The sequence below is a fragment of the Meleagris gallopavo genome, chromosome 3 (assembly GCF_905368555.1).
Source record: "Meleagris gallopavo chromosome 3, MGAL_WU_HG_1.1, whole genome shotgun sequence".
In the NCBI taxonomy this organism is placed as follows: domain Eukaryota; kingdom Metazoa; phylum Chordata; class Aves; order Galliformes; family Phasianidae; genus Meleagris; species Meleagris gallopavo.
Genome location: NC_139406.1, coordinates 15,323,017 through 15,467,195, shown reverse-complemented (window position 1 = coordinate 15,467,195; position 144,179 = coordinate 15,323,017). Strand labels below are relative to the sequence as shown.

At 40.9% G+C, this 144,179-nt stretch overlaps 1 protein-coding gene across 4 annotated transcripts; it reads left to right on the top strand.

Moving 5' to 3' along the window:
- Positions 1–32,103: 32,103 nt before the first annotated feature.
- CDH20 (cadherin 20) lies at positions 32,104–143,186 on the top strand. 4 transcript variants are annotated; one of them, XM_085220349.1, is made up of 13 exons: positions 32,104–32,243; positions 93,617–93,752; positions 108,230–108,597; positions 114,763–115,057; positions 116,734–116,853; positions 119,917–120,084; positions 121,949–122,136; positions 125,701–125,954; positions 129,513–129,649; positions 132,146–132,267; positions 133,953–134,070; positions 140,163–140,414; positions 141,690–143,186. In XM_085220349.1, exons 3-13 carry the CDS (start codon positions 108,355–108,357, stop codon positions 142,187–142,189), a joined length of 2,397 nt encoding a protein of 798 aa, XP_085076475.1. In that variant the 5' UTR covers positions 32,104–32,243; positions 93,617–93,752; positions 108,230–108,354; the 3' UTR covers positions 142,190–143,186. The 4 variants fall into 4 exon arrangements, with proteins under 4 accessions (XP_085076475.1, XP_085076477.1, XP_085076479.1 ...); XM_085220352.1 differs by lacking the exon at positions 32,104–32,243 and adding an exon at positions 82,653–82,766; XM_085220351.1 differs by lacking the exon at positions 93,617–93,752.
- The last annotated feature ends 993 nt before the right edge of the window (positions 143,187–144,179 follow it).

Below are 144,179 nucleotides of genomic sequence, written 5' to 3'. Positions count from 1 at the left end.
CCTGCTTAAAAATAACAAATGACTACTCTTCATCATGTATTACAGGGTGAATATGACCTTCACGTACTTTAAGCAAACAAGTCCTCTTTTCAAAGACTTCCCTGGTTCTTTAATTGATAATGATGAGATACTTTATCTTTGCTGAGTGGGAAAAAAAAAAAAAAAAAAAAAAAAAAAAAGCACTCACTAGTTATACCATTTATTTTAGGCTTGGAGGCACATTATATAGCCCTCTCTGTCAGAAAAGATGCTGAGATATAATACTGATTTTTTCATCGATAATAAATTAATGCATAATTAAAGTGGTTAGTGAGGTGCATAATGAATCCTGTGAGATATTTCCCCTTAATGTTTATCAGCCTTATGTGTGATTTTTTTACTGTTGACGTTCCTTCTTTACTGCAAAAGAATTGCAGAAAATTGGACTGAGAGAAGTCCAAAGTTCTCTTGTAAGTCTGTCCATCTTGAGATAAGAGCCTCATTCATGCCCAGCAGAAGTCTGCCTGACATCCTCTTGAAAACCTCCAATGCTGACACTTCTTCCCCCATAAAAATCAGTTCCAATTCTTGCAGCTAGGAATGTTTTCAAAGCATCTCTCTTTTTGCTATTTAAGACCATGTGTTTTACAGAGTAGGTTCTGATGTTTCAATACCAAAACTTTTCTATAGATTTATTTGTACTTTCTGAGCAAGTTTCTTTGAGCCTGAAAAGACTAAAGCATGTGTAGCTGCTTACATACATCAGCAGTCAGACCAATGAGGATGGAAGCCTAAACAAGTGCTGTCTAATACAGTAAAAATAGCCATCCTTTCTTAGTAGAACTTCTGTAGTATGTCAGTTTTTCTATTCTTATTCTTTAAATGTAACTGCTTTGGGTAGTGTAGGCAGCTCTGATCCCTGCAAATGATGAGGTTTGGACATTTTGTCCTCTTACAAATAATTACAGCCAGAAAGGTATTTGTGCCTTCTGCTACAGAAAGGCACAGTTATTGCACCTTTTATTACGGTAAATTAAGGCAATTATTTGTAAACATTGTCTATAGATAAAGAAAAAACAGAATAATTACCATTCTTGCTCCTGTGATTTGAAAGATACTGCTTCATTTGCCAAGTCACGGCCATATTTGACTCATTTACCATGCAATTTACACCCACAGGATTTGAGATGAGGTAGAATTAGAGATTTCTCCTAGCTCTTGTTTCTCTCACGGTATGATGGGTGTTGCAAACAAAATGTCATTTGCCAGAAATACTCAAAACAGAGGAAAAGTGATACAAGCATTGGTGGAGATCATCTTACTGATCTTAGACAAACACATGAAGTGAAGAGTGTTATGCATAAGAAGGGACCTCTTAATTATATTCCATAAAAAGAAATCTAATATTGAAACAAGTGCAATATTGGCTTTGCTTGGTCTCATATTAGTTATAGCACAGTACAATGCTGTTCTGATTTTTTTTTTGTTGTTGTACATTCTAGGAGAAAATAGTGGTCTGGATTGTTCCAACACAGGCTACTTTTCCGCAGTACCTGGATTTTTGTTTTTTTGTTGTTTCTTTTTTTTTTCCCCTGCAAATCAGTATGTGATTATTTGTGTCTGCTTTTTCTTTATTCAGGCACAAAATGCAGGCATTGATTTTTACTTTTTTTAACATGTTTATTGAATTATCTCCATAAGTCAGCCAACAGTTGAATAAATACCATAGATAACAAAAGTAAATTATATCTTTTTCAGTTTCCTTTTTCACTTCCTGGGCTACAAGTATGCCAAAATTCAAACCTATTTTAGAAATGCATGAGTACATGCATACACACAAATGCATAGAAAGCTTCTAATAAAGATATTCATTTTATATTTATTTTTATCATCTTCTGAGACATATGACAAAAATTAATGGGAAGCCATTCATTAGCTGTTACTAGTAACTTCGAGGTGTCTGGTTCAAGCTAAGCAAGTATGGTAAGGGCAGGCAGATGGTCAGATATTCTCCCATAACACTTTGCCAAAAGCTAATGATTATTTGCTGCTAAAGAAACATAGACCACAGAAACATTAGGATTGGAAGAGACTGTTAAGATCATCTAGTCCAACCACCAACCCATCCCCACCATGCTCACTAACTATGGCCCTTAGTGCCTCATCCACGTGTTTCTTGAACACCTCCAGGGATGGTGACTCCATCACTTCCCCAGGCAGCCTGTGCCACTGCATCACCACTCTTTCTGAAGATAAATGTTTCCTAATATCCAAACTGAACCTCCCCTGGTGGTTCCTGAGGCCATTAGCCCTTATCTTATCACCCTTATCAGGTGATAAGGGAGAAGAGGCCAACAACCACTCCATCACAACCTCCCTTCAGGCAGCTGTAGAGGGTGATGTCTCCCCTGAGCCTCTTCTTCTCCAAACTGAACAATCCCAGTTCCCTCAGCTGTCCTCATAAGACCTGTGCTCCAGATCCCTCACCAGCTTTGTTGCCCTTCTCTGGACATGCTCCAGGGCCTTGATGTCTTTCTTGTAGAGAGGGGCCAAAACTGAACGCAGTAATTGAGGTGTACCCTCACCAGTGCTGCAAAGCAAAACAATAGTGCCTTAAATAGATTATTTATTAAAACTGTCAGCGTCACCTTCTAAATGATAGTATTTTCCTGTTTTTAACAAATTTGAGAAAACCTGAGGAAGAACATGATGCAGAGGAATAATGTTTGAAAACCTTCTGAAGTTTCTTCTTCCAACTCACCCTCATTCTCAAGAATATTTGTCATCAAGCTTTTCGGTTTTTCTCTTTCTTGTCTGTGTCATGATTCTATGCCCATTTGTCTCCTATGTGAAATTACAGCATTATCAGTGTGTTTTTAATGTGAAAGCTCTGCCATTCTCACTACAATGGTGAATTACAGAGTGAGAGTTAATGCTGATCAGGATCCTGTTTTCCTGACATTTCCCCTAGCAGAATTTCAGTCATTCATGAAATAAACTGATAACAGTACAAAATTAATACTAATTCCCTCTTTGCAATTATTTATTGGATGCAAGATGACAATAGGACAAATTCTGAAGTAATGTTACTAACTGCAGGGTCACAAGCTTTATTTCATTTTGTTCTGCTGTGCAAAAGAAGGCGCAAGGCAGTTCCAGGAAGTTTCCCTCACTGGCCCTTTGGTGGAAGATGTGCAGGACTGAGAGACATGCTGGAACCCAGTGGGGGGCACTAGGAAAATTGACTGCATGGTTCCATCCCTCCATGACTCAACTTTACTCCAGTTTGTTGCTGTTTTGCTCAGGGATGGTGTCAGCCACATTTGAGCTCCCAACAGACAAATACTCTCACTCCCTCCTATTCCCCCCGTTTCCTGCCCCAGCATCTTTTCTTCTGGTGCCCTGTGGACCAGTTTTCTCTCCAGAGAGGGCTGCATTTTTGGTAAAGAATGCAGTGCGTTCTGTAATCTGAAATCAATAAAGCACTCGGAAGCGAGGAAATGGCGCTACATAAATCAGTCAGCTTTCAATATTATGCTTGTTGCTCAATAGCATAATTTTCAGACAAAGTTGTCTGCAGACGTTTCCCTTTAGTAACTAGATAATTCTTTAAAACAGAAAGTTGTAGGAGGGCTTTGGCTTTTCCAAGTTTATCTGAATACCATTTAGTGTTTTGGGAAGCTGGACTTCAACCAAGTTTTTGTATTGGGGAAGGGTGTCTCTCCATGTTCTAAGAATTTAAGTGAATCCTATGGGTAGATGACAAATCACATTTGGATCTGGCATGAAAGAAAGCATAGGTAACACCCAAAGCAAGACACAAGATTTTGAGTAGTTTGCTGAATAACTTCTGTATGAAAATATATATATATACTACTATATCACAAGTATCATGAATTGCAGCTCTTATTAAATGAATAAAGAGAGCTGATAAAAACACTGATCTCATTGAACCAAATCCTATTGTTTATAGGTAGATAATAAGTCTTCTGGGAATATTTCTGAAAAGGGCTCTAGAATACATATCTGTGTAGAGCTCTCCTTCAGTCAATGTCTACAAAAGCCACAGATTCTACCCCCACAGATTCCTGACATTTTAAGAAAAGAAAGAATATGTGCGTCTTTGCCTATACTGATACAAGTTATATATCCTAAGAGTCAGGATTTTGTTTATTAGCAGCCTTCCTGGAGCTAATCAGCCCAAAATAACTGTACTACTTAGAAGCCATTTAAATACAGATCTATTGAAAAGTGTTTTTTAAATGAGCAAAAAAGTATTACAATAAATTTCCGATGTATTTTCATTATTACTCTACTTCCTGAAGCAAGTTTTAAAATGGACCTCAATTACAAAGGCACAGTGAGATACAGAAGCAAATGTTTGGATTTGAATGTCTGATTTGACATTGCAGTTCTTGTTTGCATCCCCAAATCAGATAGATACATATTCTCCTTATTTATGCCTACTATTTATAGGCCATGGGGAAAACTAATCTCAAGTTTATAAAAAAGAAGGGGACAGAGTCTTTAGCAGGATCTATTGTGACAGGACATGGGGAAATGTTTTCAAATTGAAAGAGGGGAGATTTAAATTGGATGTAAGGAAGAAGCTTTTTACAGTGTGGGTGGTGAGGCACTGGAACAGGTTGCTTGGAGAGGTATTGGAATCCCTATCCCTAGACACACTCAAGGTCAGGCTGGACGGAGCTCTGAGCAACCTGATCTCACTGGTTCATTATAGGGGAATTGGAATAAAGATCCTTTCTACATTTATGTACCTTGAAGTCTTTCCTATGTCATTCTATCAACATGGGACTGGTTGAAAGAGCTAAAAAATTTGCAGTTAAGCAGCCTCAAGTGGTGAGGAGAAAGGTATAGCTTATTGATATATTTAAGCTATGCTGATTGGCAGTACTAGCAGTCCTAACAATCTTTGAAAAATTGACAGAGCATCAGATTTAGAGGTGTTGTCAGAAAAAAGTTTTCCCTCTGTCCAATACCTATGAATTCTATGAATGGTCTAAAGAGAGATTATTCATATTGCAGATAATCTGTGCTCCAACCACTACGATTCCTAGTTGTGTCCACCCAGGCCAAGTTGAATCTGGAAGTAATGGTAGGCAGATTAAGTGGGATAATAATAGTGCTAGCTTAGAGATCTCTACATTCCATGACATCAATGCCATTATACTTTCTTGTTTCTCTTATTACTTCACCATATACCTCTGAAACCTCACTTACACTTAAGGTATCCGACGTTTATTCAAGTTACTCTCTCATATTAGACTAAATAGTGAAGAGTGACTTTGGATGATTTCAGATACTACAGAAAAACAACCAGATTCTAGACACTATTTGGGCAAACCAAAGACTATTTTCTGCAAGGAAAAGATGAAACACTCCACTGTAACATCAGTATAAAACAACTTGTTAATAATAAACATATTCTGGAAAATAAACCCCATGATATTGAAATAATATATAGCTTTTGTTTACTTAGATCTGGAAGAACAGTTACTTCCACACTCAAGACCAAGCAGTACAAAAATGGAACATTTCAATTTGTTTGTGTCTCTTTTCAAAGGAAACAGTTCCCTTAATGTCATCCTGTCTTCCTTTTCCCCACCATTGCAATCAGTATTTTCTGAATTTGTGACCAGAATCTGGCAATCCTCTCAATTTAGATGGGGTTTAGATCAATTTCATCTTGTGAATGATGTTCCTGCCCACAGCACAGGCAATGGATATAGTGATCTCTAAGGTCACTTCCAACCCAAATCGTTCTGTGATTTTATGATTCTAAATCTTCCCTCATCTGTTCTGGATCTCTGCCCAACACATGGAAAATTTACCACTACAAATACGGTACTGGTTCTGGTTGCATTCAGCCTGTTCATCTATTATATGTATGGACAAGTGATTGTGGAAGAGCATTCAGAACTTCCTCAGGACTAGGCCAGAGAGCTCAAAGGACAAGGTTCATCACATGTACCTCACCCAACTGTGCCATGCCTCACATGTCACAGTGCTTGGGGAAATGACTTCAGCTGATTTCTTTTACCCAATCATATCTCAAACAGGCTTGTGAACCTGCATAGTTTAAAATTAATTTGTTTAACCTGCCTGCAAAATATTTTTTTTTTTCCTGGGGAATGGCCCAGCATACCTTAATTAAAATGCCCTAATCAGATATGTAGCCAGTTCAAGTTGTTCACAGCTCAAATGAGGCAATTATCTTTGATACTCCATGTCAAAGATCAGTTTTTGCTCATGGCTGTATAACCTTTTCTAGCCAGGAATGAAAAGCCTCTTTGTAGGATAGAAAAGGTGACCAAAGAGGGTATGAAGAAGTCTATGAATATTTAATATTCCCAGGAAGCCAGCAAGGCAGCAAGCAGGTGCAATAGTTAATGCATGCATACAATGCTGCTCAGCTGTATTAATGCAAGTTTGTACAGTCAGTGTTATTTTCTGCTATTTTTTACAAACTATATAGCAAAGAAAGGAACTGTGGGCAATACCCAACTTCCCGTTACCTCATTATGCATCACAGAACTTTGCTTTCTATCTGATCAGTTGTGTTACCACATGAGCTCAACCCAAAACTTAACTAACCTATTTGCATAAGAAAAATTAATTCTGGGGAACCCTGCATGAGATACTGGATAATATTACTTGGTGCTGTGTTATTTCTCATTTAAAAATTAAGAAGCTGACCACTCAGGTGGCTTGTTTAAAATTATTAATCTTAAATACAACATTGTAAAAGTCAGTAATGGGCTGGAAAGAAAGGCAAAGTTAACTAAACTAAATTGCAGCCCTTTTTTTTCCCCCAAGTATATGTTTAATATTAAATGAGATACTTAACAATAACTATGGGCAACACATTAATTAAAAAAAAAATATCAGGTAAACTGAAAATTAAAAGACAAGTGAAATATTCATAGTTTTTTTTTTGTTTGTTTTGTTTTTTTCTTTCAGCATTACTGATGGCCAGGAAATTTTGACTGCAACATTTCCTGTCAGAAAATGGTATTTCCTCTGAGCAAAACAGTCTCTGCAGGAATATGTCAATTATGACAAAATGGGAAGGAGGGGCAGTAAATGAATCCTTTTAGTGGTATCAAAACATTGTGTTTCAAAGTGTTTCTGAACATTACCAGCATGGTGTTTCTTTTAATTATAATAATTTTATAGTCTGGTTTAAAAGTGAGATTCAAACAAAACATTCAAACACTATAAAATGGGTCTTTCCAGCCTCTCTAAAAGCTTTTTTTTTTTTTTTTTTAATTAGTATGTATTTTAACTCCCTTTGCCTTCAGAATTACATTTAGGAGAATCGTGTTAATTTAGTGCAAAAATGTCTCAGGTAGTGATTCTCAAATAAAAGAAGTTTCAGATTTCGTACAGCTTTACTTAACACCTAGCCATATTTTTTGCCCCGTTATTTGCGCTAGATGGTTCACACCTGTCTTGGGAGATGACATATATGAGATGGAAGATGTTTATGTTTCTTTCATTCAAAGGTTGAAAGAAAATCTTTTTTCAGTGGCAAACCGAATCTTCACTTCAGAACTTCTGCCCCTCCCCACTTCTTTTCTCATTGATTACCCATTCCATCAACATCCCGCACCACCTAAGCTAAATCAAAACACAGAAATGATCTTTGGTTTTGTTTTTTAATCTATTTCCTTAAATTCTACTGTTTCAATCCAAGTTGTCTAGATAACTACTTGTAGTATAACCTTAATAACAGCTGTCAGTACAACTGGCGAGAGAGGGAGCAGTGGTGGTGTGTAAGTGGGAAAAAAGGTGATGAAGTAGAAGGGAAAAAGGCAGCTCTTCTACTGGCCTTTGTACTGAGGAAAATGTATTGTAGACTTCTGCAAAGGTTCAGATCCATCCATAAGGATAAGCAGATCTTTACTTATTTAGACAGACTTGATTAAAACAAGATACTCCCATTCGGTACAGGCAAGCTTTAATGGAGTCATCTCACCTGCTGTAGTGTTTCATTTTTGCAATGATTGTAGTGATGAAGCTGCTTAAATTCTAAATGCTCCCAACTTTTGCTAAAGCTTCCAGAATTTCCAAGACACTTGTATATGCTGTTTACACATAAAATATGCCCTTATACTACACATGACATCAATATCACAGTTAAAAATAGACATATTGTCTAATTTTATGAGTGATTGAGTAGATCCCTAAGTGGGTTGGGATTTTGTATAAGGACTCTCATCTCAGAGGTCAAGGGTTCAAATGTATTCCAAATCAATACTAACTGAGAGTTATTACCTCTGGGTGGCCTGTGTGAAATGAATGGTGGTTCTAGCCTAATTTCTAGTTGACAGATGTCTGTGCCATCAAAAAAATCCCATCATTACATTTGGCATTCTTCACATAAGCTTCAACATAGAAGCCAAAGACAGACTGGGCACAGAGGTGGAATTAATCTCTTATGAAAGGACTATAGTCCAAAACAGAGATAAAACAGATTATTCAGGCAGTGTGAGGGAACACTGCAGTGCTAGTGCTTGTGTTTTTTTTTTTCCTTCCTCTGAATAAAGAGAGGACAGAATTTCTCATGTTTTCAATCTGGTATATCTTCATAAACCCCAAATTCACTTTTGCATGGGAAAATGTGTAAGCAGCTTATTTGTGCTACCAAGTTAGATTATGTCAACAACTCCACTATAAATCCTAGCAAAGTATGATAATGTAATCTGGGCTAAAAGTTGATGGGGAGCTTCTCAGCTCTAAAGTCTATTTCAAACCATGTTAAAAAAATACGTTAGGCCACTTATAAGTTAAAATACCCAAGGCTAAATAAAAATAATAAAAGAGTCCTTTCATCTTAACGTGGAATGCAAAGATGAAATCGAGTGTCAAATATCCCTGCATCTGTGCATCAAATGAGGAAGTTTTGATAATTCTTTCTGATTAAGTCTGAGGAGGCTTAAGAGGTTCTTGCTTGAATTTTTGGGAATACGCTATCAGCAGGTCCTGGAGACAGACCGCAGAGAGCTTTAAAAAATGTGAGTGATAACATTTTGAAATCACTGCAGAACTTTACTGCCACAAAGAAAAAATATGTAGATTTGGCTTACTCCCAATGGGAAGATGAGCTGCATAGTTTTGTGCAGCTTGAAGGCGTTAAATTTGCCTAGTGGGAAGACCAGTTAAAAGAGAATTACAGCAGTTTAAGCATGAAAAATAAGAGTATGCTGCGCATCAGCAGTCTCAATTCTCAGGCAGATACTGTGAGCCTTAATTCTTGCTGCATTTCTCAACTGAAAGAAGAAAGACAATCAATGATTTTAAGAAAAAAGTAATTCTTTTTATTTGTGCATAATAAAAGCGTGCTATTTTTTTACATTCATCCTTGAGATCACAAGCCTGAAAAGGGGGTAGATCTTGACACCAAAAAGTTTATCAGAGAAATGCATTTTAGTGGGATATAAAGGGTTGACTATGGCTCTCTTTAAGATCCACTAAAAGGCTTATGTTTTATGTGTATTTGAAGAGGGAAAAGAGCCTATCAAGGCATTTCAGGAAGCAATGGCACTTTTACAGGAAATACACCAAACCATCTCTTTTTTTTTTTTTTTTTTTTTTTTTTTTACTCATCCCTATATTCTATGGAGCTAAACTGTAGACAAAAATAACAATCTGGGAATACGGGATGTTGATAGATGAGTTAGTATAGAAACACAAATATTCCAACCACAGTTTCCAGAGATCAAAGGGTCTTGAATAACAACTTATATCCTCAAATAAAAAATTTAACAGAATGTCTGTACAGAATCAAATAATCCCCAGACAAGTTACCTAAGTAGTCAGTAAGAAGAAGGGTACTTCATCTTGATTTAGCACCTAACTCAAGCAGTACTCCTAGAGGCCCATTTCTTCGTGATTGCACTGCAAAATGCACATGATTGTGTTCGTGCTCAATTTGTAAGAGCTAGGATCTGGCTCATTACTTAAAGAAGAGCTGGTTTGGAAGAGAAAACAGTGTTTGCTAGCTCCCTAAACATAGAGATGTGTTGGTGTGGATGCCAGGTGTCATCCCAGGGCTGTGAGGCGGCTGCATGAGGTGAGCTCAGGGCTCCAGGGCTGCACCACAGGGCATGGCCAGGCACTCTGGGGAGAGCTTTGGGGGAGAGAGGCACAATACTGTCAGTAACTGGAAACAGGGGGGGGAAAGAGCCCTACCAGCACCCAGGGGAGAGGAGGAGATGATCTCCTTATCTCTATATGGAAATGTCAGCTTTTCCATCTTCCTCTGTTCTACTGAGGAGTGGCAGTGCGAGTAGTAGTGTGGGCACCTGGTAATCCACCACAATCTCACATCGACTTCAGTGTATGCCTTACAGACTGCAATGTTTAACCACAGAAAATAAAGCTGCTTATTGTCTCAAATGACCTATGAGAATTTCATTACAGTACAAAATTCAAAAGCATAAGACAAAAGCATTTATGAGCCAGAGGGGTATCAGCTGCGAAGCACCAACATCCCAACCTTTGCCCAGTTATCTGTCAGAATTTCCAACAGAGGTAATTTGCAACTTATGTATTTGAGAAAGCAAGCTGAGGAAACTGTGCTGATGCCTGAAAAGCGAGCTGTTCTAAAACTCACCAAATAGCATGGAGGAGAACAGGACAGTTTTTGTCTGATGCTGTCATGGAGGCATTGCTCTGAGTGCATCTTCTGGGCAACAGTACGCTTCTCTGAGAGGAAGGAGACTCTACCAGGAAGTACTTGTTAGGTTTGTTGTTTTGTTTTTAGAAAATACAAGGATTTCCTAGTGCTCTCTCTTTGCAGTGTCCTGATGTGCACACAGCTAGCGGAATGCACGTATCTCCCTCCTCCCCAGTTGTTCTTCCATACTGTGAAGGAGAGAGAAGGCTCTGCATGCCAAATTCTTGCTGTCTGGAGACATCAGGGATAACAGAAGAATTACAGTGTAATTGACTCTTAGTGTTCTTTGCTACAGGGAAGGCATAGATCTTTGAATTTGTTTCCATCCAAGAGAAATTTTTTTCTGCATAAACTTAGGTCCAATATGTTGCCCAGTGCAACTGAAAGCACTATGCTTGCTAAGTTATCTATGTACCCTCTGCTCACTTTGATTTATAACTTTTTTTTCTTGGAAAAGCTCTGACTGCTCCTAAGAAAGCAAAGAAAAAGTCCTCTCACCCCCTCACCCTCAGTTTCTCAACTACCCCACGAAGCTTTCTATAAAGGGTTGATGTAGCAGGGTATTTAAGTGCGTGAGTCAGGGTTAATTTGTTTCCAGTTACATTTGCTCAATAGAAGAGAAGTTACACAAAAAAATAAAACCCGTCTAAATTCAGGATTGCTTACTGGCCCAGATCCATCTCATTTCACTTCCCCAAGATACTTCCAGAAGGAATCCAATCTCTTTACATTCGTTATCTTCTCCTACAGAAGGGGAGAAATGAGGGAGAGACAATTGCAGAGAACAGTACTTATCCTCCCCTCCTTCACCATTTGCTGCAGGAAGAAGTATAAAGAGACAAGTTCCTCCTCAAGTTTCTTCACATAAGCAGGATGAACTCAGAGAGCCTGAGCCAGGAGCTCATAAACTCTTGCTGGTTTAATGAGCAACCTAAATAGCAAAGACTGGAGCCAATCATCCTGAAGCACTTTGAGCACTTAGAGAGCTCCAAAAGTCCTGCAGTTCCAGAAGTAAAAAGCAATCAAAATAGGCATTGGGGTGAGTGGGCGAAGGGGAACAAGCAAAAAAAAAATGTGACTCTTGGGTTATCTGAAACTGTGCAAAATGTGGGGAAGAAGGTGAGACAGCATTTGACTATATCTGCAAAGAGCATCCACAGGTGCATTAGAAAGGGAGAGATCTGGAAGGTAACTGGTTCTGACAGTGGCTAGTCTGCAGGCATAACATTTTGTTCTACTGAAAACAAGAATGCCTGGGCTGTTAGGAACAGATGCCAGAGTCTTTGGGAAATTACATAGATGCAAAGTGACAGTTAAAGCAAAACAACCCCCTGACGGAAGGGAGCTGGAGGCTCTAGGGCTGCCACCACTTCACGAAAGAAACCGTACCTACCCACATCAGTAGTGCTGGCTGTAGATTGCCACAGTATCACAGGAGGTGGTGGTTATCTACAGTTGCCTGAAATTGTCGAGACAGACAGGTGTGTCACCTTCTCCAAGTTTCAGAAAGGAGAGGTTGGGGCTGCCTGGAGCAAGCTGGCTCCTCTGAGGACTGCTCAATAGGATGGAGCCATAGGGTCCTAGGGGACACGGGCATCTGAGTCGTGTTGTGAGGCTCACTGCCTCCTCAGGCAAGTGGCACTGGGGTTGGAGGCAACTCCGAGAACTTGAGCAGCAGTGTCTGAGCTCCTGGAGCAGGTGCTAGTCTAGCTGCAGTTGTGTTGAGCTGGGCACTAAAAGTGTTACAGCCAGCTTTTTATTGGCAAGCCTTTATGTTGCAAGGGAAGTTGCTGAGGATTCTGCTTTGCTCCCTGGGCAGAGCTTGTGCAGAAGCCTAAGAATCTGCTGAAGTGATGCAAAGCTGTTTGCTACTGGTCTCAGATACAGGAGTCAGATCCTTCAAGAGTCTTAAATCCTGAAAGGCTGATGGATATGACACCTTGCTAGCAGTGCCACCTGCACAGAGCAGGGAGAAGGCACTCTAGGCCACACTCAGATGCTAAGGGGCCCCTACAGCAGCAGGGAGAGAGAGAAGAAAGGAAGACTCGCATATGAGCATTTGCCTAAGGAGATTCCAGACCATGTCAAGTCTGTTGTTTGGGGACTGAAATGAAAAATGTGTGGAAATACACCTGACCATCAGATTTCAAAGATACTGAACATGTACTACGAGCCAAAAGGACAAGAGCTGCCTCAAATGAGAATATACTAAGGCATTTGCAAATAGCAAAGGTCATGGAGCAGGACTTCAGTAAAGCATACGCTACAAGATGAGGCATATTATTTTAGACACTGTCTCTCACCCATTTTCTTCAGGGTTGTCCTAAGTCACCGGATAGTGCAGAAAAAGACAAGAAAGCTGCTCTGGGTTCTCAAAGATAATTACCAGCAGTTTCAATTTCATCTGTTTTTTGGGTTTGTTTTTTTGTTTTGTTTTGTTTTGTTTTGTTTTTTCCTTTGATTTTATTTAGCACAACTCACCACCTGATTTTTACAAAGAAGGCAGAAATCTATTCAGTGATGACAACGTCGTGATGAAGACCTCCATGTCTATGAAATGAGTTAATAAGGGAGAAATAAGGGATGTAACAAAGGTGCACATTCTCTGAAACAGATCAAGAATATGACATTTTTAGTGAAATGGAAAAAATACAGCTTAACACTGTGAGATTTAGTCAGGAAGGAAAGAACTGAAAGTTTTGCTATTTGGATTTAAAGAGTAAGGGTTTGAGCCACCAGCAATTCTGGCAGCATGGCAGTCTATCAGAAACCTCTCCTTTTGGCACGTAGGTAACTGCAATTACTACAGCTGCATTCTTTTCAATATGAAGTATGGGGAAGATACTTTTCTCAGCCAAGATGATATAAACTCAGAGTAATTCTATCAGCATGCAAGTGCTAAACTTGTTTGTGAAACGCAGCCAGTACCTGTTTTGTATGACTCTTTTTCTTCCTTCCTGTCAGTGAGGGAATCTGTATTTGGCTGTTTTATTTTGTGTCTGTTTGGATACATCAATGTATTAGGGGCATTTAAGAAGTCTGCCTCTCCAGAAGAGACCTGGGGTTTGGATTGGTGTGCTTACATTCAGATTACATTACGTGCCTGATTTAGCTTAGGCCTTGCTGGATTTTGTTGCTTGGCTTATGATCCAAAGACTATTGAAGGCACGAAAAGGAGCCTCATTGTCTTTGAGTCAGGCCCTTCTTTGAGAGTGTTGCCCTTCACACTCATACAACAACAGAATCCTTCAGGATTACTGGACTTGATAACCCAGAAATGCAGGTTTATTGTAGAGCTCTTAATGCAAATGTGAAGAAATTGATCTAAGCCAGATGTAAGCATTCAGGTAATATTGTGTTGTCAATGGAAAATGTGTGCAAAGGTCGCTTTTAAGTACAGCATATGGCCTCTGCTGGACTCAAGATAGATGAACCCTAGAAAAGCTATTTGTTGTGGTGGCCACCTCAGTAAAAACATCTGCTGAGTGAAATACTTCAGCCAAAAAGTAAGCACAAGACATAAAGGAACATAAAAATAAAACTAGCTGCATTAAGAGAAGTCAGGAGAATAAACCTGAAAATATTTTACTGCTGTTGTAGATATTGGTAGTACGCCTTCCCTCTTGGTATTATCTCTGGTTCTGGTGATCTTCACCTCAGAAATGAACTGACCAAGTATATCAGTTCCAAAGTTTCTGTAACAGTAGTATGTTTTACTACATCTATTATGCCTGAGAGTCCAAAAGTTTCAGTTACCCACTGCTGATGAGGCTTTATTCTAGTCTACAGCAAGACTCTAACAACAGAAATAGATGGAAATTGGAATTCTTCTTTGATTTTTACAGTGTCTGCCCCATGCACAGGGCCTTAAATTTTATTTTTACTCAGAATATCGTCTGAATGGCTGTTTGTGCTCCTGGGAATGACTAAGTGCATTTTTATTTTGTCCTCTTTTGTACTACTTAAAAAAAGTTTTATTTCCTGCAGTCTATCACCCAAATTCCAGGAGAAGCTGGAATATTTCAGGCTATTTCCCCTATTCTGAATTGTATGTTGGTATATCTCATTTATACAGAGGGTTGCAGGCTGCTGTATCTTGCAGCCTATGATGCTGACATGCTCAGTGTTAAATCCTGATTTCTTTCTTCCTCATGAGACAGGATGGCCTTCACCAGACCTGCCCTCTCTGAGAGGTGCAGTGCGCTTCTCTGTGCAGCACACGGGCCTCATCTCCCCACCATCCACACTATCCTTCTTTGCCTTCCAGGAGGTGCACAGCCAAACCAGACCCGTCCAAAAATTCCTACGGGACTCTGTCAGTTGTTTTAAACATTAATCAGCTAAGGCCTTGTAATATAAATTCGCCAATTTTCATAAGATTTGCTTTGATTTCTTACATGGAAAACAATTTGTCTCTAAGGTGCTCCTTCCTAAGAGTTTTATTTCAGATAAGGAGTAGATTTTTTAAGCTAATTTCTCAGTTGTCACACTTACTTTGCTCTGTTTCATATTGATATTGAAAACATGCTACTTTGGGATGAAAATAAACTGAAGGATACACTGGGAGCACACCTGATGTGCTACAACCACTAGCAGGTATTCCATTCAAAGTACTCGACTAGGACCAGACCTAATCCAAAGGAAACCCTTTCCAAACTGTGTTCGACCTTGATGTCAGATCTTGCATACCAGCTTTTTCACTCTGCAGATCCACTCTTATTATGCAGCATTGTTTGCTAATGTAGATCTAGCCAAAGAGGATATTAATGCAAAACTATCCCAGATCACATTAAGCTGTCTCAGACAAGTGGCATGTATTTGGAAATTGAAGGATGTAATAATGCAGTATGATAAATGCTCCAGAGTTATGTGAATTCTGGCATTTAATTTTCCAGTAGTTTATTTCAAAACAATGCGGACAGTATCAACATAGCTGCAGTGATGTTTGTGAATATTAATAATAATAGGAAAACCTTGCCTCTTGAAACACAGTGAGCACTCTGATTTAGATTTTCTAGATTCATATATTTTTATAACCATTACAAATGTTCCTCCAAAAACATTAATATGGACTGATCTCCGGATGGCTTTGTCCTGCCCTCAGAAGTGTGCACTGAGATGTCTCTGTGGCATCCCAAGAGTCCATGGTCTTCATGGGAGCACAGGCAACCGGCACCAGCTGCTGAGCACAGCACAGCAGAGTCAGAGTCTTTGCTCCTCAGACAGGAAGACAAATTTCAGTGACTTTGGGAAACAATTTTCACATCAACTGGAGTCCTTGGCTCAGCTCCCCTCTGCTTTCTGTCCCATCACACCTGGAGGTTTCACAGAAAAAAGGTTATGTTCATCCACAGATCCTGGGACCTGTCTATCAGTGAAGTGTAAACTGTAGACTACACACCATTTGATCTACTGAACCACATTCAGGCATGGTAGGTGCTCCCTAAACTTGGTGCTGCAAAGAATGGAAGTTCTTAATGCTTCCTTTTGCACTAGCCTATTGAGAGAGTCTGTCAAACATAGAGAAGCCTCTATCCAGTTTGAAGGCTTTTGAGTCTATGATATTTAGGATGAAGTAAATAAAAACCATCATAGAAAAGCTGGGAAGAAGCAAGAGAAGGCTTATAACGTGGAAGTGATGGAGTTCATACCAAGATGACCAGAAAAAGACAGGGAAAAAAAACAGCACAGTAAAACCATTGATATGAGCACTGCACTTTAAATTACATGTGTTTATCTATCAGCAACTGACTGATATGTTCTTAAAAATTGGAAGCTGTGTTTATAGGTCACTTGTTTTCTCCTAGCCCTGTGATCCTCAAGATACCAGATATAATGAGATTTGAACAGCAACCTCTCTGCTCCTATGTCTTGTTGAGCAGAAGAAAAAATATGAAGAGCCAGTTCCTCAGCTTTTTTATTCAGAACTTGAAATGCGTAGACAATTCAGGAACTGAGGAATTACTGGCTTATTCCTATTCAGAAACTGGAGAAGTTGGTAGAGCAACTGTTTTCTTTGTATCAACTTCCTTCTGAGTTTCCACCGATGATAAAGTGGCAGCCACCATGGCTAAAAACAAAAGCAGAATTGGTTGGGGAATTGAGCTGAACTGAGAACAAGAGAAAAGCTTCAATTCTCCAAGGAGGACCATGTTCCTGGCAGGCTGGCTGTTTCCCTTGAAAGACTCTGAACAGCTGGGAGCGTTGTTCATTGTAAGATGGCCAAGGACAGCTCCCCAGTCTGGGATGACTTAAATTGTCCTCCCAGTGAGACACTTTGCAAACTACAGAGGATGAGTAGAGCGCAGTGAATTCTTCTGATGCTTCTCCTGCCTATTCATGCAACAAAACTGAAATCATCAGAGATATGTTAATTGCAGGAGCCTCAAAGCAAAACTAGATAATACTTCCCAAGGGAGGAGGGCTCACCACATTTCCTGCTGTCACCAAACGATGAGTAACATTTACTGCATGGGAGCTGAGATATGATACAATAAATTACACTTGCTATTTGCATATTCACACAAGCACATGAAAATAAAAGGCAATGGACTACAGGTAAATTTAAGCTGGGAGTGACATTCACTGGTCATTAAGGAAGGTATTAAAATACGGGTTTTTTCTGCCTTTTGGATGTTCTCTTTTCCTTATGATTTCTTCAGTATTGTAAACCTGCTTGGTATTTGTGAATAGGAAAGTATTCGCTGGTAAGGGCACTTGGGAAACATGCTTCTTGTTAGAGCACTGGTATAGCAGTTCAGGTGAAGAGCCAATTCCACGTGGTAGCTATGAAGAAAGTTGTGTTTGTGTGTTACAGTTAGTTTCATTATGGAAGGCAAGATGATAAATGGAACAAGCCATGAAGTCCAGCTGGCTGCTCAGAAAGGTGGGAAGGCAGGCAGGAAAGAAGGAAGGCAGGCAAGCAGAAAGGCAGTAATGAAAGCAGAATGGCAGGCAGGCAAAATAGAAAGGAAGCAGGCAGGTGGAAAGGAAGATGGCAAGAAAAGAAAAGAAAGGAAGAAGTAAAAATCTTACATTTCCTTTGCCATATCAAGGCAGTTTAAACACTATTATTATAACAAAAATACAGCTCCCAGCTCCCAGGGTCACGACTCCTAATGGCTGTGAACTGACATGTCAGTTCAGTGAAGTGGTGTTCAGGAAATCAATTAAACCTACAGGTAGGTTATGTTAAGTTCTGAATAATTTGAGGCATGAAATAACATGAATAAGCACTCCTACTCCTAAGAAGTGGTCCTTGTGCTACTGAGCAAGGTTTTGATGTCTGTACCAGAGCTGCTTGCAACTGTGGGAGTTTAAGAGCATGAAGGACATTTCATCTAGTGCAGTCTGGCACCTTTTGTCGAAACAGAACTCAGACACTCATGTGTCGGGAAAAACATGTGTTTTAGTGTTAATGGAGCCAAAGTGAAAGTCTGAACATTGTGTAGGACGAGAGATGGGCTTCAAAAAAAATCTAAGGAAGGGAAGTCAGCCCCTAAATGGGGTCTAGGAGAGATGTAGCCAGGCTCCACCCCTTCTGGTCACATAGGTGAATTGCCTTCACTTGTGCTCCCAGGGCTGACCCGGTCCTTTCCCCAGGTGATCAAACAGTGGTCCAGGCCGTGACTCAACAGTTCCCATACAGTGCCATACAGTGTAAATGGTCTCACATCCCTTCTTGTGCTACTAAAGAGAGACCACTGCATCCACGCAGCCATGCCTTGGAGATAGCAACTGGAGAACTGTATGCAGAAGACTTCAGAATAAGACCTCCAGAGAGGCAATCAGACTATGATCAGATAGCATAAAAAGATGCTGTATCCCTGCTAGATACTTCTGACCTGTGGTTGGCATCCAAATCCCCATTGCATTACAGTTGGATGTGTGCCCTCCTCTCAGAGGGAGCCTGTTGCAATTGTAGCAGGGAGGGCAAGGAACACAATGTGCACAGTGCCTCGGTCACCACAGGTCACACTCCTGCATTATTAGCAGAAGCCAAGGAAGAAGGCAGATTTGTCATAACATGACAGGGTGTGACATGGGACAGCTGAGATATGGGAACGTATTTGCTGTCCCTAGCAGCCTGTTGTTTTAGAGAGCTGCCTGCACTCCCTCTTGGGTAATCATACTCATGACAAGAACTGCAGAAAAAAAAAGGCTTTGGAGATAAAGTTAAAATAATTCTGAGCTATGAGCCTTATTGCTTTTTTTTTTTTTTTTGTGGAGGAGGCAGGCAAGATTAGGGACTGTATCTTTCTGCAATGAAGCAATTTATGAATATTATTTGTTAGACATAAATATGGTATAGAACTAAACAAACTGCATTTTATACAGGTTGCTCTGAAAGTAATACCTCCTATTTATTTCCATGGAAACTACAACAAATACAAAGAGCACAATAATATTATTTGATAGAGAAAATTTTCAGCTACAAAACACTATTTTTCAACACAGTCACTAACAACCACTAGTTACACACTTTTTTTTGCCAGAGATGTACAAGAGCTCTTCAATTCATGGTGTGACAGCTGTGCAGGGCTGTGAAGAATGTGGCTTGTCTTTGACTTTGCTGTCAGCACTGCTGAAATGGACCGTCCACTGCCTCACTATGCTCACATCCACTGTTTGGTCTCCATAAATGTTCAGCAAGTGTCAATGAATGTCACTGAGCTCCATTTTTTCTACATAGAGGAATTCAGTGACATACCTTTGCTTTATGTGCACTTCCACATCAGACACCATTTGATCAGACTGCCCCTCTACTGCCATCTGTTGCACAGCAACAACATGTAATGAAGTACTGCTTGGAAGGATCAACCTCTACTGCCATACCACCTACATCCACCAACATAATAAAATAAGAGACATGCACTTCCAGAGCAGCTCTCATACTCTGCTGCCTTTTGTATACATATGTTTGCTGTTTCTACTGCCTATTTTTATCGGTTGTCTTCTACCTCACTGCTATTATCCATATACCCTTGCCATTTTGGTGGTGAGTCTACAACAACACTACTTCTGTACATGTGCTATATAGCTACTTTAAGAATGTGTAGGCAGTCTGGTGAATCTGAGCAATTTCAGAGCTATTGCACACATAAAGATCAATTCTGCACTGCTGGAGCAATGCAGCCCTCCTCAGCCCCCCACTGTGCTACTGTTTCTCGAGCTACATGCACACTGTCAGGAAAATATGAACATATATACCATGAAAGCAAAACTGAAGGAGCTGCAGGACCAGTGCTGTCTGAACAAATTTAAGAGACCTCAAGTTTCAAATGAAATGGAGTGACACAGTCTTGTAAAAACTACCATCAGGGAGAAAGAGAAATATATTAGGATGCTTGTAGGTCATTGTTAATTAAAAAAGCATCTGATTATCATTAACATAAATTGTCACTGAAGGAAATGGGCCCTTCATTGCAGGAGACAAACTGGCTGAGTTAGCTTAAATTGTCTGAAGTACATGCACCATGTGATGGAACCAGCGAAGAAACTGAAGACAAATTATAACTCTGCATGTAGATAACTAATTCAGAAAACAGTTAAGCTGATGTTGAACCTCAGTGTTTTGTTCAACTGCAATAGTGCCAGCACAAGCAATGGTTGAGTTAAAGCAGCAAATTTCTTATAGCTGAAGACAACATTCCTACATTTGCAAAAGCTAAGAGAATCAAAAATAGCAATGCAAAAAGTCATAAACTCTTGATATTTATAGGTATATCTCAAAAAAAGAAAGCCCTAGCACATAGATTAATTTGTATCTCTCCACTTGCCAGACAGGTCTGTGCCAAACCCTGTTATATTTTGATTTAGTAATTCTTTCCTACAGATAATTCCACCTAGTTAGAATTTGACTCGAGGTATTTGGTCCTCGAGAAGGACTCTGCTTTACTCTCGTATTGCCAGTGGCTATACCAAGAATAGCCCTGTGACTGACACAGCTTCCAAAGCACTTGGAACTCCACACTCTGAAGGAAAATTATCAAATGGAGCAAGGAAAGCTTTAAAGGCTACACAAATCTTTTCTTTAATTTCAGTGATACACAATGTATGGTATAACTGGAGAAAATCTATCTCAGTATGAATCTAAAGCACACATTCCCTCTTTCTGCATCTATACAGAGGTTAGCAGCTGGAGTTTTGGGGTCATTTTACTAAGTCACGCCATTAAGTAACAGTTGCATTCTTGAGCTTGAGTCTTCATGTAGTCTCTTCGTTTCACCTAGCATGAGCACTGCTGCAGAATTGAGCAACTAGTACACTGGTGATGTGTGCAAATCAGTGTAGTCCTCCTCACTTTGTTGGAGCTAATGTGATTTACATGAATCATGCATTTGTCCCATCTCATGTAAATGTGGTTCTCAAGTTACCATATTCCTTTTCTAAATTCATGTTTTTAGACCTGTAAGTTCTATCACATCATTAAACCTTAAATAAACATTTGCATTGTGATAAATTAATAGCTGGTAGAGTTTAGTAAAGGGCAACCTCTTCTACCGGTACTTTGAAATAGATGTTTTTCATTTAGAAGTTGATGGGCGTTTTTTAATCTTTTGTCTTTTAATTTTCTTTCTTAATTTTTTTTTCATTTTCAAACAAGCACAAACATTACCTTCAAATGTGCTCCGCTGTTTTGGACGGGAGACTACTTCAGCATTTCTGAAACTACCTGAAATTTTCCAGACCTATCTCCTCTTTATCGTTGCTAAAAATGTCTGCTGAATTTGAAAGTAGTTTGAGATCTCTGAAAATTCTTTTTTATGATTTTTCAGCTAAGCTCTGACTACGATAAACACTAGGATGCTACCTGAAAATGTTCCTTTTTCTCCTCTTTGGTTTACCTCTAGCAGCTACCCTCCCTTCACCAGAAGGTTTCTGGTGCTTTCTCTTTTTTCATCAGCTCTTGCACCCTAAGGTGTTATCAAAGCTGAAACTGCCATTACAAATGTGGTTTGTTCACCTTAAAACTCTAACTTGAAGCCCTTGTATGGAGGAAATGTGTATGTGATTCTTCCTCTCTACTCTGCTCTCTTGAGACCCCACATGGAGTACTGCATCCAGTTCTGGGGCCCCCACCACAAGAAGGACATGAAGCTGTTGGAGAGGGTCCAGAGAAGGGTCACAAAGATGATCAGAGGTCTTCTGGAGCACCTTTCCTACAAGGACAGGCTGAGAGAGCTGGGGCTTCAGCCCAGAGAAGAGAAGGCTCCAGAGAGACCTAATAGCAGCCTTCCAGTACCTGAAGGAGATCTACAGGAAAGCTGGGGAGGAATGTTTAATAAGGGCAAGTAGCAGCAAGTGCAAACAGTTTTAAACTGCAAGAGAATAGATTCAGTTATCAGGAAGAAATTCTTTACTGTGAGGGTGGTGAGACACTGGAGCAGGCTGCCCAGAGAGGTTGCAGCTGCCCCCTCCCTGGGAGCACTCAAGGATGGGGCTTTGAGCAACCTGGTCTTGTGGGACATGTCCCTGCCTATAGCAGAGGACTGGAACTAGATGACCTTAAAGGTCCCTTCCAACCCAAATCATTCTATGATTGATTCTATGATTTCCATAGCAGACCCTAGCTAGAGTTACAACATAAGGATATATCATCTCTGACAGGACAGGTCCTGGTCTTTGGGAGGTCCTAAGCAATCAAAAAAAAAAAATGCACCTGGGAGGCAGGTTTGTTGACTGGTGGTTACTATTTTGAATATATTGGACGTTAAGTTGGTGCCTCTCATATTGACAGAATTGCTTGATAGGAAAAGAGGCATGGGGGACTCTTTCAAAAAAGATTTTGACTAGTTAATGTCTATGTAGATGGTCATCATGGCTTGTCTTTAAACTATTGCTTGCTCTTCAAACTATTCTCACACCCATCCAAAAGCTCAGACTCTCCCAATGGGATCCTAAAATCACAAAGCAGTCTCTATCCCCAGTTTAAAGGAGGGTATCTTTTACTTCTCATTCCCAAAGGCCTCAATGCATGAGTTAAATAGGAAAGCCTATTTTGGTTTTGCTGCAGATATTCAATGATACTGTACTATGAATGTATAAAGAAGGCTCAGTTGTGTATAAACTCTTTGGGGAAAATGTTTGTTGACATTAACAGGATTTTTTGCTTGAGTAAGGTCCACAGGATTTGGTCTGATAGGTGTCTTGAGGTTTTCTGCCACAATTGTGCTGTGATGACAACTGCAGTGACAGTAGTAGCGAATCAGAGATTTTTAGCCTGTAAACCCAGCTCACACATGGGCATACTGGAAAGCCCACCTCCTACTCTGGACAGGTACATTTACATATGCAAAACAAAGCTTCAGTTGTCTTAAAAATGTAAATTAGCCTCCAGTGCATCTGCTTGTGAACACATGCCCCAGAATTAGCTAACATGCCCTGAACACAGATTTTTACTATATTCACAGAAACTCATATCTTCAAAGGAAAATAAAGAAGAGATTTCTTGTTGACTTTGCTCTTATTCTATCTATTCTAGGAAAACCGAAGACATATTTCATTTATGAAAAGCTACTTCAACTAGCTCAGCAATCAAGTTAGAGGCACCTCAGTAGTAACATACCGCCTTTGTCATTTTTCATACACTTCTGTATTTTATGTACTGCACTGATATGGAGCTTTTCTTGAAGAGTTTTCTTTTGAATCACTAAATAGTTGAACAGACTGTCACTAGAAAACGCTTTGGAACTTTTATGAGCGTACTTTTATTGTAAATATTCATTTACAGAGGAGCTATTTCAGTACCAGAGCTTAAGAAACAGTGCCATGAAAATTCTTAGCTAGAATAGTCTATAATTTGTTGGGTTTATTTAGTAAAACTCTCAGTCACAGATGGCAAATTTTAGTCAGAATTAATAAACATATAAGCATTTTGATTTGCGGTATTATTTCATCTTATTTCCCTCTTCTGTGTATTCATAAAATCTTTGAAAACCTTAAGCTTTATCACTGTCTCTTAGAAAAAGCATAATCATGGTATGAAATTAGTTTTCTCTCACTCTGTCTGTTGGGATCTCAGTGCACTTCTAGCTAATATGCAAATAACTGTTTTCCTGCATAACTTGTCCCCCTCCTTGAAGACAGGAATAGTGTGGCAGAAGATGATAAAAGTTTAGTGGCTAAATAAGTTGCCCCTGAGCTGCACACAGAGCACTGGTATGTCTTCAGGCTCCACTTATGCCAGCTAAAACTGTGCTCTTGCATGGCATGCTTCAGGCCATTACCTGAATTTTCCTTCAAGGTCACACATGAGTGTTTCTGGGGGTGTGAAAGGGATGAACCCCAAAGTGACTGTTAATGTGAACGTGGTCAACACTCTGAGAGAGATTTAAGCCACAGAGAGAAGCCAGGTCTCCCTTTCATTAATTCAAGTGATGTCTCAACCACTTCTGGAGGAGTCCAGAACAGTGCCCAAGAAATAAGCCATGGCAGGGGTCCTGTTGTCACCTCCTTTGATTTGGCTGGTGTCCCAGCCAAGATTCGGTTGGTATCTGGTGCCTCAACCACTCCTGGAACTAGAGCAAACTACAACTATCAATAAGGGATAGGGGAGGCTGTCCCTTCCCTTTTTGTTTTGCTACTGTAAATAGAGGCTAGGAGGGGATGGCCCTTCCCTTTTTTGCTTTGACACTATAAATGGGGGCTACTGGGAGGATGGCCCAGGCCTCTTCTTAATCTCCTATTAATGTTGATTCTTTTTCCCTCTTATATATGGACTATGAGTGTTGTTTCCCCTTAATATAACAGAGGATTTGTCAATGTGGTAACCCCTTCCCCCCTTCACAGGTGGGACATGAAAAGGTACACTGGGAGGAAAGAGCCCATCTGCCTCACTGTACAGAGGGGCAAGCACAAGGCCCCAGGCAATAACTATAAGCCACTGGTTTCCTTTGCTAAGAGTTTCCTCTTTTCATTAGGCTAGAGAAGGTGACTGAATTTATTAACCTAAACTGGGCTGGAACTGATGAGATTTACAGTGATATATAGAAGAAACGCCGAGTCGGAGGAAAAAGATGAAAAATTGAAATGATAAAGTTGTATTGGTAGCTTGTTGAGGTAATTGAAATGCCTTGTTATGTTGTGTTGTGATGGGTTCAAATAAAATACAGGTGCAATTTATCTAGATCATGCCTGTAGCACACTACAAAATAGATTCCTCTCTTCTACTGTTAAGGACAGGTTCAATTTTTGTCTGTCAGTGTGGATTGTGAAGGGATGAGAATAAAACTTCTCCTTATTGATGTGCTTGACAGTCCAGCATTGTTTGTGCTATGCTACTTGCAGCAGGTTGGTGAGCATTATTGAAGGCACCAGGGGGATTTTTGCAGACAAGCACAGTGCTCCCAGTTTGTGCCTTGTTGACGTCCTACGCTCTGGTTCCTGCTTGGAGAAAGGTCTCCAGTTGTGGTGCTGTGTCATCCTCAAAGCCACCACCTAGTCCCCAGGGGCACTCAGGAACGTCCATGCACCTCACTGAGGTGTATCCACACTGTGGCACTGTTCTGGGAAGGCAGCTCTGTTCAGAATGTTCCTGGATGCTTTGGCTTTGGCTGTCAGCAGAACCAGTCCTGAAGCAGCGCACGTGTAAAATGAGGAAGGAATAGAATTAATAAGATCCCTCTAAACTGCAAGGAAAGAATAATTTAATAGAGGTTATTGTGTAGATTTCAAGAGGGAAAAGGTGCTATGTATCTCCAAAAAATGACGTGGATTCCTGAAGCTATAACTCAAGCCAAGCACATATTGAAAATCCTAAGTCTTCAGGACAAGAGTCTGAGCATCCTGGTCTGGCTAATCGTATATTTATTTCCTATTTAGTCCTTAAGTCCACTGTAGAGGTAAGATGCAGGAGTGACAGCATGTACCTATTGCAAGTCCAAAGCAATGTAACTGCTTTCTGGCATACTACTTCTACCACAGCTTAATACCCTGTGGCTGAATACTGTTTTCCATAAGCTTCAACACTGGTAGACTGCAATTTGATTACTTCATGTGGTCAGGAGAAGATTTTGTTTAAGCGTATTCCCAATACAGCAGTGAAAACATGTCAGAAGCTATTAATATTGCAGAGGAGTAACCAGGTTCCCAGATAGGTATTTTATAATTACATAAGTAGCAGCATTGTAACAGTCAGAGTGATCTAAGGCTATATAACAGAGGGTAAGTTTGGGAGGAGAAGTAATGCTTGCAATGAAACAAGCTTGTACCTAGGGAAAGAAAAAAAAAAGCAGACCAGCTTTTGCTCTGGGAAGGGTTTGTGTGCTTGATCCATCCTTCCATTCTAATCAGTTGGTCTAATAGGAAATGTTATCTGTGTCTACAAACCTTGCCTTGCAAATATATGTGATTTGAATCAATAAATAGATCTTCATTGCACAATTAATAAGCATATGATAATTTAATGCCAATGAGTTTGTCAGTAGTGACATGTAGGCTGCACACAAAATCTCTTCAAATACAAACCAAATTACATGTATTTTGGAAAAAAAAAAATACTGTTTCAAAAAAAAATTATTACTGTGAATGAAACCTGTAATGTGCTTGTACAATGTAATTCAACTTTCTCTGTAGTATCTGTCTCCATAATGCCCTTCATTCTTTGCTTTGTGTTAAGGATATGTATTGACTTTGTAAAACCACTGTAGCAAGCTGTAAATGATGTATTCAAAGAAAAATCACTGCCCAGTTCCCATAGAGAGAATATGAACAGTGCTGGGCAATCAGAGTTATGCTGCATTTTGTATTGTGACATCCAGTGCAATCAGGACAATCAGCCCAAACACAGACATCACTGACTTCTGACAATAGAAGTCTGTTCCTTTTAATATTCATACTGAGAAATTTGAAGCGTTTTTCCTTCTTCACCTTACTCCCTTCCCATTAATGCCTGTCATCATCCATGGGGAGAAGACAATCCTTCATTACCTACACTTCCTTCCAGTACTTGAAAGGGGCATATAAACAGGAGGAGGTTGTTTACGAGGGCAGATAATGATAGGACAAGGGGGAGTGGTTTTAAACTGAGACAGGGGAGGTTTAGGATAGATATTAGGAGGAAGTTTTTCACTCAGAGGGTGGTGAAGCACTGGAACAGGTTGCCCAAGGAGGTTGTGGATGCCCCATCCCCTGGAGGCATTCAAGGCCAGGCTGGATGTGGCTCTGGGCAGCCTGGTCTGCTGGTTGGTGACCCTGCACACAGCAGGGGGTTGAAATGGTTATTGTGGTCCTTTTCAACCCAGGCCATTCTATGATTCTATGATGATGATACACTTCTCTTGCTGCAAGAATGTAACTACCAATATGACAACTGCTTGCGTACCAGCCAGCATATTCCCTCCGATTTGTCCACAGTCCATACAAAACACATGGTAGCAGATACACCACAGCAAACATTTTTTTCCTTGCACCTAACCAGTGCAGCTACAGATATTCACAAGTGTTTTTTCTAAACGACTGGAAGAGCAGAAAAGCTGCTAATCAGAAAAGCTTTTAAAAGTAAATATTATAGTAATAACACAGCTCTGTATATTTTGGATTTAAAATTCCATATTCTGGATAATAAAGAGTAAGTGGTACTGTGAGGGAGAGGAAGGGGAGGATGAAGCCAATGTATCATGGCAATTGCTTGGCAGCTTGCCTTGGTGACTTTCAGCTGCATGAGCCTCACGGTCTGTCTGGTGTGAGTAGGACTCTGAACTTTTGTGCTTCTGTCTCAAAATGAAACCAGGTCTCAAACGAAACCAGTAAAGTCCAGACAAGTTTTCAAGTTGGCTCCTGCTCTTGGGATTCCCTGGCACACTGGAGTTTGAAAGCCTCAGCATGAAGGGAAAGCCAGTGCACATCAGTGGGAGCTAGGGCAGTGTTTTCCTCAGTGGCTCCAGACAAATGGGGGAATCAAACTCTTCTCCTGAAGATGTGGATGGAGTAGAGTGTGGTGTTGGTCTCTTTGTAAAAAGCAGAAATAAAAGTCTGCATTCAATTCAGTGTCTTCCCTAAGGACAGCCATTCAGAAAGAAGATGCTGAATTCTACTGCCTCCCTTCAAAGAGACAATAGACTAAGCAGGACTGAAATGATGAACTGAAAATTAGATTTAACAAGAGGTGTAAGAGGCAAGCAAAGGCTTAATTTTTAAGAGCAGAAGATAGCCCAAAACACAGCTGTGCTGCCAAATGGCCAGGTTTGGATATGTGTTTGACTCAGGTTGTCATTAATTAAGGTAGAAGATAAGAAAGCCTTGTGGGATTTGTCCTACTATTTGTGAAGACAACCCGCTGCATTAAGTGACTGACTAACGCCAATTAAGGGAAGAAGCAGAGCAAAGACACAGTTCTGAGGGAAGAGGAGGCCTTTACAGCTCTGTTTGACAGTGTTAAGCTCAGAGAGCCCCCTATAAGGGGTGAAAACTTAGGCCCTAGCACTCAGCTGTGTCTGGGGTCTAATCACCAATTACCTTGAGGAAAGGGAGAGTGGAGGTAATACAAAGGCCTCAGCAGTCAGTATTGTAGAGCTTGCATCCATATGTGCCTTCTTTGCTTCAGCCATGTCAGGGTCATGCTGAGCTCTCTGCTGGATTTTGTGTGCACGTGAACTCTTTGAGAGGCTGAGGAGCTCGGGAGTTCTACCATTGCAGCACATGACATCTGGCACTTTCTTGGTGAGTAGAGTTGGTATTCTCATCTGTGGACATGACAGCTTGAGAGCCGTTCCTGTTACTGATATAGTGACATTTTACAAAGTTGGTATGCTTTTATGACTGTGCACATTGCTTTCACCATTCCTGCTGTTATGGATGTGTTGTCTCTGTACATCACTTTTTCAGTGGTGTGCAGTGTTGTTTTATTACTTGGTGCCTTCTTGCTTTTGGGGGATGGCCTCATTTTTCCACTTGTCATTTAAAATCCTTCTTTTTTAATATTAACTTTTTGCCTTCCTCAAAACTTGTTGCATCTGAAAAGACATGATTCAATGCACTGTTAAAAAAAAAAAAAAAACAAACCAACAATACAATTTCATTCAAGATTAACCTCAAAGGACTATTTGAGAAAATCAGCTACATCTTGTTGAGTCCTGCAACCCTTCTTGGCGCAAATATCTGGTGCTAGTAGTGCTGAAGACTGAGCAGTTCCCATTAGTGATACCAGCTGTACTGTGGTACCACAACACAGCCCACATCCGCAAAACTTTTGTCTGAAGAATCATGAACAGAGTGGGATAAAGTGAGGCAGGGATGTAAGTTATGCAGCAACACAAAAGCTGTTGTATGACATGAAATGACAACACCAAAGCTGAAAATAGCTGTTTTTTCAGCTTTCTCCTCTATCGTTTCTTCAGCTCTGTCATTTAGGTAACTTGTAACTCATTCTTCATCTCGGTCCTGCAAGATAGACAACTATATGAACCCATAAGCAATATCCATATGTAATGCTGCTGCTTTCAAGTTTTCCTTGTAGGGGAACAGTGTAAATAGCTTGCAGCATACAAAATTCTCTTGTTCAAACAGTGATAGCAAAATGTTCCTTTCATCTCTCCGAAAGCCTCTAAATTTTAAAACTGCTCAGCATGCTGCATTCTTTAGTATTTTTTACTCTGTTTTGCATGGCTTTAGCATTATGTATAATATGGTGGCACGGAGAACATCCAGTGTTGGAGACAAAAGATTTAGTTCTTTCATGTAAGGATATTTAACCACAGTTGTGCTCAGTATAATAACCTATATTCAAGAACTGATTTTTGTGATTCATTTAAGGTTAATGAGAGCTAGAGTCAGGTTTATTTTATTTAAAATTGAAATTGTATGTTTTGTTTTTGAGGAAGGAGGTGACGTAGATTCTTACCCAGCTGTTCTGTACACGATGTGTACATTCTGCATGAAGATGTTTGAAAACTTGCTTACTTTCTCTGTGAAAAGCCTAGTGGTTGATATCACACAGATGACGTTGAGACAGGTGAGATGATGGGCGTATTTCTGCCACATATGCTCTCAATTCTGATTTCATAGGCACGTGAGAGTACTCTGCAGTTCGCATGACTCAGCCCCGTGCTAGGGGGGAGCATGAGACAACCACTGACAGTGTAAGTTCCTCCTCTACATCTCTGTAGAGATGTACTGTACATCTCACAACAGCTCCCAGAAAAGACAGTCACCGTCACTGAGATGTGTCCCTATGAATGAAGACAACACACAGGGGAGAAATTAGAGTACCCAGCCACACCTGCTCTGGTAAAACACAGTGTTTGGATAATCTGTTCTGCTGTATATGTGAAACCAAGGGGCTCATGTGTTAAATGGGCGTTGTTTTCTTCAGTGCTCACGCTGTATATTCAAAAATTCTTGTGGGTTTTCTCTGTCATGTATACAAGGGCTGGATTACATACTATGTATTAACCCTAAATTATAACCTGAAACAATAGGCAGTATCTGTATTTATTTTTGTGATGCTGTGACATATACTGTAATCAAAGAGCCTTCACTGCAGCTTCCATTCCATTAAAGATGTCATATGTATTTTATTCTATTTTTTTTTCCTTACTGCTGCAGTCCAACCTGAGGGAAAAAGAGCAAACTTACAGACTACGCTCAAACCGAGATGCAAACTTCTCAGAGAAGTGGCATCTGTTTTGCCTTTTAAATTAAAGTCAGACATGAGAGCAGGCTGCCCAGGGAGGTGGTGGAGTCACCATCCCTGGAGGTGTTCAAGAGATGTGTGGATGTGGCACTGAGGGACATGGGCAGCGGGGGTGATTTGGTGGTTGGACTGAATGATCTTAGAGGTCTCTTCCAACCTCACTGATGCTATGATTTTATGATATACACAATACACTGTATTGAAGTACAGAAATAGAGAGGTTTGTATATGCTGCAAGAAGATACGTGTTGTGAATCAAATTCTAGCCTGGATGTAAACACTCATTCAATATCAGCTGGATTCCAGCAACAGGTCGTTGCTCCTGGGATCGGAGTTCCCATTGTGATGGTGTGCTGATAACTTTTTGAAATGATGTAACACACATCCCATCTTGCTGTCAGGGAGAAGTAGCACTGAAGGCACATTTGGCCTTCTCATTACTAGAAATATCCTGAGCCTCTGGTGCTGACCAGTGGAACTGACATGAGAGCCTGTTCTGCCCCCTAGGCTCTTACGCTGAGTCCAGAGAAGAGCACATGACAAAGGAAGCTGGGATACCATCTTATGTCTTCCCAACAAATCAAAGCACTCATTTGTCATTTGCTGTAATTCACCGTTTGGGGCACCATGCCAGGCTCCAAGCTCCCAATAACTTCTCTCAAGAGATTTGTGTGCCCTTTTTCTTTCATAACCCTGAAATGACCAAGTTGTGGTCAATATGAAAAATGTGGAGCCAGAAAACTAGCCAGCATGACCTTAGTTCTGTAAATAACTATTAGAGCAAGTCTGGATGGAGGAAAAAAAACCCCAAAATCTTGATTGTATCATCTGAATCTTCATCTCCAGATCTGACTACCGAGGGACTGGCACTGTTCCAAAGAATCGATAATGAGATTTAGAGCCTCCCACCACTCAACTCGGGCTCAGCCACAGGCTGTCAGGACTCTGCTCTTCTCTGGGCTCAGTGGGGCTGTCCGAGAGCTTCCAGCTTTACCTGGGCTCTGGAGTATGCTCTGTGCTGGCAGGGGCCAGAAATACGGCCCGGGTATCCAAGTGGATGAGATTCCATTCCCACGTCACTGAGGCTGGCACGAGTTTACTCCCTTCCCCTTCCGCCTGCAGGAAGGTGAGGGTGGCCGGGTGTCTATAAGGCAGGTTGATGGCAGAGGGGATGCTCCGTGCCCTGTCCTGCTGCCCTCACTGTGCTGCTCTCCAGGCAGCGTATCTCAGCCAGCCCGGCTGCTTTTATGGATGCCGAGATGATCTTTAAAAGTGGATGTAAAACCCTTTTATTATTTGGTTGCTTTTCCGAAGTATTACACAAACCCTCCAGGAAACTGTACTGTTTACCCTCATAAAAGTAGCTCTGACATTAGTCTGGGGATGTTTATTAACTAAAACTGAGCCTTCTAAGGAAAAACAGCTTTCATCTCTCTCTCTTTTTGTTAAATAAAGCAAAGCTTCACCCTCCCCCCCCCCCACACACACACTCACTATTACTTTTGCTCTCCCTCAGCATCCCGTTCCCTCGCAGCCGTCCCAGAGGTGCGGACACCCACGCGGAGGGGGGTGCGCGGGGCCGAGGCGTCAGCAAGGGGGTTCCGCGGGGGAGTGGGTCGGGGGGGCCGGCGGAGGTGGGCGCGGCGCCCGGCACCAATCGCCTCCCGCTCGCACCCGCCGCGATAGCCGCGGGCAGCGCCAGCCCCGCGCAAAGCCCGCGCACGCCCCGCGCAAGGCAGGCGGCGCTGCGCCCCGCGCAGCCGGAGGCGGGAGCGAGCGGCAGCGCTGCGCGGAGGCGCTCGGCGGGGCCCTGCGAGGAGCGGAGCGGAGCGGAGCGGAGCGGCGTGGGGCGGCGATGTGAGAGCGCAGCCGGCGAGCGGGGCAGCCCCAGCGCCGGGGAGGCAGCCCGGAGCTTCTGCGCGTAGCGAGGTAACGCGTCCGGTCCTCAGCGGGGCTGCTTTCTGCCGTTCTTTCTTTCCTTCTGGCTCACCGTTTCCCCATCTTTATCTTTTCTGTTTCTTTTCCCCCCTCCCCTTTTTTTTTCTTCATTTTCCTCTTTTTCCCTCTTTTCAATTTTCTTTTTTATTTTTCCCCCTCTTTTTCTTTTTTTTTCCTTTTCTTTTTTCCCTCTTTCCCTTTTTTCTCTTTCCCATTTTTCTCTCTCTCTTTCCTCCTTTTCTGTCTCTCTTTCCCCCTTTTCTCTTTCTCTTTTTCCCTTTTTCTCTCTTTCCCCCTTTCCTCTCTCTCTCTTTCCCCTTTTTCTTTCCTTGTTTGTCATTTCCCCTGTTTATTTTATTCCCCCTCCTTCTTTCCAGCACCCCTTCCCTCCCAACCTCTCTCTCAGGGCTGGCTTCGGGTCAATCCCACCGCGCCCCGCTCCGGAGCTGCCCCGGGACGCTCCCGGCTGCAGGTGCGGCGGGAGGGGAGGGAGGCGAGGACACTAGGAGCCGGAGCGTGGGCACGGAGTGGCCGCCTCCAACTTTCCCGGGGCACGAACCGCGGGGGTTTCTGCGGAGAAGGTGCGGGCTGTGCGCGGCGAGCGGTGGGAGCTGCCCCTACCGGGGCTCCCGAGGAAGCAGCGAAGCCCCCCGTGGGGTTCCGGGCTCAGCGGTCTCTGCGGGAGAGACAGCGGGCGCGGGGGGGACAGCTGGGCGGGTGAGTGGGCGCTGATGGTAAAAGATACGGAAGGAAGAGTCCCAGTGGCTGGGACATAAATCAGGCAGAATATATGGGGAGTTGATGAGAATAGGTCTTTTCACCCTTAAAAAAAAAATAGGCACTCTGGAAGAGAAAAAGGAGGCTGATTATTGGCATCCAGCTCCGAATCCCAGGCAGCTGATGCTGAGGGGAGCCAAAGGGAGCAGTTCTTCTTGGTTTAAAAACAGCAAGACAGTCTCTGCCAAAGATTGCTGTAAACACTGAATAAAGATTTCATTGTGGCTCGGTGTGACTAGAATAATTAGGCGGTTAATTGTTCATTCTGATCTTAAAGTGCAGCAATCAGTAGTGCACAGTAGGAAAAATACAGGGGGAAGAGAGGAAAAACAGCAATAGGAAAATGATAGGAAAATGTATCACTTTTTCCTCTCCCGCAGGTTTTTCTTTTGAGGCTGAGAGCACGTGGGTGCCGGTCTGTTTAGATAGAGAACACCTTCGTACAGCTGGGGTGTAATTGTGCTTTTTGCAGCCACTGTGTCAACATCACTGTGGGCTGGACAAAATCAAATTATGAGACTCAGAGAAATCCTATTTTGTGGAAATGAAATCTGAAGATGCCAGGAGAATGAATGTCTGAGCTCGACTGACTGATAGCAATTAATGCATTTTACTTATGTGTACACTTTATTGCCAGCTCAGCAGGGATGCAAGCTAATGATGCCAGCTTTTGTGCTGCTCCAAGACATTTTTCAAGCAGGCACACAAGGTTTTATTGGTAAACTGTTCTGAGCTTTTTATGCTGTGATTGTGCCCCCCTTCAAATCGAGCTCCTTGCAGCGCTGACTCTTCCATGGTAGTCTAAGGAAATGCTCTCTTGTTGCACTGCGAGCTGTTCCCGGTGACGCAGTAGGAAAGCGCAACCTGCGTGTGCTTGTACTGGGGGAGGCTGTAAGTTGTCAAGCAAGATGTGCCTACAAGCATTAGAATAGGATGCACTGATAGGAACTGAAAGATGGCACCACAGGCAAGAAAGGTTCTCTTTCCTATGCGGAATGCTTTTCCATATGTGGTAGTTCATAGAGAAGCATGCTAATGGGTTAATTGTCAGAAAAGAAGGAAGAGTGCTGTGTTTAAAAGAAAGAAAGAAAACTTCCGAAGTTCAGAGGCATTTGAGCAAAGTGGAAGAGACTTTAAAAAGTCTGATTGTAAAGGAAACACACTCATCCCTCGCATGACTTTGTGGACTTCAGAGAAGTTATACGAAACATTCAGTCTGCTCAGAGACATCCATGTAGCCTGCCCATCCATCCTAAGCAAATAAATAAAGGTGCTGGGGTTGGGCAAGAGAAGCTCAGTTAAATATCATTTTCTGTCACTCCCTATGCAGAAAGCATCATCAAACAGAAATAGACTTTTCATTCAGCTCTCAGAAGTCGAACAATTTGTTGTATTTTGTTGAAGATGAGTTTGTTGGAGGTTTCGATCTGAACTTTGCTAGATTTTTGTGGGAAGAAAGGTGGAGAAAACACGAAGCGTGCTGTCTGTTCAAGGGTACAAAATGGACACAAAACACTGCAGTCTTTCCGGTCACGGAGTTTAGGGCAGCCAGGACAGAAAGGTGACTCCAGAGTTCTGTCCAAAGCAGTGGTAAAGAAAATCAAGTGGATATGCAAGTGCCATGGTTGAAATATGCTTCACAAGCATTTTTATTAAGCTGTTGAATGTGCTTTGTCCAACCACAGTCGCACTGGTATTCTGTCTATGAAGAGTATTCCTGATTTAATTGTAAGGTGTATTGAAAGAATCTTCCAGGCATTTTGCTTGCTAGTACAGTTTAGAGAGGGATGTTGGTAGCTTTATTTGCACTTTGAGACATCTTAGAGTGTTCCGCTCTTGTTAAAGCAGTTCCAAAAGTGTAGTGATCAAGTGATCACAAAGGAGACTGCTCAAGCTTCTGCTTGTGATGTTCTGACAAGAATGTTTCTGAAGTCCACATAGTGATATTCTTACACAAAGATGATGTTAGATTTTTAGAACAATCTGTAGTACAGAAACATGATTTTGAGAGAAGTCTGAGGTGTTTTTTTCCTGCATTCCCAGATACAACAGTTACCAAATGGCTCCTCTTTTCTTTAATAAAATGTGATGAAAACATATTTTGGGCATCACAGTAAGTTGGGGAAGATGTCTTTCTTGCATTGTTACAACATGTTTAACAAAATACACAGAAGATTTTACACTGATATTCGGGGAAAACACTTGCCATTGAATACTACCTTATACCTAAAAGTTGTTTGAAACGCACAGTATATCTTCATAACAAAATTGCATTGTCACAGACGTAATTGTTATTCATAACAAGTAGTCTCACAAACAGATTCCATCCCTGTAAGTATTGAGTCTCAGTAAGGCCAATTATGACTAAATTACTGCATGTTCTCTGCTGTATCAACTAATTAAAGGGTAATTAATAAAATGATAATTTCATTCTATGGCAATGTCTACATCTGGTTGTCATAGCAGAGTTTGTTTGACATATGGTTAAATGGTCAGATACTACATTGTATGAATGCAGCATTTGCATAGAACACCTGGCAAGCCAGAGGAATTTTAACCCTTAACACATTCATTTCAAGAATCTATGTCAATGTACCATTAGATTCGCTTGCTCATTCTCCTCACCTGGTCTTCTTAAGCATTTAAGAAAATTTGGATCTTCAAGGATATTTAAGTGAGTAAATCTCTTCGGTAGGGGAAGAATGGGAAGTGAACTTGGGATATTAGATTGGAAAAGCAAGGTAATATAGCACTGGCTTATCACTGTGGGAAACAAACTTCTGGTAGGAGACTCTCCATAGACCCTAGTATTACTGGGTGCACCCTCTAAGGAAAATTGGGCTGGAATTTGCACAGAGACAAAATGATCTCTTTTCATAGATTCAGTTGTGTGTCGGAATAAAGGCTGAGGTTGTGGTCACAGCAGCGTGGAAAAATCTGCATTGCAGGCTTCCCACACTGTACCTGTCATCTATAGATAAAACAAAACTTTTCTCCCATGGGACAGTAACCATGAAAGTCACACATCCTTAAAAAAAAAAAAAAGAAGAAGAAGCAATCTTTTATCAAGTCAACAGATGATACAAACAAACAATTCTGGTTTAGGCACTTGATGCTCAAGATACTGCCTGCACATCTTCTGAAATATTAGTGGTTGAAATCTTCAGGGCGGTCCATGCATATTTTTTCATACTTTTTTTTTTTTTTTTAGCTTGCCTTTATTTTCAGGGAAAATATGTAAATATGTATCTTAAGCCCCGATATTGCTGTGAAATATTACAACCAGTGCTGTTTCAAAGTGTGCAGAAGAGTGTTTCTGTCCTTTAAACTGTAAACAGTGGTACTTAAACATGGGTTAAATTACTGTTTCTCATCTGTACCGGGTCAAGCTGGATCCCTCAGAGAACTAAGGATGAGACAAGAAATTGCGGACATAATGTTTTCCTTCTCTTTAGGAAAAAAAAATAATAATATAAAAAGGGGGGAAATAACTAGTGCTTTTTCAGCAATTGAGCAAGGCGAAAAGGATGTAGTAAACTGCAGGAAGGCATGAAAGTCTGTCTTTTCCTATGCAAATGATCCTCAGTGAACAGTTCCCTCAGTGAATAGTCAGGGTGGCTCATCACCTCATGCGTCAGGTGCAGAGTTTGGCCAGTGATGCTTATAAAGCGCTGTTTGTCTGTCTCTCTGAGAGTCAGAGTCCTGTTTCTTGAGAATTTCCAAGTGCACAGATCTATCTCATTTTCATTCTACTCATGGAACTCATTAACACCTGGAAAATCTTTTATAGCATTTAACTGCATCAGATGCACTGTCCGGCACATGTTTTCTTAATAGGGCTTTCACTGTGGTATTGTCAAAGAACCCTTATGTCACAGCTGGGAACATGAATCTGTCATGTCAGTACTGTACCCTGTTTGAGACAGGAATAGTGTATGAGTGTTTTATGGAGGAGCCGAACATGCCCATATACTGCATTAGTGTGAAAGAATGCGAAGCTTGTTCTCCTAAATAAAGATTCAGGCTGGTGGTAGTGGAGTACTTTGTACTATTTAAACACTGCTGCCTCTAAGGCATTGTGCTTAAGGAAAGGGAAGTTTGAGGCGTGCAAGACACTCATAGTCTTCTAGTGGTGTTACGCTGCTGGTTAACGATATGTCATCATTTACATTTCATTGGGAAAAAATTGCCAGAGGTTTCTAATTCTGCCGTAGCAACTTGTTTGAAACTGGAAGTTGATATGAAAGTCCTCACCCTGGGAATATTTGTTTTTAAAACAAGTTTGATTTAAATATATTTGGCAATATAAGAAGAAGGGGAAGAGAAGTAAATGTTTTCTAATTCTGTATGCTTTTTGTGCCCATTAAATCACTGTAAAACCCAATTTTAAATAGCCTACTTTGTAGCTCTTTAATCAGCATGCCTAGGGTAATTAAAAAAGGATAGAACTGTGAATACTGGCTGCAGTACATGTGTAAGACCTACTTTTTCAGAGGAATTTTTAACATAGTTACATACATTTCATCTAAAAATTAGATGCTTAAAATTCACCAGCTCCGACACTACCAAGCCTGTCACAACGATACTCCCCTTTGAAAAGTATCTGCAGACTTGAGTGACCATCACTGTTGTGAAGGTGCTAACTTGGGTGTCACCTAAAGAATTTGTGCATGAAAGGGGCATTTTACGCAGTCACAGGAGGTACTGTCTTTTAAAATGCTTGTCTTACTTTGAAAACTTGAGTATAGTTTGTATGCTAAGAAACGTGCCGTTCCCTCGGGCCCTGTCGCTGTCACACAGAGCAGAGCTCAGCGCTGCCCCTCCGCTCCCTGTGAGGAGCTGCAGCCGCCATCAGGCCTCCCCTCAGCTCCTCTGCTCTGCGCTGAGCAAACCAGGGCCCTCAGCTGCTCTTCACACACCTTGCCCTCTACACCGTTCACTATCTTCATAGCCCTCCTTTCTTATAGTTTTATGCCCTCCTTATACTGTGGCACCCAGATCTGCCCTCAGTGCACTTTTTTTTTCAGGAGGACAGAAGTCCTTCATGCTTTTGACCTTCTCAATAAATAGGTAACTGATGGAGCAAGCCCAGCATCAAACCGTGTAGGGTTTGCCCTGCTGAACAGTGCAGCAGCCAGCAACACAGCCCAGAGGTCCTGACAGTTTTCAAATTGACAGCACACTGGGGATGAATTATTCTACATGATTCCTTCAAGCCTACTACAGAAGCAAATCAAAGGCAAAAAAAAAATAAAATAAAAAAAAAAAGAGTCTACATAATTAACCTTTCTGCCTAGGTATTATGACACATAGTTAAGAGCCCTTGCAATATGTAACTTAGTTACAGAAAAGCAAGTTAAGGATTGAGTGAAAGGCTTAACTGTAAATTTCCTTGCTTGTATGAATTTAATTTAGGATTGCCATCATGATGTAGCATAAATTAAAATAGTGATAGCAGATCACTACTTGGCAAACCTCTTAAGAAGAATATGGGTACCTCACGAGATTATTACAAATGGAATGTCTGCTGTGTGCTTAGCCCATTGCTGAAATTAGTCTGTTCTTTAATTTTAAGATACTCTTGAAAAGGAAGAGAGGTGACTTAACAGGTGAAGTTCCACAGTGAGAATTAGAAGACCAACTTCTGGAAAAATGGCATTTCCTAAACAGTTTAGAAGTGTTTCCCAGCTGAAAATCTGAACTTTTGTCCTCCAGTCCAAACGTTACCTGGAGCTCATTAACCATTCTAGTACATATTACTTATTGCTTGACTTGAAGGTCTTGCTTCACAGGGAAAATATGTGTTTAAGTAACAAAGAAGTATAAGAGAAATCAGCAAGCCTGCTCAAGGGTGTATGAAACTACTTAGGGCAGAGGAATGCCTTCCAAGGAAGGAGATGTGGGGAAGAGTATGGATCAGTGGTTTGTGTCAATTTGAGATTTTTTTCATGGCTGCATGTGTCTATCACTACCATATCTCTTGAGAGGATCCATTGCACTTATCTGTTTGGTTTGTTTCCCATATGGACTTGTTATACTCCTGTGTCTCCTTCAGAAAGTAATATGGGGATGAGCAGCTCCATGCAAGCAATTAGGGGTGCCAGATCTTTATGAGCATCTCTCTAAGGCAAGGGAGAATGAACACAAGCTGTTAAATTTATTCTGATAGGAAGCCTGCTCCCAAGCACCCTCTTTGAGGACACCCCTTGAGTACCCAGGGGAGATCTTGTCAAGTGAATAGAAAGCATCCTTGATAGTGACAACAGGAAGAGTTACCAGACCCTTGGAAAGGCATCAGTGGACTACTGACTCAGACCAGCCCACAGCGCTGCACACCTTACATCCTATCAGCCCTCCTTGGGATGAAGAACCAGAAGGAGCAGACAAATTGCCCTTGTAGAACATGCTGAATGCCAGGGAGTTGTAGCAGAAGAGGCGCATAGGCACAGTGCTGTAAGAAAAAGCTGAAATCAGCCTTCAAGCAGATGACAAGAGAGGATCTGTCAAAGCAGCCTTTAAGAGTACAGAGAGCACATTGCAAGAAAATGATGATAATAGCAACAAAACCTTGCAGAAACTGAACAGAGGAAGAAACTGCAGGAGAGCAAGAAAGCAGATTTGAATAGTGAGGCAGAGAGAAAGAAATGGCAAATGTCTTAATAAAATAACAGACAGTAAGGGACAGACTGGATCAGTGACAGGTATGGAATTTGGCAGTGACTTGGAGAAGAACTAGTACAAAAGGAAGACAAATAACTTGTAGGTTTGTGGACAAGCATGGCAGAAAGCAGAGCAGTTTGTGGTAATAAATACTGGCTGAACAGCACCGAGATCCCACAAGAAGCCTCTGGGGTGAGTACTTGATATTGGAGGGGTTTTGTAAGAAAATCAGGTTCCTTGTTTTGTGTGTGGAATTTCAGGTACTTCATCAGTAAGCCAAGAGAAAGGCATCTGTTGCCAAAGTGTTGTAGATATTAGGGTTGTACACATCAGAAATGGAACAACTGTATAGAAATTCTGTACTCACTCATGGCTAAGCTCTTCCTGGTGTTCTAGACTTTTGAAGGGTTAATTCTCATTAGGGTGTGTTGAGGGGCACTGCTGTGGGCATGGTGGAACTGCATTCTATTACGTATGCAATGATTGAGGTATGCTATTTGTAATGACTCATGTATGTACATGGTACGTCTCAACAAGAAAGATGTTAGACTCAAATTGATAGAGGAGCTGATGATCACAAGACCCCAACAAACCCACTCAAGCAGCAACTCAGTTGACAGTCTCTTTCTGTCAGTTTTCTTGCCCATCTGCCCGATATTGCTCTTTGAGTGCCATCTTGCTTTCTGTCATGCTGCTCAGTGGCAGTGCAAGGAGCTCCCATTAAAATTCATTTATGTTATGATAACTACTAAGCACTTGCCTATTAGCAAGATAATGAATGAACCATGGTTCTCAGCGGCGATAACCTGCAAAACTATTAACTTCCTATTAACAAATCCATATCTCCATGACACTTGTTCACTTCCCACGTCTGGGTTCCCCCAAAGAATTCACTCTTCACTGGAAAGGAGCTCCATTGTATCACCTCTGCAATCTCTTACTGGGTTGTAGAGGTGTTTATGCAGAATAACCATGCATAATGATATGTGGCAGATAGGTATTTATTTTTTAACATGTATTCCCAGCCTTGAAAAATGCATTTTGATTAAAATGTGTTTCTAGTTTTATTCCTTTAATTACGAGATCCTTGTTTTGCTGGAACTTCAATAGTTGCATCAAAAATAACTTAAAGGGTGTGCTACTTGCTTTCTTTTTCATGTGTCAGTTTAATAAAGCATCAGTGAAATGGTTCTAGATAACCATGTGAAATATTTTTTATCCCATTGACCTCTTTCTTTGCTGAGATATAACTGCTTCAGTGTTAATATCTGCACAGTGGGCAAAATGTGATTTCCACAGGAGTACATGATGAATATTTTTGAAGCTACTATAGGGTCTGGACACTATATTCCCATTATTTTTAATGATCACTGAGCATCAAAATTCCCAAAGTAGCTACAATTACCCACCAAATTGTCCTCAAAGAGTTGGTGGACCAAAACTGTTTTTATTCTAAGATAAATTACCTTCTTCCTCTCTCCAAGAGCTTACCAAGTTATTTACTAAAGAAGCAATTATCAAATGTCATAACTTATTTGACTTGCTAGTTGTAAATATCCAGCCTATCAGCTGTATGTGCATTTATAATTTTCTTAGGTCCATTGGTCTTTTTAGGCACCACAAAAAAGGAAACAAACCACTTAATTTCTGATATAAAATACTATCCCATGCAGGATAATTATTTTCTAGGAAGACCCTCTGCATTGCAGGGCTCGAGGAGAGTTAGAAGAAAGTCTATTTTCTCATATGTCAGAGATGGTGTCATTTCTGCCTGAAGAGATGGCTTTGGTTCTGTATGCTCACAGGCTATTTAGACACATGTCTGAAATCATTGCTTTGATGAACTTCTTTCTATGGTAATTTACTCATCAGGGTACCATTTTGCAATGTCAGACTGTTACTTGAAGAACATTTACATGACGTAGTGAAGTAGAATACAAATTAGAGTAATATTTTATACAGAGATTTTTCTTTACTGATTTGCTTTACTGCATATACAGAGACCACTTGAAAAGCTTCCTCCTGCTGCATAATTCCACTGCCAATCATAACTTTAGAAATAACCATACCGTTCTCCTTTAGGAGGTTGGTAGCAATCTCTGTAAGGATAAGAAATAGAGTAATGTAATGCTGCATAATCTACATGTTCAGCACTGAAAAAATCTGTCATCAATGAATAAAGGCAGAAACTGTTTTTCTTGAAAGCTCAGTACTAGATGAAAGTATTTAGAACACAGAAATATCAGAAAACTGCAGAGGAGGATACATTAGAAAGTTCTAGCCATATTGACCAATAAACAATTTATGGGAAGAACACAAACAAACCGTTAAAATATTTTAAGACTGTAGCTTCTGACAAGTATACTTTATTTATGACTTTGCAGAGCAATCTTTTCCAGTAATGTTTATAGGATGTAGGAAAGAAAGAGAGGGGGAAGAGGGAGACCCAATGTTTTATGCTCTTGTACTCAGCCATGTGTGGGGTATTATCAACATCCGTGAGATAATCTCAATATTCCTGCCTCACAAACCACTGGAACTAAAATAAGCACAAAAATAGTGTATTAAATGAGTAAAGAAATGAAGAGGAAGGAATGGTTCTGCCCCATCTGAAACTTGTATGATACCAATGCCAATAAATGAGAGCCTCAAGCAAAGGCAACTGAGGTTGAAAAAGGAAACTGGAATGGAGTGGGAAAAGGGCCTGGCCTTAGGACAACTTCTGCCACTTCTAGACACTCTGTTAGCAAAAGTCAATTCACTTCTGATTGCGTCATTTATCTAGGTAAGGACAGAAATGAGTTTGTTCTCAAGAGATTCTGAGCCAACAGGGGTTCGGGTTGCTTTTGGCTATACAGTGAATCTGGATGCTAGAGAAACTATGTGGTTTTAGTTTATGAGACCAGGCAGAAATAAAACTTTTATTAATAAAACTGTTATTAATAGCTATCATTTGTGTTTTAAAGGTGATGCATATCCCTGTGCTGTGCAAACATATAGAACTGGGAGGTGATAGTTTTGTTCTGCCAAACCTTAGATTTCAAAATCATCACGTTTCAGAAGAAAACCAAAGCCCTTAGAAAATGTTCAGACAAAATAGCTGTCAGAGCATTTCCATTTAGGAACGAATAGGTCAAGATTTTGAACATGTTCTGACCGGCACAATTAAAACACAAGGCAGAGCAATGATAGAGCAGGTCCAGAAAACCACGTGGGCCACCAGGTAGCAAAGGCAGGGGAAGCTAACACTGGGTTCAGGCCCCTGGTTTCTACTCCCATGCTACATCCATCAGATGCATCCATCTTCGTTGTGTGAACTGTCTCTGAGACATGGGTCACAAGCCCTATGGGGAATGGCAGTGCTCTTTACTTTGGAGACCCACCAGTAATGATGCTCTGTGTGGAAGACTCTAAGGAGGCCCTGGAAGCCCTGGCACCACACTGTAGCCAAGGAGGGCTCCTTGTGTAGGGACATCTTCTTCCATCTCAACACCACTTCCTAGGGCAGCACTGCTTCCAACCCACTGCTGGAGAAAACACCTGTGGGGAAGAATGATGTGGGAATGAACACATCAGGAAGAATGTCACAATATCTTTTAAGATTACTGGGAAGAGCATTGTGCTTTAACAGAAACTTCAGCAGTGTTGGTTCACTGGATGAGTGTGCTTCTAACAAATCTGTCGAGCGTGATAAATGGTACTCTCTTAATATTCTAATTTTACTGGATCTGATGAGCAGCTTTCGGAGTTCAGAGGCAGAAAAAGACTACTTGAAAGATGGTTCTTACAAGAAGCTAATTGCATGCAAGGCTTTCAGAAATAGTAGGTCAGTTCCTGTTCAAAAGTTGGGTGTCTGCACTTCTTAGTGGCAACAAAATTAATTCTTCTGGACTTGGGGAAAAAAAGGAGTACTTTGATTTTTACTGGCTAATGTATTGTTGTGTCTTACTTCAAATAACATTTTTAAGTTTTAAACCATTCCACAAAGGAAGAGATATCATTTCAAAGATGAAGGTTTGGTATAAAATAATAAAGCAAAAATTGATTGTATTATAGGCACTATGTTTATATGGCTTTTGTAAAATACTGCTTTTTTAATGCTAATATTTCAGCAGTAGAAATGAAATATTGCAGCTGAGTTCTCTTCTGGACACATACATAAAAATACCATTTACACCAGTACAGCGGTGAAAGCAATGTGATTTAAGTGGGTTCAGATCTAGCCCCACAGGCCAAATTCTAGTTTTAATTACACCCTATCTATCTTAAAAATCCAGGATTTACTATCTCAGGACAGACTGGTGGTCTAATAGCTCTGGCGTCTTGTCTGGAAAAATGACCCATGTCAGATATTTCGAAGAAAGATGTAAAAGATCTTTACAACACAGCACTATCTATGTTATTTGGCTTTAATACACTGGCTTCCATGGGATTGGTTACGCTGGTGAAATTAGAATTAATTTCACCTAAGAAGGATCTGAATTTGGTTCATAATAAGCAACTGATTTGTACTTGATTGATGACTTCAGTTGTTTTTTTTTAATTAGCTTACTGTTATTGTTGTGTTACAGTGATGACCCCCTGCAGCTCGGAAGTTCCATCCATCAGAGCAGATCTTGCAAAGGTTCCTGAGGAGGTTTCTACCTTAGTAGAGGGCTTATAAGAAAGTGTGAAGAAGCACATCAGGTGCTTCTTCGCACCCAGGTTTAAAATAATTTTTGAAACAAACATTATTGTGAAAAGTACAGTACACAGGGTTGCTTGTAAACAGTACTTTAAAAATCTGCTGTTTTGAAGAAAGATTAATCTGAAAAGATTTTCAAAGGCATTCTTTAGCTAGACATCACACTGAGTCACTAGCTTGATAATAGTGTTCATACCAGGTATTTTGCCTTGATGGTCCCACTCAAAGGATTCAAAAAACAAGCTATAATAAACAGCTTGGTTTGATCACAGAAGTGTCAAATCAAGTATTTTCCTGTTGGAAAAGGAAGTTCATTAAATTTGAAAAGATTCTTAGTGAAAATTGACCTTTTGGCAAATTGTTGCACAAAGGAAAATGTAGCTGACATCCATTTTGTATTTGGGATGGGATTTTGCACTGGTGTTAAGCATCTTGAGGGTGAGATTGTCATGACTGGTGGGGCTCTAAGCATGACTGGGGGGAAGGATCCCTGGGTTAGGCAGAGACAAGTGGACCAAGAACATCATCTCCCAGACACGGCCTTTTAGACGGCATCAAGGAGTGATGCCACCACAACTCTCCTGCTCCTGGCACTAAACATTTTATTTCAGAAACTTCACAATGACTCATTTCACAACATAGAAATTACAATTTTTGCTTCTTAAAGCTGACTTTTTAAATGTTTGTAGGGGGAGAAGTTGCATTATTTTTGCATTTCATTGTGACTTGGGAAAAATACCAAGTACTATGACTTCTTGTAAGACAAAAATATTGTTTTTCAATCTGATATAAAAATTGTACGGCCATAGTAAATATCCTCAATCATTTGTAATAGAAAAAAATAATATGTACTGCTACATTTCTCTTCAAATGGTCCTTGGCTAACTTAGACTTTACTGTGTGGGTGAGGCTGCAGCCATGACTGTGTGCGCACATACAACTGGAGAGATCCTCGTCATCTGAACCTGTGGATTCTCCTTATGGTGCACAAGACTGTCTCCAATATTAAATCCCTCCAATATTAGCATCTTATAAAAGAGAACTGTGGGAAATGTGTGAATTAAAAATATAATAGAAACGAGATTGAGTAGCCCTCTATAGAGTCGTCTTTGTGATTGCACAAAGATTTGAGGGCTTCAAAATCATCCCTTCCCAAGAGATGTGCTTTTCCAGTGGGGTAAGAAGCAAGAAATTCCTAAAATTTCTTAGCTTCAGGAAAGCAGAAGTGACAATCTCCCATGCAAGAGGTCCTGTATTTTTTTGTTCGCTGGTCTCATGTAACTAATCCATTAGTGCTATTTATTTTTTTCTGTTGCTGATAAGAATTAAATCCTTACACTGCAGTTCTGCCATATATCCGTCTTCTTTTCATAGCTTTCTGTTTCCTTGTCTTACTTGGTTATAGCCATAAAGTGGGCTTGCTATTATGCACGCTTTAGCATGAGTTCCTCTGTAGCATTCAACTGCAGAAGTAATGCTTCATGCAACCCTAGAGAGAAAAAGACACAGGGCAGCAAAGTGGCATTGGATTTGCTGTCCCTTCTATACCTCTTTCCTGATCTTTACTGGGGACATGCAGTATGCTTTGAATGTTTCTTGAGGTTCCTTGCACCTCTGTCAACACTTTTGTCCGCTTATATGGTTCAAAACTTACATTGATTCTGTCTTTTCTTCTCTTGTCATTGCTGTAGGTAACCTCTAGATGATGCAACATTAATCAGGAAAAAAAATCTCGATAGAGCAGGCTTTACTATGTATTGTGCCAGCATGTAATATACTAAAACAAGAGGCATGCGGTGTTGTGGGAGCTTGAAATAATTTTGCACATGAAGAGATGCGATTCCAGTGTCCCGTCCCTGGAGGTGTTCAAGGCCAGATTGGATGGGGTCCTGGGCAGCCTGCTCTAGTATTAAATGGGAAGTTTGGTGGCCCTGCATGTGTCAGGGGGGTTGGAAATTCATGATCCTTGAGGTCCCTTCCAGCCCTGGCCATTCTGTGATTCTGTGATCTGTGATTCTGTGCATTATCATCTCTAACTCCCTGCGACGATTTGTGAAGTTTGCACATTTCTAGCAGCCATGATGAGGCTACAGCTTTTGGAAAGCCACTCTGAGACCTTGGCACTAACACCGTCAGAAAGTAATGACCATCGCAGACCTCACGTTCTTCACAAGCAAAGTGCTGCTTTTTTATTTGCCTAACATTTGGCAGCATGTAGATTTAAAACAACAAAAACAAAGCCCAGCCAAAACAAAACACCACACTGCATACCCAGTCCTCCCTTGCAAAGAGGAAGAGAGGGACAGTGCACTCTACATGGCAGATGTTGGTTGTTTAATGATCTGCAGGATGGCACTCAGATGCTACAGTGATGTATGACCCCATGGGGAAAAGAGCAAAACAACCTCTGTGCCCCTCTTCTCAACAGCGTGAGAAAAGCAGCCCATCTGTGAGTGGAAACGGGAAACCTGAAAATACAACTAGGAGCAAATGCTTTGGTCATCCTACAGTGCATGCACGTCCCTGTGCTCCCCATTGCATGGAAGAGTGATTAAAAGCCTCATTTTGGAGGATTTAAGTAGTATAGTGCCCTGTGCTGGTTCTCTTACTGGGCGTGGATTCCATCCCTTTATGTGTGCGTGTGTGAGCATCACCCAAAGCATCCCAGGCACTGTAAACTGCAGAAGTTCAAAGCTCTAGGATTCTTCTTCATTGCTTTTCTAGGTGCTCCCTCTGATCTTGGCTTTTCATCCCTGGCTTTATTTTGAAAACTATCTCCCCCATTTCTTCACATGTCAGGTTGCAGGCAGATTCCCTTTCCTGGTAGCTAGCGTCCATCCGTGTTGCTTTGCGCATAGTTTACACCTTCACGGTCCATAATGAAACCGAGACTTGAAGGAAAAGCCTCTCTCTCCAGCTGTCATGTCTAGCTGTGGCAGCAAACTGGTGTTTCATTGTAAAAGATGTTAATTTCAATCTGAGCTGTGGCTGTGTTGAGAGAAGCATAAAAGGAATTCTTGATTATCTGTATCAGTATCGTTGTCCCTGGGGACAGGCTCTGAATCTTCAGATCACATATGGCAAGAGTGCTGTGATAAAATATGCATCAATAAAACTTTGCGATTTATGATAATAAAGGAGTGGAAAGTTTTATACACTGTGATAATTATTCCTGACTGGTATTTTTTCCTCCCTTTCATTCTTCTGTACTACTCTGTTTTTAAGCCTTTTTCTGCTTTTTGTAGTACTGACTGCACTGTTGAAACTGTGGGTTTACAAAGCGGGGAGCTCTCTTCCTTCCTGGGTCCCTGACCTCCATTAGGCATCAGTCTACTTACAGGGCAGGAGGAAATTTGCCCACTCCGAGAAGGATCCGCAGTACTACTCTGCACTCTTCTCATTCTGTTGTATATGCAGGCACACGACATCTAGCATGAATTTCCAAGCAGCTTCCAAAAAGGATCAAATTATATTCTTCTGATCTTCTTTGCATATCTCGTTACTGTAATCAATGAGAGATGCATACATTTGCATGAAGGTAGGCTTTATCCCATTTTGCATGTCACCTGCATTGTTTTAAATGTATTTCATTTAAATGATGTTTTTAATCTTTTGAAGTAGGAAAAATAATGATATGTTTACAGTCCTGGGAAGTAAACACTGGTCTATTAAATACCACCAATATATTATCCGTGACCTTATTTTTTTCCACAGCTGGCTGTATTTGTGGTGGCCGTGGTATGAGAGACCTTGTCTTCTGCTTTGGCACACTTGATAGCGATTAATCATATACCTTGCAATGTGTGGCCCCACAATGCAAACTGTTTGCATGCCTGGATTCTGACTGACTTCAAAGAGACTTCCACATGTCGTGTTTACAGGCAACGCTCCTTCACTCAACACCCTCTCTGACATGTTTGCACAGCATCCAGCACAGTGGGACCTCCAGTTTGCTGGGACATCTAAGCCCTACTGTAACAGTCATTAGTACTGCCAGTCATGTGCTTTCCCCTTTTATTTTACCTTTCTCAGTATTTTTCTTCAGCTGGCCTAACAGCAACAAATCATTTGTTTTTATCCTTTTTAAGGCTTTTTTTTTTTCCTCCACAATTAAGAAAACTACTTACGGGAAACAGTTTAGCCATCAAGAATGTGTTCCTTACTGACACTCACTTGACTAAATTGTGCGCTCTGGTGCGATGGTGGAAAGTACTTATCTTGAAGCACATGTTATTTCCTATTGACTTTAATAGCACTTAATCACCTGCCTGAGGTTCAGCACGTGCTGAAGAGTTGTGAACACTGGGTTCCAGAAATCCGTACTGATTCAGTCCTGCCCATTCAGCCTTTTTTCAAGTTTCTGCAGGTGCTTGAATTTCATCAAAGACAATGAGACCTAGATCATTTGCGTAAGTGCTTACGTGGACTTCCATGTCTCTAAAGTTTTGCTGAATCTAGACATACCTGATTAAAAGGTGCTCAAATGTTCAGTGGAGGGATCAGATTGCTTGTAATAGGAAGGCTATTTGCAGGTGCTTTCTTTCTCATGCAGGTGTAGCGCAAAAGACAAAATGTGATACTATTTTAGTTCCACTTTAAGGAGTGATGAGAGATTAAGGTTACAAAAATAATCATTTCTAATTATATAAATGGAAGAAGGAGTGGACGATGAGGTTAGTAATGGAAAAAAAAAAGGATCTTGTGGGTTTTTTTCCTGCCTCCGTATTTGTGTGAATTAATAGGAACTTGCAGACTATTAGAAAGTTGATTGAATTTTGTTTCTTAACTTTGCTCTTTTTCATTAGGGTGATCCTAAAAGCAGGTGGCTTTCAATTAGTTTTGTTGACAGTGCTGGCTAATGTTGTAATGATCCTTGGGAAAGGGAAAGAAAAGAGATTTATTGCAGAAGGGATAAGCTAGGCCAGGCAAAGAGACAGAGTACATAACCACTAATTAACTCATGTAGTCATTAAAGAGAGAAAAAAAAAAAAAAAAAAGGAGAAAGGAAAAACAACAGGCAACCTGAGAGAGGATTGTAAAGCATTTCTGCACTGCAGATCAGACCCCTGAGCTTTTGTTACACTGTGCATATCATATTAGATGGTATATATGAGCCAATTGCATATAAATCACATTCTCCCAATCTTGCAAGTCCTTGTCACAGAGCATATTTAATTTAACATTGTAATATTTATTTTCCAAAGTTGTAAGTAGGCCAAAACATATCCAGTAAAACGAGCGTTCTGCCACAGCACACTGCCTGACCTACGCTCCAGCAGAAAATTAACCCTAATTCATCTTCACGGTGACCATACACCAAATAACCATTTCAGATGCTCCACTCCTGCCCTTCGCTGACTTTGCTGAAGCAATTTTGCCTAACTCAGTTTGGATTTTTAATTACATCTATTCCATTCATTTGTTCCCACTTAAAACCATGGTGTTGTGCTTGGGCGACTTGTAAGCAAGCTTCGCTTGGTCTTAGTATCCTTTAGGGACAGACTCAAGCCAGAATGCGCATATGTTTGTTGAAACCATGTCAAATGGGAACGCCAACTCACATTTGAACCAGAAGGCTTTGTTTTCTGACACAAAGGGCCAAAGTCTGTCTGTTTATTGCCATTTGTCCCTTCCCTCCCCTGCCCTCAGTATTATTTTAAATTCACATTACGGATGAGCATTTGTGGGCATAGGTACAACTCACTGGAAAACAGAGGCCCTTTATTCTTCAAATGATGTGTTTGGGGCATCCCTCACAACCATTAGCACTTCTCTAAGGCTGGTAAGGTTTTCAGCCAGTCTGCAGACAAAGTTTGTTTTCAGATACCAGGTAGAGAGACTGTGAGAGACATTATTGTTTGATTTTGTTATTCTTGATAAGAATTAATAGGAATTTATTAAGATTGTGTGTTTATTCATCTGTTATTTGAGTTATTAATGCTATATTTTTCATTATAGCACAATATAGCTCGTTCTTCTGCTCTTCCCAAGATTAATAGAGATTGCATCTGAATTCCATAATGCTTTCTACAACTGTAGAACTGGGCATATTTGGAGAGCAATAAGGATGTGAAGTGGGAAGGCTGCAGAAAGGACACTGAGATAAGGCAATCTGAGTCTTCTCACTGATCTCCTGCCAGGCATAGATCAAAATGTTTCATGACAAAAACTATCAAATTTCATTTATCTCTTGAATGCAAATTAGCCCTAAGAAGTTACAGTATGAGAAGAAAAGGTGAAATGTATTTAATTTTTTTTTTTTTTTTCCAAAAACTGTATTTATCAAAGTCAGGTGACTTCTGGTTTTGACATCACACAGGTAAAGCTCAGCTGTCATTTCTTAGCTCTAATATAATTCTGCTTATGAACAAAACTTGGCCCATAAGGGAACATATGGAAGAAGCAGAAGGTTAACATTGGAGGGAAGGCACCTCTACAGGTGGCATTTATTTAACCCTGCTGTGCATGTGCGTTGCATCCAGGCAGGGGACAAGAGCAGGGTCCCTCCTCATAAAGCTACCTGAGGGCTGCTCCCAGAAGCAGTGAGGACAGGGCAGGGTCAAGGGCTATGCCTCCGGCCCCTGTGGAGACTGGGCACACTGCCACACAGGCAACAGGTGGAGGTTGTCTGTTTGCTTCCTTTTCTCACCCCAGCACCATCCCGGTGCCTGGCTCTGGCATCTGGCAGTGGAGAGGGAGCCATGCTGTGGCCTACTTGGCCTAGCGTCATGGCCTGATCAGCTTTGCCTCATCGCTGGCTGCCAACTCCCTCTCCTCACCCAGGGTGCTAATAAAGGGGTGGTGGGGCCTGGCTCACCATGGGGCTTTAGCACCTGTGCTGCAGTATTTGGGGCAGGAGCTGGGTGTCTGTGCAAGACACATCCCTGTACCCATCTCGTCCATATATCTTGCAAGCATCTGAAACTGTGCCAGTCTTGCCTTGAGCATCCTAGCCTGAGGAAGATAACTAAAATTGAAGAGAATGTATACACAGAGGGTCACATAACAGGGACGCTGAGCAAACTAATGGTGCAGGCGTGCATGGGGCTGTGAGCTGCTGCATGGAAATGAGGAAATTAGGGGAGAGCAAGGATCAAGCCAGGGCAAAGAGCTGGAGTCACGCTGCTCCCCGCAGCACAGCCCTGCCCAATGCCTCTGGCCGAGGTGTAGGAATGTGGGTAACTGCATAAGTAGATGTGAAATTATAGGAGCCACCACAATCAAAATGTGCTGACTTTGGAGAAGATTTGAAGCTTTTGTGCAGCTTTACTAAATACAATTTGCAGAAACAGTGCTATGTTTTAAAATAATTGATGCTCATACAATCATAAGCTATGATTTATCTTTGAGCATTCTCGTTCAATCAGGCTGTTTTGTGACTGAATGAAATATCCCCATATTGTTGCTACAAGTGTTTCCATTAGCCTGGGTGAGGAATTTACAAAATTTCTTACATTTTTTGCTGGTTTGTTTGTTTTATTTTATTTTTATCTCAACTATCCATCTTTCTGGCAGCGGGTTATTCTAAAGTACATAGTGCGGGATTACTAATGCCTGCCCTAATGCTTTAATGCTTTTTTTCAGCACACAGTCTGTATTCATTCTTAGCTATGCATGCATCTTCTAGTCACATTAGATAATCTATTTTTTTTTCCTTTTTTCTTCACGCTGAAGATAAAGGAAAAAGTAAACTGTGAGCATCCTGTCTATTTCATTGCGGTTCTTAATGACTGTACTTGTATTACTTCACTAAGAAAAAAAAGAAAAAAGTGGTAGTACTAATTGTAAAAAGCTGTCTGGCTGCAGCATACGGGATGAAAAGTGTTATGCATTACGGCATTCGATTCTATTACACTGCTTGGTTGCAAAATTATATACTAAGTACATTAGTTTAGAATTAGAGCAGAATGTAAGTACCTAAATATTGAACGAGTTCTCACCCTATTTACTTCTTGTGACAAAGAAGTGGAGTTTTTTTACAAGCATCCATTAGATGTACTCCGCTATAAAACTTCTGAGTTCTTAAGATGGAGGTAATTTTATGAGGTGTCATGTCATGAAGCACTGCAGGCAGTCTGCACACAAAGCATTACTGAGGACACATAGTCCAGCCTCCTCCTAATGGAAGATGCTTATTGCAACTTTAATTGTGTAAGCAACGTTTCTAAGAAAGGATAATAACTGCTGTAGGACCAGATGTTATAGCTAGACACACATTTGACTCAACTTTTATTCATCTGTACTGGCCTATCTAATGAAGGATATTAATTCTGCTCACAAGACTTGTTGCATGACACCCGTACTACTCTCTCTTACTATACACTGCACTCTTCTGACAAGTTCCTGCAATAACACTGAAATCCCTCTGTGGGGACCTGGTATACATATCAGAGTTGGGACAGGAAGATAAGACAGGCCTGCAGAAGATAACAATAAGGAGTTTTTTTAAGTATGTCGTCCATTTTCTCTTCCATGATCAGTTGCAGTCTTTGAATGAAGAGTGTTCTAAATAAAGTTTTTCTAGGATATCAATTCCACCTTGTGCTACTAATAACGGCTTATCACGGATTGTTGATTTCACTTAAGAAAAAAAAGATCTCTGAAGATGTGTTCAGCTTTGCCTCAAGTGTTCAAGGGTATTTATTCCCAATTTATTGAGTGCATCACATAAAGATGCTAGTAAAACCAATTATGTGATGGAAGTGACTGGTAGACTGCAAGGCAATAATATTTTTTCAACTTGTTAAATGACTTAGCTAGATACCCTGACCTGTACATTGTATCAGCACAGGTAACCTATTGCAGTTCAGACTAATGGGTGATACTTGCCTCAGAAAGGTAGCAGCAGGAACCATGGGATCATTTGTGCTTCTTCTTCTAAGGTCCTTAGCAAAAGAATGTCTTGAAAACATTGTGAGAAAGGACCATTACAGTGGAAGTGCAGAGAAGTCTCTTTAAACAGCAGACTTCACTCACTACCACTGCCAGTCTTTGAACATGAAATATTTGCTGATAAAGATAGGACTGAAAATTATCAAATGATCTTAAGCTTCAGGACTGAATTCAACTCCACTGAGTTTGATAGGAACTTTAGCAATGAATTCCTTTGAAATATTATGCCCACTAATATAGGAAAGAGTAGACGATATCAGTGAATACTATTTTCCAGGTGGAAAATTAGCCAGCCTACATTCTATGCTACTATTAGTTATTATTAAGGATAACTCTCAAGGGTTGCTGGTACAGAAACATATAGGAAGACAAATCCTGTAGCAGAAAGCTTTAAACTGCCCATTGACAGGTCCCTGTGGAAAGCTTTTTCAAAAAATTAAGAATTTTTTTCTTTCCCTACCATGTTTGTCCTGTCCAGAAAATAGTCCCAGATCCTCTTGTCAGATACCATATGCCACAGAAGCAGATGTGGTGCATTCTTCTTCCCAAAAGCTCTGTATCCCAAATGTAGAATAGTCCTATTTTTTACAGTAAAAGGATAAGACTTATTTAAAATGCTATTAAATTATTGGGTTTTTTTGTTTTGTTTTGTTTTTAATTAAGACATAAGAACTGTTTGTAAGAGGTGCTAGGGATACATTTAAGTAATGCTGCTTTTGAATTGCTGCAGGGGTCACAGTCTTGTTCATCACTTAGTTTTCCATTGCAGTGCTGTATTACTGTTGTCATTAAATTCTGCTAGTATGTAGACTAGTGTGGTGCTGGAGAAAAAAAAATAGAAAAGCAGTGATGATGTTCCTATGAGCTGAGAGCCTGTGTGGATTCTATATTCAGAAAAAGCATATAGGAAAGAGAAGGGTTAGGACAGCAACATCTCATGGTAATGATATTGTAATACTAGTAATGTACTCCACAGTAACATAATGTATTTTTTTTTCCTTGAAGACAGGCACCTGAGGATAAATAGAATATGTTTAGATGCCTGTTAGGCTCAGTGTTATTAGATGCCAATGAGCAACTGGAAGTGAGCCCACAGGAGTTATTTGACTGTAAACTAGTCTATCCTAGAAAGACATTTCTTGTGTGAGCCATGGACACAGCCGCGGGGGATCAGATTATGTGTGGTCCCAGGCTAGCATGGAAAAACGAGCAGTGCATATGCAGAAAATGGGAAGTTAATAGGAAGACAGAACATTTTAGAATCTTTTAAGACATAGTAAGATTCTTGATCCCGATGTGCCTTGAGTGTTGGTACTTTTGCTTAGTGAAATATGTTAACTGAGACCAGGATATTTGACTTGGGGGCTGAACTGAACACCCCACGTTACAGATGGGTTTTCAAGAAAAATGGAAGATGTGACTACTTGTCCTGATCGCTAAAAGCAGCCTTTTAAATTTTGCTTCTTGCTGCAGAATTAATGGGCATGCACATATCTTGCTGGAATACTTTGAACTATATTGAAAGACAGATGTTTTATTAATCTAATTTTCATTAGATGACTTTGAACAAAGTTGTAAAGGAAATACTGAAATATTTTTAATGAGATTATAATAATTTACCTAAGTAACATTAGTAAAGCAATAGATAATGGTGACAAATTACCATGGAATTTTTTAGGCAGTAGAGATGAGGCTCACAAGAATGAAGTCTCTAGGGACCACACAGGTAAAACAAATTCCTAACTCTGAGATGCTGAGGTTTATCCCATGTTGAGATGTGAGAGCTCATCTTCTCTCATATAATTTCCCAGTAAGAAGTAAGCAGAGAAATAGTGAGTGCCATGAAATTTAAGAACCAGTTGCTGCAGGAGCAGAGCGGCTAAAAAAGCCTAGTGTCCTAGGACTTGTTTGCAGAAGCCCTGTTACCTCTGTTTGGCTCCTATAGGCAGGGTCAGCTCCACAGCATCTCCTATTTGCCTCCACGTGCCCTGTGCCCCATCCAGACAAAACCAGACCCTTTCAGGGCCCTCAGAGATGTGTTCCATGGCAAGGCCCAAGCCACACGTGTGCTAGACTGCCAGCCAAGGCTCAAAGCACAACTAATTGGGGAGAACTACCTACAGATTTTCTCTCCATGGGACGTTCATTCAAATTTCTCTTCTCTTAGTTGTATTTTTACATTATATGCACAGGGCCCTCATGATTTCCAGTTCTGTCAGCTCTGAAATAAGCCAGCTGAAACTGGCTGAAATAACAGAACCTGAAATAAGCCCATGGGTTTTAAACTAATTATGTGCACCCTGGAAGGACAGACATAAATACAGAGCCATGTCTTAAAGAACACGCTGGGAGTGCATAAGCTTCCATGGCCTCAGCTTTGAAAAGCCCATAGAGGCCCATCAGTCAGTGCTAGGATTGTGCTTGATAACAGAGATGATCCTGTATTACATAGTGTTGTATAGACGATCCAATCCCAGATCTCATATGGGAAAACCTTTTGATGGGACAGGTATTTTCTGTGTTTTTGTGGCAGCAAGATGCTTTCCCAGATGCTCAGCACCCCAGGCTGCATATCCAGGAGCTGACTGCTGTTTGCTTGCAGATAAGTCGACCGTGGGCTGTAAATCTGATGTACTGGGCTGCGTCTGCAGAGAGACTGTTCCCACCATGGGCAGCATGCCTGCCCAGACCCTGCCACACAGGCACAGGGGAGTCGTTCTCCTCACATAACATATATTTTCCAGAATTGTGGAGGTCCCCATTCAGCACTGTCCTTCAGCAGTCTTATGGTGGCTCTGTCATGGACAGAGGGATGGTTAAAATTGTATCATTTCTTTATGAGGCCATGCTTGAAATGGTGCAAATGCTGAAAGGGATAATATTTCCAAAAGGATGAGAGAACAGAGATCATCAGCAAGGCAAGAAAGCCCTTGCCTAAACCGAAGATGAATATTCCCCTTTTCTATCGTAAAATAGAGTGAATTCAGGACTGGACAGTTTAAAAAATGAATGTGACGTGAGTCTCTCATATGCAGTAAAACTGAGACAGAAGCATGACCCTGTTTTTCACTAGCACCCCATCCTCAGGCACCGTCTCTGTTCAGTTAAGGACATGCTTAATAAAAGATGCACGTTTCTGCCGTGGTGAATTTAATGGTGCTGAAGTCCATCCCACTGCAAGACGGCAGTTAAGTACCTGCTTAACTTTTAGCAAGTCCCCAAGTACCCGCTGTAATCCGCTCCTGATCATCATCTCAAGTACAAAGACATCTGCCTCAAATGAAAGTGCATTCAACTGTGTGTTTCATTACAGATATTTAGGAGATCTAACTGTTATGCAGTTAGCGGGATAATGCACTACTTAATCATTTATTAATAATTATTGGATAACGGTACAACTAATGCTTACCTGTAGTTACAATCTCTGCAATCTCTGTTGATTAGAATTCCACTATACGTTGATGATGCTGGAAAAGCTTTTCTTATGTAAGAATGTACATTGCCAAAAACTTGAACAATACCGTAGTCTGTTTTCCCTTTTCCAAAACTGGCAAAATAGTACAGGGAAAGCAAAGCCTCTCCAACAAGCTCATTCAATTATGAAATACTGCGGAGGAGGTGTGGGAGGAGGACAAGAGAAATTCTTTCTAATGCTCACAGTAATTAATTTTTTAGCCTCGAGATGAAGCCCAAAATCCCTGACTTGGATTTGATGTTTGTTTAAATAGCAATTGCTTTTGTGTCCTAGAAATGATGCAACGTTATGTTGCCACATAATGCCCACAATCCAAAAATGACAGAAACTTTTTCAGACTGCTCACCTTAGCTTGTCCCTTTCAGTGACCATCACTTTCCTTCCTTTCGGGAACTCGCCTTGCCTCTCAGATAAACAGCCAAGTTCTCTCCAGAAAACATAGGGCTGAGTCATTAACTTCTTGGCATCAGTGACTGAATGCTCACTTGCTAGGCTCACAATAAGCTGGTATACAAAGCTTTTCCACTTAGGCACTAGAGTCAAAGAACAGGGTATTCAGCTCATCTAATTACCTGTCTAAAAAAGCCTAACTGAGTAGAAAAAGAAGACCACGGGTTAGATTTGGATCTGTGTTACACTACTGAAAACTTCAGGGCAATCAGTAATGCTGCATCATATTTAAATCTGGTTCTTTGTCCGCTTACCGCATTAGTCTGAATCTCAGAGTCTGTAATCAGCAACCTGCAATTAACTCGCTGTGTTTGTGCCCTTCTGATTAATCATAACACTCCATATTATTATTAATGCAAACAGTTACCATAAAATATTTCTTCATTAGTTCTGGCTGGTCGGCTTTTTGATTCTTCCCTTTCCTACTGGAAAAAAATAATTAGCCAGGAATAATACAATTAAGAATGATTTAAATCAATTCTATTAACTTGCTTTAATCAGTCGTGTGTTCCTCAGTCTCCTTTAAGTCTCCTCACAGAAACTGCTTCTGCACCAGTGCTTCCTCAAGGACTGCTGCCTGCTCTTCCTGTCCCCCCCACCCGGTGACTGCACAACACAGGGATCAGTGGGGGCAGAGCCATGTAATGCCCTGACCTTTAATTGGAACGAGGGACTTGGCCGGACAGTGCTTGGGTTTGAATTACAGCCAGTCCTATTAGGCAGCCCCAACCTGAGCTACATCCTCCCCTTGTAATGCTTCCATCTGGCATCATCAGGCAGTGCAGCTTTGCAAAATGCCACAGTGTTACAAACCCAGCATGCAAATAGGCAGGAGAAGCCCCTTGGAAAGACTAAGGTTCATCCTTCTCCTTCCCCTTTGTAATTGAAGGACGGTCAGGACAGAGAGCTGGATTTTGCTGGAGATGGGTGAAGTGCTGGTACTGGAATGGATACTGATCTCTGAGCTAGGGCTTTTCTAGTACAGCACTGTAAATTCATACTATGGTGGCAGGATAAAATCATTGTACTGTAGCATCTACGTTTGCAGAGTGCAGACTTTGTCCATCAAACTTCTACTTCATTAGTTTGGACTGAACTGCTCCCTTCCTTTTCCAGCTTACCCTTTCTCTTGTTCCCCTCTCCTTTCTTCCCCTCACTTTCTCTCATATTTTCTCCTCGCATAAGATGAACCTAGTATATGGTACATCTATATGGACAATAACTTTATTTTAGAGGTTGTCAGAAGGCATAAACCCTTTGACCTAATGTCCAGGGATTGAAACACAGACTGCATAAAGGACAGAAAATAATGGTAGCCTTTGTGTGATGCATTTTGTCATTAGTTTTCAATTAGTTAAAAATTATCTGGTGTACTCAGCTAGCTAAGCTACTGTCTCATTTACTTTGGGAAGAAGTGTGCTGGCTGGATCACGCAGAAGAGCATGACCATCTTCTGCAGAGTCCTGGGCAGAGCCCAAGACCCAATCCCAGCTTCTCAGTGGTCCTGGCCAAGTCTTGCTTCTCAAGACTCCAGAAGGAAAAGGTCAAAAGGAAAAGCATGGCTCGCCTTTTTATAACAGGGAGTGTGACATAACAGAGGGCGAAAACAGCTAAATGCCTCTTTATGCCACCACCTGGGGATGTTTGCTTGGGATAGTATTCAGTAGTTCTTCAGAGATTCTGGGGCAGCAGGCGTGGACTACTAGGAAGCATTTTCTTCATGTATAGACAAAGCCATTCAATCGCTGCTCTTGAAGGCTCCTAGGATTTAAGTTAAGACAGTGCCTTTTGTGATTATTTGAATACCAATAGAAATAGCATTTGATTTCCAGGAATTAAAGCTCCATTACTGTTCAGGCAGTCTCCTGTCTTTTGTCTCCATAGTTTCTAAGTAGGACAGAATCCTAACTCCATTAATGTCTGGAAAAAGAGTTGTCTTTTGAGCCTATGCTATACCTTGAAAGCTTAGGGGCAAGTTTTGCTCTCATTAAACTGAGCTAACGCAAGATTACTTTGTTTTCACGGTTGTTTTATTTCCCTGTACTTTAGTTCCTTCACTCTTGCTGGTTAAGTCAGACGTCCCTTGCTGTGAAAATGCGAGGTTAACAGGACATTTCCCAGAAACAACATAGCAATTTGATAGAATGCAGCAGAAAGAGATTTAAGAATGAATTGTGCAACTGAAATGAAATGAGTTAAAGGCTTTGTTTCTGAGAAAAAATGCCAAATATTATAATCTTTCCTCATCATAATGGTAGACATCAACATTATTAATGCCAGTGATATATGAGGATAAGAAGTTTGTAACTGGAGGCTTGCTGCAGCCTACCTAAAAAATACTGTTACTTAAGCAATTGCCTGTGGAGGGAAAGGCAAAAGTAAGCAGTAATATTTTCATCCAAGGCAAAGTAGCCCTGCTGGAACATGAACATAAGAGTACGTCCCCTGCCTTGGTCGACTATTGTAGTCTGGAGCAGAGACAGAGCAGAGCAAATCCATGGTTAGGAAAAACATGGGAGATTGCTTCTGGGGGCAGTGTTAAAACAGGCATTAACATTTCGGCTTTTCTCTCAGAACACCTTTGCTATTTAATTCCAGAAAGAGTTCTTAACACCAAACTGTGCTGCTGGGCTTCATGGCAGACTTTGCTGCAGAGGAGCAGCTAAAGCAGTGATGAGCCTGTCTTCATAGCCACTTGGCTGTCTTTCATTGCAGCCTCTTCTTTAGCTTTTCCTGCCTTAATTTCTTCTTCTGTAGCTTTAAGCTTATTCATTTCTGCCTTGAGGCCTGGCATTTCCATCTCCTTCTCTTTGACTCTGACATTTTCTTTTCTCTTTGCTTCAGGCCCGATTCATTTTTTCCTTTATCACTTCCTTCAGCACTGCACTGCTGAAGGCAGGTTTTCCTGATGCTCAGGAGCGTCACAGTTTGTGTTGGTGATTCACAGTTGTTCCTGCTGTCTGCTTCCTGTGCCCACACCCACCATCACCGCTGCTCTCCATCCCTCGTCTCCTCAAGCTGCACTCAGTGTCCCCATTCCCTTTTGCTGCCATGCAGTGGCTGTCCCAGCTACCTGCTGGCATTGTTCCTTGGTGGTGCCTCCTGCTGCCATTTGCAGGGGAGGAGACGGACAGCCCTCCAGGAAGCCCTGACACCACGCGTGGCTCCCTGAAAGCAGATTCACCATTTCACCCATGCTCATCCATCAGCAAAGGCAAAGTTTCCTTGGTTGGGGCAGGTGGGGGTTTGGGAGACCCATTCACAACAAGGCCTGTGGAAAATAGCTTCTGCTCCTTTCATACAACTTATTTTGGTCTTTTCTGTAGCAGTGTTAATGGTTTGTTTTTCTTCTCACCACTCCTGTGGAGACAGTCCTCTTTCCCATTTTGTCACTGTGGGCTCTGCTCCTCCTTGCAGTGCAGCAGCTTTTTCATTTTGGCTTTCTGCCCACTTTCTCAACACCCGTAAAAGGAGATATTTTATTTTCTTTGACCTGTTTATTTCTTTCTCCCTCTTCTCTTTTTGCAACCTTTCTCTTAGCACATTGTCTCCTCTTTTGTCACCTTTTACATGTGTGACAGCCTGCAGCTTAGGGTGAGGCGCAGCTCCTCCGCTTATGATCATAAGTAGTTTTGAGTCTACCTCAGCCCTGCCACAGACGTAGGATCTTGGGGAAACAGCGCAGCTTCGCTAGTGGTAAGGGCTTTGTTAATAAATAACCCAAACAACAGACAGAAGACAAGATTTCAGAGCAAGAGTTTTGAGTGCTTTCTCCTTAGAGTGATTTTGCAGTACTTCAAGCAACTGCCCCAGGTGGAGGGCAGCTGGGAGACCTCTCTGTGCCTCTCTGTACTGGTGTGCACCGAGTACAGCTCCTCTTCTTCCCCTGCACTTTCACAGATCTCTCTCCTGAACCCCCAAGCATCTCCACAGGCATGTCTTTACCTGTCCCTGGAAATGTGCTACAACCACCTTTGGTTTTCTTGTTGCATCCTTCCTTAAATTCTCTTATCAGCTGAGTTAACTTCATGATGCATAATAGTCAGGGGAAAAGGCTGCCTCCTACTTTTTTTTATTCCCTTCCCATCTCTTTCCACCTTTTAGGAGTGCCTTTTATTATGAGTTACTTGTATCAGCAATGTACTTCCTCCAACAAACTCACTCTGCTCATTTAAAACGTGCGTTGATGATGTTTTATTCTTGTCGTGTCAGATACAGTAATCCAGTTTGCATTCACGATTAGATTAGGAAAGACATGAAATACCTGAATTTGCAAAATTAGCGTAGATACTTACTAGTTGGCAGCTTGTTCCTTTACTTCCTCCCCACCTCTCTGCTGGAAGCCCTTAATCCACCACTCAGATGCATCGGCTGATGCCATGCTGTGAATCAAGAAAATGTCTTTCTGCATTGTTAATTTCGATGTCATGATCGCACCTCATGTTGTCTTCATAGACGTGTGCCACAGCATAACCTGATGAGATGTAAACCTGTGCTCTAATCGGCAGCAGGGAGTCAGCATGCCGACAGAGTCTCCTAGCAGCCTGTCCTCAGAGAGCCTTGGAAAAGAGGAAAAAGGGAGAAAAGGGAAGGCTGGCTCACCGAGCTCTGAGCAGGGTATGTTAGTTGTGTGCTTGAGGTAGTCGGTGGGTTTCAGGCTCAGAAGCCTGGAGCTCCACCGGGGTTTAAAATGACTCCATTCCTGTTTTACAACATCTTGTGACAGAATGTTTAAACAGGCTGCCCAGAGAGGTTGTGGTTGCCCTGACCCTGGATGTGTTCAAGGCAAGGTTGGATGCCACCCTGGGCAACCTGATCTTGTATTTGATCTAGTGATTGGCAACAAACACTGCTTTCAGCAGTGGGGCTGGAACCTGAAGATCCTTGAGGTCTCTTCCAACCCAAGCCATTCCATGACTCTTCCGTTCTATGATTGTGTATTACAGGAATCAAGAAATGCCTTCTTCTCTTTTTGGATTAAAAAAAAAAAAAAAAAAAAAATTGATTTGAAAATGATCTTCCAGTACTTAAAGGGAGCTTATGAGCAGGAGGGAAATACACGGATAGATAGTGATTGGACAAGGAGGAATAGTTTTAAACTAAAAGACAGGTGATTTAGATTAGATGTCAGAGGGAAATTTGTCACTCAGAGGGCAGTGAAGCAGTGGCACAGCTGTCCAGAGAACCTGTGGATGCCCCATCTCTAGAGGCATTCAATGCCAGGTTGGATGGGACCCCAGACAGCCTGAGCTGGTGCAGGGCAGCCCTGTGCATAGCAGGGGGTTGGAAGTAAATGGTCTTTGAGGTCTCTTCCAACCCAAGACACTTTATGATTCTGTGGTTCTATGACTTACATAGTCAGGGTTCCCTGAGTGTTGTTCCCTATGTGCCATCCCTCCATCCCTCCATTGAAACCCTGAAGGTTCTTTCACAGGCTGGCTATTTTCACTATTAAAATGCAGATATATTTCTGCTTTCCAGCTCTTTTGTATGATCATTCGCAATAGAAATGAGCATGCCTAGCTGCAAAGTTCCACCATATTCCAGGAGATCATTCCTGCAGCTCACCCCCATTTTCCCACACATGATCTCTCCTTCTCACAGCCCCCAAAAATTCTTGCAGCTCATATTCTGATCTCTTCCAGCATGCTTCTCACTGGCTAGACAAGAGTCCAAAGGCAAAAGTGAGAGATAAAGCCATGTCTCATACCCAGACCTTGGCTCTGTTTGCATTCGGTGCAGAATGAGTGGATGGGGCACTCAGCATTAGCCAACCATTAGTGGAAGGTTTCTGCAGTGTTTGTTCGTCAGCAGCAGCCAGGGACTGTGCATCTCAGGCAGCGAGTCCCTCGGGATGGCAACTGTTTCTCCTGTGTTTAATCCACCGGGATGCCAGTTCTGAGCTGCGTGATGTATTATGGCAATACCGTCGCAGAGTTGCAAACCTGTATACCATTCTGCCAAAGAAGTGTTTTTCCAAATATGCAGAAAGCTGCCAACTAGTTGTTTGTGCAGCTTAGTAAATTCTAGGTAATTTTCTTCTTAGAAGTGGAAAGAAAGTAGGGAAAAACAGTAAAGCAAAATAATCTGCAATTCCCCAGGCATTATGTAGGACTGTTCCTTAGGAGGAGCAGCAAGGGCTGCTCCTCACTGCCTGCAAAGCCCCTAGCATGCACTGGTGGCACTGGTGAGGGAAAGCAGCATTCCCAGGGGACAGCTTCTCTCAGCTGAGGATTCAGGATCAGGGCGCTTGGCCAGTGTACCCCAGGGTGAAGAACAGTTGCCTTGAGCTCATTGGTAGTGAGAGCTCCCAAATGAGAGCCTGGTGGGAGCCAGTGTGAGTGGGTGGGAGAGGGCTGCAACAGACGCCCTGCTCCCCACAAGCCCCTGTTGCTCCTGAAGATGCACAGCACGGGAGGCATGGACATCTCTCCAGCCTAGGGGATACTGCTTGTCTCCATGTTTCCTGAGGGTCTCAGGAAAGCCCTGTGCAGCACCTAGTCACTGGGTCCAGAGGGTGAGGGAGTGATGAGGGCTGAGCGGAACCAGAAATAAAGGCCTCTCTCCGTTTTCATACAGCTGTGTTGATACACAAAAGCTTGGCAACAATTTTTTTGAAGGGACTCTGTTACCTATTAAACTGCAGAAGACTGAATCCTTTGGTATTCATGAAGAAGAATTCATGAATTCTGTAGCAGTTAACTTTAAAAATGCAGCAATATGCTGAATGCTGATTACTGAGCTCTGTAAAAAAGGGGGCAAAACCAGAGCAATACTTCATTCTTTTATTTTCATTCCAAGCGAGTTTCATTACTTTAGCAGGCACAGAGCTAACAGCCTCAGCCCTACACCTGCTTTTATGGATTCCGTCCCATGTCCCGCTCTGTCTTCACTCACTGCAATTTTTCCATATCACTGCAGCAGAGAATGCAGGATTTTAAGAGCTAAACTGAGAAAAAAGCAAGGTGGGAACGGGAGAGCCAGGCACAAAGGTACAGGTTAAAGCATGTGGCTGTGATGCTCCTGAGGTGCGCTGGGTTATTCACACGCCTGCTCTGCCACTTGAAGTCGAGGGTGGTAAAAACAAGATGTTCAGAACCAATCTAGATGATTTCTCAGGGAGTGCTGTGTAAGTGTGATAACCACCACCAGTGAGAATAAAGCAAACGGCAGGAAAATGAAAAAAAAAAAAAAAAAAAAAGCAGGCAGCCTGGTCTTTGGTGGATTCACTGTGAGCCTGCCGTGTCAGGAGCCATCGTACTTATTGGCTGAAACCCGGCTGCCAGCCTTATCCCTGCTCTCCATCAGCCCTGAGACTGCGCTGAGCAAACTTCTTCTGAAGGATTGTCGGTTTGTAGCCAGCGCAGGCAACGCGTCTCTGTCAGGAACAGTAATGCGTGTCGACAAGTGCACATTAATTTTAGATTATTCATCCTGACAAGGCTGTTGATTTGGAGGTTTGCTGCAACTGTTGGTTTAAACAGGCACAGAAGAAAGCTGGAGGCATGAGCGAAACCCAAAAGGGGACTTCTGGGAGGAGAGCTAATATCCTGATGGAAAGTCTTCCTAAATTTGTCTAGAGCTCAGCTTTGAGCTTGGAAAGCTGAAGTGAAATAGAGATGTATTTCAAGGTCTAGCAGCACAGGAGAGGTAACCATGGCAATTTAACCTATTCAGGCTGAGATAGGAAGAAGCAAGATAGAGTTCCTTTGGTCTTTTTATGTAGAAAATGTTTCGTGTGTGATAAAGGAAAGGTCGTCAGTAAACGAATAAAGGAAATTAATAAAGTGCACGAGGTGAGGGTTTGTCCTGTGCTCCAGCACAGTTTGGGAGGTGTCCCACACAGTCTGTACAGCCAGGGCTGGCAAAAATGCTCTGTTAGATTTCACCTGATAAAGTTAAGGATAGAAATCCCTCCTGCATAAAGGAACCTCTCTGCACAGAGAGGTTTTGGATGCCCATCCCTGGAAGTGTTCAAGGTTGGATGGGGCCATGAGTAGCCTCGTCTAGTATTAAATGTGAAGGTTGGTGGCCCTGCATGTGGTCGGGGAGTTGAAGCTTCATGATCCTTGACATTCCTTCCAACCTGGGTCATTCTGTGATTTTGAGTGAATAAAGGATTTTATAAAGCTTACATTGCCAAACTGAGCTCTGTGAGGCACTTCTCTCACATAAGCATATGGAGAGAAGCAGCTTGCTGATAAGCTCCAGTCAGTGAGTCCAAAGGACTTACAGTATGCCTCAGAATAAAGTAGCTTGCCATCCTCACAGGTGAGAGAAGAATCTATACAAGGAAAGAAAAGGAGTGGAATAAACTGTGCATTCAGGTTCCGTTGTTATTTTTGAGAAGATGCAAGCAAATATCAAAAATACAGAAAGTGTGATACCATCGGTTTGCCTTGCTCTTACAGCGATGAGGAAATTCACAGCTGTAGGCAGGAGGATGAGCAGAGCCGTAGTTCTGTACCTGCTGTCATCAAGCATCCCTACTTGCTTTTCTCTGAAGATTACATTTTTAACGCACGTTGCACAAGAACAGGCAACTTTTCCTTAACATTATCTTTTGATAACCACAGCTTGATGGCCTTCAGATTCACATAATCAACCAATCGTTCTCATCATGCATAAACTTTTCTATTATTAAAATAAACTTCCAATAAAAAATGCACACTTGGAGATTTCCACACAGAGAGGACAAAGAACTGAAACTGCCATCCTCTTTGAAACTTCCCCAGCAAGGAGACACAGTTCCAGACATCTAAGTATTTAATGTCCTCCTAAGGAAATGTTTTAGCTCATGGACTGTTAATGCTTATAATAATGTGTTGAGTTTTTTTTTATGAGTACAGATCTGATCATTCCAGGTCATTCAAGTCTTCACCTCTAGCTTTCATCCATTCTGACAAAAGTGCTACTTTCTTGTACTGAGTTGGCATGAAGAGATGTGGAGGTGGTGTGCTGGCTTTGCTATGGAGGTTAGTGAATGTCAGTGCTGTGCAGTCTAGCAGAAATGACAACTGGTTCTCAAGAGACTGATCCTTCTGTGATTTTGGTTGTGAGTACCAAAACTCTCAGTAGCCAATAATAGCAGGGTGTTTTCCCAGAGGCTGTGTTGCTTCCTGCTGAGCATACCCCTCACCTGGAGCACCAGTGCTGCTCGAGCTCTGCAACAGGAACAATGCCAGGCACTGAGGTGGAGGAAGGGACAACTTCATGGGTAAAGTGGCTAAGTGATCGCCATCTCCCTTTGGCTATGAAATTAATATTGGAGGCAGAATGTAAGCTGGTTGATGAGTTCTGCCCTAGTGAAGGACACGAAGGAGGTGCTAGAGTTCAGGTGTGTAAGGGTTGCTCACAGCTGCACACACCTCCAGCTGGGTGGGCTCTCAGAGCAGCACACAGAGCAATGTCTCTGCGTCTTTCTCGACAGAGCATGAGGGCCTCAGTGAGTAATTGGCTAAATAGCATGAAATCTGACGATCCTCAGTCATCTGAATTCAGGTGAAAAATGTGGGCTGAGCTTCTGAACCTGCTGCTGCTCCCAAGCAGTAACGTATTTTCCCTAGTGCCAGGCTACAGAAATTGCTCATGGCAGCCTGTGATGGAGCACATTTCCCCCAGTTGCTTATTCTCCTTTGCAAGCAGAAGTTGTACCTGACTCCTCCTCACCTCTCTTTGCCCAGCATGCCTCATGCAGGTACTGCACAGATGCAGGAAGGCTGAGGCCTTGCCACAAGCTGCACTTCATTCTCCATTTGGAAGGTAGTTCCCCCTCAGACTGCAGCAATAATGGCTTTGTCTAGACCAAGAAAAACATATTTTAAGCCCTAGCCAACTACAGTAAGGTTGTTGTGAACAATTACAGTGAAAGAATGTGGTAAAAATGCAAGGAGAGATGGGGCAAATTGACTGAAGATGATATGTCTGAGGTGGAAGGATGTGGCTTGTGAGCCCGTCCTTTGCACCCAAGGAAAGCTAAAGGAAGAAAAAGAGGCTAGAGCCACAGAGAGAAGGAAGTCTTGTAGGAAGGCCCTTGAAATCAGATAAGGATAAAACTCCAAGTGAAATCTGAATTAAAAAACTCCCCATCCATCACCATTCTGTGTCCCAAATGCCTTACGAGCTCTTTAATATACTGGTTCTAGCAGGATTTTTCGTTTTCCTTTAGCCATAGCTGTTTCACTAAGATTAAAAAACTCTGGGATTTTCTAATATTTGAGTGTGTTGTAATTTTAGTGGTCATCCTTAATCTTTTCTTCCCTAGCACAGCTCTTTCTCTCATCAGCTTAATATTTAAACTGGATTCATTTTTAATGCTTTAATATGCAAACACATTTATGTCAAAATTGATTCAATATTTAAACTTGTTCAGTTTCAAACACATTTTATGCTTCAGCTGCTCCAACTTGTAGATTATTTCAAACGTGGAATTGATTCCAAAATTAAGCAGGTTTAAATGTTCAGTCAATTTATTTTAAAGTATGTGTGTGTTTTAGAGACCTGTATTGAGAAATGATAATTTTCTTTCCTGGTGCTTTGCAGTTCACAGTGCGTCAGCAGTTTGAAGGCACGTATGGCTGGGTATGATTTGCCCAAAGTCTAAGCAAGTCTTGTACAGGACCTACAAAATGGCAGGTGCCCACCCTGTGCACAGAGACAGTAGGCAGACCTGGAAAGAGAGACCAGTTAACATGTTTTTGCCTGTCTTCAAAAATGTTTGGTGACAACTAGGATGGAAAACTTGATCTTTTTGCTCTGGAAGTCCTGTTTGAAATCCCTTATTTCTCTGTTTCAAAGCAGAGGTTTAAAGCCCATTTTCCCACTTCTTCAAGTCCACATAGAATGTTCCGAAGTGTATTATTAGAGCTTTAATTTTTATTGATTTGCCTTTTATCCGAGCAGCACTGAAATCTCTCTTCAGTCAAAGCAAAGAGAATGGGAGGAGGAAGAGTAATGCGGGATGTTTTGATTGATTTTTGTCCATTTCAGTGGTGAGGAGTGCAAAACTAAATGTGGCTTGAAGTAGTTCTCCTTTTGTTTTCATTTGTCTGTTGAAAAAACACCCTCAGTAAAACTTGATGTTTTGTAGCTGGCTTTTTCATATAAAACTAGAAGAAAATCTCCAGCTTTTCAGCTGGCATGACTTTCTCTGCAATCTTATGAGAGAGAAAAAAAATACTGAGTGGTTGTGGAGACCTTTGCAATTTGATGCACAAGTGATGCATCTTCATGGTAGATAGGGAAAGCCATTTTCTTTGCTGACTGGTTTGTATAAATGACCAGAGGTGCTCTGCTTCTACACTTACTGATCTGGTACTTATTAATGAGTATTAAAAGAAAAAAAACTAAAAAATAGTTAGAATGTGCCTAGATGACTGCTTGCAGATTGTTAATGTTTCTTAGGTAGACTTTTCCTTCCAGCAGTTATTTTCTGCCCTTCAGAGAGCGCTAATTTTGCATATGCTGTTAAATCATTCAAATCCAAAACAAAAAAAAAGCTCAGGTAAACTACTTCTCATATTGGTTCTAGTGTGGGAAAGAAGAGATTAGTTAGAGTTTTGGCTGTTTTTCAAGACTCCTATAATTTAAGAATAGTTCTTTTCTTCAAAATGAAATGTTGTGTAGCAGCAGTTAATGATGCTTTTTTTTTTTTCCCCCCATTCTCTTCAAATTTAAATCTCTGAGTTTTGAACATCTGAATTCTGGCCAGTGCACACATATTAGACGGTTTTCATTTCAGAACTGAGCACATGAATGTATTATCACTATAATGGGATCACACTAAGAGCTGATAGGTTATATATACTTGCCATCATCATCTGTAAAAAATAATATGTAGGTTTCACATTTCCATAACTTTCTACATTTGCATAAACTCAGCTTTTCTGTGTCAGACGCATTTTGCCTAAAGTTATATTTTAACAAAACCGTAGGTAACAGAAGACAATTGCATGGATTTCTTAAGAGCTTAAGCGGTCTCAGAAGACAGTGTGTACACACACACTCCTTGAATGAATAAGTTACTGTGTCTTATTTATTTACAGTGTTCTGTTTTTCCTGCGAGGGACAGCTGCACCAACCTAAAAATATTCAGGTGTTCAGTAGTAGTAGAATCTGGGAGAAGATTAGGGGCAGCTGCTAAAAGGAGCCCGAGGCTCCTTCTATCCTACCTAATTAATCATGCCTGGGGCTGCTCTCCAACACTGAAACCAGTGGATACAAAAGAGCTTGTGAGAGTGGGGACCATTCTTACAATTGTGAAAGATGGGTGATCATTAAGTCCCATCATGACTTAATTTACTGAGGTAAAGATAGCCTAACAGCTCACATTCTCAGAGCACACCCCTGTAACTCCAACAGCAGCATGTGGTACCAAGAGGATTTACTTTTTTGTTTCCAGAAGCAATATAAAGGCTCTTGGATTAGTAGCTGCTGTTCCCTGTAGCTCCCTTCTCCATGGATGCTTCATTGTAGTTCCTGTTTACAAATGGACTGCATCCAAATTCCCTGCTATATATATATATATATGTGTGTGTGTATATATATATATATATATCCTGCATCCAGCCTTTCTTGCTGTTACACCCAGGAGCAGCTCAGCTCATCCAGGATGTAGGCATGGCCTTACTTTTGATTTTCAGCACCTCATGCTGGAGAGCATGGGGAGTCATCTCCGCAGTGTCAAGGTAGATCTCCCAGATGTACTCAGGACAAGGAGGAGGACAGGAGTGTGTTCATCCAGGAATGAGTGAGTGGAATGGACTTGTAAAGATAGAAGTCTGTCTCTGGCAGGAAAGGTAGCCATTGGAAGGTCTGTCTAGGACTTGGTGAGGACCAGTAGTCTTAGTTTCATGCCCAAATTCTCTTTTGCTGGATAAGAAAGATGACGATACTCAATCCTTCAGTATGAAAATGTAACTAAGATGTATCCTGAATGCAGATGGGAAAGCTACCTGGGTGAGAGCACTTTGAGAAATTAGAAAACTATAAAATTTGCTGACAAATCACTGCCTGATGTAAAATTCCCATAATGGGAGAAACAACTGAATTCTGTGTGGTTTTCAGTTTGTCCAGAAATGCAGTGGTGTTAACGTGACCTTGTCACTGCAGAACATTAGGCAATTAAATACACTCATGTTTTTGACAGAGCAATCTTAGTCTGTGTAATACCATGGTAAACAACTAGCTTAAAATTCTATCATCCTTTATTAAATATGTAGAGTAAGAAAAGAAAAAGATTAATGCATCTGACATACAAACAGCAAACTAACTTAGTTTTAGCAATATATCCCATTTCCTTAAACTTTAGCTGTAGAAAGACCATTCGGCAAGACTTCGGCTGATATTACAGGTTATAGTAATTGTTCTCATTATAGAAAAGATAAAATGTCAGGTGAGCTAGAGTGGAGCTGTTTTGTCATGTCTTGGCTCTCTGAAGACAAGGAAAAAAGGATAAACAAGCATCAAAGAATGCACAAAGAGCATCAAGAAAAGTGAAAAATGTTTTTTGTTTCTGAGATGGGCTGTTACTTGTGACAGTGCCTCTAGAGTGGTGTGCACAGCACATACTCTTCTTGGCCAGTTCAAGAGCTGGTGTCTTTGGAATGGTGTTAGACCAATTATTTGGTAACTCCTTTTATAAATGTATACGAAGCAGAGCAACAAAAACTTTCCCCTTAGCCAAGCACACTAAGAGTCACACAGAGACAGAGGCATGCTGAAGTGCACACAGATGTGTGTAAGAGTGTCCAGATCACACAGAAGATAAAAGGAGAGTTAAGAAAAAAAAAAAGGGTTGGAAATGGAAAGGAACACAAAAAAGAAGATAGAGGACCATAAATTTGTTCATAATTCAGTAGAGATTTGCCAGACCTAGTTATGAGGCAAAGAGCTGCTGATGTCCTCTAGATCTCTCTGACTTCCTTGGTTCAATCTCATCATTTTCCAGGAACAGAGGAAGTAAGGTCCGACAGCATTAGGACAGTTAGGACTCGTGATCAGAAGTGTCCCCATTACACATACTATCTGCTTTCTTGTATTTGTGGCCTTAGTGTCTAATTATACTAACTTTCAATTACCTTTCCAAATATATCCCTCCTAAAAGGAGGTAGAATAGCATGTTCTCTCTTTTTTTTATTAGCACATTGTTTTATGCCATTGATTTCTGGTCTTATTTCTCATGCCTGTTGCTCAGATTTCAACAGAATTCCCATTCTTATCAGTTGGATACCTCATTGTTCTTCATAATTTTTGCTGACTATGTGCTGTTAATTTTGTGCAACACAGTAAATTGCATATATGCTGCTTCAGGAAAAGTAGTTTCTTTCTTACATCTGCTCAGTTACTATTAAAAAAAAACAACAACAACAACAAAAAAAACAACCCATGAAATGAAGAAACACAGCCCTACCAGATCTAAAAACTGCAAGTTGTAGTTGAACATAGGCAGTTACAGTGGGTCTGTGGAGCCACTGATACAGGAATATATTCAAAACTGTAGTTTGACCCTTGTATTATCAAGTACATGTAATATATATTTGAGAAATACTCAACGTCTGGGAATCCACGTACTCTCCTTATGGGCTATCTGTATTGATGTGTGATCCAAAAGGCTGATCAGCTACATTGCTGTGTCCATATTTCTCAAAGTGACCCAGAAGATCTCAAAGAATTAGACTGAGATGAGCAAGGGAAATGTTAAAAGCTGTCTGTTGTAATATGTATTTATGAAATGCACAGCGCATTAGGTGATATGGACTGCTGTTTCATTAACTATACATTTTGAAAAGAGATTTTTCTTTGCCTTTTAAATGGTTTTTGTAAGAATAAAGAATATCATTACATCAAAGGAAATATTCATATAACCCAAAAGATCTGACATAAGCCCTCAAATGCCAAGCAACCCATAGACAATATTAGAATTCTGTGTGTACCTCTAGCCATTAATGCAAATCAGTAAAAGGTTCCAAAAAAATGTCAGCTTTTATGCTGTAATTCTGTGACAAAAGGACCTGAAGGCAGACAAAGTGAGTATGCCCAACTGATCACTTTTCACAACAGTAACATTGTCACTGAAATATTTTTAAAATGCCATAATTTATTACCTCAAAAGAAGGATTTGATACCTCTCAGAGACACATTCATACACTGAGAAAGCTAGAGATTCACCTTCCCCTTGAAGATGGCCTTGGGATGTTCTGCCTTGCAGGAATGCTCCTCACCTCCTTGACCTTATCAAACCTTTCTGCCACTATTTCTTCTGCTAGTGAGGGCAGCTTTGCACTTCTTACATTGCTAGTCAACTCTGGCAAGGGTATGGAGGTGGTGCTGGATTTGGGATTCAGAAGTGTCCTCTCAACCTCTACCTGGCTGGGCTAGGAGTCAGAACTTTTAATAGAAATTTGCTTTGGAGCAATGCTGAAGCAAATGTGTATATTATCACTGGGGACCATACACTGCTTCAAAAATCTACACAGCTCTTGAAAAGACAGCAAGAACATGAAATACGAGGTTCCTATTCATATGTACTGGACAAATAGAACAGAGCTTGCGGTACTTTGGATGCTTTTCATTAATTCTTTATGTTTATGTAGATTACCTTTTAATTCTATGAAGAAGAATAATCTTGAATTCAATTTCTTGTTTTTCTTTTGAAAGGGAAAATCACACACCAGCTGTAATAGAAATTCTAATTAACCAATAATAAGCTATCAGTATTTTTTCTAACAATCAGATTTTATGGGCTTGAAAGTTAAGTAATGAAGAAGAATCAATACAGAGAAAGAAATCAATATGCCTTGCATGCACTGTTTCCTAACTTCAGAACAAACCCTCAGAAAGGTCTGCAATTCCTCCATTATTGCCATGTATTTTAAAAGCTGTGAAAAATCAGATGTACAAAAAATGTTCCAAAAACAAATGTAATCATAAATTCTCCTCGCTCCCCTACCTCCCATCCCCCAAATATGCATTTATTTCCATTGCCTCAATCAGAAGAAAGAGGTTTGTACATGCTGTTTAGTTCAGCAGAGATGATTCAGGGACTGGTGATGAAAATTGCTAGAGACACAAAAAGACTTCCATATGAAGAGACAGTAAAAATCCTGAAGCTGTTTAGTCTGGAGACTAAACAAATAATATGGAGCATGATAGATGTATACTAAGAAATGAATATTATAGAGGGAGCAACTTAGGAACACACAATTACCTTTTCTATATAACACATAACAAACTGCTTAGAGGGGTTATCTTTTTTTACCCAAGAGCACAGTTAAATATGAAATTCATTGTCACTAGCTATCACTGATGCTAAGAGTTTAAAAAACTAAAGAGTTTGGAAATATATATGTATCAACAAACATACATAGGTATTGATATCTATTGAAATATCAGAATAGCAGAAATATCCTGGATCATCTTAAAAACATATTGGATCATAAGGCTATATTCTTCCAAAGGGAAGCCAAACATTAATGGTCATGCATTTGTACAGGATCTTTGCACACACTCTGAAATCTCTGTGACCAGCCACTGGTGAAGCAGAAGCCAGGTTGAGTGGTGTCAGTGCTCTGCGCTGACTTAGCAGCAGTTGTACGTCTGTAAAGCATAAAGAAAGTAGGGCTGCAAGGTCAAGAGGCCATCCCTTCCTGAACACAGGATCAATTATACTTCCAATTTAAGCCTGCTTTTTAAGATGTCCTCAAGTGGAGATACAAGAACCTCCCCGTGTGGCCTGCCACCATGCTTGATGAGGCCCATCTGCACAAAGCGGCCCTCATCCATGATCCACCCCTCCCTGACCTGACTGTGTAGACTGTTCACCTTGGGCACAGAGGAGCAAATCATGCCTTTCTTTTTCATGACACCGTCTTACATTCTTGATGACTGTTTTAATACTCCTTCCTTAGTTCTTCTGGCTAATTAGCTGCCGCTCTACTCTGAAGCCACATTTTCCAGACCTCTAATCTGTCCCAGTGCCTGCCTCTTCCATGCCTCCACTTGAGCCACACACACAATGAATATGGACAAATATGGACACGGCCCCACATGAAGCTTCCTCAGTGCCAAGTGTAATGAGAAGGGCTGTTCCAGATGTCTTTTTGTTTCTCTATTCCTACATCCCAGTACGGCGCTTCCTTTGTTAGTACCAGCAGGACATTTTTGAGTCTTGTTCAGTTTGTGGTCTGTTACCATCTCTGAGCTTTTTCCCTTGAACTGCACATTATGATCTCCCCCCAGGAGAATTATAGCTGATTAACCCAAAGAAGACATATACCTTATCTTGTTCCTCCCGTGTTGCATCCACTGTAAAATAAGAAACGAGTTACTTATTTTGAGTGTCTGAGTTTTGTAATATATCACATGAACAGAATAATATAGAGGGTAATGGATCACTTAAAGAGCTCTTGTACACTCATTTGCTATGTGTAATTTAGCTTTGCTTATTTATTGCAATAGCAAATCATTTACTCTTAGCTTCCAGGTAGCAAAATCTTAGTCAGAATTTCATGACAACATTTTTCAGTTTTGAAAAATGTGGTTGTGTGTGGATTTACCAAACAGAAACCAGATTGACTTCACTTTTGCAGTTTCCACAGAAGTCAGCAATAGTCTTAAGGAAATATGTGAGCTGACTAGCTTACTTCACTCAGCTGCTGATGATTATTTATCTCCTAGGAAGGATACGGAAATGTATTGAATCGTTAAATGACTGTTTTTATCACAGTATGAGATAAAGTTTTGTCACTAATATAACAATGGTGTTTAGAACATACATGAAAATTCTCAGATATTCTAATGTTATGATCGGTGCTCAAAATGTAGTAGAGGGACTATCAAAAGAGCAATTTTCTAATAATCACTCTTGAAGTCAAGTTTTCATAAGTTAGAACAATTTCCAAATTTGAATCTTCTTTCTAATGTTTTTCAAATATTGGTAGACGAATGCTGGGGTTGCATCTTTGCTTTCCTAATAATCCAATCATGTAATTCGCAAAGACCGTGAGTTTTTCCTAGGTAGATACATTGGAAAAAGTTCTGGTATAGCTACCCCCCTATAGTTGTACTGTTGTATTGACTGTTCGCATAAGCATAACTTGTTTTCCCGTCTTAGCAGAAGCTTTTATACTGACATACTGGCAAAAGGACATATAGTTTATAAGATTTAAAGTTCTGTGATCTCAGTGAAGAGGCAAGCTGAAAGATGCTATATAATCATTGACTTTTGGTTTAAACCAATTTGGCAATTAGCCCTATAGAAATTTTCAAAGCTCCCAGCCACAAGTCTCACCCTGCGTCTCTGCTTTTTGGTCAACTCCGATCATGTTCCATCTCCTTGTTCCAGCTTGGGAGAAAAGCAGAAGCTCCTGACTTGCACTTTCCTCCATGATCACAGTCGAAGCAGCTGGAATCAGGAATCTGATCCATGGCCAAGAGAAGACAGAAAGCCAGCCTCTCTGGAGTTCTATCATCTTACTCTTCACAAAAAACTGGAGAGCCAGTGAAAACTGATCCACTGAGTCATGCGTTCATTCCTCTGCTCGTGTATAGCACAACATGAGCCCTTCCTCAGCATAGGCAGATGGCTACATTTCAGTATAGATTTTAAATTTCGGGAAATTTTAAATTGGGTCACAAAAATGGGGCAGAGAGGGTGCAGCTAAGCAGATATGCTCTTCTCTTTTTCTGCTTTATTCTCAGTTCCTGCTGATCTTGTAGCATTGATCTGCTACTTTTAATAAAAAGCAGTTGTTTACTTCGCTCGTCTGGAAACTCGTAATGCCCTAATAAAGCAATCACAAAAGTGCTGTTTTCTTTGTTTTCCGTGAAAGCATTTCTCTCTCCATACTCCCCCTCATGTACAGGCAGGCAAAGGCTGTTAACATACTGCAGCTATCTGATCACAATCAGGACCTTGCAACTTGCTTTTACTTAGTGGATCTTTAGGCACAGGGATGTTTTAGTGTTTATGCAAAGTGATCCTGGCCTCTTGTTTTGAACATAAAGGTTCTTTCTAATTCTGCAGTACCTTCTTTCTTGAGAAAAACAAAACGATACCTTCTGTTCTTAAATCAATATAACTTGTAAAATAGAAATTCCTCCACAAACTAGACTGAATAAATTATGTCATTAGGCATCAGACCTCCACTTAGAGAAAATGTGATTCTGTGGGCTATACAGGCCCACAAAGTCAAACATCTGAGCTGTTAGAGTCAGATACTTCTCTAATCTGAAAAAGCAACTCTGGGTAAATAGCATGGTGGTGTGTGGTCTCTGTGTATTCTGCCTGCAGAGTACCAAGCTGCTGACAAGTACTGGATGTATTTGTCATCACAGTCTCCTTGATAGTTTGGGCAGTGCCCTCACCTATGCGTTCCTGGGTGCCCCCCTGGAGCCAGAAGTAAGTGAAGCCACAAAGTCTGCCTGGTGTTTGGCAGTCACTCTGGTAGCCCATGGAAATTAAATTTCCCAACTCTGACACCAGAGCAAAACTCAAAACATTCATTCTGACTTCATGAAATGGAAGTTAGAATGTTAGCTTTGAGCAACTTGAAGAGAAGGCATGTTATTTTCAAAAGGTCTCCATGACCATGTTTTCTTCTTTCCTTCAGGCTGTGTCTTAATGCATGGGAAAGGAGGGGAATGGAAGTCAGCTGCTCAAAAAGGACTTCTCTTGGTTAATCTCAGACACTATCAAGGGAAGGAGCAGGCAACACATCTTAATCTGCACTTCCCTTAAAGTCCTTCCTTGCCTTCATTACACAGTTGGCCTCAGCTCTGTCGAATGAGAAAAGGGGTCATGAATGCTTGAAGTGGAGATCCCAAGTTACTACTCCAAGAAACTGATGGTCCTCTGTCAGAGATTCCTCTTACACTGAGAAACATGTAGTAAGGTGTTCAGTAGCCCAAGGAGGAGAGGGAGGGAGAATATTTATCTTCTATTTGCATGTAACTTTATTCTGAAAAATTACCACTTAAAAAGAACACCTTCTTGCTCAGGAGGTCTAACGAAACTCTTGAGTTTCTTTTGCTGCTTTTTCTTTGCTGTGCCCTGAAGACTCAATACAGATAGGCAGACAGACTGTGAAGTTTCCGTAATCCTCAGAAATGTTTTCAGACAGCGAATTAGTCGCAACCTGCCTTATAGCAATATGGCCAATAGAACTGCATACGGTTCAACTGTGGCGTAGTTTGGTCAGTTAGCCATTCGTGCTTGGTAGATGTGAAAAAGACATTGCCCAGAAAGATCTATGTACGGTTTGCAAGGTCTGCAGTCAGGAAACAAGTAGACACTTTCCTCTCAAGCTGAACATATTTTATGCAGAAAATCAATGTGAAATAATAGAACATCCATACTGTGAATTTTGTTGTAGAACCTCTTAGAACAACAGTGCATTTTAACTCCCAATTATGCTGTGAGACATAAAAGTCTTGGAGGTCTTCATATGCAGATGCTTTTCTTTTTCTGAATTTAATCATAGAATTATATCTACTATCATATACATAGGCTTAATGTTTAATTCATTAGGTCCCCAAGGAAATCTTCAGGTTCTACACAAAGCCATGAAAATCTGCCTTTCCTATGCAGAGACCCTATTGTCAGGCCCACCTCAATACCTCTCCACAGCTAACATTTCTTGATTAGAAGAAAACAATATTAGGCCTCAGCTGTGATATGACAGTTGAGCTATTTAAAGCTCCCCACTTTAGCAATTCAGAGTGATATTAAAACATGCAATCCCTGGTAATTGAGATTGGAGTTAAGGACAGATCAATGAAGCAAAGGCAATTTGGAAATGGCAGTAATAATTATGAGTCCCTTTGCTTCCACGAAACATGAACTAGTGAACATCCAGCAGTGGCACAGGTGCTGCAGGATGAAGAAAGAGGAAAAAGAGAGCACTGGGGCAAAACCAAACCAAATTTAAATCTGAGACAGCTGCCACTTCAGTCTAAATCTGAGGAACAAGAAGAAATAACATTTGCATCCTTGTTCTAAGGCCGGATGAGAGCCAGAATTGTCCTCAGCATCTCTCTGTTTCGCCTGCACTTGAGGGCTCAGGACAGCATGGGCTAGATTTGGCTGTGTCTGGTTATTTCTGACTGCTGCAGGCACTGAGCTGGAACCTAGGCTCATGGAACTCTGCAGCTGTCTGGAGTTACCCAGTTTCCTGGAATTCCCCAGGCTCCTGGAGGGCTCCATGTGACTCCCACATACAGATGATGACATACACAGCCCCCTCATCAGGATGCTGGAGAAAAGTAGGCTGCTAAAAACAAAGAGGCAGGCAGTGAGGGGAAAGAGGAATTGGGCAAAATAGACCATGAGAAGAGGACAAAGACAAAGGGGTTGGTCATGGGTGGCAATCCCAGACCTTTTTCACATTTTGCCAGTGCATCCTTGCATCCATAGTCTGCTGAAACTCATTTGCAGCTCTGTGCCTTTTCAGATACATCATAGCGGAACCTCTTCAAAGCTGAACCACTAAGTAAAGACTCCAGCAAATATGAATGAGGAGAGTGTTCCTCATTACAACATTGCTTAAAAAACACCTACAATGACCTCAGTCTTGTGACCAACATTCCTTCCTCAGCTGCCTCCTTTAAGTTCTTTTCTCACCCACTTCTGTTCCTTTTTCTGCTTCTTTTATGTGATATTTTTGGTTGAGAGGCCATGAAAAGAAAAGGCAATAAATACAATGTGTTCAACCACTGCCAAAAGCTGGAGTCACTTCACAGAGACAGAGGAAGCTGGGGTTTACTATGTAATTCTGAATGTGTGAAAACTGAAGAAGGTCGTTGTGGGGCACAGATCACAAGATGCATTGCTACAGCCCCTTTGGTTTTTCAGTCTCGTCAGTAAAATGAAATCTTTATTTCATTTTGTTCTTATTAGGAAAAAAAAAAAAAAAAAAAATCATGCTTAAAGTATCTAGTGTGCTAGATTGGAAGCAAATTGATTTCATTGCTCAGGACCAATTTATGATAGTCTTAAATAAGCTTTCTTTAACAGGTGCAAATTGCATGCCTCAGTTTACTTGCTGAGGAATACAATTAAGTCAGCACAAAGCTGGTTGTGACTCACATACAATGAAATGAAAACAGTATCATCACCATTAAGCAGCAAATAAAGCTATTGATTCCTTCCACGCTGTCAGGTTCAATTCAATTGCGTTTTTTTCTCCTTTTTGTCCTTAATTGTGCTGTTCATGCTGAATCCTCATTTTAATGCATGGAATGGAATGATGCCACTAAGTTCATACCTTAGCATCTAAAATGCAAGCCTGCTGAGCCCCAGCATATCTTTGTTGGACTTAATTAAAGTCAGCCATGTTCACAGCACCTGATAAAGACAGATATTTTAGTCCCAAGACTGTTAGGAGTGGCAAGACAGCAGATCCACTCCATGCATAATGTCAGGCTGTACTCTTCCTGGCTGTGCACATCCCTGGATGAATGCATCACAAGTGACTTCCATTTAGCTTGCACAGATAAACAAGGCCATGAGCAAATGGCACATTGAGCCAAAGCAAAAGATAGGAGGGGAGGAAAGTGCTGCAGAAGTCAAAATGTGAAAGAAAAGCCCTGAATGATTTTGCTCATGGGGACAACGGGCAGCAGGGTGCAAGGGGAGAAGCAGAGGTGGAGTACTAGGTGAGGGAGAAGGCAGAAGGGCATCTCATAGAATCATAGAATATCCTGAGTTGGAAGGGACCCACAAGGATCATTGGGTCCAACTCCTAGCTCCGCACAGCACCACCTAACATCCAAACCCTATGAGAGCACTGTCTAAACACTCCCTGAACTCTGGCACTTGGAACCATGCCCCCTGCCCTGGGCAGCCTGTTCCATGCCCACTGCCCTCTGGTGAAAAACTTTTCCCTGTGGACTGGGCTGCCAGATGCATGCAAGGATAGGGACTTGCTGTACCTCTTCTGATGAACACAGCGTGCTGAATAGTGGGAAGAAGGGGAGGTTTTGTTGATTTTTTAAAACAACAACCATACAAATCAGCTGAATAGCATATTCACTGGATATTGTTCAAGCAGCACTTTTCCCTGCTTGTGGCCAGTTTGCAATAGATGTATTCATGCTGAGGGCAACCTTATTCTGCAAGCTATTCATGAAGTGCTTTCTTAATATGCATCAGTGGCAAATTTGGTCCTGGCTGAGTAGTTGTGTTGGGAATGGTCTAGACTGATGCTATTTTTCCACTTCTGACTTTCTGATGAATATGATCTGTGACGCATAGACCAGTTCTACTCTCTTGACTCAGACCTTCTAAAGTGATCTCCCTCAGCTCCAGCTCCTGCAGCACAGTCTTCCTGTACCACTTGCTGTGAACCAGGGAGTCAGTGCATCGTAGGCAGCGAGTGCTGATTATCCAAGAGGTGACGTGTCTGGGTGATGTTTTGCTTCAGCCCAGATTCACAGGGATTTCTAACACAATTAGGTGAGTATCAGATAGAGTCCCCTTCACAAGAAGCGGTGAAACATTTTCTCTGCCCTTCCAGATGAGCATTACAGAAAAGGAGGAGATTAGAATAAATCCCCTGGCATAAATTCAAACAAACTATACCTGCCAGCATCTTAATTAGGGTCTGAAGATATTGTATCAAGTGAATTTGTGAAGATATTGACTGAAAAATCAACAAGAGCCTCACAGGGCTCATTTCCTCACAGAGTCCTAGGGTCAGTGTTTCTCAAGTTCTCTGTGGCAACTTCTTCTACTGTGGAAAAATCTCACTGTCACTTCTACCCTACCTGTTTGCATGGCACAAGATTTATCCAACTGAAATACCAGGAAAGTTGATGTTGAAATACTGTTCTCACTTGAGGAGTTTTTGTTTTTTTTTTTAAAGAATGTTTCAACTCTAAAGAAAATTAGGATTGTTTGATTGCTACTTGAGTTTTGTATTTGAGGTCCTTCATCACTTTATAGAAGCTCCTTGAGTCTGTGGTACTATTTGCACCTGCAGCAGCACTTACAGAATTTGTCTGATATAAATGCCATAAGCCATAGAATCATCAAATCATTAAGATTAGAAATGACCTCTAAGATGATCTAGTCATGGTTTGAACCAGTGATTGAGGATCTGGTACGAAGGCAGGGCCAACCCAGGGGAGCTCAGGTGCATGCAATGTGCCTGAGTGACTGGAAGAGGTGGAGCCAGGCTGTACCCCTTCCCAGACCTCATTGAAGGGTTGGCAGTGGAAGTGAGGGTATCTCACTGGAAATCCCTGCCTATCTGAGGTCTTCCAAAGGTAAGCAGCTCTTTTTCTTTATTTTTGCAACCATAGCTGCTGCATTTGGGCTTGTCCTTATTTGCTTTAGCTAAAGACTTTGCTACCCTGCTGTTATTGCTGTACTTTCCATTACATTATAGCATTTTCCCCCTAGTTTGCTACAACTTCCTTTCATGAACTGTGGATAAAAATTAAGGTTGATGGAGACTCCGTCAGACTTCTGACAGTGCCACCTCTGAATTTCACAAAACTGAGTTTTAGCTTCATAATGATCTCAGGTTACTTTTCCTTGAAAAGATTAATATTGATATTTGTTATCAGTTGTCATCACCACTGTTCTAAGTTTCACTGACAGGCTAAAAGAAACACATGGCATAAAATGCTTCTAATTTTCATTTCATATCCTGTCTAGGTCTGTGTGGGCATTGTGGAGCCTGCTTCCATTCTCTAAACATATATCTTATTCTGTCTCTCAAGCTGAAAATGCAGAACAGAAAAGAATTGCTGATTTGGGGTCTCACTTTTGAATGGGAAGGGTTTAAATCTACGTGGGCTTAACTTTCCTGGAGCACTGTAATAATGCAGAAGAGTTTGATGAGATTAATACAAGTGGGTCCATCACCTCTGTGATTTCCTGCAAAAGCACACAGATATAATTAAGCTTATATTCCTCTCCTGTGTAGGCAGGATATTTCTTACTTTGTAGATATTGCCTTGAACATCTTTGGCGGGAGGAAGGAAGGAAACAGCTAAAAACAAAAACAAAACCCTACTGTTCTAATCTTCATTATGGCCTTCAGGTCTCTGCTTTGTCTGTTACACGAGTTCCTGTTCTCCAGTTTTCACTTCTTTCATCCTCCATTTTGATTGCTATTGCAGTATGGTATATGTTGAATTAAACAGAAGCAATGACTCACAAACTTTCAGATGCAGATGATAAAGCCAGCACCACCAAATAAGAATTTCCCTTGGTAGACTTGTTTGCAGTTTGTTTACTGCTGCTTGCAGCTGTTTCAGATGGTCTTCCCTCACCATCTGCCTGGGAATGACTTTGGGGGGGAGGGAGGGATGAGAAGGTCTGGTGTGAGGTAGAGCTCCCCACATTCCCTACTGCGTTGGAGGGATCCCACCTACCACAGCCACAGAGGTTGCTCAGCAGAGCCTCCAAGTGATAACATTAGAAGCATCACGTTATTTTGTTTTTTTCCTTTCCATCAGATTCTCCAACTCAATGAATCATTAATGTGGTTTAGAACGGAAATGAAAATGCCACAAAAGAGCATCTCATTGCAGGATGCCTGCAAAGATATACAAAAGGATCTTTTCATAGGTAATTATTCAAACCATTTCATATAACTGTCACCATTAAAAGGTCACTAACTTTTACCACACAGGGCTTCCTGAAGATGCATCATTGCTTCCATCTTCTAAAAGCAAGCAGATACTCTGCTGTCACGCATGGTCATCATGGAATCATAACATGGCTTGGACTGGAAGGAACCTCAAAGACCATCTAGTTCCAACCCTCTGCTGTGGGCAGGGTTGCTCCCCCACTAGATCAAGCACTAGATCACCGATAATACTGCTTGGCTTTATCTTATCTTAGCAGAGAGGATCGAGGTGACCATCTTGATAGGCAGTGTGTAACCTCATAACAAATAGCAGTTCTTTCCCTGCAGGACTTGCATTCACACAATGATAGACAAGACTGTATCTCAGGCATGTCATCTTTTCCTGGTAATAATTGCAGTTACAACCTACAGTGTTCCTGCTATATTTCATTTCAGATTTTAATTGCACACTATCATTCTCATTCCAAATTAAGATCTCGGGGCATATTTTAAACTGTAAATACACATTAAAAAGATGACACTTATTACACAACTGCTCAAGCAAACACGTATGTGGCACATTAAAAAAGCAGATATACTTGTAGAGAAGTTAATATACAAAGTTGCTGTGGAAAAAGAAGTCCTTTGGGTATATCACATATAATCCTTTTCCTTATCTGCTATAACATCTTCTCTGTCAAACAGAGTTGAAATTGGCTAAATGGATTCCAATTGTATTAGATGAGGACTGACAGGCAGTAAGAAATGACTGTACACCTTTTTCTTTGGGAAATCCAGCTAAAATCCTTTATTCTCAAGGTTGACGATATAAGTGATATTACTTCCAGCAACGTGGTTTGATTTACAGCTGTATTTTTATGTTGCAAAGCTACCAAAAAAAAAAAAAAAAAAAGGCTACACAGTTGTTTTCTGAGGTTGCCCTCCTGCTAGCAAAAGAAGCCCTGACCATCCCTGAGCCCTATGAACATCTGCAAAGCCTCAGGAGGTTACATATGGGCATAATGAGTGCCAGCAAATATTGCGTGCCATCCTTAGAATCAAATGTCAATATCCCCACTGCACTGTAAGCCAAGTGAACGCTGACGTGCAAAAGAAAGGAACATTTATTTGCATTGAAATGGTGATAAGTGTTTAGAAGTCCATTGGAAGGTGCAAGAATGTGGTCTAATAGCGACAGGACAAGGAAGAATGGATTTAACCTAAAAGAAAGGAAATTCAGGTTAGATGTTAGGGAGAAGTCTTTCACTCAGAGGACAGTGAGGCCCTGGCACAACTGCCCAGAGAAGTTGTGGATGGGGCCCTGGGCAGCTGAGATGGTGGTGGCAGCCCGGCCCATGGCACAGGGTTGGGACTGGTGGGCTTTGAGGTCCCTTCCAACCTGAGCCCTTCTGTGATTCTATTATATTATTAAAAAATAAAAATAAAAAAAAACATCTTTCTTGAAGTGAAAATTGAAGGGATGTTTGGAGACACCCAAGGACAAGATGCAACATGCTGCCTAAGTGAGATGATAATGAGGCAGAACTACTCCCAGAGAGCAGAGATTAGCCCAGAACATCCTTGGTCAAAGACAAGGGCAGCTGTTCAGACCAGTAATATTTTGTCTATGCAGAAGAGGTTGTGCCTAGTGCTTCCAGCATAAGAAATTTGGTATTGTTTAACCTTTTATTTTTCTCTCATTCTGTTTATCCCAATCACCACATAACATCCAACAGTAAAGAAAAGAAGAAGGAAAAAAAAAAAGGAAAACAAACTTTATTTCATTTCTTATGGGAAGCCTTGAAGAAAGTGTTTATTTCAACTGAAAATTAGTTCCAAATGATATCTGTTACATGATAGGAAAGTGATGTTTTACAGTCATGTTAAGTGGAGACTGCATACACTATTAGGTGCACGATAACTTTTTTGGCAGCCACATTGTCTGCTTTTTCTGAAAGCTGTCAGAGCTGAGGAGCCTTAAACAAGCACATAAATATTATTCCAAATATCTAATTTCAAACAGCTTTTGGCATGTTATTCTAGTGCTTGTCCTCAAGCTTCAGTAGTACTGAAGATGTTTTTGTGGTCTTCTGGCTTATGTTTCAACAGATATTGTTGGAATTCATGCAGTGTTCATTATTAGTGATTATTCCTCACTGGGAACACTTGTTGAATGAGCCTTTCTCCTGCACCAGTAATAGGTGGTTGATTGGTGCTGATTTAATGATGCATAGCATCTTATCTCCTGCTGAGACCGGAGCTCGCAAGAACTGCCAGGGATGTGCCTGTTGAGAAGCTGACATGGGCTGCATATTTCATGTGTTGCTGAGGCGTGCAGCCAGGCTGTGTAGTGATCAAACCCCAGAAGATGTACATATCTCCAGTTTTCCTGTGTAACAAAAATCTTGTCATCTGTTGACATAAAAGACTGAGATAACTGCTCTGTGACCTGATATAGTTCTTCAGTCTGGACAGATGAGACAAATCTAAATAATTGAGCATGAGCTCCTCTGATTTTCATCATGTTAATGCAGTGCCACATCCAAAACATAAAACAGTTTTGAACTTACTATGCTTATCTGCTGCTTGCAGTATTCATTGTGATTTCCAGTCCAGAGAAAAAGGAAATGCCAGCAAAGTTGGATTTATACAGGGTCACCTTTGTAGTGTCTCCTAGCTCACCTGCAGCAGCTTTCTGCTCTCCCTTTCAAACCATGCATATTTTGGAAACTGCTGTTTCCTGCTTGCTAGAAACTAGTACTTGGCAGCTCTCAGTTGGATGAGAGTTCACAGGATGGGGTTCACACCCTGGATGCACTCTCTGGTTGGGACGGGGCTGTGTTTGCCAGTTCACACTCCAGGGCAGAGCTTGTGCCAAGTGTCCCAACACTGGCTCCTTCTCCTTCTTCCCAGCAGCAGCCAGTCACCATTCCCCTCTAAGCTCTCCTTTATGGGCAGTGGTTAAAATATGAAATATAATGTTTTACCTGATGTTAAGCTAACTAAAAATGTGCATGTACATCTATGTACGCAAGCATACACATTCACAGACACGTTTCATCTGGTGATAGGATCACATCCATCACCATACCTCACTTCAGTGTTCACAGCCTGTAGCCCATGGTCTCACTTATCCTTGTTCTTTCTCAGTCTTGCACTGAGTGGAAAGCTCCTTGCTGCCTCCTGTTCAGAACTAGAGACAGATATCATTTACTCTGTTGTGGTTACCCCTGCAAAAGATTCTGTTTTACAGCTTAATCTTATTTCCTTTTAATAGCATCTGTTGGCAGAATTCAGAAAAAGTGGAACAACAGGAGACCACTCACCATCTCATTCATAACAATATAATACCAACGCTTCTTTATTGCTATTCCTATTTAGAGTGACTGCAGTTTGCATTGAATTTACCTGAGATTCACAACTTCATTTCCAGCTAACTATCTGATTTTGAGTGCTTTTTTTCCTTTAAAGCTTTATTTGTTAATGCATTTTTCTATAATTATACCATGATCACTCCTAAGTGCACAGTTTACATTGAACAGAGCCATTAAGCATTACTGCTGGGAGTTGGCTGTTTCACATGGTTGTGAAGAGATCTTTGTGTTTAGACCCAAAGCAGCTTTACAGGGCAAAAGTATATTTAGCTACAGGAATCTCCAGTTGCTATTTTTGTTGACGTCAGTAGTTAATAGGCTGGACAGCCTACAGGGTAATTTTGCAGACAATGTTAAGCAGTTCTGTGCTCAGCAAAGATTTCAGCATCCTTGCTGTGCACATACAGCATATGTGTGCTGTAGTGGTGGCTTTGAATCGTGCTCGATCTGATGCAAGAGCTTCATGATGCTCTAGAAGCTATCAACAGGGTCTTTTTTTCTTCTCTAAATTCATTCCTAGATAAGGAGGGGATTTTATAATCACAGAACATTGATTTCTATCTCTTTGGCAAAGGTCTTGGCCAAGTTTGAATTAAAAAAAAAAAACAACCAAAAACTACAGCTCTTTGACGACATGTTTGCAGCTCAGGTGGGTGCATTATCGTTTGAGGAAAACATTAGTATGTGTAACATTAGTGATGAATAATTAACATACAGTTATAACACCTTTCATCTTTATGGATTTTATATGGGCTACAATCATTGAATTTTCTCCAGATCACATCTGGAATAAGATGGAGCTGCAGTTAAAGAGTGTTTGCTCTCAAATGGTCCAGGAATTGAAGACGACTGCTACACACAGAGGAAACAACAGAGAATTTAGCTGGACAGAAAATACTAGCAGGAAGTAAGCATCTAGTGATGGAGCTCTGCAGTGTGTCTTACACATGTGATCAAGTGGATAAGAATTTGGAAAGGACACAGAAGACTTCACTGCTTCCCTTGTTGAAAAGACTGCATCTTTTAAAGCCTTACATCAACAAGAGATCATTTCAGTGTCCTATTCAAAAGAAAGAACATACCATCTCTGGAATTAGAAAGAAATATCTGTGACAGGTTCCTCAGAGGTTTCCTACTCGTGACATTTTCCAGACCTTCCCTAGCTTTAAAAAAGCCAGGAGTCATAATACGGAGTGACATGAGTGCTTAAAAGCTGCAACAGGATACATATAGGAAAGGTCCTGTTTCTATTTGGGCATTTAGGTTTGCTGAATCAGGAAAAAAAAAAATTGTTATGAATGTATGAAGAAGAAATGTGAGTGGCTGCACCTCTGAGCATGAGGTCAGCAGACAGGAGACTGCCAAGGTGCCACTTCTGCCCTAGAGCAGTGAGCAGCAAGACAGGAGGTCCTCAACAGGCAGGAAAGGATGCTAGATTGTCCAATCAAAAGACAGCTTTGTTCACTCCCAGCCTCGTAGCCAGCTGACAAGAGATCTTGCGCTTTTTGAAGTCATTGGTTTTGCTCCCATTTGGAGCAGCAGGCCAGGCAGATTGAGTGTCACGATGAGCAAAGTCAGAGTTCCTGAGGCTTTGGCAAGAGGTCTGTCCTGGGCAGGTGAATAGATGTCCATTCCTCAGGGAACACTGCCCATTCTTCACTGTATATTGACTTCAGAGGTCAACCCCAACTTCACCCTGGCATGCAATTACTTTCAGATCTTTATTTTTCTGCAAAAAAAAAATTACTTTCTATGAATGCATTTCCCTATTTATAAAGAGGAAGGTCACATTCATCCTATATTCAGATTTCTCCAGCGTGGCACTAATTAAAGTCAATGACAATCTAGCCCATTTTATAGACATTAAAACCCCTTCACTGACTCCTCCTAAGTAAGAAAGATTTCCTGAATATAAATAATGTCTGAAATTGATCCTAAAACCTCAGTTCTTATTTTCTTTGCAGGAATGTATGCTTTATTGACTTTGCTGTGTTTTCAAGAGGGAAGCAGAAGCTACTTTACATAGGGTTCTAAAAATACCCCTTTCCAATGTAAGCATTTGCCCACTGGATGGTGACTGACCATCGTCTGCCTTGATTAAAAAGAATAGCTAGAAACAAGAATGTATGGGGCTAAAACAGCGCAGTCTCTGAGGTGCGTGCTTCTGAAATAGTTGAATTCATGGGCTTATGACTATTAAAAAATCAATTCAGAATGGATTTGCCGTGCCAGTTTTGCTGACTGTTCATAGTTTTTAGAAATGAAAATCAGGCTGTAAAACTTCCACTCTTTTTTTTTTTTTTTTTTTTGTTTTAATGGAGAATCTAATGGAAAATGAAGCTGTTAAGTATTTTCCATAGCTTCCTCCAGAGATCTTTAAAAATGAACTAAAATTACAACGTCTTTTAAAGTAATTAGTTCAGTTATGGGCTGTTTAAGAAACAAAATTGCTTATCTGAGATAAGTTGGAGAAGTTATTAAGGTCAAAAAGACATTCTCCAGATTGACATTACAAACTGAAAAAGTGACTTTGCATTTTACTTTTTTTCAATCCCTCTGATTTTTCATGATTTCCCTTTTGTTATTATTGTTTTTGCTTTTGGTATGTGATGCTAGAGTGAACTCATCTTTTTAAAAGACATTAGCCAAATTTTAGTGCTTTCTTGTTCTAGGCTAACTCTTGTCCTGAGTTCTATGTCAAGTATCATAGAATTATAGAATCATTTCAGTTGGAAAAGACCTTTAAGATCACCAGATTAAACCATTAACCTAACACTACCAGGTCCACCACTAAACCGTGTCCCTGAGCGCCATGTCCACACATCTTTTTTGTACTTCTGGGGATGGCTACTCCAACACTTTCCTGGCCATGATACTGAAGAGAGTCTGTAAAGAGTATAAATTGATTTGGCCTCACATCAGCATTGTAACACGTGCCATGCTGCAATTAGTTGCAATTGTAAATGGTCTTCAAAGTCCATAAAATCTCTGTATCTCTACAGACCCTTCACTTCTTCGTTCCCCCCAAAGAAATAATCCTAATGAAAGTTTTATGTCATAATAATCTCAGTAAATGTGATATGGTTCTTGAGTTGGTCTACTTCATCTTCTGGGTATTTAGCCATTTTATTCAGCTATAGGTATAAGTATGTAACTGTGTCGCAGTTTGAAGTGTTAATCATGCGGCACCCCTTCATCCCCTTGGGAGAAGGGGGGAAGGAAGAGGAAGAAACTCAGTGGAGATAGGAGAAACTAATTTATTAAAAAGAATGTGAGATAACACAGAATAATTAAGAATAATAAATCAAATGAACCAAAAAGAAATCAGAGGAGAGAGAAAGAGAATCAGTCTGAGTCTTTATCGGCAGGTGCTCTACAGCTGGCATCCTGTAAAAGAGGAGAGAGCTTACACTCACCTGGAATTGGGAGATCACATCTCCCAGAGCCAGAACTCACGTGAAATAGCTGAGTCTGCTAGAAGTACAGTAAGTGAGGAATGCACCCTGCACTGTGTTTAAGCATCAGACAGCCTGCTGCATGATGCCATGATGTGGAATACTGATAAAACAAGGACACTGTGGTTTCAAATTCTCTGCTACTCCCTGTTTTGTAAAAATGATTTTGGCATCTTCTCACTGCTTGAGTGAAATAAGATACTGATACCACATTATTCCTACTTTGAAAATGAGGAACTGAGTCACAGTGGCCATTGTTTTTGCATTCCCTATTACAAGCTGCTTCAGAATTTTTTTATTTTTTTTTTTTGTATTTTATATTCAGAATCCGTATTTCATGAGCAGCAAATGGTCAGGGTTTGGCAGATCACATGAAACAGTGGTGAATCTTAAACCCAGAAAATGTTGGACAGTTAGGAGCTGCCTGAGAAAAGACTGGGTTAAAGGACAGTAATTCCACCTGCTCATCTAACCACGTCTTCCAAATCTGCTATGCATGATGTAGAGACTTTACAATGCAGTCTCTCTCTCTTTGCTCTCATAAGAGAACCTTCCTTTTGCTCATCAAATTATCCTATCGGATCTCTTTCCACATTTATCCTTCAGTCACTTTTTCTGCACCACACTGACCTTCAATTTATTCCCTATTTCCTTATTGCCTTTAGGTCCTATAGGTCCTAGTATTTGCCCCTTCTGTTTCAGCTTAACTTCCATCCTGACACAATCACCTATCAGAAGGTCAGTGGACATGCAGAAGGACACGCAGGGAGCTTCTCCGTGTGAATAGTTGCCGAATAGTACAGAGAGAAGGAAACCTAACATTGACTACTGCTGAATTTTATTTTATTTTTTCACATTAATTTCTCATTGACTATGAGAATTGGACAGCCTGACTGAGGGAGTGTGGTTGTTGAGAAATTAGCTTACAGTGAATGATGATTTTTCAGAGCTTGACAGACAACAGTATGCTGAGAAGTGTTTGACATACTCTCATGTGATAGCAGTAATCGTGTCAGTCAAAGGAAGATCCTAATACTTCTCACTGGCATTCATCAGCCCCAAAAATTAAAGGTCCCTTTCAAATCTGATGGTTCACATCTCTCTCTGTCAGACACTGACAAAGAATTCATTTCCACTGCATGGCTTTGAGTGTATCTTTGCCTGGAGAAAGCACTTTGAACTCCCTTTATCTCATCTGCAAAAGAAGATGACAGCTCATTGCTATAGAAAATATGTGTCTGATAACTATATTATCTCTTAAAACACTCTTTTCAGACCCAGACAACCAAATGCTCACCACAGAGGTAAAGAAGAACTCTCCTCATTACTTTACTTCTCTGTAAGAGTTAATTCTGCACTTCATGACACTTGCCCGTAGACTAAGGCATATGGTGGGCGTGCTGGGAGAGATTGTGTAGGGAGTATGAGAGGGAATATCAGAGAACTTCTTATGCGCTTCTTGTCTTTTTTTTTCCAAGATATTCCATGTCTGTCCTCTTTATACACAACATTCCATTCTGCTTTTCTGGGCAGCCCAATCCACATAGGTATGACCAGAAATACTTCCTTTCTTAATTCTGCCTGTCACAATAGGGATTATATGGACTGCTCATAATCTCCAACTCATTTTTTATTTGTCAGATCAGAAGGATTGGCTGGGTCCATGGAGCACATCACCACCCCACTCCTCAAAGCAGTGTTCTGCCACTGCTGACTGTAACATGACTTCACACAAGCTGTATCCAATCTATTTCTGCGCCGCATTGTAACCTGTTAAAATTGGTCTTGTTCCTCAGTTCCCTCCATTTTCAAGCTGAAAGGAGAGAGGAATAGATAAGGCCCAGTTTAATTTGTTCTGGCAATTATTGGAAATCTCCCACAGAGAGAGAAGCCTTTGCCTATCGGTGTAGAATGACTTACAGCCATACGGGCCCAGACAAAAGGAGACCCTGCTTTTCTGCAAGTCTATTCACGCATGTTAGACATATTGGCTGAGGTACTGGCCTATTCGAATCTTAATGGAGAAAAAAGAGAGAGAAGAACATTAAAAAAAAAAAAAAAAGAAAGAAAAAAAAAGAATAAAAGAAAAAGGATAAAAACTATAAAGTGAGAGCTGGCATTGAAGGCTTGAAAACAAAATGTGAACTGACGAAGAAAGGGAGAGAAAACTGATTTGACTTCCAGTAGATAACTACACTGCTTGTGTTTCAGAAGTATCAGAATAATGCCATTAGTACAGATAAAGGTTACAGTAAGATTGATTTTGAAACGTGAATTGGAGATGTGTGTTTTGGAGCTGGGATACAAGCTAAGCTTCTTTTTTTCCCTCTCTTTCTCTCCCTCTCTTCTTCTCCCTCTATTTTTGCAAATCAGGACTCAGCATTAATTCAAACCAAATGAAAGTGTTAGGATAAAAAAAACCTTTGAGAAGCATTCTAAAATACAATTTCCTGCAAAATGAATGTGTAAGTTTATTTAAAAAAAAAAAAGCAATGTACTAGTCAAAAGGTGAAAGAAATATATTACATGATTATGGAGGAAAAAAGAGGTTATTTAAGAAATAGCTGAAATGGCAGTTCTTTTAAAATTGTGATGTGGGTGCCGTTAAAATACAATGACAATGGCAGCTTTTTCCTTACACTCTGCTCCTGAGAAGAGGGAAGAAGTGTTTGTGGAGCAAATAACTTTAAATTCCAGGTAGATTTTTTTTTTCCCTGCCTGTGGATTAATTTTGTCAATTTATCCCTTTAACAATACTTAATGGTAATTCTTATGATCGGTTGGCTTGTCTACACTGAAAACAGCTGACAGAATTAAATGTCATAGTTTGGTCATTGACATCCCAGGAATTTCTTATTGTTTTAATAATTTGTTACAGAAGAAGAGCTATAATGTGAACCTAGGAAATAACAGGCACTCCCCCCTCCCACCCTCCCTTATTTTTAAAGGAATTGTTGGGACTGATCCAAAGCTCATTGCATTGATTGAAAATGCTTTTGCTGGCTTTGCTGGATTTGGAGCTGATGTATTGTCTATAGGGATTATAACCCCTGTCGTTGTTGTTGTCTGCAAGAGAAATTTAAGAACATACAGCACTAATGAAAATCTGCCTTCTTTTTGTTAATGGTGATTTCTTTGAGGAATGATTAAAGAATTTCTGACTGATCAATGCTTCAGTTACACGAGTTAAAAGTAAAGTTTTAGAACAAAAATATGCTGTCGGATAGTTAGAAGATGCATGTGTCTTTCTAGGGAAATTAGTTTTTACTGCAATTAGTGGCCATTGTGTCTGAGCATTAATAGCCTGGGGCGAACATAATAAACCAGTTCTTAACTGTTGGTAATGACAGATTTCTCAGGGATTATTACTTAATTAACAATAATTTGAAAGGATGGTTCAGCTGAGATGAAGCATTCGTTTATATAGCATATCTAAACAATATAGATCAAAAGACCACGTAGTCTGTTAACATTTCTCTTGGTCTTTTGGTTTCATTTTTGTATGTCTGCCTGCCTGTCTACATAAAATATTATTTTTGCATCTGAGCAGTTTTCTTTGTGGGTCCATAAAGCAGTAACTGGTTCCCCATCGGATATATATGCATTGTTTCATCGTCATACTGTGTCTTCTGGGTCTAGGCAGATGATGATTTTAATTGGAAATGCTAACTTGATCAGGAAATCACCTCCCACACCCACGCTTTCCATCCTCCCCACGCCAGAATGGGGCAACTGTTTCCCCAACACATGCATTATTCATTCCCAGCCACTTCAACATGTAATGTTTGCTATTGTTCCCACCATCCACCCACATAGCTTATGTTCTCTCGACATCTTTTTGAATGAATGGCTTCTGTATACCTCACCTCATAGATAACTGGCCTCATTCACATACTAGTGCATCAGTTGAGAAAGAGGCTAGTTCTTCGGACAAATAATATTCTGATTGGTTTGGGGTGATGTCTATTTTTTCCTTGAGAATTACCACACGCTATAATATAAATGAAACTTTTTCTTTAGAGTCGATTGTATTAAAGAGAACAAAGCTGCCGAAGTGCTTGTTGTGCTGCCCAGGAGCGTACGAGGGAAAGGCAGTGATAAGCTGAGCTGCTGTAGCAAATGACAGGAGTGTAGAGAAGTGCAAACGTAGTGAAAGGTATGTTGTAACACTACTATTTCTTTTTCTCTTTGCTATAACCTATGTTTTCCTTATAGCTTCTTGTTGAATATGGTGGATTGCTTGAAAACAGGGAAGTTCCAAGAAGCGTTGTATTTTTGTGTTGGTAAGAAACAAATGCATCTGCTGTGTTCTCCAGGATCTAGACAAGTTGTCTAAAGCAGTTCTTGAGAAATATTAAGTAGCTGTCTGTTGTAGTCATTGGTATCCATATTAATTGCTCAGGAATACTTCCATTATTTGCTCCTCAAAAGTCTGTTCAAGGAGGCTCTAATTTTAAACCCATGCATTACTTAAGAGTGATGGTGACAGTGACATGGGCATGTTGTTCTTAAACAAGTTGTAAAACTCTTCTAATTGAAAAGTTGATTTGTTAAATAGGCATAAGACCCATATGTTTCTATTTGAAAATTCCTGTTCAAAGAGCTAATCCGCCTGTCTTGGCTGTCTAGTTGGAAGCTTGTGTTTGGAAGTAGATTAGAATTGCACTTGTAGAGAGCTCTGACTTGTGCAGTGGATCAAGATTGATTACAGTGACACCAACTTTCACTTTTATTTCAGTAGAATTTAAAGATTTCCTTAGTTCGCATAACATCAAAGGTGTCCTTCTAAATAAATATCTTGCAGTGCTCTATCTTAGGGCATATTTCATTATGTACGATATAATCAGATTGATATGGTATTGCGTCAGAAACAGCACATGCTGTTTTGAAATGTGCCTTGTGGGAAAACAAAATAGGGAATAAATAACAATATATGTGTTTGAAAAGAATAGTTACAGTGAATGAAGCTCAGTTATGCTAATTAATAGCATTGGACAGGCGCTACAGCTACTCCTGAAATACTGAGTGAATGTTAAGCCAGAAATCAAAAGTTTTATCATCCTTGACATATTTCTTTCCAAATCACTGTTCACATTTCTTGTAGTTTATTCAATTTTCCTTCATAGCAAAATGGTTAGGGACTACGGCTACAGACTGCACTGACCGAAATTAGTGGAGTTTGGGGACTGTCATCAGAGAAAGTCTCCTGTGTCTTTTAAGGAAGGTTGCAGTAACAGGTGAAAACCTTCACAAGCAGAACAGCAGGATTCCTTCACACAAGGAAATTTGCACTTTCCTCTTCCCTCATGTGGTACAGGACAAGAAGCAGTAATTGTTCTGCTTAGTCAAGGCCGCCTCTCCAGCTGCCTAGCCAGCTGCCTGCCCCACGTGTTGTGGTGATGCTGTCACAGGGGGACCCTGAGACCTCCATAGGCCAGAGCAGGGTGCCTGCCCTCTGCCCAGGGCAGTAGCAAGAGAGTTCCTCATCAAAATGGCTATGGAAGGGGTCCTTCTGGGAGCCTATGCCCGCTGGAGCAGGTTGAAGATGCAGGGAGTATAGAGGGTGCCATAGACAAACCAAGGAACAAGGAGAAAACTCTCTTCCAGCTTTGAACAGTTTTGCTTGAAACTGTCTCTGTGCAGAGATAGGACAGCTCAGACGGCCATGCTTCCACGTCACTCCAGCAGCCTGCAATGCTTTCCCTATTCAGGTTTTGCAAGATAGCTCTCTCCTATTTATATGTTCCTAAAAACGTAACTTTTCACTGTGGCTTCCCAAGCCAGTCACATTCATTGGTTTATTACTCTGCCTTCAATATTTATCTAGAAATTAGCAGCAACAGATCTTAATCAAATCTGATAATTACTTCAGTGTGATTCAAACCCTGGACTTAAAAGTGACTTGGAACTGTGCAAGTAGCTATGGATGTAAGCTGCATATGAGTTGGGTTTGCCCTTCCTGGGATCACAAAACTATGCGTATTCAGGAGCATGTCCTATCTTGTGAGGAAAGTGGACACCATGCATTTCCATATGTGTCATATTATATTGCATTATATTACTGTATAGTATATTTTATTTTATTATATTATACTCTTTTATTTTAGGTGAATGAAATATTAAGAAATCCAATCCCCTCCTATTATGCAAGTGGAGATCATTCTGACGTTAAAAAGCAGAAAATTCCATTTAAGCTCTATTTTGCTTATTATCATGTGATTGGCAGGAAAAGTATTTCTTGGAGGAAAGATGTTTTAGTGGCTGGAGAAGATATGATAGATTTTTGACAGGTAATACTGTGAATTTATATTGCACTTCCATTCCAAATTATGTCACAGTAATATAAATAGCACCTGAATAAAATTTTCATTTCTTTAGACCTATTTTGTGCCTGCAGTTATTCATTGTTGCTAATGAGACAATTAATAGGCTAATGGGCACAAATGATATAACATAAACATTTAACTCTGCCATCTGAATGTCAAAGCTGCCTACAAAGTGTACAGTTAGGAACTGTAATTCTTTTCTGTGCCTGTGCAGAACCTGAGATCATATCTTCATGTTTCCATTCACCTGTGTATGCTGAAGGGTGCAAATGAGCAAAGCAAGTGAGATTTGTCCTATGCAAAGTCTGTACAAATCTAAAGGCTAGGCCAGAGTCTTTTAGAGAAAATACAGTCTTATGCAAGGAAAAGCACTTTTCTTGCTTTTGAAATGTGCACATCCAAGGTTGAATGCAACAATGTAGAGTGTTGCTAAGTAAGACTGCATAGGCCAGAAGTGAATCAATGCCAGCTGTAAGTGAATTTAGACAAACAGAAAAGTGAGCTTATAGGAGGTGAGAAAGAACATATACTATTACAGTAAGTTCTGATCATTTTTAAAATGCAGAGATAGCTCTGGTCTTCTGTGCTTGAGCTAATGCAAAATGTGCATTACTTACTGTGTCCTATAATGTTGAACAAGTTATGATGGAGTCACTTTATTTTACTGGAAATGTGTTGCATTTACCAGGAAGGATCAGTTAATTATTTTCACTTGAATACTTCGACTGTGAAACTGTATTCTGAGACAGGAATCAATAAGAAAAGTGCGTGGGTAGTTTTTCTTATATAGGGATTTGAAAGGCAATGGTCTTTTTTTGAAAGAATGGTCTTTTACAAGCTATGGGAAGTTCTGCCTAGCTACCATTTTTATATTAACTTTCATAAAGCTTCAGTTAGCATATACAGAAACAGAAGCCCCTTCTGAATCAATACAACATTATTTGATGATCATTTTATGAAATAAAATTATAGTCTTTGTGCAGTTGTAGGGATTACAGGATACTCTATAACACAAAAATACAGAGAATGAGGGTACAACCTCAGAGATAATCTTAAAAAATGACATTTAGGCATACAAGACTGGATCTGATCTACCTGTCATGCTCCCACTGTTGTTACAGAAGTGCCATTAGGGTGAATGCACTGTTACCAGACAACCCCACAGTACAGCAATCACAGATAAGCACCTTCTGGTCATCTCCCCTCCTGGAAAGACCAATTTCTCATGATGATTGAGATTTTTTTCTTCATATATTTTCTAATGGTCACAAGAAGCACCAAGCATCCTAAGGTTCATTTATTATGTTCACATATGCTTAAAAGTATCAGCCATGCTTCTACCACTTAGTAAACTGGTTTATTTGAGCACTTGCACAGTAGAGGCAATTCACAGCACACATGGATTCAGTGTAACAGGAGGAAGCAAAAGGGTGAAAAGACCCAAAGGAGAAGACTAAGACAAAATGAGAACTCAAACTTTTTTTTTTTTTTTTTTACATTGTAAGATGTGATTTTATATGTTTTGGGGTCATAGAAATATAGGACTTTTCTAACTTCCTTCTGTCTTTTGCTTCTGATGAAAGATCAAAAGTCACCAGAACAGCTTCTAGTAGCCTATTAGCTAACCTTATTTTAAAAGCTACAAAAGTGCAGATTTCACTGTTTCTGTCAGTTGTCTCTTCCAATACTTCACCCACTTGATACTAAAAGTTTGATTTGCTTGTAACCTGAGTTCCTCTTGCTTCCAAGTAGGTTTACTGCACCTTCAGCAGCCCCTGGAAACTAAGAAAATGAGTAGATCACCACTCTTCTTATTACACTTGTTAAGAAAATCTGATCTTCTTTTTCTCAACTCAGCATATACAGATTTTAAACCTTTTCACAAGTCCTGTTTTTCCCAAATGTTGTTCAAATTTCTTGCTATCTTGCTGAGATTAGTTTGGGAATCTGGCTGCATCTTCTTTAAGCTGTGATGTACTGCTTTTCTGTGCTGAGGATGCCAGTATAAGTGCTTCACATACACAACACACACAAGACACACGGTACACTGTTGGTACAGTGCAGAGCAGCATTTTCCTCCTTCACCACAACCTATGCATTGAAGCTCTGGCTCCTATTCAGTTTGTAGTCAGCTTTTTTCTTACAGTGCTGATTCCTAGGCTATTATTCACTTCCATATTCCTGGGCATTTGATTTAGCCATTCTAAGACTTGTGTTTTCAATTTGCCCTTATTGAATTTTCTCATATTGATTTCTTTCACTTTCTTCAGTTTATCAGGATCATTTTTAATTCTAGCCCCATCTTCCCAAGTGCTTACAGCCTCTCCCAGCCTGATGTCATCCTCACATTTTACAACTGTACTGCATCATCCAAGGTGTTAGTATAAGTACTTAGTATAAATGAATAGTCCTGGACATGAAACAGAGTCTGGCATGGTCATTTGGTGTTGTCTCCCATTAGCTGAGACACTGAGCTATGGTATCTACTCTTTGAGTTATTCTCCAGTCTGTCTTACTCTTATTTCACCTGGGCCATATTGCCCCATCTTGCTTTTGACAGTGAATTGTAGAGCTTTGTAAAATATCTTACAGAAGTCAAAAAGTGTTGTGTTTGTTTAATCTTGCATCTGCTAGGCTAGTTATTTTATCAAAGCAAGGGAGATCAGGTTTGCTTGTTGTCAATGTGTTCTTCACAAATCCATATTCACTGTTTCTTACCACCTTATCTTCTAGATACTAAAAAGCTGGTTGGTTGCTCCAGTAAATTTCCAAATACTGAAGTTAAGCTGAAGAATCTATAATTCACTGTTTAATCCCCAATGGCCCCATTCCTCTCACCTCACTTTAAATGTAGATAGACTTCTTTTACTTTCAGTCCTCTAGTAACTCACTCACCTTCTATAAGCTTATGAAGATAATCACTAATGTTTTGACTATTGCTCTAGCTAGTTTCTGAAGTACCTGGGGGTAAATTCTGTGTGGACTTGATTGATTTGGCAAGTAGGTTATGCAGCCTGAGAGGAAGCAAACATAATATCTAGATATCCCATCAATTTTTCACTGGGCACTAGATCAGGCTTTGGCCAAGATTGAGCTATGCTGATGGAGCGAAAACATATTTTTCTTTGTGCTTCTCCCAGACTTTAAAAGAGAAGATGGAGTGATGGTTGGAAAAATTGGAAGAAATTGAAGAGGATATTTACACTGCTAGATATTTAGAGAAATAATTCTTCAGTCAAAAGGAAGAAAATAAAACTCACACTTCAGTGCCTAAACCATTCACAAGGGTCAGAAAAGAATTCTCACCTTTACAGCACCTCATAACAGTACAGCCTTCTTTTTCATCGTTATTAAAGATGATGTATCAAGCAGACTGTCATACTATTGACCTCTAAAAGCATTGGTGCTTATTCTCATTTCTCTTTATTTTCCACTTTTCTTCCTTCCCCTGTCTGAAATTTCAAATACAAAATATTGAATTAATTAGATTTCAACCACAAAGAGGAAGAAACAGTGATATCAAGGATGGATGTTTCATCTTCATCTGCAAGCAAAGTTTTCTTGAGCATCTGTCTTTCAGACAAGTTGTTTAAGTTTGAATGCACTTGTCTTTCAAGTTTCAAACATTTCCCAGCAATTCATAAATCAATATGTAAGAAAAATTCCACTTTCCCTCCTTTTCTCACACTTTCTGCAGTTAGCATTTCACTTGTTCCAGACTAGAAGCCTACTCCATTTTCACTTGGGAAGTGCTATCCCTCCAGCTTCTTGCTGTAATCCTCTTTACTTCTATTAATTACAGCTATTCTGATGCCAAGTTTCTTTTGTCAGAATTTCCTTTGCTTCTGAGCTATCATATCCAAAGAATACTGCGGGGAACTTTAACTACTTGGAACTAGCAGTTATTGGCAATTTCCAAAGGCTAAGGTCTCAACATTCAGAGCAGAGGTCTGGTTTGGAAGGGATATCCTCATGTCTTGAAAAAATACAGTGCAGTACTGAATAAAAAATGTAGATCCACAAATAAGTTAGAATAGAAATAAATAAAACTACCTATGCTGCAATGCACACACGAGCTAGAAACAAAGCAAAGAACATTTGAGAAGTTCTTCTGCAATACATTTTATTTGCTTTTCTTTCATACACTTTCTGCATTTTCTTGCTCTCCTTTGATTATATTAACAACTCTTTGCCTGAATTCTTGAGAATTAAGAAAGAATCATTAAATTATTTGAGAGAGCACAGTAAGCAACTGCCCACAGTAGGAGAAATGGGACTTGATATCTCATGCAGTTGTTGGCAGAAGAGTCTTTCTGTACTTATATGCTGTGGCCAGGATCAACAATTCTTCATATCCTGGTTGATGTCTCTGCATTTAAAAAGAAGGTATTATGCTTAGATATTAAAAGGAACCTGCTGGTGACCACCAGTGAAGAATAGCAAATGGAAACCATAGACTACTTTCAGGTCCATACTCAGAGTTTGCACTGGTGTGCACCATTAGACCACAGGCAGTGGGATGGTCCTTGCAATTTCTATGGATAAAACTATCCTGTGTGGCTATTAACAAACATGTCAAGAGCAAGACAACAACAAAACCTGGCTGTGTCCTTTCCCTCTAACTCCTTGCTGTACACAATAATCTGGGCTTCTTCTATCTGCCTTGGCATACCAGTTAAACACCATTACTGCAAAATGTGTGGGACAGCAAAATGATCACTTGACCAAAGAGATTAACTTCTCAAACTTTCTTCGGTGGGGTCATTAATTGGAGTCTCTTCCCTATTGTACTTGCTAATTCCTATGGAGTAGGCAGAAATGTAGCAGTCCTTGGGATCTCTGCATTTTACGATATTGATGGAGTGACAGATTATTTCATTGTGTAAACAAATTTATTTGGGAATCTAGACTCAAGCCAGATATGAAAGATCCTGAGAAGGCCGACAACTCGATTACATGAGATAGTAGAAGGATAAGTGTTATGGCCAAGAATACCTTAGCTCTTACAAAATCTGCTATTACTGTTTGGTGTTGAATTTTAAGACAGTTGGATCATTGGCTTTTGGAGATTCCTCTGAAAGACTCACCTGCAACGAACTACCAAGCCAAGAGTTTACCATCATGACAAATCCTAGGAAATCTTATATTCTATTAAATACTAGATCTTAACCATTAAGAAACCCAGACAGAGGAACTAATCCATCTAGAATACTCCGCTTCTGACAGGGGAAGGGGGTTGGGAAACCTGGGAACATCTCCCAGCAGTGGATTATGAGGAAGACAGAAAGTAGATAATGGAATCATTTTCTTAAGAGGTACTCTTTGTGCATGTCACATTTTCACGGGTCAGTTAGTTAATACCTCTCGTACACTCCCTGTGGAGACTGCAACAACTGACTTTGAATACCAAAATCTAGAAGTTGGCATGCAAAGTGTATGAGGTTGTTTTTCAGATTTTATGAACATTATTCTTACCATATTAAACAGATGTGGAGCAATTGAGGTCAGCAGATCTTTATTCCTTCTTCATTCTTTCAGCCTGAAAGTGTCCTGTGAAGGCCAGGCACACATATTCTATATTTCTAGAAACACTTTAAAGCTGTGATAAGAACAAGGTAGCACTAACAGTTCAGATAGAAAAAGGCTGTAAGTCTTCTGTTTCTTTTGCTGGTTTCATTTCATAGATAGCAGCTAAAAGTTGGCATGGAAATGTTCATCCTCTTGGTTTGTAGCATGTCTTCATGTTCAGACAGGGAAATCTGTGTAGTCAAGACAAGGTACAGATGCCAGTGTTGAACAGCTGAAACAATGTCATACTCAAGAAATATGAATTAGAGGAAAAATGTTCACTGCTTACAGCAGGTGCAGCTATTCTGAAGCTTCTTTCTAAATGAATACAGAGACAATTTCAAGTTTAAAAAAACAAACAAACAAACAAACAAACAAATGCAGTGAGTATATACACTTATTTTGAGAAATGGCTAAATATTGTTTTCTGGCTGGAAATAAAAATACCCCATTCAATTCTTTGCCCTCAGCAGCTACTCTTGGATGTGAGATGTTTTGGTCCAGTTTTAATGTGTCAAAATGTTGTATGAAATACCAAGCTAATAAGGAACATGGTCGTAATGAATCTAGGAAGTTGTCTTCACCAGTGACAGCACATTGGCTCTGACCTATCATTACTTTCAATCATCATGCATGAGTAAAAATATATACCTGAAAGACTTCTATCTGCTTCAGACAGACAGCTGCTACTCTTATCTGTCTCCAGATAGGAGATAACGCTTTTTTCCATCTTCAGCACTTAGCAGGTATCAGTGAGCCTTATCATTTATCCAGTAGCTCCGGGATAAGAAAGAGCCCAGTTTTCATTGCTACTTGGAAATCTGTCATATTCTGAGGACTTGCATACTCAAAGTGCAATGTTTAGTAGCTTAAGGAAATGATTTGCTACCACAGCCACCATGCAACACAGGCAGGGACACTCCAGCTTCAAAATGCATTCTAGGTGTGCAGCAGAAATGGGTTTTATCCCATTGCAGGGGAATGAGAGATCAGGTTAGAATCCACTCAGGACCTGGAAAAGGAGAGACAGGGGTAGAAGGAAGTAAATGAAAATAAAATAAAGCAAGAAGGAACGGACTTCTGATTTTTTTTTGTCAGGATTGTAACAGTTGTGAGTAGGTCCTACTCTGGCCATAAGTACTCCACTGGCTAGAGCACCAAGTCGTACCCCTACGCGATGTCCCTGCTGGCCTCACAGCTTGCAGAGATTGGGTGGGCACTGCAGTATTCAGAAGGGAGGGCAGACTCACCCAGCATTGCCGTCTCTTCTTCTCTACACTAGCTCTGTAACAGGCACCATCACTTTACATTACACCTGACCTCTCCTTCTCCTTCTTTTTTGAAAATGTGGGAAATTCCACCATTCTCACCCAGTCCTCTCATTCTTCGACAAAAAACAATAGATTTTTCTTTTATTGCTTGGAAGCTTTGGGACAGGTCTGAGCAATGGCTTCTGGTACAGCTGCTTAGCAAGCAAAAAAGGTCACACTTCAACAGAAGTTCCTATATTTAAAAATGTTACCTGCTTGAGAGGGTATGAACATCAAGTAACCATTTCTTGTTGCTTGCATACGTTTTTTCTTGACAGGGTGTCAAAAGTAGTCAGAAGACTGTGTGAACTAAAGTGAATATTGTATTCATAATGGAACCTTAGTATGATTTCATACATTTTATACGTTTTTACATATCCTTTATAGGACAGAGGTTGTTTTATCTGGCATTTATTTGGATTTTCCAATGTATTTGCAGTGCCTCATTTGTTCCTATTGAGGCTGACTTCAGTAGAGTCAATTAGACCAGCTTTTGAAATCCTATCTTCCTTCTCTCCTGCTCTTTTACTACAGTATTTACAGTACCTCCCACTGAGTAAAAGCTGCATATCAGATCTTCACCTGATGTAAGTTATCAGCATCATTTTATTTAGAAACATTTGCTTTGTGATTGTGTGCATGTTTCATTCTTTTTGATCTTTTTATGAGCCTGTAACGATAGGGCTGGGATTTATACGATGGGATTCCCTGTCATTCTGTGGGATTTTTTGCTCTGCCTGCACTCTGTAGCTTTGAAGCACTTCAGATCTTGAGTAAAATGAGTTCACTGATGTGTCCCAGGAGAGACCGTTGACTGGTCTGTGGATGTAATTTTATGACAATGGATTGTATTGTGAGTTAATGTTTATGCACCATATGGTACGTTGTCAAGTTTCATTGTATTTATGAAGATCTCAATAAAATGAAGTAAAAACAAAAATACATATTCAGTCCCAGTCTATATTCAGTAACAAAATCCTCTAGATTTTTCTTTTTAAATTGAACTTGTCTAGTGAATATAAGAAGGGCTAATAATAACAGTAAGACTGGCCTGGGCCAGGGATAAAACATACACAGGATTGAGACAGGATTATGCAGGATATGCAAATTGTCATAGAGATTTTAGAACCTATCTCAGTGCAGGAGAGTAGTCTCAGAGGCTGGTGCTAGCCACCTTTTACACGATGTTTGCCTAGCAAAGAACACAGCTTACACTTTCTTACTGACTGATGCTCATGTAGGGTTGTTCCAAAGGCATCTGACAACAAAGCTGTGAGCAAGTAAGGGTACAGGAAATGTAGGAATTAATCTGTGAAAACATAAAAGAATAACATATTTGATGAGGGAAAAAACTGAACAGCACTTACATCCCCATCTGGGGTTCAGAATGTCACAAGAAATTCAAGGAATAAAGTAAATAGCTCATTTGAAGAATTCTTTTCTTTGAACTTCAGTTTCTTCTTACTAGGTTAGAGTTAAGAGTTGTTTGGTTTCTTTCAGCAAAATAATGGGGGACAACTCTTTAAAAAGGTGTCATTAAGCACAGAAATAATTTTCCATTAACATATTATTATTGCAGCATATGTACTGCCAGGTAGCATTTAAATACATGCATTAAAAATATGACACGTATTTGTATATTTATGTATGGATAAAGCGGAGGAAGGAGTTTAAAAGCGATTGCCTCTTTCTTACCCATTTTTCACTATAGTATGTCTCCTGTAAATGAATTGCCTCTGCTCTGGGGATGTGCCTGCATGGGAGCCTCTGCAGTGTTCTATACAAGTGCTAGGTCCATACAGCAAAATCCATTAAAAGACCAGGGATAAAGGATGTAAGCATGTAATTAATTTTATGAATGCAAATAGTCCACTGACTTTCTGGGAGAACTCCTTGCTCAAGATGGCAAATTCACTAAGCGTGCGTGTAAACCTTTTCAAGTTTCAGCTTTTTAACTATAAAACCCTTGGCATTTATGTAAATATGTATTGAGCACAATACATTTCAATCCCAGTGGAACTCTCTGCATGCTCACATAGTCATCCTAACTATTAATATCTTTATCCTTTCTTTGGAAGTGCTGTTCTCTTCAGAATTAACATGATAAATGTGTCACTTGCAAGAAATGCTAGAAGTTGGTTCTGGTGCATATTTCTTTTTCCTTTTCATCTTTGACCAGAATTAGGTATTCAATTAAGAACAGTTTAATTACAGTACAAATATGGAGGGGTGGTGGAGCCTTTAAAAGTGGAAAATGAACAGTATCTCACACTTGGAATATGCCTGTTTTACTTGCATACTATGTGCTAAAAGAGAGATTTGTATTTGAAAAAGTGGAAAGTGCTTCGTGACTCTTTTATGTAGAACAATCAGATGGTTCCTTTGTGTTATATATAGGCCACCAGTTGCATGGGGCTCAATTAGATCTTCATGGGTCTTTATGAAGCCAAAAGCCATATTTGTAACTGTTGAGTGGCAAGGAAAAGGATTTTCAGCAATGTCTTCAAGGCAAGTGCTGGAAAAAAAATTGAGCTGGTAATCACATATTCATCACAAAAGAAGGGGCAAGCAAGGAGTTCACTTTGGGTCAGGGATCTAAACTGCACAGATGCAGCTGAGCTTATTACAATAGAGTACTCAACTGTGAGTAACAAACTAGGTTCTGAAACACGTTTAAATTTTTCTTGAAAAATAAAATACACTCTGCACGTTGTGGTCATGCAATCTTCTTAGGAGTAATAGTTTTTTGTGTGTATGAGTAAGGAAAATAAGATTTCCCTCCTTTTACTGTTTTGAAATCCTTTGCCCATCCCTGTGCTGAGCCATGAAACACGACTTTCTAAAATGTATTTTATATAACGGGGACAAGTCCATCAATTCTATGTTTGCAGGTATAGTTAAGAACTTGTTTTGGAGAGCTCCAAGGAACAAATTCCATTAAGAGACCATTAAAAGTCTTTATCAGTTATGCCAACAAGTGCCTTCCTGTATGACCGATTCCCTTGATCTTCCTGCAAAGAACTACCCTGCCTGAGGCAGAACAGACTGCCTCAATGCCTGTGTCATCAATCTGTGGCAAAAAGCTCTAAGGTCCACATAAGGCTAGAGACTCTACCAAGTCAGCACAGTCAGAGCATATGGCTATCACCCTGGCCAACTGTTGTAGCTACAGTCCGGGTGACTCCATACTCATCCATCACACTCAGCTGGTGAGGCAGCCATTTGCACGAGTCCTCTGAAAAACCCAGTGGTTTTACTGTGCTTTTCAAGCCCTATATGTACGTAAGTGCTTTTTATGTATCTGAGAAATACCTTGCATGAAAAATAGTATCCCTTGCAGAGCCAAGGACCAACAGTAGGTGAAGCTGAGTAGAAGAAGCACCAAAGAGATCAACAGCACCACAGGCCAGAAGTTTACAAAGGTCTTTTTCATTCTTTCAGTATGAGCTAAGGACCTGAGATAGAAAAAAAAATAGTGTAATACTCCTTCAGCTTCAGTGGTAGAGGAACTGTTTGTGATTTGGCCATCAGGAGCTAAGGATTTGCAGGACAGAGAGAGGCAAGCACTCCATGCACTGCTGTTGGACTCCTTAGACTGTGAGCATCCAGTAAGCAGAACCTTACCCCTGCCTCTCACACAGGTGCCAGCTTCTTCATGTAATGACAAATACACAGAGTTTTCTGTGGTCCTTCTAGGCTTGTACTATGTAGATAAATCCCTATTTGCCTTCTCAAACAGTGAACCCAACATATTATATAGCTAATACCTAAACACCTAGCAGTTCTGTAAGTTGTTGTGCTTAGAAGAGATCTACCATGTTCTGTTTGTAATTTATCTTTTCTTTGTTGCACCTAACCCTAGGTTTAAAACCTTTCAAGGTAAGGACTTGTTAGTTGTTTGTTATGCTTCACAACTTTATTGGCTAGCAGTACTGTATTCCTTCAGGGCTTTATATTTGGAAGCATCAATTTGTGTAGAAATCAATCTAAGACAGTTATTTTGAGTTTACTTTCCTTGAGGATATATATTTCAGAATTAATCTGTCTCTTTCAGATTTCAATGATCTTTTGAATTAATTCTAATTTGCTAATTCTGCAGAAAGTAGAGATTTCTAAGGGTCACAGGACTCCAGTTATACCAACTTGGATGCTAGAATTTTTTCTAATGCTCTTCTCTGTTGAAAGCATTGTATTGTCTCAGTCATCACTTCTAAATACTATGGTAAAAATGTTTATAATACTTTTTCTAATATTGAAGTATTTTAAGAATTTCAATTAGGAATATTTGACAGCTGTCTCCTGCTACTTTTTATTTCCAGGGGATAGGACGATTAATTAAGGCAAAAGACTTAACTATGGAACCACAGTAAAATGAAATGTGTGTTACTTTCTTAAGCCTCAGAGCCCAATATGCCTTTCCTAATGAATCCGTTTGCCTTGAAGAGAATTGAGAACAGAATTCTGAAAAAGAGCAGCAACAACACTAGTCAAATAGAGGATGTGTGGAGTCTTTTGGAAGAGTAATTTGAGTGCAGTATCACATCATTAAACACAGCAGAACAGTGAAGGAACGGGTTGCTACAATCCATAGCCTGGACTGAGGTCACCAACTCATCTGACTTTATGACTACAAAAGATCCTAGACTGATGAGAAAGTGTCCTCTGATAGAGGTCAGCATTCCTCAGCCAAAACGGGTCTTTCAGCCTGGTGGAGGAAAAATGTGTTAGGACATAGCGCACAATAGCATGTGACCGTCAGCACTCTGAAACCTTTTGTGGGTTATAAAATGATTAACTGACCATTCAAATTCTAGAAATGTTGCATCTGTAGCAGTGATCAGCTCCTCAGAGAGGAGGCAGCAGTGTGTGAAACCTGAATTCAAGCAGCGGGGAAGGTTTAAAGTATAATTAAAACCAGAAATAACTTGCAGCTGCTAGAAATGAAATTCAAGGTTGGTAATGCAGCAATGTATGTATTTAAGTAGACATGTTTGCATGCACCTGTGTGTAATGATAATGGCATAGTTTTCAAACAACAACAAAAAAAACCTGTTGCCAGGAAGTGTTTGCCAGATATTATAAATTTCCAGAGTGAGCAGTATTAAATATTCTCTGAGGACTTCTGGTCATAAATATTGCTAAAGAGTATGCACTTAGCTCATGCCAGTCAACACTACAAAAAAACACTACAACTAAGCTAGCAAAGTAGAGAACTCTTACTTACTGATTAAGTCCTGGTGATTCTTTTATCTGAGATTCCAGTTCTGCAGCTTATATGGTAATACTCTTCATAGTTTCAGAATGTGTGCATCCTGTTATTATATTTTTATATTGAAGATTAAATATTTTATAGTGTATTTGCCTATTGAGGAAATTCTTTTACCCTGGGAAAAATAAGATCCTGCTACGAATTTCCTTTAACTTTACAGGAGGCTGTGTTTCTCAGAACCAGGATCTCTCTTGGACATTTCAAAGGACTACACACAAGACCTGCTTTCTTCTCAAGGGACCTAAGATACTGTGTTTTGACTTTTAAGTCAGCCCTAGAATACGGATGTGGACTTCAGGTAGAATGAGCAATGCAAAGAACTTGTTTGGACTTGGAGTCTCCTTGTATTTTTGGGGACTGATGGATCTAACTACAACTGTGCTGTCAGGAAGTGCCAGGCCCCTCACTGAAGGGCCAGAAGACAACCTGTCAGATAAGCTGCATCAGCGAATGAAGAGGAGTTGGGTGTGGAACCAGTTCTTCGTTCTGGAGGAATACACAGGAACGGATCCTCTCTATGTTGGGAAGGTAAGAGCTGCCCCAGGAGGATGTCTGGTAGAGTACATGCATCTGTGCACATGCAGACCGCGGCAAAACATGGGAAGTTTCTCTAAATGCATTTTTATTCCCTTCTTTCTGGCAACGAATCTATTCACATTAATTTCACTTCAGCTCCCAAGAGCTTTTCAGCAGTGTCACCTTTAGCCATGAAGAATTTCCTTTTCAAGGTGCTGTCAATATATTTGCCTATTTCAAAGAGATCCGCTGTAACCATCATCAGCTGTAATTGAGGCAGTGTTAGAAAGTCTGCAGTGATCTTTCCAGGGACTCCTTCAATGTCAAGACAAAGCAAGGTTGTATTGACTCGGGAGGATTAGGAAGGAAAGGAAGTGTTTGTGATCATGCTTCTGTCTGTGATCAAGTCAGCTGGAAGATGAAATTCACAATCAAATGAAATAGCCAATATCTCTTGAAAACTGACATTTCAGTTTTTGTTTTCTGCAAATCTCTGAGGTCAGAGTATTTTCTTTCTTACCACAGCTTGACCCCAGGTTAATTATGTGGACTAGAGAGAAGTAGAAGGATAGAGGGACAGCTTATTAAATACAACTGTCCTATTTTCAGATCCCTTACACACTAAGAATATATACATCAGTACAAACATTTGTAAAATTGACTGCTATGCTCACCCTGTCTACCTGGCAGCATTTTGAATTTACTTTACTCCAGCTCCTCGAAGAACATGCTGGTGGAAGTCAGGCCCATAATGTCTGCCATCACAATCTACCTCGCTATATCCATCCTCCTTAGTCTGCTTTCCCAACATTTGTAAAGACTCTGAACTATTTAAAGTATTGACCTGCTAATCAAAGTATTGACCAGCTATTCAAAGGCCTATGGGCAGCACTAGGTTTGCATTTCATTAAAACCGAGGTGACAAATGTGGGAAAAGCAGGGGGGGTTAGAGTAGTGAAATGTTTGAATGATGCAAATAAGATTTTACATGTCTAGTTGATGAGCACAGCCTAAATATAGGTAGATATGACAAATTAAGCGAAGAAGTGATGCCAAAAAACAATTCCTTCAGATTTCATTGCTTTCCTTCCAAGCTATCCGTCTGCAGAAAAAAAAATGAATCACAAATCCAAAGGCACCTTTTGGACTTGCATTTATCGTTTTACAAATCCACAGAGTTAAATTGTGCCTTCAGTCATAACGGTATAAATCAAAATGAATGCACTGGCTTCAAAGGACCTCCTTCCAATTTATCCTTGTGTGACTGACAGCAAGATGTGTTCTCCTTCCTTCCTCCCATAGCAGTGGAATTACTAGTGATTGCCATCAAATGAGACATTTGTCTTCATTCATCTCTGTGCCTAACTTTTCAGTTCTTGAGATCTCTACTGATTAAAGAAATTCTTATTTTCATGCAACTTATAACTTTGGAACAATGACCAAACACATTATTTTGCATACTCAATTTCATCTGAAATGAATCCAGACTTGCACCGTAAGCTGAATTTTAGCTACAAGCAGTACTGGAAGTACTCAACTCCTCTTTGCTTTAGACTTGTGGTATTAGGAGCATAAAAACATGGCACATCCAGCAGTTCTCTTGAGCTGGCTCCCATTCAGTTCTACTGAACAGGAATAGCAGCAGTGGCACTTCATGGTCTGTGTCCACTACATAAAGGGCCAAGCTGCCATGAGTGAGCTCTTTTCTACATCATGATTGAGTCGCAATAGGGTAAAGCTAGGGCTAATTAGCCCTCAGGGTTAACAGGGCCAATGAGCCTTATGCACTGACAACCTGCTGGCTAGCTTGTTCCAACAGCCTCCTGAGTCTGTTTCATGTACATCAACCATCATGGAATTGTGCTGCCAAAATGGCCCTTGGGATACAAAATCTTATCCTCTCCCATCTCTAAACCAAGCTCAGAGCAATGTGGTGGACGCTGCAGCAGAAAGAGGGAAGGGCCTCCCCTCTCCTCAAACAGCTGAAGATGCAGACCCTTGGAAGCAGCTGCAGCCTACCACAATCTGTCACCATGCCTGTGTTCATGCTGCTTGCACCTGAGGGATCCTTAGGAAAGGGGTCAGCAGGGAAGAGGCTGTGGGCTGAATTAATTGTTCTGGCAGGACAGAAATTTTTCATCCCAAATCACCGCAGGCAGGCTTAGAAATATCTCATGCAGAGCTAGGCGGAAACAGAGAAGGACTGCGGGCCTACGGCCAGCACTAGCCCTTGAAACTGCTCTGGGTGCCTGCTGGACAAACAGAGCCCCCTCTGACCCTTACCACCCACAGCACCCTGCAACATCCTGCTCACTAGGACTTGCTTTCATCCGCTTGGTTTGCACAGGGCCTGTGGCAGATGGAAACAGCATACAGTGTTGGTCCAGATATATTTACTTCATACTCTAAAGGCATCTCATAAGGGAGGAGCTCCTCTGGTGCTCTTGTACGGCTGTTTCTGGCTAGCTACGTGCTGCTGAAGCAACCTCAATATAGCTTGAGTCAAGCCCTGGTTCCAGACTTGCCTCATATGATTTCCAAGGCTGCTATAAAAAATGTACTTTCCTACGTACCTGTAAGTCATGGAGCAAAATATCGATTGGGCAGGGAAATGAAAGGGAACTTCCTGAGGTGAAGTCAGTACAATTTTCAGTACAATTTTTGCTTTTCTCCAGTGCTCATTATTCTTATATAAAGTGTTTCAGCTTCAGAAGTTTCCATGTCACAGATAAATATGAGGCTTGAGCTTTCTTATAGGTAACCACTGTTAGACAGTAGGACAAACTAGGGAAACTACAGTCCCTGCATGTGCTGCAGCAGATATTTTCCGCATTTGTCTGGCAAACTAAACTGCTTTGGTACTTGAACTGGAGACAGACTTCATTGCTTTGCAGTGTTGGAACCTCCCTAAACCCTATTTGAGAGAAAAGAGTCATTTGAACCACAGCAACCGAATGAGCGAATAAAATGCCTTTTTTTCTACAGACTATCACTACATATTAACAAAGTGCTCTCATGCATCCTCACAAACTCCCCTGCAGGTGTTACCTCCCTGGAAGCACAGACGGGAGAGCACATCACGGACAGAATCACAGTCATTCAGTGGGTCTGTGTGAGTCCTTCCCTGAGCTGCCCCCAGAAGCACCACTCTCTTGCATGTGCTCTTTGCCAGAAAATGTGCTGTTTAGGTGCAGGTACAGCCTGCTTAATCTTTGTACTATCCTTATCAAAAGCAGCTCAGGTTGGCACAGGTAGCAATTTCTTTTATACAGAGAGAAAGTATATTTGAATTGTTCCTACTTCCGAGCCAGCCACATGGCAGCACAATTTATTGCAACACCCATTAAATAGAGCCAGCTTAAAGCTGGATCACCTTTCCAGTACAGTCACTTCTACATACACTCCACCATCATGATATTGGGCTTGTCACTGCAGTGTTGTGAGCTTCAGTTTCTGTGGACACCTCATTCTTTCAGATTTATTACAGTCTGCATTTATTAAGTCTTTTTCTTTCTTTTTTTTTTTTGCTGTGTCTTCAGGTTATATGAGAAGTTACAAATCTGCTAGCATTTCTTATTGCCTAGTCTTAACTGAGACCCTGGTTGAGGCTTTCAACAGATCAGTTAGACAGAGATCCTCTTGCACTCCTAAATTCTTATTAATGTGCCACGGTTGTTCCTTGTTTTTCTCCCTATATAAGTACATTCATTCCAAACAGGGCTTTGAACAGAAGGGGTAATTTAACTCATCAGTTTTATTCGATACCTTATTCCAAGTCTTTACAACTTTTCAGAACATCTGCTATTTTAAAACATGCTCTTTTTCTTTTTTCTTTTTTTTTTCTCTCTTTATCATTTGTCTTTGCCTTTGCCTTTGTGCTCACTGTAACTTTTTCTTTCCTTTGTCTTCTTTGTTTTTTTTTTTTCATATTTAATAATGACTTCTTGATGTTTCCAAACATGTTTTCTTCCATCAGACCCAACTCTAAATTCCCCAGTCAGGTCTAACATCTGTAACTATCTGAGCAGCTGCACATACTCACCAATGTGCTTATTCACTAAAACAAATGCCTAAGATTTAGCTTCTGAATCAATTTGAAAACCCCCATATGTCACTCTGAAAGTAATGCCTCCTATTTATTTCCATGCAAACTACAATGGATGCAGAGAGCAAAATAACACTGTTTGATAGAGCAAATTCTTAGCTACAAAGTATTATTTTTCAGCATAGTCACCACTAACAGCTATGCATTTTCACCAGCAATGAACAAACCTACATGACACGCTTGTAAAAATCTGCACCAGTGTAGGTAACCCACTGTTTAACAGCTGAGGAGCAACAATGAGGGCATTGTTGCTGAAACACACCACCCACCCCTCCGTGTGCTCACATCCACTGTTTGGTCTCCATAAACATTCAGCAAACATCAGTGAATGTCACTGGGTGCCATTTTTTCCATATGGAAGAATTCAGTGACATACTTTTGCTTCATACGCACTTCCATGTCAGATGCCATTTGGTCAGACTGCCCCACTGATGCCATCTATCACACTGCAAAAGCATGTAATGGAATACTGGTGGGAAAGTTCAGCCTCTACTGCCATACCACCATCATCTGCCTCTGACATCATGGGCCAACATCATAAAATAGGAGGCATTACTTTCAGAGCAGCCCTTGTATAACAGTGTCCTTCTTCTGGAAGTATGCTGTTTACGAGCTATGACAATGATAATCTCTGAGCCATGAGTGTTTAGGGCAAATAATGACAACCACTGTTGGTGTTTTGTAAATTAATCACAAAACGCTGTTTCCTGAAGATGTGCCAGTTTGCAGTTCTGGCACCTGCAGAGAAATAATACATATGGCAGTCTTCTAAATGTAACTGTTTTGCCAATTTTTTCTGGGCTTGTTCTTCCTCCATTTAGCTGATACATCACCTGAGAGCTGCCAGCATTCCTCCAAAGAATAAAGATTTCTCAGATACAGATTTCTCAGATACAGTGGCCACTGCAGAGACCGTGAGCAAAACGATGAAATGAAATATCAATTACCTGACAAGACAGTTGTCACAATCACTTTAGACCTTAGCTGTGGCAGATGGGTTCCTGCTTTTAACAATCGTTGTCAGGGCAATTGTTAAAGGTCAATGTGCCACCTAAGTACTCTGATGACTGGGTGTTGGTTGGCTGGTTTGCTTTGCTTTATCTATTCTTTATTCATTTCCAAGTATGATAATCACAATTCAAAACAACATTCACACTTCAGCTGTTCCTTCAAGTTCCTTTTGATTGTTGCACCTCCTAATACCACCCTGTTGGTTAGGACTAAAACTGTTCTATATTCTCTGGGCACTGGTCAAGATTTTATGCTCTGTTCCTCAAAACCATGGAAGTATGAGCATACTGTTAGGCACCCAGACAGCATGAGTGAAATTAAGTGTACTGTTTGTCTTTTAATAATCATTCCAGTATTTCAGAAGAACCAGGTGTTTAACAGAATGGTAGTCCCTGGGATGATTTGTTTCTGTTTCAGATGATAATTTGCACAGCATTTACTTTTCCTCTGTTCTGTTGCATTGCCAGCTATCTGTGGCTGCTCAGAACTAATTAGCAGTCATGCAATAAATCCATTTGCTAATTCTCTAGAATCTCTGGGATGCTTCTCATCTATATATCCTACCACAGACACAATGAAACGTTCCTCATTGATTACCTTACCTACTGCTTGACAGTAATTCTTTCCTGAAGATGTAATGGTCCAGCTGAATTTTTCAGGCTTTTCATGGGAAAATTTCAGGGGGATTAAATCTTTAGAAGATGTCTGAATGATGGCACTCACTGAGCAGCTCTCCCATCCTCCTTTCTCCTTGATTACAAAGAGATTTACTTCATCTGCCTGATACTATGCTACCCCTGCAATATCTCTCTCCTCCATGAGCAAGCATTGTCCATATTTTTGCTGACCTCTCCTTCTCCCTTCTCCCTGGCAGTGAGTCCTTTCAGTGGCCACTGCAACCAGGCAAAGGATAATTCTTGTGCTGAATGAGATTTGAAAGAGGCACAGGGCCTGTTCCTTCACTGTAAAGTTCAGTAAGACCAAAATGCTCATGTGCTCAGTGTCTTTTGGAAGCTACTTGCCCTGCTCGTGCTCTAACTGAGTCCTGTTCCTTTCCACAGCTCCACTCCGACATGGACAGAGGAGATGGTTCCATCAAATACATCCTCTCAGGAGAGGGAGCTGGCATCGTGTTTACAATTGATGATACCACAGGGGACATTCATGCCATTCAGAGACTGGACAGAGAAGAAAGGTCACAGTACACCCTGAGAGCACAGGCTCTGGACAGACGAACAGGCCGGCCGATGGAACCAGAGTCTGAGTTCATCATCAAAATCCAAGACATCAATGACAATGAGCCCAAGTTCCTGGACGGACCTTATGTGGCCTCTGTTCCAGAAATGTCACCTGTGGGTAAGGCAGATTTTGTGGTTAGAGACAGTCTCCAAAACATCAGTTCCTTGACTCTTTGGACTCTGTCTTTGCTCCTCATGAAAGCTGCAGGGCAGGAGATCTTCCTTAGTGGTGCCTGGGTGCTACAGGAGGAACGTAGGTTTTGCACCACCATCAGATGGGCACCTCTGAAAGGAAAATGTGAAAGAGAACTGGAGAGCTGAAGAAAGGTGTCATTTGAACATGCTATATGCAGACAACTAGCAGTAATGTAGTGCTGCTTCTCCCCTGTCCTCAGATGGTAGTATAAGTAATGACCATTAAACATCCATTACCAGCCAGGAAATTATGGTTACAGAAACCAATGCAAGTTCATACTGAGAGCTGAAATGCTGTCCAAGAGCCCTTGAAATTGTATAGACACAATGACAATTTTTAGCAACTTTCCACCTTCTAATCCTGTATGCCTGTCCTGAACACCGTTCAGTCGATCCCAAAGATCCAGTACTGTTTGCTCTGCACTTCTAGAAAGTGAGATCATGCCAAAGACAGTCATTATTGCAGTGTAGCCAGAGGGCAAATAGCATCCTTTCTATCTACACATCAAGATAAACCATTATCCCATTATCATGTGACAATTCTAATAGTCACATTAAGTACTCTTTTTTACAGGACTTTTTTCTTTCTTTTGGAGAGGTATGTGGCTTTTTGGCTCAGTGGCATCATTTCTGAAATAATACCAAATAAATCACATCCTGAAGTTACAGATATGTTCAACTCCTCATTCTTCAACATAATGTTGGCATAAAGCTGGAAACAAGTACCAGTTGAAAAATTCCTTTCAGAAATAATGTTACTTAATGTTAGCAGGTAGTTTGAATTCATGTTTATTTTCCAGTGTGTATCTAGTAACACTGGATTTGTTTCTAACACAAAACATTATGTAGAAAGCTAAATGCATTCATAAAGGCATTGTCTGACATTTTAAGGAGTCAAAACTCTCATATATTTCAAATAGAGTTATGTTTTACCTTCTCCTTCTTGATAAATTACATCACCTACATGCCATTATTAGCTTCAGAGGATGCAGACCTTGAAAACCGACTGAAGGAAAAGTATACGCATCTGTGCAGAGCCCAAAAAGCACTTTAGCAGGGTGTAACCTGTGGTCCATACAACGTAAATTGCAGGGCTACAGAGAGATTATCTGAGAGATGCTTCCCTTCATGCTCAGAATTTGTGAACAATTTCCATTCCTTAGTCAACATATAGCACCCATGGACCTCCTGCAGCAAACTGTGATTTATTCTACAGATGTTATTTGAATTGATTTCAGATAACATTTTAAAGCAAGAAAGGGGGAAAAGAAACAAGTAGCATGTTACTAATAACTCCCTGCAAACCACCACAAAATACTGTTAGATCAGCAGTTCTGCACCCGTGGTCCATAGAGTTCTTACTTTTATATCTTCTTAAAGATGCTTGATGAATTTATGCCTATTAATTCCTTAAGTGCTATTGAAATACAAATATGAGAAATAAATACAAACACTACCAGAATCAAATGCAGAAATTTGGTGTGGGAAAACTTGTCAAAAATTTTAATTTGATTTGAACTGTGTACTTTTCATAGCAGCTCTTTATCCCACACGGTCTTCCTAATTTATTTTTTTTTTAATTTATTTATTTTTTGTCAGGCACCTCTGTTATTCAGGTGACTGCAACAGATGCTGATGACCCAACCTATGGGAACAGCGCAAGAGTTGTGTACAGCATTCTCCAAGGACAGCCATATTTCTCTGTGGACTCTCGGACAGGTATGTTATTTCATTTGGGAATGAGCCAGTGTGAAAAATAAAGGTTTTAAGAAGAAAGAAGAAGAGGTAGTCATGAGTGTGGACATAGAAACACATTTGCATGGCTTGGAAACTGGACAGCGCAGCATTGTGAGGTTGTAAAAGCAAGAATGTGGTAATGAACTCCCGAAGAAGGACTCTGCAGCAATGTGTTCATCTGAGTGGCCATATTCTGCTGTTAAGGAATTGTGCTTGTTTGATGCTGTAAATATCTTTGTTAGCTTCTATCACTGCAGTGATGTCTTCAGCAGATCTAGTTGGTAACCAGAACTGGAAAGTGCAAGTTGAAGCATGTAGTTATGTGGAGTAGTTTTACCTAAGGGTGTTCTTGTTAATAACCTTAAATTTATCTCCAAGACAATCTCTCTGTCTTGCTTGTTTTCTCTCTCTTTTTCTGTATATATCTAAGGATTATATCCAAAAGAGGAATCTGACAGGTTTTGACAGTTTCTAAAGGGCATCTGTAGTGCTAAGGTCAGAAACTCATAAGACGATAGTCTCTGCTGAGCCCTAAGGGACAAAGTAGAAAAAAAATCACGTTGTAATCCACTACTAAAAGTTAGCAGTTTCTGGTTAGCAGGTGTATTATCCAAAGACAATGTGCAAACCAGCTCTATGCTATCTAATTAAAGCGGTAATATTCATTTTGTAATCAAGTTATCAAACATAGGAAAATAAGGGCATAATCATCATTTTTGTTAAGTACTGAATGATTTCTAGGAAAGCAAGGAGGTAATATTCTGTCTCAGATCCAGTATTAATTTAACAGCTAGAGTGCAGCTTAGGCTGCAGAGAAGTCCTTTTAGTCCAAAACCATGTACTTGATTGCTTTTTAGCCCAGAAAGATCCTCTTTCTCCATTTAGAAATTTCCCAGTCACTTAGACCTGCATCTCTAGACATGAGATCCAGAGCAACCTCTGTGCAATGTTTAGAGTGCACACACTTGTCATCCAGACACTTGTCATCCAGAAACTGTTTTTTCCCCATCACAGGTACAGGACTCTAACCAATTTCCCCAGTGCAAACCTGCCTTCAGGATTTAATAACCAACAAAATGTGATTGCCCGTCTCATGTTCTTCAAAAGCAGAGCTAGAGCATAAGCAATCACCAGTTCCTTTGTAGTGATGTCTGATGATTAAAGCACCTAGGAGTGTGCACACCATTTCAATGCATTCCTCTGCCAGCAGCCCTTGGGGTCCCTATCCCTCACCTCCCAACATGGCCTGGCTCAAGAACATTGCTCCTGTCCCCTGTTCTGTCATTCTCCTCATGGATTTTGCGTTAACCTAGATGTAAATCAATTCAAAGAAAGGCCAAGAGCCTCTGTCCTTTTTCCAGAGTACTTTTACAGCCTGTTCATGATCAAATTCCCCTAAAAGGTTAAAGATGTGGATTTAAATCCCATCAGGCAGTAGGCAAAGGTCCCTGATTCTCCCACATCCTGTGAAATTGTTTGGCTGTTGTGGAACAGAAGGGACATCATCTCTGCTCTTCACTATTTTTTAGAGCCGTGTTCAATTTGCTAAAAGCAATAGTGCCAGCACCCAATTTTGGAGAATATGAGGATCTGAGTCCTTCCCATAGCCGTAGAGAAGGCTTAAGGTTCATCACCATCCTCAGCGTTCCTTGGCCAACCAATTGCGTGCAGCAGCAGGAGGAGGTGCACTGTCACTCCTCCAAACATTACACAGCGAGGCTGTGTATCCAGGTGTAAGGGCCCTGTAGAAACCTGTGTTTTTCTTTTTGTAAAAACTAAATAAATTATGTGCTGGGCTTTCCCAGAAAAGCCAAACCTTTTGGAGGAAGGGAGACCTGGGAGCTGGGAGCAGAGGGCATGTGAGAATCTGAATGACTGTGAGGGTTGGTGTGTTGGCCCACAGGCCACAAATGCAGGTGCTGATGTCTTCTTTAGATTTTCTCTCTGAAGGACAAGACAGGAGGAGAAATTCTCACCAAAATATTTGTTTGTAGAGAAAATACATTCCAAAATGCTATGCATTTTCATCTTGTTTCTATTACTGAGGAGTTGAGGAATTGCTCGACTTTGCAGGATGAGATTCTTAAGGACTCCAGGCAGCAAAATTAAAATAGTGCACTGTGAATTGCCCAGTCCTGGTCGCTATTTCTTTCCTTTTACATTCAGTGATAATTGCCAATGCAATATCTTTTTACTGCTTTTTTATTAAATCCATCCATTGCTCGCCTGCTAAAAATAAAGACTAAAGGAGATCACTCCAGCTGGCAGTGCCCTGATGCATGCACCCTGCACGCTGCTCCGTGCAGACAAGGTGGGTGCCTGGGGCTGGGGGGGCCGTGTGGAGGGACACCCTGAATGTGTTCCAGAGTGCAGCCAGGGCTTTGGGTGCCGCAAAGCCCGGCAGCACGTCCTGCCCCAGCCGGCTGCTGGCAGCCTCCATAAGAGAAGTGCTGCTGCCACCTCACGTCCTCTCGCAGTAGTGTCACCCGAGGAAGGGGACGGCCAACCTCCCCTCTTCTAGCCCCCCCGCCTTCCCATAGAATTAAGGACATTTCAGTAGGAAAAGACTTTCAAGGTCAAACTCTAGTTGCCCCCGGCATAGGTCTCTATTGGACTTCAGTCAGCTTGTCGCAAGGACTGCATGCAGGACACCCTGGAAACATCTGTATCTTTTCTCTGGTCCCATTACTTCTACCTTTTATGCAGAGTTGTTTTAGCCTGATCACAGCCATAATTCAGCATAGCGCGCTGTGTTCCCACAGTCCTTCTCCAGCTGCCGTGGAAGGCAGCGCTTTAATTTTGAATGGACAGCCTGCCCCACATCTGATGCGTTTTAACCGGGCTCCTTTAAAATTCATGCCTTCTGTTGACCTAGATTTAATTTGGGTGAGTTTTATTGTGCCAACAAAGGTGAGACTGAGTGCAGAGTCTGGTCTGATGCTTTGTGTAGGGAGCGCACTGGAGAAGCAGGACCACCCTGCCTCATTTGTGCACTAACTGCTGTCTCCTTTGTTCCCCAAACCACTTCCCCTTTCAATCTCACAGGCTTAATTAGGACAGCTCTGATGAACATGGACAGAGAAGCAAAAGAGTATTACGAAGTGATTGTCCAGGCCAAGGATATGGGCGGACAGCTGGGAGGATTAGCTGGAACAACCACAGTCAACATCACGCTCTCTGATGTCAATGACAACCCACCCAGATTTCCACAGAGTGAGTATCCACCCTGTCAAGATGGCAAAAAGGGCAGCGCCACATGACTGCTGTTTGGTCCCATTCCAGCTATTTGCAAAGTTGGTGTGGCAATAGCGAGAGATGAGCATGATTTCAGATCAAAGGAGGAACTTTCCTTCAGAAAATACCAAAATATAGCTTCCAGTAGTTAGTCTTTCAGTAAAGGTTTCTGTCTGCCAAAATCATCAAAAGCAACCTGTTTTTCACAGGGTATAAAATTAATTTACAGGACAACATTTAAAAAAAGAGAGAATGAGAACTTTTGTATTCCAAGGCTGCTCATGACCGTTGCCTTTGGCTACTAATAGCTGCCCTGGTTCTCTCATTGTCCTATCTCCAAAAGGCTGTCTGTCAGATCAGGGCCATGTGGCAGTTCTGGAAGTTGGAAGATAATGCATTCAACACCACAGCCAGGACACTGCAGGGAGCGTCTGGTTGCTGAGCTGTCGGCGTCACACAGGCTGTCCCACAGGTTGCCCCACAGGCTGTTCTCTAGTAAAGGTTCCCCTAAACCTCAGCAGTATATAGCTAAATGATAACAAATGCAACAGCAACAGTCAATGAAATGTGAAAACAGACACCTCCACTCTTAGCAGAAACATTGTTTCGTCTTTGCAAAATCTTAAAGCAAGATTTGCAGTTTTTTGCTCCTGTGTGTGTATGTGTGTTAATTATTCTAGGACAAATTTACCTACTATATTACATTTAAAAATCATAAATAAAAATTCAGATATTTTTGTACTAAATCTTCCAAAGGACCAACGATAAATTTCTATTTTTTTTTTAAAGTCAATTTTCTGGTGGTATAGATCAGTTCTCAAGCTATTTTAGTTTTGCCATTTTTCTTATCTGGATGAGGAACAAAAGCTCCTGCAGTTCTTTTTGTTGCTCTGCTTCTTCTCCATCTGTTTCTGCATGTGGCATTGATATATTAAAACACTCCACAAAGACCAGCAAGAAGCATCAACTTCTACTTTCCTTCTCCTTTGAGAACAACTTACTAAACACATCATCGCCAATCCTGTTTGGAAAATGGCATGAATTGTAACTTTGACATCAAAGCCTAGATGAAGGAAAATGAGAATAAATCAAACCCTACCCTTGGTGTTAGTCTGCCTTATAAAGCACAATAATTGGACAGAGAAAGTGCAGCAAGGAAGGTTTGGACATGAAGTAGGATGGCAGGACTGTATTTTAGAGAAAGCATTTATATTTTTAAAACGTGTAGTTTTAAAATGCATACTTTTAAAATGACAGTTATTTCTTTTACTGCTAAGCAAATTAGTGATGTGCTAAATGTTCTCAAGGCCAAGTTTGTAGGGAGAGGGAGTACAATTGAATAAAGTAACTGTTACATTTAGGAGAAAGAACAGGCGAGCTTCTGAGCTCTCAAAGTACTGCCGAGGGCTGAAAAAGTTTGTGCAGACTTGGGGAGGGATTCGTGGTGCTCGGCATTTGTGTGTTTATTCCAGTTGTATGTCTTTCCCACTAACTGTGTTTCGTATCCTGCTATAGATAATAGCTGCACCACCACCTGTGCTAATTGCTCAATTTTTCCATCTGCAGTTCCTGTTTTTTATTTTATTGCTATTTTGAACAGAACCCTGTGAGCAAACCTGTCGGTAAGACAAACACCTGCATCAAACATTCCCTGGCAACTCAGTCTGGCTGTGGTCTGTTAAAGGCGATCACACTGTGCTGTCTTCACTCTGGGAAAGGTCACAGAGGTTCCCATCAGACTAGGTGTATTATGGCCCATCTCGAGTCACCTTTTGAATTACTGTGCAGTTTCTGGTTCCTTTTCACAGCTTGTTGTTCTGTTTCTTCCTGCTTCTTGTGGCAGAGCACTACCAGATGAGTGTGCTGGAGTCTGCTCCTGTCAGCTCCACCGTGGGCCGCGTGGTTGCTAAAGACCTGGACGAAGGCATTAACGCAGAGATGAAGTACAGCCTCGTGGATGGAGATGGACTGGATGTCTTTGATATTAATACCGATCCCAATTACCAAGTTGGCATCATAACTGTGAGAAAGGTAATAAAGTTTCCTTTTTATAGTAATTTATATCTAGTGGTCCTGGTTACAGTTTATGTGTGCAGTATTCCCCTGTGTGTGTAGTAACTTGGCTCCCGTTGCGTGGCAGTAGCCCCTTTCCTGCTATAAAACAGCATTTCTTTAACATTCATTGCTAAAATATGAAAGCAGATCACAATCCTAGGAGCAGCCTTTAAAAAGCAGGGACAGTGCTAGCATAAACATGTCTTTTCCCACCAAAGGAATATTCAGATTCGCTATTTATCTATTTAAATATTCTCTGTAGCTTAATTATCCTACAATGCAAGAAATTAAATCAATATTTGCATTTGAACTATACACATTTTTCACTCCGGTGTCCCACAGACAATAATAAAGCATGCCTTAGAATTATTTATAAACCAATAAAACCAAGGCAGTGTTTTTTTTTTTAATTGCTGCTTGAAGATCCATAAATGCTAATTAGGCTGGAAGAAGCTGTCTCTAAAATGGCAGCTGTGAAGCTGCTAGTGCTCAGTACCGCAGGCTATAGAGAACGGAGTAGACCTTTCTGCTTAGACTCCCTGCTATAGGATATTTATTCTACAATCTTACATAAGTGCAAGAAGTACTTCTGGGTTACGAAATTGTAACCATATTTCTGATTAAGTGTATGTCTGGTGTACTAATAAGGGAATATATTTCTCCCTTTAAATAGCCTGGGACAAAAATATATGCTAAAATGGAAGTACACCTGGGATTGATTTGACCATGCAAGTCTCTGTGCCCTACAGCAAAGCATTTTAGCATGTATTTATGGTCACTTTTCTCCAAATCTTGTTCATGTGCACTAAGCCCTAAAGTTAAGTGTGTGCTTAAATGCTTTGCTAGAACAAAATAAATGTCGAATAAAAACCCTACTGGAATTTTTCACTTATTTATTGATGAAATAAAGTAGTTTATGTGGAGTACATATGTCAATTAGTGTGACTTCGCTTATCCTAAATACAGCTTTACTAGATGTTAATTTGTACCAGAAGCAGTTATAAAAAGTTTATGACATCAATCATATTGTATATGTACTGACATCACACTGCTCAATCCATCCACTGTATATAAATATCTCTAGAATGTGCTCTATACCTGATACTGTTTGAAATGTTGCAATCATCAATAGCCAAACACTGGGAAGTCGTCCTTTGGAGCTACGCAACCAAAACCAAAAATTGTCATGCAATTGGTGTTGTTAGAAAATAATATCACAGTAAGGGGAAAGAGGGAGAGAGAATTTCTAAAACCAGGATGAATTCTTCGAAAAAAGGCATCTCTCCTCTCAGCTGTGTCTTCGGCAGGAGGCAGCCTGCTTGCCCTCCTCACGGAGCCATGTTGGAAAGAGGTTAGAATGCATCCAAAGCAGAAGGTAGATGGAAGGCTCAGAAGTCTAAGCCATGACAATGAAGGAGGCCAAAACAAACTGAGGTGGTCTGAGACCAGAAGCGTGGTGGCCTGCCACATTGCACTCTACAACTTCCTGAAGGAAGGTTGGGGTGAAGAGGGGTTTGGCCTCTTCTCCCAGGCAACGAACAGAACCCTGGGAAATGGCCTCAAGTTGTATCAGAGGAGGTTTAGGTTAGACATGAGGAAAAACTTTTTCTCTCAGAGAGTGGTCAGGCACTGGAATGGCTGCCCAGAGAGGTCATGGAGTCGCTGTCCCTGGCAGTGTTCAAGAGGCGCCTGGATGAGGAGCAGTGAGATGTGGTTTAGTGCTTGTGGTAGCAGTGGTAATGAGAAGACGGTTGGACTAGATGATCTTATAGGTCTTTTCCAACCTTGTGATTCTATGATTCCATGATTCTATGTGTTTAATTTTTTCTTTTTTTTTTCCTAACTTGGGCACCCTAGGCAAATATTTCCTAACATAGTTGGGTTTTACAGCTTTTAAGTCTTCCTGTGATTTAAGTGCTCTTTTTATAACAGCTTTTTGGTTTATGTGCAGTGTTTCTTACACAATCTTCTTCATGTGAAAATGCAGGAGATAGAATGGCCTCCTTCCTGATACACATTCAGGCAGCTTTGCGTTGCACACTCCTTGCCAGATGGACAATAGCTATTGCTTGATTGTGTGAATATATTTATTGCTATTTTACGATGCATAAATACGCAATTGGTAAACCATAATGACTCCATACTAATGGGTAATATATTTGTACATCTACTTAAATCCTTGCTGACAAGTGCTATGTCTGCCGTAGCCACTGATTCACCAGGAGAACTAAGTGCAGCAGAAGTAAGTTTTGGATCATCTGCTGGTACCTCCGTTTTCTTGCTGAGCTCCTTGCCCTATCTAGTCATATGTCTCCATAGTGAAAGAGCTGAAAGGAAAAAGCAAAGGTTTTGGATGAGAACAAGAATGGTCTTACTGGAGTCTGAATGAACTGAGAGTGTATGGTAGTTCCACATACAGCACTCCAATTTGTACAAATGCAGCCACACATTTTGAAAGCCATCCATGTAACAAAAATGAGTATGATATCCCACTGGGAAACCCTGAGAATGGGGACATTTCTTCCCTGGGACAAAGTCTGTCCTGCTTAGGGTCTGTGTTAAGGAGATCCAGTTATGCTGGCTTTCAGCATTAATACTCCCCGAGATACAGAAATAAAGGGCTGTGATCATTTAATCCCTGTATGACTGCTTGTAACTTCTGACTACTGCTTGGAAAAATATGGCTGTGTCTGCTGTAAATTGCACTTAATCTGGTGAAATAGTTCAATGTAGTCATTCTTGTCATGTTTTCTCTTTCTTACTGGGATTGGTAAATTGTACATTAAATATGAAATTGTCCATTTAAATCCAAGCAGGTTTTAGAGAAGCTCCATTTAATTCAGGGATCTGTGAAAAGGAGCATAGAGGGAAATTAAAGATTTATTTATTGAAAATTTCAGTGTCAGAATCTATTATTTCCATACCCAGGATCCCCAAGTAAATAACTTTATCCAGAAAGGAAATCAAGTTCACGCAAGTACTAACAGATAAAACTCATCTCTTCTTATGCATGATCTGGGACCTCCTCATCATGACTGCCACCAGGGCCCATTTCTGAGGAACCAGCTCCTCACATCTTTGCCTGTTTTCAGATGCTTTCAAACTATCTGTTTCTGCCTGGTTTTGTTTTTTCGTTTCTGTTTTTTTCCCAGACTAGAATGAAAATGTGAATCACAATATCAGGCTGGTGCAGCCACTCTTGTTTTCATTATAGCAAGAAGAATGAAAGAATGCACATTTTAAAGTGACTGCAGTATGAATACATATTGCGAACTGACTTTTTTTCAGTTCAACTGTCAAAAATAATTAAAAACAAGATGCAGGCATTGCCACTGCCAGTACAGCTGTCACTCAGTGCTCTGTTTCCACCTGCAAATATTAATCTTTATTACCCTTGTGAATAAAATTAATTGTAGAGATTTATTATTTACAATAAGAATTAGCTTATGTGAGAGGGCATCTTTTTCTTCTGAAGATTAAAATATGGACTAAATCATGTGATGCAGCTAGCCTAATCATAGATACGATTTTTCTCCTTAGCCTTTAAGCTTTGAGAGCAAGAAAAGCTACACCTTGAAAGTAGAAGGTGCCAACCCTCACCTGGAGATGCGCTTCCTGAACCTGGGTCCTTTCCGAGACACCACCACTGTTCACATCAGCGTGGAGGATGTGGATGAGCCTCCTGTTTTCGAGCCCAGTTTTTACTTTGTGGAGGTGCCTGAGGATGTGGAGATTGGGGCCACCATACAGATCATTTCTGCCAAGGACCCGGATGTGACCAACAATTCAATCAGGTCTGTCTTTTCTTCTTGTGTCCACCAGGAGTATTCTCTGATACCTCTGGTTGATGGACTGGTGATGGGGCTGATGCAGGACGGGTGGGAGGGACTCTTTCTTTCCAGCCTCTTAAAGTCATCAGTGAGTTTAATCAAATGAGATCTCATACTACAAGGAGCCTGGTTACAACTGGCAAAGCAAAGTAGGAGCTCACCCTTGTTTTTTCAATAGCTAGCATTGCCATGAACTGGTCAAGGCAAGCCCTGACAGCGTAAGTTAAAAACAAACTCCAGACCTCTGTACTTTTGCCGGCACAGTCTGACAACAAAACTGACAGCATTGCTGAGAATCTGCTGTAGGACTGAGGGAAAATTAATGAGCTCACTTCCCTCTTCCCGTTCTGTTTCAAAACCATTACTATTTGCAACCTGTCTTTGTCAACAGCTCAAATGCACAGCTACAGTTGGAGTAGTTTAAATGCATACTAATGAGCACGCATGAGCCACTGAATTATATAGTGTTTGGTCAAAGCTGCAGAGCTAAATGTATCTATAAGGAGTTATGGAAGGTAAAAGGTGTATTTAGAGCCCTTGGAGCTGCAGAGCTACAACTCAGAAAGGAGCCATAAGGGCAGCTTTGTGTGATAGCGATATTGTTTTCCATGGTAGCTGCTGAGCCAGCCCAATTTATCAGAGAAGACTGATTTTCCCTGAGGCCAGCCCACATACTGGTTTTCACTGCCTGCAGAAGCTCCAGGCGCTTTCAAGTTACTAATCCCAGCAGGTCAGCTGCTCCTGAGAAGTATTTTGGGTGCTGACCCTGAACCTGTCTCAGTTTGGATTCCGAATAGTCTGCACTCAGCTATCTGTACTCACTACTGGGAAATACTGGGAAGAGTCATAACACTGAGTATTGAGTCTTCGAAGAAAGGGAAGTCTATATGAACAACTCTATGGGCTTCAGCTGAGAGATGCAAGCAGACACAAAGCCTGTTTTTCTTGATGTGCTACTGCTGTAATTAAGTTTTTCATCTCTTCTACTTAATACACCTACTTTTTCTACCTACATTATAAAGCTATCCTACTTCTCATGACATTGTTTCAAATTATTGAGTAAAGCTAAACTGTTATACTGTCTGCAGCACAGCTTCATTACCCTAAACTTTTTTTCTGCCTGCATCTATTTTGCTGATTGCCATCTAGCATTATCCAGACACTGCAGCACAAACAGCTTTGTGCTAATCTGCTTTAAATAGTATAAAAATAATTCTGGAGTACTGGCAGTGTTTATTGTTATTTTTAATGAGTTTTCTCTTAGTTTTCTTGAGAGCTTTCCAGTGACTGCCTGTGATGAAAAAGCACTCTAGAAAGCACAGAAGGCATTGCCAAGGATATTTAAAAACAAGTTACACATTTTAAAGATTCCTCTGTAACTTTTTTCTGTCCCACCTTTCTTCTTTCTTTCCTTCCCATCTTCCTCCCTTCCCACTTTCCTTTCTTTCTTCCTTCTTTCCTCCTCCACACCTTGTACATACAAATGTGAATGACTGAGATAAAGAAAAAAATAAGAATAAATACTATTTGAATACCACTTGTAATGCTAACTAAAATGCACATGTCAAGTATTGCTTCTCCTACTCCTTGCCTCTAATGTGGTTTCCTCCATCCACACTGACTCTGTGCTGTATCTGTCTGGCTATGTTTTGGGCTTGCTACAATTTCACTTTGCACAGGGTAAAACAAAATAAAAGAATCCCAATACCTATCTGGTTACATAAGACAGAATATGTCTGAAATTAAAATTGAGACCTGACACGTTCTTTGGCCTTCTTCTCAAATACAGAAGTCAGGTCATATCTCAGCAGGGCTCTGGGCCCCCACACTGTGAACTTCCAATTGCTAGAAGTACACCATGATCGTCGTCAGGGGATTTAGGAAGATTACCTCCAGAGTACAATAGAAATGAGTGTGTAGGAGCAGGCCTTATTAACAGGACAACATACATGCAGAATGCAGGCTAAGACTCCACCTGTGCTTCTTGACACCAGTGATTAATACTGTACCACTAATCACAAGGCTGTATTCAATTTCATATACTCATTGGCCTTAAACTGTCAGAGGAAAATTCTTTTTATAGTCTCATGCTAAAATAATTAGTATAGCAAAATATAGCAACCCTCGTACATATTTCCCAAATAAATCAAATTCCTCAGAAATTTCTTTATTTAAGAAGACGTAGAAAGAATTGGGAGTGAAAGGGAAGCAAGCCTGCCTTTCCACCCTATTTCATTTTTCTGAAACAGCATAACCTAACAGTACTTTATATCCCAGCTTAATTCATCACTATATAAAGATTGGGCTGGCATTCTCGTTCCAGTGAATGCACTTATGAAAGGAGAAAATTCAGACAGCAAGCCCTGCTCAGCATCTGTTATGACTAATGCTTTCAATTCCCATCAACTTTGAAGAAAGAACCAAGAGAGAAGAAGTCCGGGCTCTGTTCAAGTCTGTGGTATTTGCATAAGCACACGGGTAGCTTTTGCCAGAGGATCTCTTACCATGTTAACATAATTAGCTAGGAAGGCGACTGGTACAAACTGTTGGTAAGAGTATTTGAAGCACATAACTGAGTGTTACACACCCTGCAAACGTGTCTTTGCCACCAGTCTTGTCATCTGCTGAAGGAAAACTTGATGACTGATGGGAAAATCCTGACATTCCCCCCTTGCAAGGACATGGCTCTGTCAGTAGGGCAGTTCAGGGTTCAAATGGAGTTAATTCCACTGGAGGGAAGAGAGAATGGAAAAGCGAGAGCAAGGGAATGGTTCCTCCTCCTCAGCCCAAGTGCCTAGTGAAGGAGTTGGTGTGAAGTCATTTTCAAACAGTCTGAATTGTGCCCAAGGGAAAGGTATAATTATTTTGCTTAGAAAAAGAGCTTGCACTCCTCGTTGACAGATTTCCTCTGTAAAGCAGATGTTCCCATACCGAGCTGTGTCTTGCTTTGAGGCTGCTTCCTCTAAATCTTCCTGTCCTCCATCTCCATCCCAGCAGTACTCGTGTTATGTGCCATTAGCCATGCGAACTACTCATTTTTCAAGAGTCTTGCTCTGTACCTATACAAGTCACTGGAGCACACAGATGAGTTGTGGATTTGCTATATAGGATTCCCAGTATTCCCACTGCTGGAGTACTTTGTTGAACATAGAATCACAGAATCATTTGAGTTGGAAGGGACCTTTAAAGTCCATCCAATCCAACTCCCCTGGAGTGAACAGGAACACCTACAGTGAGATCAGGTTGCTCAGAGCCCCCTCCAGCCTGACCTGAATGTTTTGAGGGACAGGGCATCTGCTACCTCTCTGGGCAACCTGTGCCCATTCTTATTGAAAGAAAAAAACTTATTCCTTATATCCAATCTAAATTTCCTTTCTTTTAGTTTGAGACCACTGTCCTGTCACACAGCAGACCCTGCTAAAGAATCTGTCCCCTTCTTTCTTATAGCCCATTTTGGATATTGAAAGGCTGCTATCAGGTCTCACAGGAGTTACAAAATGCTTTCGATATGTACACTTGCAGGTACTCGATTGACAGGAGCAGTGATCCGGGGAGATTCTTCTATGTTGACATCACTTCAGGAGCACTGATGACTGCAAGACCTCTGGACCGGGAGGACGTTTCCTGGCACAACATCACAGTGCTGGCCATGGAGCTGAGTAAGGAGAATGCAGACTGTGCACAGATTAAAGAGATATAATAGACAAAGCAGGCTGAAAGACCGGGATTCAGCAATTCATGTGATCTTATGTATTGAAGGGGAAGTGACATTGAGTTACTTCTCAGATACCAGCAAGCCAGTGCTATATTTTATTAATTTCTTATGCTCCTTTTCACAAGGTGGTGGGAGAAGGGGAGGCTGGCAATTAAATGCAGAGTGCATTTTTTTCTTTTCATTAGTATTCTAGGGATTTATTTAAAACTCTTCCTGAAATATGTCTCTGTGAGAGCTGTTTCTCCAGAAGGACTGGGCAGGTGCAAAGGCTGTGCAGCTGCCAGAACTGCCAGTCCTACCTGGGAGGACTGCATGGTGCAGGGACTGGCAGGCAGCAATGATTCTTTACTATTGGGTTGCTGCTGGAAATCTGCTCTGGGCCAGTAGTGAGTGAGCGGCACCACCATCTGCTCTCTGCGTGGATGATTTGTGGAGGGTGCTGTGGGATCCTCTCTTATGAAAACCCCACAGCAACTGGAACTTAATAGACTCTCAGGTTTTACAATGAACTAAAGCTCAGCTCAGGATTCATCCCCACCAGATATTTACAAAGCTGTGAGAACAAGGAGATGCTGATCATTTCATAGCAACACAGTGAAAAATGGTAGTCAGTTCACAATACTTACAAATGTGAACTTCATAAAGGAGCTTACAATATATGAGCAAATAAAATAGAGTTCACCCAATCTTCACCTGAAATCTCTTTGTTCCACACAGTTTTTGGTCAGGATTTCAGTTCATTAGCAGAGGAGCAGCAGTCTTCCAGAAGCTTGCTGCCAAAAGCTGAGCCATTCCTCATCTCTGAGGAAGCGTCTGTTACATCCAGGCTGCACCAGGGATGTGGGGCAGTTTGAAAGGAAACAAATTGTGAGAAGCTGTTCCAAACCCAACCAATCATCTTAAAGTTAGCAGGGAGAATATTTCACAAGAGTCAGGGGAGAAATCTGCCACACATTTGCATGCTGGGACAGCCTACAAAGTCTTTCTGTTGCATTTTTAGTAGCGAGAGCGGCTGGTGACATGATGGGATCTCACCCCATCTTTTTCAATGCTAGCTTTATTTTCAGCCACTGATGGTCATCACAGCTCCATGTAGATGCACACTGCCATGGAAGTCCTTAGAAGCCGCCCCTGTGGCTTCATGGCAAAGCGAGAGCAATCCGATGCTGTCTTTCTTCCTTTGACTCACCCTCCCTGCCTCCTCTGCCAGTTTTGTACTGTACACGTGCAGCAGCACAATATTTTAACTTAGCTTCAGAAATGCCACACTTGTGCACTCCTAAAGCTTCTTGTTTCAGAAGCCAGGTGAATATTACTGAGTATAAATGCAGATGTTCATGTGACAGGTGTGTGAGCGAGATGTGTATGGGTATGTGGAAAGCTGAAGGTTGAAATTATATATCAGAAAGAAACAGAATAGTTCTAGAGTATTATCTCATTGACACAATGTAACACATTATGGATTCGGAACACTGAACTTGCAAGAAAATTCTAGAGTGTGAGAAAATTGTTTATATGAACACATCATTTTATGCTATAAAGTGAGATATATTTGGAAATCTATGCATGACACTTTATGACTCAGACAAGCTTAGTTTTAAAGAAACTTCTAAATTTTTGCTCCCTTTCCTACCTCCTAATCATGATTTTCTTTTTTCTCTTAGAGTTTCATTTTATCTTTTAATGAGGGGGAAAAGTTGTTCTGGGGCAGAAAAACACAGTAAAATAAAACGTACTCTGTGGCTACCAAGTTTGGAAACTGTGAAGAGATGTGAAATGATGTCTGAATATACTAGGGCAAAAGAGCTAATGAACCAGTGGACAGAAATATCACAAATGATGTCATCCAGAATGTGAAATTTTCATTGCAATTTTAAGCCTCAGTGAAAGCTTTTCTGTACCATTTCATGTGTTATTGCATTTTAACCCCCTGTACAAAGTAGCAAAAAAAACTTGACACAATATTTTTGTGTTCACGGAATATAAATTCTGAGCAGAAAGATACCTAAAATGCAGAAGTACTGTTTCTAACAAGCTCCAAATAAAAAGCCTGTCCTTAAAAACAGCCTCAGCATAACTCACGCTACTGGTATGGAGGCTCAGCAAGCAGCATTTCCCAGCCAATGCTGTGACTGCAGGGCACTGTCTAAAACTTTTATTATAGAAATAGTCCCCTTTGACTGAACTGAGTTGAAGCCTTTTGTATCCAAAGGAATTTGAAAATGATGTGACCAGATGGAAAGCCAGGATAGATTGAGTAGCATTTGCAGCTTCACTCTGAGTCATACAACAAGCAAGTGACCACAGTCTCTGATGGAAAAAAAGTAATTTAATGGGAATCAGTAATAAAAAGGCTGCTGTAGCTCATCAGCAGAATGGGGAGCTAGCCCTTTCCCCTGCCACATTTTGCCTTTCCTCACATTGTCCCCCCTTCTTCCAGACAACCCTTCCCAGGTGGGCAGTGTCTCCGTCACAGTGAAAGTCCTGGATGTGAACGACAATGCGCCAGAGTTTGCGAGGTTCTACGAAGCTTTTGTTTGTGAAAATGCCAAAGCAGGACAGGTGAGAAATGCTGGGGATACTGGGGGCTGTCAGGGGGCAAGGCTGTGAGAAAGCCCATCAGACAGGATGAGCACAAAAAACAGGGCTTGCCTAACCAAACATTGCACCTGAGCTCCCGTGAGCAGTTGCCTGTGCTGCTTTCTAAGGGCAAGCACATCGCAATGATATGTGCATCGTATAGAGCACCATTTTCTCTCCAACAGTAGTTTCCAAACTCACTGCACAGTAGATTTCACTGCTGAAATAAAGCCTGCCCTTGGGCAGGTGCCAGCAGGCAAGCAGCCAGTGTGTCCTGTAGCAGCAATAAAGAGAGGGCAAGTGTTATAAGAAATGCCACGGAGTCAGCTCAGCCTGTGTATGACCAGCAAGGCTTACTTGTAAAAGACCCTATTTATAAGAGCCTTAATCACCTCGACTTATGGGAGCTGGACACAATACGCTACATCAGCTTCAAAGGGTGGCAAACTGAGTCCATTCTGCTGTGAACTGGAGATTACAGAGAGTCATAGTTAAAACAGGACTCCCAGTTCTGCACGCTGTGAACCCACATCTCCAAGCAAGCAATAATACCTTTTTGTGTCAACCCCTTCCAAAGCCCCTTGAACGTGGTCTGCCTGTATCACACATGGACAGGAGCTCACCCTCGCTGATGGTACTGCAATCTCTACTGCTGATTGCTGGTGTGATACAACCTGCTGTTACACTGCCACAGTGGGGACCCGTGTCATCAAATGCATGGCTGTCAAACATAGTATCAGCATACAGATGCACAACTGATCATTTACGAAGAAAAAATTACAGTAGCAATACCACTGTTCATTCAGTTGGGCTCCTCCCAGCTTGAAATAGTTATTCACTGTTGGAGCAACCAGCTCACTAAAAATCATATACAGGATAATTTCATCCTACTAACTTAATAAAGAACATAAGGAATAAAAATCATTGCCCAGACCTTTTGCTGGTTTTGAAAGGAGTGTCAGGTTGGATATTAGGAAAACTTTTCTGGAAGAGGGATAAGACACTGGCACAGGCTGCCCAGGGAGATGATGGAGTCATTGCCCTGGAGATGTTCAAGAAACATGTAGATGTATCACTGAGGGACAGGGCATGGTGGGGATGGGTTACCAATTGGATTAGATGATCGTAGTGGTCTTTTCCAACCTTAATAGTTCTATGATTCTAAACCTCTGTGAGTTGACAAACCTCTTCTTGGATTTATTATTGTATTAGTTTCTTTCCTTTGTTTTATTTGTTGCTCATACAAAGCATCTGTGTGGTTGCATTTTCTCTTTGTTTTCCACTGACTTTTCGGAAGAGCTTAATGATAAAAGGAACCAACCTCAAGTCTTTTTCTACCTGCAAAATGAAGCTGAAAATATGTATGGGCTTTCTTACGAGCTCTCTAAAGCATGGTGTATTTTCTGAACTCCCTGGGTTCTCAAAAGAAAAGGTATGACAAAAGATAGACACATGGGGGAAAAGTGTTATTTGAACCAAATTATCTCCTCCTTCATTTAAAAGTGATTTGCAGAGTGATAGCAAAATAAAATGAAACCTGCAAGGCAGTTTTATCCCAGGTTGCTTATATTTACATATATAAATATATATTGTGTTTATTGTTTATTTGTTTACGTGAGGCATATTTAGCTTCCCACCTGCTTCTGCTTTGTTCTCGTATTGTGCAGCTGATCCAGACAGTGAGCGCCATTGACCGGGATGACCCACAGGAGGGTCAGCACTTCTACTACAGCCTGGCTCCAGAGGCAGCCAACAACCCCAACTTTACTCTGAGGGACAATCAAGGTAATCAGAGCAGACGTGGACAGTTAGCTACTCTAATTTCTAATGTCCGAGTTGGGCTCGAGAGTCTGTGACTTACAGTGTGTGATAAGACTGCCATTTCAAATAATACCAAGTGACACCTGCTCCTTAAAGGCAATGATAAAATGACATATTTCTTAATACATTTGAAGGTTATATGATGTTTTCTTCTCTATAAGTATTCTCTAGCAATAGGCCCCCTTTTCTTCTTTGAGGAAATGTGTCAGTGTTTTGTGCAAATTCAGGTCTTGTGGTCAGGCTGCAGGCATCTTGGATTACTAGGGTAGAAATTGCATTCATTGAAAAGGAGATGCTTAAAGGTAGGCTAGAAACTGGAATGAGGATACAAATCTGAAGGGAATTACATTGCTCTTTTTTTTTTGTACTCTTCTTGTTTTCTTCCAGGCACTGAAATGGAAGTTTCTCATATTGTTCCCATCTTTTTCCCCAAGCTCTTTTTTTTCTTCCTCTATGCATATCTTCATTTATTGCCTAGGAAAGGCAGGGAGGTGCGGGGAGATGCCAGGCTTTAGGGAATAGTTTGAAATACAGCTAAATGTCTATGTAAAAGGTTTCAGCAGAAACTGAAATACCAGTGGGGAGACTCGTGGCAAAGGGCTGGCATTTGTGTATCCTCACCAGTGGAATTCACTTCTTTTAGGGAAGTTTTGATGGTTTTGGAGCCTGAAGGAAAACTCTGTTGTGAGCATGCATTCACATGACTAGCTGATAGAGGATCTTTGTGGGCAAACAGAGATGCAGAAGTGAGGTCCACAGCTGCCTTCAGCAGAAAAGAGAGATGACCTTGAATAACCCAGTGCAGAGCACCAAAAGTTGATGTGGTGTCAGCAGGAGCGTGCAAAGTACCACAAACCAGCAAGGAATTCTATTAGAAATGGGGATGGAGGCACCTGCAGCATCCGTGACTGTTTCCGGGCATAGTCCTGATCCTACTGCCAGATGAGCAAACATGCCTACTTGTCACACTTGTTTCCGTAAGCCCCCATCTATGCCTCTTGCAAGCATGTGAAAGAGTAACCTAATGGCTAATAAACAAGCTTCTTCCATCACTAACCAAATCTATCTTAAAAGATGCTACTTGCAGAGCCTGGAGCTCTCCTTCACAGCATGCTAGTGTTTTTACATCCCAAAAACATTTTATCCTTTAGAGTCCCTGAAGTCTCACCACACTATTTCTTGCATTTTTATCTCTCATTCTCTTTTTTTTTTTTTTTACTTTTGAACATATATTGCCAAAATAAATTAGAAGATAAAACACGACCATTGCTAAAACATTTGGCAGTCTAGGCTCATTCTGTCCTGAAGGCATTGTTCTAAATAAGGAAACACATAATTCCCACCATCAGATGCATTTTTTCTGTCTAAGGCCATACATGCTGTAATTTATAGTGACAGCAGTGACTGAATGGCCGTGCCTTCTGCTTTCTGTAAAATACCAGTTTTCCACAGCTACATATCATGAGAAGCATAGGGTACTGTTGGTTACAAATCTGAAATAAAAATGTGAAGTATCATACACCACTGACTATTTGAAATATACACATTAAGGGTTAATTTACTGCCTTGGCAATTTGGAGTGCAGTAGTTGTTTCAGTACCAATAATTTATATTTTCATCTAGGGACCACTAAGTACTTCATAAATTATAAGATTTAGTCACCAAAGGCAAAGATATACTGCATGTCCCAGGATGGCAAGACAAGGAAAGGAACCTGCCTTGCTTGTTGCAGCCTGTGCATCTAACCATGAGACAGCAATGCTTTCCTGGCTGTGGGAAGACACTGTTCAGATCAGCAGTTGTGCTAATTACTTGGTTGTGCCATACAGCAGTAAGAAAAACTGCGAGACGTGAAGCCATCTTCACAGCAATGAAAACTTGAGTAACAAATAGATCACAGTTCACATTGTGATGAGCTGCTTTACATATTTCTTTGACCCTTGTTATTACAGTCTCTGAGAACTACTTTAGGCTATACATTCTCCCCCTAGCTTTGGCAGCTAGAGAAATCCTATTGTCTCCACTTTGTAGACAGGGATCTGGGGTGAGGAGAAATTAATCTACTTACATGCCTGGTTCCCTTTGAGTTTGGTAAAATCAGTGGGCAGTAGACATGCAAGTATCTGCAAAGATTAGGGCCTGAATTACTTCTCAAGGACATGTAGGAAATATGTGATGAAGCAGGGAACTGAGCTGAGTTCTCCCTTCTCTTTGGTTACTGTTAGAGGGCATCAGTGGGCTGTCTTTGTCCCACTTCTAAATCTGGGTAAGATAGTGGTGGGAAAGAGTTAGTAAAAGAGGCTTGCTGTAAGAATGGGATGAGCAACAAAACAAGCTTACCAAAGATCCAGACTAAACTTTGAGCTGGTCTCCTCTTGGCTTTTATCTGCTGCCCTCCATTTGAGGGTAACAGGAATTAATGAAGAGAGTAGTCACTTGGATGGGTGCAGGCATTGGTGTCATACCACCACCAGGACCACCAGTGGAAGTCCCTGGAAGTCCTCTCTCTTGCATTTCAATTAAAATATCAGGAAGGAGAGGCTCTAAGGCTTGCTCTCACAAGCACACCAGTCAGAATGGCCAGAAGGATAGTTCTCACGTTCACACCAATCTCAGGGGTGCAGGGACACACATTGTGCTCTGCAATGCCTCTGCTCAGTGTGGTAGCTAATTGAATATCATCCAGTCCTGTGCAAGACAGCGATGCTATACTGGAAGCTGGATGCAAAAGTACTGTGCATTCTTATTGTGCTTTTTAAATTAATTTATTTTTAACATAATAAGGCTATCATGTTCACCCAGGCCTTGTTGTGTCAATGGCTAGGACTTAGCAGATATCAAATTTGGAAGAAAATAGTGCATTTCAGTTTCTGCCATGGTGCTTCACATTCTATCATGTCCTTTGCAGTGCAGCAGCACATCAAATAGCATTGGCTTCTGATGAATCACACAACAAGCTCTGGCACCAGCATATTGCCATTGTGGTGTAACAGGTACAGTGATTCCTTAGGGATGATTTATGTAGATGCTTGTCTAGTACAGAGCAAAACAAAGCAAAAGAGCTGAAACATAATGCTGACAGACAGCAAGGGAACCATATGGCCAAGAACATTTAGGACCTGTGTGATAGGATCTGCACATCACAGCAAGGTTATGTACAAATATACATATATATGTATATACCCTTCAATATTTGATTACAAAAATTTGTTTTTTAGCCAGAAATTTATATATTATATATATATATATATATATATATATATATATATATATAAATATAACCATATTATAATATTACAACCATATATATATGGTTAAAAACTCTTGAGGTCTCTCACTAAGTGATTTTGCACAACTTGAATCACTGCCTGTGATTTCTTCTACGGGCAAAGTATGGCCAGCTCCAGAATAATGAAGTCTTTTTCCTTCACAAAGAGCAATTCGATGTAAAATGAAGGTTTGCTGTCACCTGAGTGGAATTTATGACTTCTGTTATAGGCCAGTTTAAACAGCATGAGTCTTTCACCCAGGAAAGAGAAAGGCAAGCAAACCACTGCACTGTTAAGATGACTGAATTGCAGTATAAATCCAGACATTTTGTAATTTTCTGCCCTTTGGGTTGCTTTTTCTCATGCCGCAACAGGCCAAATAATGAAAAGATGTGGTATTGATAGCTGGGGAGCATGTACTGGAGGGCACATAGCCTGAAGAAGGAGTGAAAGCACTTGTGTCCCAGGAGAGGGAGGAGAGTGGGGCTCACAGTAGGGAGCCCTAGTTCAGGAGCTGTAGTGGCTGTAGGGTGCTGATCTCTGCTGGGTCTTAGGACATGATGTTGAAAATATGTCTGCATCTGTCACACCTGCTGCACTTGCTCAGAGCAGCACAGCCTATTGAAGGATGGTAAAATCAGCAAAAGCTGAAACATCATCCATTTTAAGCAACCTTGGGGATTTCATACTGCATCTGGTGCTATTTGGTGGTTCTTCTCAAAGCCCCAGTTCTTGGGATCCCATGATTAAAGGAGATGCTACAGTTTTGTTACCTACTCACATACAGGCATAGGTGCACTTCAGTATTTTACACTTTCAGAACAAAAGCTTGAAATGTCATGGATATACAAGGCATGAAATATCCTGAGATTGCTTTTAAAGACAAACTATGTAGCTTGACTCTCAGTACTTGCATACACCAGTACTGCCTGGTGTTGAGAGCTCCGCAGCACAAAATATGGAACTTGCAGCATAGTTTAAGTTTAAGTCTGGCAGGGAAGCATAAAGAGTCCAGCTTGGATTTGCATACATTCCAAAGCTGGCTGTATATAAAGCTCATAATCTCACTTCTAAAGGCCATCAAATAATTTCTGATATCGCTGATTAATCCGCAAGTCAATCAGTCTCTGCACTGAAGAAAATTACCAAAGATTTTAATTTTAGCAGTGAGTTGACATGGAAATAATCATAGAATCATAGGGGTGGAAATTAAACAATCAGTTGTTAGTATCATGGTTTTTTTCGTAGTTTGCTTGTGATTGCATTACTGGCTGGTTCCAGGCAGCCAGCTCCATTGTGCCAACCCAGCAAGGACCAGCTGATTGACATCCTGCATTTCCAAGCACAGCACATGTATGCTGGAAGCAACCTAAAGATGCAGATAGCCAGACCACAGCCTCTTTTGAACCCAGGGAACAGGAAACAAAACTAAGTAGTAAAAGAAACTGCATGAAGCTCAAATCCCCAAAATCTCACAACAGCACTGTGCATGGTCAGGGTTTGTTGATCTGCCAAAAGAGAAAAAAGATCCTTTGTTTTCCACCTATCTTTGCTGGCCCAGGATTTGCAAACGTTTATAAGATGTGCCAACTTTCCTGCAGGTTCTTTTAGACACCCTGGTGGGCCAAATCATATTGGAGACATTCAATTCAGCCTTGCTCTTTCCCAAAGTCTCTGAAGCCACAAAGCTTAAAAGTCAGTACAGGGAAAATACACTGATCTCCAGAGAATTTGCCATGGCATTTCTGAGATAAGACTTGAGGAGAACAAAGTCCTGAATCCACTCTCCTTCTTACTAGGAAACTCAGTGCACAGTTTGAGGAATTTGAGGGAGAATGTAGACAGGAATTCCGAATCCATTGGAAATCCTGACATTAAATATATATACATAGCCCTGTTCTTATATATATATATATTATATATATCATATAAATATATTATTATATTATCATATATATATATGGAGGGAAAGCCCCAGATGAAGGAATTTCCCTCGACATGAAAATTAAAGGCAATCTCCTCTTAGGTCACTCTCTTACTCCTTTGTTTCTGCAGCACAATTTCAATCCATTTTGTTTCAAGTTCTAATAAAAATCAGGTGGCAGAATGGTCAAATTAAAGCAGAACAATTTTGACAATGACGACCAAGTCCTCTGACGTTTTCCAATGGCAAAAGTGCTGATGAAATTGCACATATTTCACTGAAAAAATGTTTAGTTGCAAAATTTTCAACTCACTGCTCTTTAGAATAACCAGCTGTCATTTTTGTTGTCTTTTGTTCCTTTGTTCCCTGTCTTCTTGTTGCCTCAAGCAGATGGCCATGCCACATATCAAAAACCATAAAGACAACCTTAACATGTCTGCAAGGGTTATACACCAGCATCTACAAAATGGTGGCAGCTCTTAAGAACCATGTCTAGAAAAGGTGCTGAGCAAGAACAAACAGGGATAACAAGTTTCCTTCAACTATTCATTTCCATCCTGCCTTCTGAGAGCTCTTCTCTAGCTAAAACTGAAGGCTGTGAGTTTGCTCTGGGCACTTTACGTCAGAAAGAGTAAAAGCAACTCGTAAGGTGTGCATGCCTTGCAGGTTTTGAGCTATGGCCTCAGAAGATATTCAAATATGAGAGGCAGAGGCAAAACGCTCATCAAACTGTTTTTTAAAAAAGGATAAGGAAAAAAAAGAGAAGACAAATGGATGTGGGTCTAGGGCTGATTTTTTTTAAACCTCCTTTTCTGATGAATATATTTGTTCGTCTTCTCTCTCCATTTATTTTCCACTCATAGACAACACGGCATGGATTTTGACGAGGCGCTCTGGCTTCAGACAGCACGAGCAGAACATCTTTTACCTCCCCATCCTGATCAGCGACAACGGCCGCCCTGTGCTGAGCAGCACAGGCACGCTGACTGTGCACGTGTGCAGCTGTGATGAAGGCGGCATGGTGATGTCCTGCAATGCTGAGGCCTACGTCCTCCCCGTCAGCCTGAGCAGAGGAGCACTCATTGCAATCCTCGCCTGCATATTTGTCCTACTAGGTAAAGCCTTATCTGCTTCTTGGGAAGATGAGCTCTTCTGTCCTGGACAGGGGTTGCTGATCTACTAAAGATGAAGGATACAAATGTACACACACACACGTACATGTATATATATTACATGTTGACACACACATGCACATAAAGGGCCAAAACATGGAACACATGTAGCTGGCCCCATATTGCTTCAGACAGGGGTATAGGGATGGGGAAAAAAAATACGACCTGCAAATATTCTGGCAGCTCCATGCTGTGCCAGGATGTCTCATATGGCCCTGCTATATGAGAAGAAGTATGTCAGGAGGAAGTAGAAAACTGAGTATCTTCCATGTGTTCTCTCTCCACAAACATATTTCATCTTTTTTGTTTGGTTGGTTGAGGTTTTTTTTGCCCAGATCTTCTATTTCCCCTGTTAGCCTTTAGTATTAAAAGAACTTCTGTTCCCTTGTTCAATCTCTTGTGCTGTGAGATATTAGTTCAAAACACATTTTCCCTAAAATTTCAGAGGCTCAGTCTGAGGAGCAGTAGAGTAGTAAAAACAACAAAAAACTTTAAATTCTGTCTCTATAAAGGAGTCTAGATGCCTCAACCCAAACTTTCAGCATTCAAAACCCTTGCTGAAGATACGGTCACCAAGTGACAGCACATTTTCTGCAGTGAAGTCCTCTTGGTGCCTCTATATGCTAACAATCATCAGTATTGCTGAGCAACTGACAGTAATTCTACTCAGCCCAAAGCAGCATTTTTCAGATAAACACAGAAATGCTTTGGAGCAGATGAAGGAGCTACCTCAGCCATTTGCCATGTAGGAAGACATACTACCATGGTGTATCTTCCATCATGGACTTACCATTCCCCTACTTATGTCACATGCAGCACCCAGACCAAGAGGCTTTCCTAAAGCAGACTGCAAATCCATCTGCAAAGCAGAAAAAAAAAAAACAAAAACCATCTTTGTGAAGCTGTGTGCTGCTGCAGAAAAGTAGCTACTGATACTTGATCTGGCTATCTTTAAAGTATCTTAAGTACCACACTGCAAACACTACTGGCTAGACTTGTCCCAAGTGTTGTCCCTAGACTTGTGACCAAAAGTTAAGACTTAAGGTAAGCTAAGGGACAGATTAGCAGGACCTTGAGACACTGATCTCAGGCAGATATCTGCATCCCTCCACCTGCAAACATCACAGCTCTTTATATCTGAGGGGCTGCCTCAGGCATAAAGACTTCGCAAGATCTGCCCTCTTACTGACGGCCCCATGTTTCGGTTGCCTCCCACAGTACTGGTGCTCCTCATCCTCTCCATGCGGCGCCAGCGGAAGCAGCCATACATCATAGACGAGGAGGAGAACATCCATGAGAACATCGTCAGGTACGATGATGAAGGCGGCGGGGAGGAAGACACTGAGGCCTTTGATATCGCCGCCATGTGGAACCCACGGGAGGCCCAGCTTGTGGTGAAAAACAGGCAGGACATGCTGCCTGAAATAGAGAGCCTCTCCAGATACGTGCCTCAGGCATGCATCATGGACAACAATGTCCACAATTATGTGCTTGCCAAGCTGTATGAGGCTGACATGGACCTCTGGGCTCCTCCCTTTGACTCCCTCCAGACATATATGTTTGAAGGGAACGGCTCGGTGGCAGAGTCACTCAGCTCCCTACAGTCGGTGACGACAGACTCAGACCAGAGCTACGATTACCTGACGGACTGGGGGCCGCGCTTCAAAAAGCTGGCTGAGATGTATGGTGCCACGGACAGCAGCGGGGCCCTGTGGTAATGGACAAGGAATTGCAGAGGGGTTTCCGTGTGAAATGGCGTCCGATTAGATCCATTCTCATCAGATGCTTCCATGGACATGGGTGAGGCCTCCTAAAATAGCAATACCGTGCTCAAATGAGAATGGGAAGAAGAGTGTGAATGAAGGACTCTATGGATCAGCTTTACTTGGTTAAATTAAGTCATATTTTGAAACAATGAGAAGCAGAAGGAAGAAAGTTTTTCTGTTTTTCTACAGAAAAATTGGAAAGCTCCACCCCTGGAATATAATGACATTACTCTCTCCCTCCCTCTTTCTCTCTCTTATACATGGCAGCTTACTGAGCTCTGTATGTCTGGGTTCAAAGACCAGTAAACACCAATTGTAATCTCCAACTCACAGAAGACTGGTTCCTCATGGTTATTTTCCCCCATTACAATGGGAGAAAAAATAAATAAAAAAGACATGCTTGCTAACAAGAGAAAAAAAAACACAAAGCAGAAAATTGAAACCGGAATCTCAGAGGGCTCTTTGTAAATTAAACCCCCTTTCTCTGTTGCTAACAGAGTCCTTTCCTAAATCTTTAGAAGCAAGGCTGAGATTTTTTTTCACCTGGCTGAGAGAGCTGGGGAAGAGGCTTTGACTTTCTGCTCTAGTTTAATGGCTGATCTATGAGTCATTGACATTAATACTAATCCATCTCCTATTGAGTTTGTGTAAATTTATTCTCCTCCCGGCTCTTTAAAACCATGACACTGCTAAACTGCTCAGAACAAAAACAGAAGATCTGCCTCTTTTGCACTGTAGATGTCTCTTCCATGTGCCAAATGTGAAGATTAGATTCTACCAATGAAAGCCAAATAAATTTAAAAAAGAAAAAGCTATATTTGGTAACTACATGGGTTAGATGGGCTTTCCTAATCTGTGTGAGGTCAATCCAAGGGATGTTTACATACTGTAGATAACCTACTTGAACAAATGCAGTATTATAGACCAATAAATGGATGTAAGAAAATTACATGTATAAGTTTTGTATATTTGTTAATTTTGGTAATAAATATGATGTACTGCATACAGTACAGTACCTTAGCACCTCTTTTAATAAAAGTTAAACAGAAGGGAAAGTCTGATGGCAATTTATTGACTACCTTGCAAACAGCAGTTAGCGCTTATCTGTGGCTTTATTGTCACCTGCCTCAGGCACCAAGAAGAAGAAATGGTTCGTCAGCACTGCATGGAGGATACAAGCCTTCAGTTTATAGGTTTGAGCAGACTGCTTCCTGCTTTTATTGGCATTGGCTTGGACAGTGCCCTTAGCAGTGAATCAGCCCGTGCCCAGCCCATCAGAGTAGTTAACACTTCTGACCCAAGGAAGTCTGTTTTCTTTTTTAACATTACAGCTGGGTCAATAAGGATCTCAGAGACTAGTTACACAGCCCTAAATGAAGGTCATGCCTTCAGAAACATGACAAGACAGTCCAGAACACGCAATATTCGTTCATGGTCTATTTTACTCTGCAGTTGAAGTTTTGAGCCTGGATCTTATCTTGTTTACCTGCATAAATGGGACAACAGGAAATTACACTAATGCAAGTTTCATGAAAGGTAGTAAGAAGCTTCTGGAGCAGAACAGTCTGCAGTAGTATTTGCTGGTTTCTTTCTAGCTAAGAACCCTCTTCATCTCAGCTGGAATTGAGGCTTTACACCTCTGGAGAAAGTGCACTGAAATATATGTGATAATGATTCTTTTACTTGTGCAGTAGTGCTTACCCTTCCATACTGGGTTCATTTGATAACACTATGCAAAGATCTGTAACCACTATGATCAATGAAGTGATGCACAACAGAATCACAGAATTGTAGGGGCTGGAATGGACCTCCAGAGATCATCGAGTCCAACTCCCCTGCAAAGCAGGCTCACTACAGCAGGCTGCACAGTTAGGCATCCAGTGAACATCTCCAGGGAAGGAGGCTCCACAACCTTTCTGGCAGCTTGTTCCAGTGCTCCATT

Excerpts from the sequence above, each read along its gene's own strand:
- CDH20 (XM_085220351.1), top strand. The coding sequence starts at position 108,355 with ATGTGGACTTCAGGTAGAATGAGCAATGCAAAGAACTTGTTTGGACTT. Across the intron at positions 108,598-114,762 it reads ATCCTCTCTATGTTGGGAAG|CTCCACTCCGACATGGACAG; the intron begins GTAAGAGCTGCC and ends TCCTTTCCACAG. Across the intron at positions 115,058-116,733 it reads TCCAGAAATGTCACCTGTGG|GCACCTCTGTTATTCAGGTG; the intron begins GTAAGGCAGATT and ends ATTTTTTGTCAG.